This window comes from Pempheris klunzingeri, chromosome 8, assembly GCF_042242105.1.
Source record: "Pempheris klunzingeri isolate RE-2024b chromosome 8, fPemKlu1.hap1, whole genome shotgun sequence".
NCBI classification, from domain to species: domain Eukaryota; kingdom Metazoa; phylum Chordata; class Actinopteri; order Acropomatiformes; family Pempheridae; genus Pempheris; species Pempheris klunzingeri.
In genome coordinates, this window is record NC_092019.1 from 16,571,488 (window position 1) to 16,694,581 (window position 123,094).

The 123,094-nt window shown below is 42.3% G+C and overlaps 8 protein-coding genes and 1 long non-coding RNA gene across 15 annotated transcripts; 3 read left to right on the plus strand and 6 right to left on the minus strand.

Annotated features, from left to right (window-relative positions):
• Positions 1–598: 598 nt before the first annotated feature.
• LOC139205859 (histone-lysine N-methyltransferase ASH1L-like) lies at positions 599–15,968 on the minus strand. 5 transcript variants are annotated; one of them, XM_070836195.1, is made up of 14 exons: positions 15,572–15,968; positions 11,928–12,828; positions 6,870–11,043; positions 5,057–5,405; positions 4,694–4,867; positions 4,504–4,598; positions 4,347–4,420; positions 4,164–4,209; positions 4,030–4,070; positions 3,857–3,927; positions 3,573–3,748; positions 2,937–3,028; positions 2,666–2,808; positions 599–2,580 (listed from the first exon to the last, which is right to left on the minus strand). In XM_070836195.1, exons 2-13 carry the CDS (start codon positions 12,618–12,620, stop codon positions 2,680–2,682), a joined length of 6,114 nt encoding a protein of 2,037 aa, XP_070692296.1. In that variant the 5' UTR covers positions 12,621–12,828; positions 15,572–15,968; the 3' UTR covers positions 599–2,580; positions 2,666–2,679. The 5 variants fall into 5 exon arrangements, 3 of the variants coding, with proteins under 3 accessions (XP_070692296.1, XP_070692297.1, XP_070692299.1); XR_011584481.1 differs by lacking the exon at positions 599–2,580 and having other exon boundaries at positions 2,677–2,808; positions 3,578–3,748; XR_011584482.1 differs by lacking the exon at positions 599–2,580 and having other exon boundaries at positions 2,790–2,808; positions 3,560–3,748.
• A 2,230-nt stretch (positions 15,969–18,198) lies between these two features.
• dap3 (death associated protein 3) lies at positions 18,199–24,267 on the plus strand. The gene is made up of 13 exons (XM_070834626.1): positions 18,199–18,349; positions 18,544–18,585; positions 19,651–19,764; positions 19,863–19,964; positions 20,095–20,203; positions 20,308–20,400; positions 20,497–20,627; positions 21,195–21,275; positions 22,366–22,530; positions 22,635–22,694; positions 22,792–22,881; positions 23,823–23,940; positions 24,036–24,267. The coding sequence occupies exons 2-13, from the start codon at positions 18,547–18,549 to the stop codon at positions 24,119–24,121; spliced, it is 1,188 nt and encodes a 395-aa protein (XP_070690727.1). The 5' UTR covers positions 18,199–18,349; positions 18,544–18,546; the 3' UTR covers positions 24,122–24,267.
• Positions 24,268–24,783: 516 nt separating this feature from the next.
• Positions 24,784–30,146, plus strand: gba1 (glucosylceramidase beta 1). 3 transcript variants are annotated; one of them, XM_070835104.1, is made up of 12 exons: positions 24,784–24,920; positions 25,026–25,172; positions 25,298–25,489; positions 25,586–25,732; positions 26,618–26,751; positions 26,836–27,008; positions 27,099–27,188; positions 27,275–27,422; positions 28,392–28,616; positions 29,047–29,210; positions 29,324–29,440; positions 29,515–30,146. In XM_070835104.1, the coding sequence occupies exons 2-12, from the start codon at positions 25,100–25,102 to the stop codon at positions 29,618–29,620; spliced, it is 1,569 nt and encodes a 522-aa protein (XP_070691205.1). In that variant the 5' UTR covers positions 24,784–24,920; positions 25,026–25,099; the 3' UTR covers positions 29,621–30,146. The 3 variants fall into 3 exon arrangements, with proteins under 3 accessions (XP_070691205.1, XP_070691203.1, XP_070691204.1); XM_070835102.1 differs by having other exon boundaries at positions 25,071–25,172; XM_070835103.1 differs by having other exon boundaries at positions 25,095–25,172.
• An 89-nt stretch (positions 30,147–30,235) lies between these two features.
• Positions 30,236–37,224, minus strand: rnf115a (ring finger protein 115a). The gene is given in 10 exon segments (XM_070834627.1): positions 30,236–31,375; positions 32,039–32,154; positions 32,843–32,936; positions 33,024–33,096; positions 33,191–33,259; positions 33,443–33,726; positions 33,947–34,001; positions 34,258–34,316; positions 36,991–37,091; positions 37,094–37,224. Coding segments are annotated over 10 exon segments (1,101 nt in total). The 5' UTR covers position 37,224; the 3' UTR covers positions 30,236–31,255.
• polr3c (polymerase (RNA) III (DNA directed) polypeptide C) lies at positions 37,206–43,420 on the plus strand. The gene is made up of 13 exons (XM_070834625.1): positions 37,206–37,296; positions 38,562–38,708; positions 39,262–39,526; positions 39,800–40,098; positions 40,217–40,321; positions 41,016–41,189; positions 41,275–41,326; positions 41,409–41,469; positions 41,575–41,725; positions 42,386–42,487; positions 42,609–42,658; positions 42,807–42,956; positions 43,069–43,420. The coding sequence occupies exons 2-13, from the start codon at positions 38,562–38,564 to the stop codon at positions 43,148–43,150; spliced, it is 1,638 nt and encodes a 545-aa protein (XP_070690726.1). The 5' UTR covers positions 37,206–37,296; the 3' UTR covers positions 43,151–43,420.
• Positions 43,405–68,887, minus strand: itga10 (integrin, alpha 10). Its single transcript, XM_070834624.1, has 30 exons — positions 68,836–68,887; positions 61,455–61,566; positions 61,229–61,338; positions 61,045–61,133; positions 58,639–58,753; positions 58,413–58,540; positions 57,643–57,791; positions 52,998–53,148; positions 49,952–50,117; positions 48,900–48,973; positions 48,674–48,818; positions 47,887–48,035; positions 47,588–47,731; positions 47,192–47,398; positions 46,969–47,099; positions 46,577–46,743; positions 46,322–46,464; positions 46,101–46,211; positions 45,910–45,995; positions 45,655–45,796; positions 45,445–45,537; positions 45,255–45,331; positions 45,002–45,091; positions 44,810–44,894; positions 44,598–44,711; positions 44,415–44,522; positions 44,217–44,330; positions 44,036–44,131; positions 43,835–43,948; positions 43,405–43,744 (listed from the first exon to the last, which is right to left on the minus strand). The coding sequence occupies exons 1-30, from the start codon at positions 68,885–68,887 to the stop codon at positions 43,691–43,693; spliced, it is 3,516 nt and encodes a 1,171-aa protein (XP_070690725.1). The 3' UTR covers positions 43,405–43,690.
• Positions 68,888–84,046: 15,159 nt separating this feature from the next.
• crabp2a (cellular retinoic acid binding protein 2, a) lies at positions 84,047–91,827 on the minus strand. The gene is made up of 4 exons (XM_070835303.1): positions 91,535–91,827; positions 87,817–87,995; positions 87,047–87,163; positions 84,047–84,768 (listed from the first exon to the last, which is right to left on the minus strand). The coding sequence occupies exons 1-4, from the start codon at positions 91,614–91,616 to the stop codon at positions 84,718–84,720; spliced, it is 429 nt and encodes a 142-aa protein (XP_070691404.1). The 5' UTR covers positions 91,617–91,827; the 3' UTR covers positions 84,047–84,717.
• An 8,119-nt stretch (positions 91,828–99,946) lies between these two features.
• LOC139205573 (uncharacterized) lies at positions 99,947–101,241 on the minus strand. Its single transcript, XR_011584463.1, has 2 exons — positions 101,134–101,241; positions 99,947–100,913 (listed from the first exon to the last, which is right to left on the minus strand). It is a non-coding gene; the product is annotated as an uncharacterized lncRNA (long non-coding RNA).
• A 4,148-nt stretch (positions 101,242–105,389) lies between these two features.
• ca14 (carbonic anhydrase XIV) lies at positions 105,390–118,143 on the minus strand. The gene is made up of 13 exons (XM_070835966.1): positions 118,068–118,143; positions 117,684–117,707; positions 113,216–113,395; positions 112,834–112,979; positions 110,683–110,778; positions 110,479–110,545; positions 109,880–110,037; positions 109,186–109,312; positions 108,294–108,317; positions 108,076–108,160; positions 107,860–107,901; positions 106,254–106,307; positions 105,390–105,696 (listed from the first exon to the last, which is right to left on the minus strand). Exons 1-13 carry the CDS (start codon positions 118,135–118,137, stop codon positions 105,585–105,587), a joined length of 1,185 nt encoding a protein of 394 aa, XP_070692067.1. The 5' UTR covers positions 118,138–118,143; the 3' UTR covers positions 105,390–105,584.
• Between the last annotated feature and the right edge of the window lie 4,951 nt (positions 118,144–123,094).

Genomic DNA, 123,094 nt, shown 5'->3' on the forward strand with positions numbered 1-123,094 from the left:
TGCATGTGCTTGTTTGTAAATACACCAAATAAAATGATATAAACCAAATCTATGCATCTCTGTTTGAGTCATATTTCTGCACTTAAGTTCATCTAAAAAGCCGTATTAATCAGAGTTTATAGGTCATCATGAAAAATTTAATTACATGTCCTGTTTTTGTTGCCATCTGAACTGTGACAGGAAACTACCTGCATGTGTTAGATTGCAAAGGAAGTGACGACCTCTGTAAAACACTTAAAATATCTAACTCCGTCCCCTTTAAGTTCATCGGGGGGAGATTTATTTCATTTAGTTGCTCTGATCTAAAGAGGATGCCCTCAGATGTTGTGAAGGGCAGAAAGGAGAAAAAATCTCCAGTGTGAGCTGCAGCCCTCCCCCCATCTTGTAACCGAGTTCGTTTGATAGCGTCCTCCATTGTGGGTCATTATGGAGGACAACGCAGTGTGAGATATACAATCTAACACCACTAGATAGCACTGTTAGCTCAAGCTGATTAAAATCACTGCAGTAACCACACACACACACACACACACACACACGCACATACAGACACAGTAAGAAGAGGGCCTTGAAAGTGATACACTGGGAGTCTGCAGGGTTTAGTACTAGTAGACATAAAATGCTTTTATTATTATGGTTATAGAGGCAAAAGGTCTGAGCTGACATTCTATGGCATTGAGTTATAACTGTTTTTGATGTTTTGTTTTTCAGATGCACATTATCAGAGGCAACAGGCAAAGGTTACATGTCATGCAAACTAGATAAATAACTCTTTATGTGTACCTTTGCTATAAAGTTAATCATCCACTGGCAATAATGTAGTGCTCTTAGTTACAAAAAGGAAAGAGGAAAAATATACATACAGTATGTAAACAGTCAAAGAAATTGCACTTTCTTGGCTTGTTATTAGAAGCCACACTACTGAAAGGGAGCAGAATTTTAACACTGGAAAAACGAATTCACTGTCACTGATTGTCTGACCAATAATAGAAAAAAAAAAAAGACATACGCGCAGCTAAAAAAAAGAGACAAATTATGTAACTCTACAAAAAAATCATATACAATCATAGTCAATTTTAAGGAGAAATGACTGGTATATTGGTCAGCTGTATAATTTGTTAAAAAATATGTTAGTAAAATGAAATATTTGATTATCATTTGAAGTTTTATGTATAATAATCCCAATAGTATTGTCATGTATAATACTAATTTTACACGCTACTGCTGATAGAAGGAAAACAGGTCTCTCTCTATGTACATTCACATGAAACTAAACGCTTATGGTTACTTCCACTAAGTGGATTAGCCCATTGCTCTTAAGATGAGAACAATCTACTATGCAACTGTACAGAAAAATGACCTCCAATCCTCAAATATTCACAACTTTAAAAAAAAAAAACCCATAACAAATTAAGTCCTTATATAGTCCTTATCAGAGGAGATATTGCTTTTAAAGACTGCATTAGTTCACTTAGGTACGTACACAAGACAACATGGCACTTCTGCAGAGCATTTGGGGCAAATCAATTCTACTTTTCAATCCCTCTCCTCTCTCTCCCCTTGGACATTCTGATTGTCAATGCTCTGAAGCAAAGAGCGAAACATTCTCAAAGGCAGTCTGAAGTAAACAAAACACTTTTTACCCCTCGCCCTCCCTTCCCCAGGAAGCAATACTGAAAATAGTCAACAATAAACATTCCTATCATGAATATATTTTGTCCATTTCTTTAGCAGACAGTATGCAAGCTGTCTTTTTTTTTTTCTTTTTCAAAAATAACTTCTTTCTTAAAACCTCATTAGAAATTCTCTTGCAGCGATGCCAAAATTCCTATCACTGAGCCCACCCCCTCCCCTGCCTATTCACTGGTACATAGCAGACACTGTCTTGGTAAAGTGAAGAAAAGCCCTAACATTGTCTCAACAGCTTTTAACTGGTTCACTTCTCCTCGTGTCATTTCCCAAAGGTGCAATGTGACTTTGAAAGCTTAACAATTAAATGAGGGTTCAATTTTGACCTACTTAGGGCCCAGGCTACATTTTTGTTCCCCCGGGCAGCTTGTGAACTCCTCGTCTCTTGGAAACTTCACAGCCGAAATGCTGAGTACCATATATGTCCACTCCGAACAATGTCGGTCTTTCCCAGTTTGCTTAAGGTGCCGAAGTAAGAGCAATCAAAAGTGTATGTGTGTGTGTATATAGTGTGTCCACTCAGCATACATACAGTCTTTAGTGTGCTTGTTCATCCAGCACTAGTGCAAATTCATTTCAGCTGGTCTGTTTCTGTCTTTCATCCGGGACAGTCTATCTCTGTTTCTCTCATCCCTCGCCGCTTGGACAAAAGATGTGTTGCCATGGTTTCATCCTTGGTGTGATGCCCTTCAGAGCGCTAGGTTCAACACACTCATCTGTCAGTGTGTGAGATGTCTTTCTTGCATTTTCAGCTGCTATAATTCTCCAACTCTCTTCTCCTTTTCCTGTTTGTTCTCTGTGGAACTACTACTGTTCGTAGCAGTGTTGTGACATCAGTTCCTGTCCATCTGTCCAGTGGTGGGCCTGGTCCCTTTCTCAGAGTGGTTCCACCTACATAAAGGCAAGATGCTATCAACAAAACAATGCATATACCTCGCTGAGTCCGTCCTGCTTCTGTATCTGATCTCTACCTTACCTTTCTCTGTTAGCTTATGAGTGCTGCAGGGTCAAAAGTAAATCATTCAGCCGTTTCCTCCTCTGTTCTCTGCTACAGACCTCTTCCTCCCCTCGTTTTTCTCCCTCTCCCTCCTCCTCTTGTCTGTTCTGGGTTTTGGTGGGCTGTGGTGAACAAGTATGCGCAACAAATTGCAAAAACAGATTTTTATCCTTGTGGAAATTTGCGTTCTTGAAAGAAAATATCTTCTTTTTTTTTTTTTACACGGGTAGTGCTGCATTTGCTCACTTACACAGGGGCTGGCAGTGAGCAAGCTGGTGGTGTCCTGAATCTGATGGTGGGGGTCATTGCTGATAACCGTCACCTCCACCCCCACTGGCTGATCTGAGGGTCAGAGGTCAAACAGTATTCTGTATGTTAGTGAGATTGTTGCAGGATGAAATGAAAACAACACATCATTTCTTTTACAGACATATCTGTAATTATGTGAGTGTCATTATTTCCCCTTCATTCCTATCTGCGATCGGTTGGGGAGTCTTTGATGGAAACTGTGTGGTTTCACTGCTAATGGGGAAAGTCGATGCCTGCTGGGTTCTTGGACACCAACAGTGGATGACAGAAATGGGGAAACATTTCTGCAGGCTGAAATTCTGTGGTTGGAAAACCACTTAGTTTGTGCTGCTGAGTATGATATGGAGAGACAAGCCAAATATGAGGACGACGGGCTGTAAACAGAGCACATACACACATACACTCATTCGCACACATACATGCACACATAAAGTAAAAGACACAACACGAGACAACAGAAGAAATCTTTACAGATGTACAGTAAAAATGAAAAATGTATAGAGGTCAACCACATACACGTATACATACACAAACACCTACAGAAACAAAAACTAACACACACACTTGCTTCATGGACCTGACTTGATGTGGCTGTCGTCCCCATTGGCTCCATCACAGGACAGACGTCTTGAGTCCCTCTCCTCTCCCTCTGCGTCTCTCTCTCTCTCCCTCTCAATCCGCAGTTGGATCTGTCTGTCTCTCACGAGCTCCCAGTTCCTCACAAGGAACACGTGGTGTTTCACCACAAAGCTCCTGGCCCGGCACACAGGGAGAAACATAAGCCATCCACGCTGATATTAATTCAGTAACAGTGCATCAGGTAGTTTATCTGGGAATGTGAATCGTGTGTTCTTTCCATACCTCTCGCTGCTGGTCAAAGGCTCCATGTCGAGGTGAGGAAACAGGCTGGTAATGTCACTAGAGCTCTCCTCCTGTAGAATAAAAAGAAAATGGAGGGGCACATGCATGTTTTAATAGCCATTAAGGCTGCTTTCTTCACTGGAATGAAACAACCTCAAGCCACATGAACTCACCGCTGTCTGGTGAGAGGATACAGTCCTCTCCTTCAGCCGGCCTGAGTGAAACAGAGAGAGAGAAACAGAGTAAGAGTATTGATTTGACCCATCAACTAAACCTGAAAATAACACATCTAATACTGGCAACTCACAGTAACGCCGCTTCCTCTTCAGGGGGACGGCAGGCTGCCGCTGAAGCTGTAAAAACAAAATATGAGAATTACATGTACAGTCATGCCACTCCACAAATCACCTTGTAACACTGTTTTATCCCCAAACAAGCATCAGCTTGACCTCCAAACTTCACGTTTCTGCGTTATGGGGCTCTGCTGTACCTGATTGTGCTGCCACAGCCACATAACATCATATGGTAACTGGAAATGAATCCGCTTGAGCCTCAGGTACTTCCCTGGAGGATATAAAAGGAGGTTTGAATGAATTATCACAACCACAACAAACTGCACTAGTGTTTCCTTTTTCTTATATACTTACCAACATGTATGGGAGCAGGTAAAAGGCTATATTCACGATCCTCTGGTGTGTATTCCATACTCTCTCTGCAAAATTGCTGGGTTTGGGAGGGAGGACTAGGAAGGAGACAGATTAAACACATAAACAAAAAAAAAAACTGATAACAAAAAATGATGTTATAATAGTTTGTTTATGAACTGAGTCAACTCACTCTGTAGTTTTGTAATCATCAGAGTAAAGACCTGCCCTCAGGAATGTCTTCCTGGGAGGACCATCTGCTCTCTCCTCTCTTTGGATGGTTACTGGTTGGGATGGAGCCTGGTCGACATCTGATTGGCTAAAACATTCAGGGGGGGTGTCACACTCAGGTTTATCCTCAGCGACACTAAAAGGAAAGCATGAAGAGAGAGATAGAATGATAGAGAGGAAAAAGAGAAAGAGAGAAAAGGCACTGGTTTAGCACACAGTGCTGAAAACGATGGGTTAATATAGCAGTAGTGAGTGGTTGTATTGAATTTTCAAGTCAACCAGCTCAGGTACTTTACACTACTACGATACAGTTGTGATTGTTTACCTCTGATGACAAGGAGAGTCACCATGTTTTCTCTTTCGTCCTCTCTTCCTCCTGGCCTGCAGCTCTAACTGTGTCACCTGCTGCACGGAGTCGCCTCCTCGATCCCTGTCTGGCCCTCTTTCTTCTTTTCTCCCTCCCACTTCTCTCCCATCTCTGCTGTGGCTGTGTCCTGGCAAGAGGTCAGGAGATGACATGGAGGGAGCTGCGAATGAGTGTGTGGGGGAGGATACAGTGGAGGGCAGTGGGTGCTTTCTGGGCCGTCCTGGCCCTCTTTTGTTTTTCCCTGCCACACTGTCTGGCGTTGGCACACTTTTCTGCTGCCCCCGGCTTCTTGAGTCACCTTGTAAACCTGCAGTCATTGAAACAGGGAGGGGGGGGGGTTGAGGCAGGAGGGAAGGGGAGGGAAGGGTGGAGTGTATGTGGCGGAGAGGAAATGAGACAGATGTGGATCAGTGATTGAGCCAGCAGGAGGTGTGAGGTGAGGCCAGTCTAGGCTGAGTCATGCAGATGGGCCACAGATTAGGTGAGTCACAACATTTCCTCAGACCAGATCATTTCTGGGAAATACATTAAGAGGTGATTTATGTACACACACACAGCAAAAAAAATCAGAAGAATGGACACAAACTGTGCAGAATGCATCCTTTTTAATGTGAGCCTGCACACGTATGCACTCTTTGCACATCCAGTTAATGTGGAACACGATCTCAAAAGGCTGAGCAGACAAAGAAAGAGAGAAAAGTGTGTGAGTGTGCCCGTGCGAGTGTGCTCTGCTTCAAAACACATGTGTTTAGTTAGATGTCAAATGTATTCCACCTCTTTCAAAAACAGCATTTTCCCCTCACAAGCTCTGTTTGCCCCTATTCTGACCCCCGTGTGATCCGTTCATCAATCACTCCTGAGGTCATCTATCTTTTTGTTCCATTTTCCACAGTCCCTGACAAGACTGACCACTCTTTCCTTATTGGATTTTTCCAAGTCAAATAGGCCCTGTTGGCCAGCAGTGAGGGATAGGCCAGGCTTTAAATAGCCAATCTGGTGGTTAACTAATGACTGTGTTCACTAGGCAGCCCCGGCCTGCAACAGCATGCGGTTCACTGCAGACGGGGAAGATTTCAAAGATTTTCTGGAAGACTCCCATCAAAATGCTGCCCTCTTGCTATAACACTTTTTTAAGATTCCAACAGAGAGTGATTGCTAAGTGGCTGCATTTGTGTGTGCATGTGTGTCTGTGTGTGTATTGTTAGGCACGTCCCTTGCACAGCTGAGGGAGTCTGAAACTGGCTATAAAAAAAGCAAGAGTCTGATTTCCTCTCAAACACGCTCCAGGCTTTAAAGTGTGGCTCAACACCTGAGAAAAAGCTATGCTTTCGCTATATTGGCCAAACTACTGGTGCCACAATCTCATCTCCACATTGTGCAAATATAAAAATCTGTCATACTGTGCAAGTGAAAAGAGCTTCTTGGCATAAAACCTATTTACTCAGCTAGCTGTCATGATTTGGGTGGTATTGATGTTCTGTATTTCAGTGAGTAGATGTTAGATTTCCCATGTTATCTAAATCACTGTCAGTATTCTATGTATTCACATTTTCCGCAATTTAGATATATAACTTTGCATTCACAGCTCGAGAATCAACGTTAACAATGGAACTGTTTTGGAACAGTTATCAGCACAGGCAATTTCCAGCCAGAGAAATACTACCATTGCATCATGTCCAAGTATCAACTAATCTCAAACTGAACCATCCTAAAGAAACACAGCGTTTATTCTGTCACACATTTATCGGTCAAACCATTCATGCACCCTCACCTGCTTCTCTCCTCTCTGTCCACGCTGGCTCGTCTCTCCTCCATGACCTGTCTCCACTTCCTGGATTCCTCCCGGCCTGTCCGCTCCTCAGGCCCCTTCCCCCTGTTGCCATGGCAGCGGATGTGAACAGGTTGGTGTGTGTTGGGGACATCCTGTACAGGTGTGACTCGTCCTCGCCATCTTCGTCCTCTCCATCTGATGCAATCAGTCTGCCTGTTTGCTGCTCTCCAGTGAAGCTTCTCCAGCCGGGGTTTGAGTTTCCAAATCCTGTCCCTCCAAGGCCCCCGAATTTAGTCCAGCTCTGGCCCAGGCCACCCCATCCCCCTCCGAATGAAGACAGGTGAGAGGAACCCAGCCCAAGTGAGGTGAGCGATGAGTGTTTGTATCTCTCTGTTGCTGCTGCTGCTGGTGATGATGACGATGATGTGCCAGCAGCAGCAGAGGAGAAGGAATCATTTCCGTTTTCACATAACCAGGGCGACTCTTTAGACAGCATACCCCCCATTCCTCTTGATCCTTTTCTTCCTCCTTCTCCTTGTCCCAAAATGAAACCTGACCTTGGCTTTGAACTGGCCAACCCCTCTCTATCCAGTTCATCTTCCTCATCGTCCTCATGTAACTCCTCTTCGTCATCCATGTCTCGCTCGCAATGCCTGTGACGGTGTTTATGTTTGTGTTTGTGTTCACTCCTTCCACAGCCACAGGAGAGGTTGGATGTGAACCCTGAGCTGAGGTGTGGGCCTCCTCCACTGCCTCCTCCTATATCTCCGTCAATCTCCCCACCTAAAGCCCCCTCCCTCAACAGCCTGCTCCGCCGCCTGTGGAATCTGGCAGGGTTGAGGAGGAAGTGGGCATGATGGGGCTGGTGATGGCTGTACTGGTGTGGAGAGGGAAGCGGGTAGGAGCTGGGGAGGTGGTGGTAAAGTGTTGTGGCTGGGGGATAGCTGCTGTAAAAGCCCATATTTTCAATGGTCTCCTGGAACTTTGACGGGCAGCCGCATTGCCTGCGGTCCGGTTTCCTGTTACAATGCATAGGCTGGCAGGGATAGAAAGGCTGGGGAGGGAAGGAGGGATTAGCTGGGTAAGATGAAGGGTGAGGCGAGTAGAAGCCATTCAAATTGATCCTGAAGATGTTGGAGCGGAGAGAATGGGAGGAGTGATGGCGCCTTCCTCCAGCAGCATTCCCGCTCCCATCAAAGCCCTGTCCAAGTCCCGTCCTCACCCAACTTCGCCGTCCGATATGGACCTCGTTAAACTGGCCGATCAGATCTTCTAGTTCAGCCAGAAACTCTGGATCCTGCATGTGCAGCTGCTGGTGCTTCTTCTTGTGTTTATTTTTCTGTCTCTTCAGTGCATTGTGCCCAAGGCAAGGGTAATAGTCTGAATGAGTGCACTTGTTATGTCCGGGGCAAGGGCACGGGCACAAGCAAGTACAGGGGGAGGAGCAGTCGTAATCCCTCCGCCTGTGCCTGTGTCTGTCTCTGTGCCGCTCCACAGTGGCTGAGTTGGTGATAGGGTTTGTGTGTCTTGGCATGTGAGAGAGAGGTGAAGAGACAGGGGACGGACGGTCCACAAGAGAGGAGGGGTGCCTTTGACCCCCCAGAATCACTCCTGACCCCTGACCCAGCCTGAGCATGCCTCGAGCTCCCCTCATCTCCCCTCGTTCGGAAACACTGTTGTTGTCCGTACCAATCCCACTGTCGCTAGGCAGAGTCTCTTCGCTGTGTGACTCACTCCTAGGGGAGGGGGTGGCCTCTTTCAGGTGGCCAGGAGAGCCAGGTGTGTGATGCAGAGGAGGGGTGGGACAGGAGAGCTTACATGAAGACTGGTGAAAGGGGAAGTGATGCCTTCCCTGACATGGACAACTCTTCTTCACAAAGGGAGAGAGCGACGAGGAGGAGGGAGGACGCGGGGAGGTACAGGAGGATGACGGGGAAGGGAGGGAGAAGGGGTGAGGAAAAAGTAGAGAGGATGTTGGTTCTGTGAGGCTGCCTTCACTATAGGGGCTCTGGGCCCCGCTGGAGTGTGTGAGAGATGGGGAGGGAAATGGGTGGGAGGAAGCAGGCTGGGGTTGGTTCGACGAGAAGAGAGACGTTTCAGAGGGATTGGTAAACAGAGACGACTGAGTGGAGATCTGAGGGTTGGTCTGCACTGTTGGGGCTGTTTGGGCTTTAGGCTTTCGTCCTCGCCTCTTCCCCATGTAGATGGTCCCTCTCTTGCTCACATTTATCTGAGGGCCCAGCTTACTCCCAAAGGAGGAGGACAGGGCTGAGAGTGTGTGTACTGTTGTAGCCTCTATCGATTTACACATTCTCAAAGAGGTCTCACCATCTGCTGCCTCGCTACCCCTCCCCTCCTTTCCCACATACCCAGACAGCATTACCTTGTGAAGTCTCCTCTTCTTTCTTTTCTTCATCTCATTAATCAGCCTCCGGATCTTTAGCTGCCTGTTCCCCTTTTCAGGAGGATGGAAATCTTTACTCCTGTCTCTATCATCAGTGCGATTCAGTGCATCTCCACTCTGGTCCTCGGGGAGGGGCCGTTTGGGAGGACGGCCACGCTTCTTGGGGCTGGATTTAGACTGAGCGGCACACTGCAGTATTGGATTTGGCTCCAGCACAGGGGCTTTCTGAATTCCGTCACACCCTAGAAGAGGCACCTCTGTTGGGATAGCGTTTGGAGAAAGTCTAGGTGGAGGTTCATCTAAGGTAGAGCTGTGGGATTTAGGGCGGCCTCTCTTTCGGGCAGGGGTTATGGGGCATCTGGAAGCAGAGGGGCTAGATTCTGACATGGGGTGACCCTGCTTTGGGGATGGCGGCTTGGTTGAAGAGGAGAGAGGGGAGGAGCTGCTGGTTAAGGAGGTAGAGGGAGCTGGGTGTGGCTCATCGGTCTGCTGAATAGTGGCCTTGGCAGGAAGGGATGTCTTGGGGTTCTGGGAGAAATTTAGTAAAGGATTATGTTGGGAATCTGAAGGGGCTTCCTGATTTTCCGCCCTCTGAGCCCTGTGCACCAGCTTGGTCCAGCTGGGCCGTCTGGCTTTACGTTTCTTGAGAGGTCGGCTGTCCTGCTCTTGTGGGGAAGACGGGGGAGAAACGGGGGCACGGGCTGAAGGAGTGGGCAGAGGGGGAGGAGCAGAAGAAGAGGGATGGCTTGCAGGCACAGTTGAATGTCTTGAGACGTCTTGGTCTTTTGATTTACTGGTGTCACCTGTTGCTGTTGCTGGCTCAGCTTGTTTAACTGGCTTGCAACTGTCATTTGTCTTTTCTATCTCATCTGGCCTGCCTGGATTCACCACTTTACATGTTTTGTCTAGTTTACCACTTTCAACCGTTTCAACAGATTTTGCTATATTATCCTCTGTTCTTTGTCTGTCTGGGCTAAGCTTATCCCTCTTTTTCTCAGCCTTTCCTCTTTCAGTCTTTAGTTCTTCCCTCCACATATCATCAGGCCTGTGTCGTTCATCCTTTTCTTTACCATGCCTTGATTTTCCATCCTTCCCTTTCTCCTTTTTCTTCTTCTTGCCTTCCTCCTTTCTGCTCTCACTCTTTGCTCTTTCGGCCTCTAACCTATCCCTCTTAGATTTTTTGTCTTTCCGTTTCTCCTTCTTTGCTTTCTTCTCTTTCTCTCTCTTTTTCTCTAGCGAGGGCCGTAAAGAGGGATCCTGATCTTGGGACTGGGCAGAGGAGAGATCCACAGTGGGGGAAGACTGTGGTTTCGAGGTAACCGAGGGAGAGGAAGGTGTGTCTGGCCTACTCTTACTGGACAGGCTAAGTTCTTTATGGGAACTGGTGGAGACTGGAGGTCTTGTTGAGGTGTCCATGGAAGAAACAGAGGAGGAACTGCTGTGTTTTGCAACTTTGTTTTTCGACGAGGTGGATGTGCCAAGGATGTCGGCAGAGCCTTTGCCATTGGATAGTCCCTTCTGTTTTGTTGTTTGTACCAGACCATTATGTTTCTTGGATGTCTTTCCTTCATTCCTGGTTTCCAATGCAGAGAGGGCTTGGATGCAAGGGGTGGAGGGAGTAGTCGAAGCTGTCTGGTCTGTTGTGGGCGAGCAGGGTTTGTGTCCTGAAGGGACAGGCTGTCCATTGACACTAGGAAGCTTGTCTTTCTTCACTCTCTCAGATGAGCCATTTGAATTCACCTCTGTCTTATCGGCCAGTTTGATAGGAACCTGGGGAACGCAAACACAAAATCGCTGTCATAGACAACAATGGCTTTGACATCCATTAGTTTGCTGTTGACAACAGTGAAGGACAATGTGGAAGAGACAATAACTGAAATGCTTTTGTTTTTGCCCACCCATTAAAAGAGAGAGTGAGGACAAAATGACTCAATCAGGCAGAGAAAAGAGGGCATAGTGAGGAGAAGGAGAGAGTGAGGTGATGGAAACAGGAATGGGGTTGACACAGAAAGGAGAAATACAAAGGCAGAGAAACAGAGGAAGGGAGTGGGACAGGGACGGAGGGGGAGTGAAAGATAAATGAGAGCAGGTAGAGAAAAGAGGGGATGTAAAAATAGACGAGAGGGACAGATATAGAGAGCCAGGCAGAGACAGAAAGAGAGAGAGAAAGCTGTGCTATTGGTAGCTATAAATTGCCACTAATACAGATGAGAAGGCTTGACATTTCGTACTTGTCCTGTAATTTTGGTATGCTGCAGCTTGAGTGGCGTTTGTACAGCTAAAGCAATAAGCTTCCCCTTGGGTGATAGTCATAGGGACTGATGGACCAATGTCTGTAATAGCTCCAAGTGGTTGCCGTGCTGTTGTCCTATTTATAGGTCTGTTCATTTATATGGGCTGCTTAGGTTTCAGTATTGAGACAATAGCTCATTTGACCTTATTACAACTGAGCACAAAGCTGAGCGATATTTTAACTGCAAAGGGCTAAACAGAGCTACAGCACATATGTCCCATTAACAATGTATGGATATCTTCAGCCACTGGAACCCTTTTTCATGTCAAGCTAACTGAAATTAAAAGCGGGTTTGATATTAGCAGCTGAAATGAGGGAATCTGTATGTGTGTGAGGCTAATTGGCCTCGTCCTTAACTTACCTGTTTGGCAGACTTGGTCCCTTGGCTGGTTATGGCAGGGACGGATGCTGGGGTGGAGGCTGTGGTAAGCGTCGATGATAACGCCAGTGGCTGCGATGATGATGATGAAGAAGATGATGATGATGACGATGATGATGACGATAATGATGATGTAAGTGGTGGTGAAGCAGCAGACGCGGTTTGTTTGGATGTGGTCAGGAGAGCGTCCAAGCCTGAGCGTTGGTCTCTGGTTGCTTCATCCAGAGTAGAGCTGGTTTTGCTCTGCTGGCCCTCTCCGTCCCCCCTCGGCAGTCCCCCTCTGCCTTGTCTCTGATAGGTCCTGATGGTGGGCTTGCAGACGTAGCTCTCTAAAATCTTGGGCGGTTTCTTGGTGCGCTTGGCCTGGAGTCCAATCCGGAGTCGTACATTCCCCTCAGGGCAGCTGGTCTCCTTGCCAGAGATCTGAAGCTGTTGCTGCCCTGCGCTTCCACAGCGCCCCTCGATGAGCAACTCCAGCATTGCCCCCTTGTCTCCTTCTCTCTTTTTCCCTGCTCCTCGTTTCTCCTCCTCTTTTTCCCCTACATCTCCATTCTCCTCCTCACCTCTCCTCTTTTTCTCTGCTACTTGATCCCGTTCACAGTCTTCGGGTGCAGAGGTGGGGTCCAGAGTGGTGTTTGTGGTTGGAGGGGGTCCCCCCTTCACTCTCTGGTCCATCAGAGAAGTCAGGGGGGAGAAGCAGGATGCTGTGGGATTCCCAGTATAACACTTTTAAATGACCTGGGTGGGTTTTGTGGAGTCAAAGGTACAATGCAGTCAGTGCAGGTGTAGGATGGGAGATCTCCAAAAGAATATCCTCGAACAGTCCGAGAACAGCTGGGCTCTGTCATCCAGCGAAGTAAGCTCTCTCTTTTTGTCCTTCAGGCTTGAAGTGAGATGGAGTAAGTTTGAGGCAGAGAGAGAGGGAAGGAAAAGACAGACACAGAAAGAAAGATAGAGAGGACAGTGATTAGTCATTTCAGTGAGCTCAGATGCTGAGTAGCAACAGGAATTGAGGGGAAAGTCCCCTTTTGCAGGCAGCTGTAGAGAGGTGCTAAACTCTGCGTCCACAGAGATGATCTCATCATACAGAAAGCCCAGGGGACCAATCAGCGCCACAGATTCCCAGAATGTCGGCACTAACTGGAAGAAAAACCTACTCACATTCTTCAAAAATGGCCTCAGCTAGTTTTCTCTAACTCAATCAATGTAGATAGCGGCAGCTCAGGAAGACAGCAAACACTTTGTAAGCCGCTACATTTTTTACTTATTGGTCTAATCCTTACTCTGCCTCCTCTCCCCAAATCAATATATCAATCAATCAGCTCCTGGCTAATTCAAACACTTGATCCAGTCTCCTCCCCTCCTCTCCCCACTGTCTTTGCGCCTTCTGTTCTCAGCTACTCCCACAAGCACTTCTCCTCCCACCCTTCCCTCTGCTGTACTTTCTTTTCTCTCCGAAACTCCCCTTTTCATATTTGGCAGAGAGCGTTTGCACGCATTCTCTATTAGTCCCATCCACTCTCTCTCTCTCTCTCTCTCTCTCTCTCTCTCTCTTCCTCTCTCTTTCTCTCTCTGTAGACCACACAGTAAAATGGTCAACTCATACACTGTATCCATGTTAATCAGAACCATATTTTCTTCCTCCGCTTCGTTCTTTTCCTCCTCTCAAGCCTAAATCCCTCCATTCACGGTCCGACCATTCCCCTCCTCCCCTTTCAGTAGTGGTAACACAAATCCGTAGGAAAGGGTAAAACTTATTTTTGGAAAGGAGTGCGAATTCCTCCTCCTCCCATTGCTTCCTCTAAGTCAAGTAAGCTTTTCATTGACCCCATTGTAAATTGACTTTTAATGTGACATTACAGCAGGCAACACACCCTAAAATAACATTCTCCCCAGCAGAAAAAAAAACAACTTTCACTCTCACTCACACTGCGTTCAGCCCTGTTTTTAACACATCGAAGGGAAGCAGCATCTTCTGTCATGCTTCCTTCATTATACTCTTGCTCTCATTAAGGGAGACACTCATCCATTTTCTAATAAAACACACCCTGCCAAGCATTCTTGCAGCTCTCTCCTGAGAGCCTCTTATGAAATAGCTCGTCTGTCTCTCAACACACTGAACTGCCGCCTTAAACTTACAAGAGCATCTCAGATAATGTTTTCATTTAAGAGCTCAGTGGGCTATCTCTCCTGCCTCTTGGTCCCTCCACGCCCAAACTCTTTCCTTGAATCATACCGAGCTCAAATCAACATCTGTTCCAGTAACTGCTGTTATGTAACAGTTTTGGAAAGCATTTCCAAGGCCAAACAATAAAATAAAACGAGGTGGACAGTGGTGCTCTTAAATAACTGAAGCCACTTCTATTATGACCTCTACTCCAAAGTCCTGACCCTCGTGAAGAGGAGCAGACCGGAGAGGATACGGCAAGAGGAGAACACTGAGGAGAACACTGAGTCTTTTGGGTTTCAATCTTGTTTTGCAAAAGGGAGTATATAAGGGGAGAAGAAGAGTGGCAGGTTTTCAAACTTAAAAGGGCAAGCCCATTCAACATCAGTCAGAGTGCATACTAATAGCTTTTTATACTCTCCAGAGCTACACCTCTCAAACATAACTCAGAATTATTCTAACATTAGACCAGAAGCTATTTCCAGTGACAGGATGATGGGTGGACTTGACACAGTAGTCAGTGTGGTTCCTCGGCAGCGCTGAGGCGACGATTAAATCATGATAATGGCCCACCATATTTCCAGCCATCATCGCCATCCCATGACGGCGTTATCATCAATAACTACAACACCATTATCATCTGCCTGACGACAGGACGAGCACGGCAGCCCAGCTGGAAATTAGGGCTGCTGCGATGGCATCTCAAAAACAGTGAACCGTGAAGCCTGAGACAGGCGGTGCAGCCCCACTCCACGTTCACAGGGAAGTTTCTCACGTGAGTCTCCCTCCTCCTCACACACTTTCCCCTAGTTAGTGTATCAGAAGTGTGTTGGTCGTACATTGTGTACCCAGGTCGCAGCTGCGTAGGCTGAGTGAGTGATGTTGCTACTGTAGATACAGTATGGGCAGTGGGGGTGTTACCGCACTGGAGCAACCTATCACTGGTTTACTGAGGACGTCAACAGGGGCTTCCTTCTCCATAATGACTTTGCGCACCCCTGAAAATCACTATCCGCCTGATGCTGTCGCACTTACAAATGATACACACATGCACGTGTTGTTGTCGTCACTCCTATCTCCATAATAAAATATAACCCACATTTATGCGTCCTAAAACGCACACGCAGCTGCGCACCGCAACTCAACATGGAAGTGGGGTGCTACGTAGCATCAAAATATGCCTGCTGGTGGTGTTTGTGGCGTGGATCGGTCCCGAGCCACCTTTTTCTCTCCTATCTGTCCTCTGCCAGCCCTTCTGCTGGTGTCAGCAACACTGAAATGAGAAATATCACCGCGCACGGAGAAACATACTCAGCAACAAGGGATAAAATTAGCGCAAAGCGGATGCACAAAATTCTCACTAACCTCCCGAGCTGTGAGCCCGCTGATGATGACAGGCCTGCACACATTAATACAGTCTGCCATGAAAATCTCTAATAAGGCTACGTAGGCTACTTACCCGAGAGCGCGTCCCAGAGCCAACTGCGTTTAGGCAGGCAGGAGGTTAAGGTGCTGCTTTCCTGCTCTCTCCCCTTCGCACCAAAGGCAATCCACAGCTTTTGGTGCATTAGATGTTGCTTTGATTACATAACTAAGGCCGGCGGAGGTTAAAACACCTCCTAAAACCGAGTTTCAGTCTCATCGGAGCGCAGAGCCGAGTGTGCAACAACATTGGCGCGGGTGTTTTTATAATCTAACAGTCGACAGATCTCAGTCGGCGCGTCTCCGCAGCTAGGTGGCGGACTGGTTACACTGGATCCTGTTTGGCCCGCTCCTCTCGGGGAAAGTTACATCTCTCCCGCCAGTAATAATGGCTCGGATTGTGCTCTCGTTTGCATACAAGCAGTTAACGTGTCGGGACGGCAGGCTGAAGGCTGAGGGCTGCAGCAATGTGTGTGCGTGTGTGTGTGTGTGTGTGTGTGTGTGTGTGTGCGCGCGCGGGGGTTACAAGCTGACAGCGCAGAGGGGCTGGTGGATGTGCGGGAATGCAAGTGCGTGGCCATTTTCATGTGGCCAGAGGAGGAGATAAAACGGTGAATACAGCACAGGATCTCATTGCGGTTCATAACAGGAGATCGGGGAGGGCTATTTAGACGCTTAATAAAATGGCGACGACTTGGCTAAAGTGCTGCTGGTAGGATTTGGGGAGCAGCTCAAAAGTTGTGCCGCGTAATGCAAATATGGGATTCAGTTTACACTAGTGGGGGAGGACAGAAAAGCAGGCACTCATTAGAAAGTTATTACGTGAGGGCTGTTTATCATGCACCCGTTTAACAGAAAATATGCAAATCCAAAACTACAAACTGGGTTTTTGCCCACTCATGCAGACATAATAACACACAATCTCTATAACATACAACAAAACATATTCATAAGTCTTATCCACATTTAACATAATTGGTTTAGAATGATCATAAAATAAAGCAATAACTGATAATAATTAAATAAAATCACAGTGATAACAATAACAATAATTATGATAATGAAGATAATGACAATGATAATGCACTATTGTTGTTGTTACCTGTAGTGTTATTTAGTACCAACAGTGTTAGTAGCAGTAACACCATTATTTATAGGTGTGTAAGCAAGGCCGGATTCACCCTCTATGTGGCCCAGGAAAAAGATAAGCGTCTGGGCTCCTATTGGCCCCCTGCTCTTCCTGCTCTCTGTGCATTGTGTACATTGTAGTCTCCAAATACCCATTACATGCACACTGCAGACTACACATGAATTTCACCTGTACTCAGTAAACAGTCAGTGCTGCTTGCCTAGAGTTTACTGTATGTCCAATAGTTGTTTTGGAGTATGTATCATGAAAGGACAATATCAGCTAATAGTTTTTAAATCTAGATTCAGGGTCCCTGATATGTCATAATGTATTTAAGTTGCTGTGCTGTGGTGCTAAATTACTACAAACCAAATGACACATATTGAACTTGGGGCCAGGCCACTTGGTGCTGTTTCCCCGGTTGGTAATCAGCCTCACCTAAAGACATGTGGCTACATTAAGCGGAACCCAGAAAAAAAAATGTCAGGCCCCTATGGCTCACCCTATAAAGCCTCCACTCCCCACCTCTTGAGCTTTGTGTATTCACCCCGTCAACTTCAAGTTCCCGTCAGCTACAGTGAGCACAGAGACCAACGCAGCAGTCCTCTTACAGCGTGGGCGTACTGTTACGGGATCCAGATTTTCTGTGAGTCAGTTTGAAGTTTGTTAATAAAACACTTAAACTTCTGAGGGGATCAACACTTTCATGACACAAAGCAAAAAAAAAAAAGTCAAATCTTAAAGAAAGGCTGATGACAGAAGACTTGGCATTTGTGTGCAAAGCCTTTCTTTCTCAAACACAATATACACTAAAACATTTAAGGTCACATTTGGTAATAATGCAGGTAATAGTAATGCCTGTAGGCTATATTTTTCCTTTTTCAGGTAGGCATAAATGTTTCTGACTAAAATGTTATAAATGTTTGAAAGGCTTAGTTACCATAACTTTGCATAATGCAAGTAATGAAACTGAGCAAGTATGTACAATGGAGTGAGTAGTGGTTAAAGTATGGATATGGAGCATGGAAAATAACATATGGAATAACATAGAACTTGAGAATGAGGAACCAAATGAGGCTATTGACATTATATATATAAAACTATAAAGTAAAAATGTACAGTACAAAAGTGTTGTAAAGCAGCTCTGAGGCTTATGGAAGAAAACTTGTGCAGGTTTTGTTTTCATCATGGATATCCACTTTGTAAAAGCTGATTGTAACGTTTTTATCTCCAAGCAGCTAATACAGGTTAGCAGAGATCATAGCCTAAAGTTGAAAATACTGTAGTTGCTTAAGGCACAAGTATGAAAAATCTCCCGTGTTTAGTGCTTTAAAGAAGCACCGTATTTCCCCAAATTGTCATCTACATGTGGAAAACCTCCACGGAGAGTTTACAGCTGCTATAGGTCTGACTGCATCCAGCATTTCTGCAGGTGAAATGTGTCAAAGTCTCATAAACTCCATTTTCCTTACTTGTTGTCGCCTGTCTCGTGTCACCTCATTGGCTACGCACAGTTGTGATGGCGTGGCGTCACTTCCTGCTTCGTACCGCATGATGGCGGAGTCCGTGACATCTCTGGCACATTGACTTCTCCAGCAGCCTGTTAAACCTCTCCGGGGACATTTTTCAGTGGATGACCTCAGCCGAAATCCTCCTCACTTACTTTTTTAATGAAGTGAATCGCAGGTAAACGACTTTATGTTCTTAAATAGCTCCTCCTCGCTAATTTTGCCTGTAGGTTACGTGCCTGCTGCAGCTAGCTGTTAGCTAAGTATTTACGCAAGGTTACAGGACACTCGTTTGTTTTCGCATTGCTTGTTTCATCGGCATTTTGGGTCCGTGAAATATAACTTAAATTAATTTCGTCCTCCATGTTTCAGATCATGGCGCTGCACAGACTGACTTTCAGACTGCGACAAACGGTAAGATCACTGCTAGCTGGAGGTTTAAATGCTATTTGAGAAGCTGCAGGCACACAACACAACACATAACATAACATAACATAACATAACATAATAAGAATAATCTGTCTAGGTATTTACAGTATGTCGTGATGCAAGCTGCGACTTAGCAGTAGGTTAATTTACAAGCCGACAAAGTAACTTACAAAAAAAAGCTTCATTGAGGTTTAAATGACTATCCAAGGGGAGGGGGCTTATAAAGTTAACAGCTCATTTTAACAATATGTTTTAAAAATGACCATCAAATAAACTTATATTTAGAGCATCACTTTTATTGGTCAAGAACCTGTACACATACAAGGGATTTAAGTGTGATTTTAAGTTGGTTTCAGTGTACTTGTGCACATTCTCAAGAACAATTTTCAAGAAGACAGAAATAGAGTTACAGCTAAAAAGAAAAAGAAGAGGACTAAAGCTGATCAAAAACAGGTACAAGTAAGCGTAGGTTGGGTCTGTTTAAATTGTAAACAAGAATACAACAGTGCAAGTGTGCAGGCTGCAAAGAGCACTGGAATAAATCTTGACTGATTCATGTAAAAAGGTTACGTTCTAAATATGAAGTAGGTGGTTATGTGTTGTGAAGCACATGTACAATCCGGAGCAATACTTTATGCTGTCTTCACCAGAGTACAGAGATTTCTACGTGATCACTTAAGATTTAGCATTAGTCCGTTGGTTGTGGATGCTGGCTGCTTCCATTCAGTCCGTGAGGAGGACAGAAAGGGTCACATGTATGATTTTAGGCTGAAAAGCATTTTATATTCTATTCTGTTTATCATAATCTTTGAGTTAAGCCTTCCCTGAAAATGCCCCGTCAGACATCCAAGTCTGATCAACATGACAAATGAATGTAGATTACAGTGCATGTTTATTAATCCAACCAGCCATTTGGCTTGTTTGGATTATTTTTCTGTTTTTATTTTTCCCTCTTTGTGTAACTATTGCTAATACTGTCTTGTAAACCCTTGTGGGCTTGGCAGCTTTGAATATATATGACAAACTATTTATTCTATTCAACTTTTGCAGTTAACACATGTAAGGTCCCTTCATACCAGTAGATGTGGGCAGCAGCAGGAGGCTGTGGCTGTAGAGTCAGAACCTGAGCCCTTCTCAGTTTTCAGAACGCAGGAGAATGATCCGGTAAGAAAACCTTACTTTACTAAGTGCAGATGTCGTCACCATGCTAACAGGTAGGGGGAAAACACAGTACAGCCGACTCACTGTTTGTTTCTTTCCAGGCATGTCAATCAGAGAAACATATTGGACAGTACTACACACTGCCCTCGAAACACATCCGCTCTTTGTTCCCTCACGGCCTCCCTCGGCGCTATCAACAACAGGTATGTGCTTATGTCTATGGATATAATGTTAAACTTACTGGTTCATAAAGAATATTTTGTATCTTGTTTTATTTGTTTTTCAAGTATTAAAATGTCTACCATGAAAACAAATGGTCATGTCTGGTTTTAGGTGAAGACATTTAATGAGGCCTCTATGATGGTGAGGCAGCCAGCTCTAGAGGTCATCTCTTACCTGAAGAAAACAGACTTCAACAAACCTCCTGTGCGATATTTATTCTGTATCCTTTGAAAACCTGCTCACACTTGCACACACCGATAAACATACTCCTCTTCTGCTGATGCTTCTGAATAAACCTGCTGTTAACCTTATCGTGTTGTTCAGATGGGTTGAAGGGTAGCGGGAAGACGATGTCCCTCTGTCACACAGTCCACTTCTGCTATACACAGGGCTGGCTGGTGCTGCATATTCCTGACGGTGAGACAAACACACTCAAACACGCTGACTGCTGGCTACCACTGCAGAGCATCAACAGTGACCCTCCTACATGTTCTCTGTGTCTTTACAATGCAGCTCACCTCTGGGTGAAGAACTGTAAGGAACTCCTGCCCTCATCATTTAACACCTCCCGCTTTGATCAGCCGCTACAAGCCACAGAGTGGTTACGCAACTTCAAAACCACCAATGAGCACTTCCTTTCAAAGGTAATTTTTTTTACGTCATGTACCTTTTTGAGCATCACTCATCAGACGATATTATTATGGGCTGTAATTTACAATATGAACTTGATGGCTCTTGCGCTTATGTGGTATTGCAAAATTTTCCTCACAGTAAAAGCATTTATACACCTTAGATGAGCTTTGACTGTGTTTTCTCTGCGGATTAGGTCACATGGTAATATATGTAAAGCAATCAAGCAAAGCACTTATGTACTCAGCCAGGCACTGCTCTTTAACATGTAGAAAGGTAAGTGACTGTAAAAGTTCTTAATGCAACATCTTGTTTCATTTAAAGGCCATCTAGGAAGTTAACTCTAATTAATTTATACCAATGGAGTGTTTACGATGTTTTTTTTGGTTGTACAAAAAACCCAGAGTAAAAATCTACTACAAACAAAAACTTACATTCCCACAAAACAACCAAATCTTTAATGTGTTGGGACACATGCAGCACAATGATAACAGTGTACAGCTTAAAAATTAGGATGGCAACTAATGCATGAATTAAAATGTAGCCCGTGTAAAAATAAAACTGCTCTGTTTCTCTCCCAGATAAAGACAAAGCAGCGCTATATGTGGACGAAGAGAGAGTTCACTGCAGAGGGAAGTACGCTAGGAGAGCTGGTGGATCAGGTGAGTCCTCTCAGTGTAAATGGCAGATGGCAAATGCCATCCGCACCTCTTGGTTTTTCTGGCTCTGAGTTTTTAATCGTGTTCATCGGAGATGTGCTCGCTCCAAGACATTTTCATCCATTTGTATTTTCTATCCGTTACCTTTTCTTTCCTTCCGCCCCGGCGATTTCCCCACGGGGGTCATTAAAGTTTCATCTTTCACCCTGCCTGTGCTTAGTGATGATCAATAGCCAATGAACTGAGCATGGTGATGGATCAGCATAATATTTTTTTGTACCAAATACACTGACAAAGGCAGTAGATTTATGTTTCAGCCTGTGAATTTTCACCTCTTTCAAATCAGCCATCTTGTCCTGCTATTGTTCACTGTATCATTTGGTGTATGTTATGGAAAGCTTTGAGACATCAGCGATGCTCCTATTTTGTCTGACTTGTCACACAAATATAATTTTTGGTCACTGCTGGTGTTACAGTGGGTCGTGGGCTGTAATTAAATCTCATGTTATTTGCCAGCTTTGTGACAGCACATTGTTAGACAAAAGAAATCGGATCAGTTCCAAGCCTCCTCCTCCTGAAGCACCTTTGTTAAACTGTTGGATATTTACATGCTTAAAACTAAAGAAAAGCTTCATGAAATTACAGTGTGCTGTGGCACTTCAGTTGCTCAGATTTTGACCCATAAACTTATCTGTGGTTGCTATTCAAAGGAGTACGCCACTGATTTAGCATCGCACTCATATAACAATGTCAGACTCATGATTACAGTTTGAAAAAAGGATCAAAATTGAAGTAGCATAAGAAGAGATCATGTCTTTTTTCATCCTACGCATTGTTCCTCATCAGAAGCATTACATTACCAACAATCCAGCTAGATCTGCGACAGTTCAGACAGATTCACACGTGTTATGCTGGTAGTGACAAGTGTAGCCTCGAGTCGCTATATTTTAAAGAACTTTTTTCACATTTGCAGTAGTAGTGGTAGTAAACAGACCTTGACATGTGAAATAGGCGTAGTTCCCCTTTAACTGCCTTTCATTTCCCTTCTTAAGACATTGTCATCAGTCTTCTGTTGGTGCTTCTTCTGCTGCAGGGCATATCTCGTGTGAAGAGCAGCAGTGATGTGGTGGGGGCGGTGATGAAGGAGCTGAGGCTGCAAAGCGGCCAGCCAGAGTCAGACTTCCGCCTGGCCGTGGCTGTGGATGGCGTCAACAGCCTGTGGGGAAAATCCACCATCAGGAAGGAGGATAAGAGCACTGTGAGGAAGCACACTCAAAATCCTGTCACGCATCGTGCTTGTTGTCGTGCTTTTTTCCCACAGGTAGGAAGTCTTATGTGTCTCTCTTCCTTGACGTCCATCAGGTGGATCCAGAGGAGCTCACTTTGGTTTATAACCTGAAGAAGCTGATGAAGAACGACTGGGTGAGAAGAACACACTGAAGGCGATGACCACAGTTGCATGAGAATATTATACAGCAGATTTTTTTTCTCCCACTAACATTCACTGTATTTGTCTCAGACCGGAGGCGCCATTATCACCACTTTGTCTCAGACGGGGTCTCTCTACACTTCAAAATCTGCCTACTTGCCTCAAGAGCTGCTGGGAGAGGTCAGGGCTCATTTTATTGTACTTTTTAATCTCTAGTGCTTGCCCTCAAGCTCTGACAGCACATTAGTCTTCCCTTCTCTTTTCTAACTTCGGTCATTAGTCAAGAAATTGCAAACCAGACCTCAAGACTTCATTACTCTACTTGTCAGGACAGTTGGGCGGAAGTTGTTTTCTGTTTTCCAGACTGTGAGCAACAAAACAGCCCATATATCCAGTGGTGCTGCCAGTGTTCAGATTACTTGCTTTCCTTCTGTATTAACTAGACTGTTTAACACACAAGCAAAGCGTTCACTGATCAGTAACGCAATCATCATCGAATCCTTAGATCTGTCAGTACTGTCGCCATCCGGTCTACGTCGTTCATTTAGTTTCATGGCTGAAGCTATACCTGTTTCCAGTGTTATACTGTGGCTGTGTTGTTGCAGGGGCTTGTAATGTTATTTATTATGGTCATATTTATCTGATGTCTGCATGTCATAAGATCCATTTCCTAATGGACCAATAAATCCATCATGACCACTTCCATCCATGAACTGAAATATAAAAGTCAAAGTAGGGTCATATAGCATTCTTCTCTCGCCAAATAGAAAAATGTTGATGTTATAATTGTAAAATATTAATCAGTTAGACTTCTGTTCTTGACCGCTGATCATGCAGACTTCAGCTTGTCTTTTTTTAATAGGTTCGTTGCAATGTATGTTTATATATAAATTACCAAGAAATATGCACTATTATGCAGGATATTCCTCTTTCTGCATTTAAATGATACAAATATTAATATCTATTTGTTTGAATATTGTCACAGGTGCGAGTTCCAAATTTGTTCCATCTAAATGGAGTTAATCATATTTATGGTATTTTTCTTTTTGAAAGCACTATTTAAAACCATACTTGACGTGCAGTATGCTGGCTTCCTGTTCCGTTTGTGTTTTGCTCGTCAGGAGGGGTTTGACCGCATGGACCCGCTCATCCCAGTGTCGGTGCCCAACTACAGCGAGAAGGAGTTCGAGAGCTGTTTCCTTTACTACGTGGACCGCCACTGGCTGCAACATCCACAGAGTAAGTGGTGATACTGTGGATGCTTTGCTCTATAAAAAAAAAAAGACATTTAAGTGACGCTGTTCTATTAACTTTGAGTTGTTTTTCTTCATCAGGTCAAACAGAGGAAGGAAAGAAAGAACTCATCTTTTTGAGCAACAGAAATCCATCAACGTTGGAGAGAATTTGTGCCTTCCTATGAAGACTTAAAACACACTTAAATATCACACACACAAATATCAATGTCCTAGGAATACATAAACATACAGGCGTCTATCTCTGTGATGCGTGTCCCTCTGTAAATTATGATGCTTGTATGTTACTTTGATAATAAAATACTGAATTAAGTACTTGTTTTACTTTTTCGAGAAAAGGTTGCATATTTATTGTACATCAGCCCAAATTCACAGAAAATAACTCTTTTTTTTTTTTTTTTTTCTGAAACTCAACACGTAGTCTTTAATTGCAGGAAGATCACACTCATTAGTATTCAGATGTAAACCTTGAAACAGATTCACATTATTCACTAAAGTGCATTCATTGTGAAGAAAACAGTATTATCTTATCTACAATTTAATGATGTGCAATTAGAAAATGGGTGCAGGATGATTGTTCACAGACAATTGATAACAAAACTAAAAGATATTCCAAAGCTGTAGTTTTTTAAACAGTTTTCAATTATGTTAAAAGCATTGTTAAAAAAAAAAAAAGCATGTTAAAATAAATTTTGAATGAGATCAGAGTAATCAAGTTAACTTCCTGTACTCTGTGTCCCAGTTCATGCTGCAGCGCCACCTGGCTGCTGATTTGTGCAGATTGTTCACGTGACACTCCACAAAGTCACATGACTGGCTAAAAGTACCATTTGATCGCCAGAAGGCACAAGGTGACAGGGAAGTGCTGGTGTAATGGCAGACTGGAGACAGTTGAGGTGACGATCGTGTGTAAATATTTAGATTATTTTGCAGGAGATGCCAGAGTCTCCATCAGGAGCCTCTATGGTGAGATAATCTCCTCTGAAGTGCCCCGAATGACACGACAATGAAATGCGTGTGTGTCAGCTAAATGAAAGGAGCAGTTTACTTGTGTTTTACTGTTTACTGCAGTACCGCCTGATGCTGATTTGAAACGTGTTGTATCCATCTCCGTAGCCTCATGTGGATATCTGTTTCTAGATAAAATGGCGTTGTCCTTGCCATCATTTGTGCTTTTGGGTCTTGTTTTGCTCTCAGCAGAAGTGACCCTCTCTACAGGTAACACTAAACACCACACAACAGCTGCTTTTGCTTGCATTGTCCCAGTGCTTGCATGTAAAGTTGATCACAAAACCTCACACATGAAAAATAAATCATGTTTCTGTGACTTCCTCTCCTTCCAGGAAGTAGTGAGTGTATTGCCAGAAATTTTGGCCATGACTCGGTGGTGTGTGTGTGTAACTCAACCTACTGTGATAGTGTTGGTTCAGCCACCTTGCCTCCTCTGGGCCAGTACTCCTCCTACCTGACCACCATGGCCGGCAGCAGGCTAAAAGCAGGCCAGGGTCAGCTCCAGGTGAACAGCACCTGGGCAGGTGAGTGACCCGGCCTTTTCCTGGGACGTGTGTGATGCTGAAGCAGGCCCATGGTATCTCTTTTGTTGTATGCTTTTGTTTGTGCGTCTCTTTCAGGCCTCAGGTTGACTGTCGTCCCCTACCAGAAGTACCAGAAGATCAGGGGATTCGGTGGAGCCATGACGGACGCGGCAGCCATTAACATCCTGTCTCTGTCTGCTGGAGCACAGGACCAGCTGCTGCGCCAGTACTTTTCCCCTGAAGGTACAGAGTAAAAAGCTGGTAGCCACTATCAAAAAGAAGAAGTAAATGTTCTGTGCAATAGCTGAGTAATTAGATCAGAAAAGGAATATCCAGGAATAAGATGCACAGTCAGTATTCTTGTTTGTCTAATTTTAATGTAAAAAAAACATAGTAACCAGTGTTTCTCGCATAGCAACGGTTGTTCTGCTTCAACGTAATGAAAAATTCATTTCACACGTTCTCTTAGAGGTGTCTATATGTGCAGGTTAGTTTGTTTCCTACATTAACAGGATGGAGGATCATCAGTAGCAGCAACATCTCATACCAGCAGTACATGTATGCGTGTAAAGGAATTAATTCAGTATGTAGATGTGGGATGGCTAATGTGTGCAGAATCACTTAGAAAATATTGAAACTGTTGTTCAAAGGAATTAACTATATTCCACTATTAGATGACACCAAACGCTTTACATGTGTGTAAGGGTAACACTTTACTGTGACTCCCCCTATTGGCACATGTACCATCTAAACAAATAGGTTTTTAACACAGAATATTGTAGTTCTAACCAGAAATAAAGGCATTTTAAGTGTTTATGAATGTACAGTGTTTTGCTAGTACAACTACTATTATATTTTCACTAATACTCTTTTATTCACCAGTATCCACTCTTGGACGCCCTCAAGAGGAATAATTATTGTTTGCATTGCAAAAAAGAAACATTGTACAGAAATAAAAAGACATAGAAAGTATTATCACTCCCTAATATCTTACTTCATATGAATAATCCAAATTATTAATGTAGTCATTTTATGTGGAGGTTTCCAACGTATATAATCAAAATATTTTCCTCTATAAGTTGTATAAATGATAATAGTGAATTATGACCCATGCTGAATGTCTGGCAGGGATCGGCTACAGCGTGGTGCGCGTGCCCGTGGCCAGCTGTGACTTCTCCACCCGTCTGTACACATATGCTGACACACCTGGAGACTACAGCCTGGACAATTTCACACTGGCCCCTGAAGACGTCAACATGAAGGTGTCTCTCCTCTCCTACGCTCACACATGCATATGTCCATCGCTCTGTCATCCTGATCTCTCCTCCTCCTCCTCTTCCTCTCAGATCCCTCTCCTGCAGCGAGCTCAGGCCTTGTCTCCTCACCCTCTGTCTCTGCTGGCCAGTGCCTGGAGCGCCCCTGCCTGGATGAAAACTAATGGTGCACTCATAGGAAAGGGCTCCCTGAAGGGCCAGCCTGGGGGCAAGGAGTATAAAACCTGGGCTCAGTACTACATCAGGTGACATGTGGGGCTCAACCTTAATGTGACGTCACATGTTTTATACAAAGGAAAACTTATTCTGCTGGTCACTTTTTCCTTTCCTCTCAGGTTCCTTGAGGAATATGCTAAATATAACTTGACTTTCTGGGCATTGACCACAGGGAATGAGCCCTCTGCAGGACAGATGACAAACTACAGGTCTCTCATTTTATTACACAGAATTAACCGTCTTCATGGCTCCTAAATTTCACAACAGACTGAGAAACATCTTTGTCTCGCTGCAGTTTTCAGGCTCTGGGCTTCACTCCTGAGGAGCAGAGGGACTGGGTAGCTCTGGACCTCGGCCCTGCCCTGCACGCTTCATCATTCCCACACACACACATCCTCATAATGGATGACAACCGCCTGCTGCTGCCTTACTGGGCTAAAGTGGTGAGTCCAAGGGCAGAGAGATAGTGGGAAAGGTCATGGTGAGGTTTGTTATCCCTGAAGCTGCACTGGTGTAGAAAAGAAATCAGGAATTAATCAGCATAAGAGACGACAATAGATTCATTGATTAATAATGTACAATACAGATTAAAATCAAGTCAAGAAAGATATGACATGATAAAAATGTTTAGATGAATGTTGATATAGGTGTAGTTTGCTACCATACGCTGGTGAAACAGCTGCAGGAATAAAACAGCCTCTTAGATCTTCCATCTTTGGGCTCCAAGTTGCTCTCTGGAGGAAAGAGTCTGAAACTACCAATTTATCAGGAATAAACCAGCTTGTCTTGTGTAGTAGATGAGATAGCTTTTTTTGTTTGTCATAGAGAGGCCGCAAGAATCCACGACAAGATTTAATAAGAAAAAAACAGATTTCTGCAGGGTTAGCCAAGTTAAATTGAAGACTTTTTTTGACCCTTTAATATGACCTAGAACACAATTTAATATCTGTTTCACGGTCGTACCAGCTAAAGCATAAAAACGTGATGGAAAACTAGGAGGTATGATACGGCCTAGAAATATTTGTTATTCTTTGATATTTTTTTCAGTTCTTCCCACCAGTATGTGACAAAAATTCCAAATGATATAATCAATTATATTAATGAAACCTGGACTCAGATGAGCTGCATCCAGCTCACACAATCCACTTTTAGTTTATAGGAGTATAACCTCTCCTGACAACCCACAAAGAACTTGGCTAACACTACTGTCTACAGCAGGCAAGAGGAAATATTTATGACCACTGTAAATTAAATCAATGGCTTTTTAATACCTTCTAAAGAACTTTTTTGACAAAATTCAGTGCTTTTTAAGGCTTTTCATTACCCGTAGATACCCTGAAAAAAGGACATTGGTGCTCTTTTTGGCTTGTACTTTACTTGGAAACTCAGTTTTGTCTTCCGTGTCCCTCCAGGTCCTAAGTGATATTCATGCAGGAAGGTACATTCACGGTGTGGCTGTTCACTGGTACTTGGACAGCCTGGTCCCAGCTGAAATTAGCCTGGGAGTCACCCATGATCTCTACCCAGAGTATTACCTGTTTGGCACAGAGGCCTGCTCTGGCTGGAACTCACTAGACAGAGGGGTGAAGCTGGGAAGCTGGAGCAGGGCTGAACAGTACGCGCATGACATTATAGAGGTAAGATCATCTTAGCTCATACGTGAGACTTGTTCAGTCAGATCCACCGTAACAGATGTGAGATTTGACAAGCTATGAGCTGTTGTTGAAAGGTGAATCTTCCCCCCTTTGATGCTGCAGTGCAGGTTTACAAGTTGCACTCGGCTGCACACTCTGTTCAGAAACTGCCTGCAGGCTATCAAAGCAAGCTAGAACTGGTGTTCTGTTTCTTCTTTCTTCATTTGCTCACAAAGGAAATTGGACTCCCTCCATTCTATCCATTTTGCATGGGTGCTTTCAGACTGTAGATATCTTGAGAATCTGGAGGGATTTGTTTATGTAGATGTGTTGCACTTGTGATGTTTAAACAAAACACCAGACACAGACCAATTGATTCATTTAGACAAAACACAGACTGGATACTAAACTGTGGGTGTTTTCTCCATGGCAGGACTTAAATCATTACGTGGTGGGTTGGACTGACTGGAACCTGGCATTGGACCAGACTGGTGGGCCAAACTGGGATAAAAACTTTGTAGACAGCCCTGTTATTGTGGATGCACAGCGAGACGTCTTCTACAAGCAGCCATCCTTCTACGGCATGGCCCACTTCAGGTAGCAAACTGGGCCGCACATGAGCTTTGTTTGTACTTAATGCCATTTTTCACCTGTTCCACTATGAGGAGGAAGCTGTATCATGAATCCACACAACTCACCTTTGTACACAGTAAGTTCCTGTGGGAGGGGTCTCAGAGAGTGGGCGTGTCCGCCAGTCAGGAAACCCACCTGGAATACTCTGCCTTCATCAGACCAGATGGCTCAGTAGTGCTCATCATACTCAACAGGTACATGAAATGTGGGTTTAATGAGCAAACGCCAGGAAATTAATTCTACTGAACGGTGTGCTTGTGTTTTGTAGGTCATCCTCAGTGATCCAGTTTGAAGTCTGGAATCCCGCTGTGGGCTACATCCCCTCCACTGCGCCGGCTCATTCATTGCTCACACTGGCCTGGAACACACACTGATCATTAATACAAGTTCACATACATTTGTTTCAACTGAACCACATTACAAACATTTCTATGCACATTTTAACACTCCACAAAAAAGTAAGCCTCTCATATTGAAACTTTCTCATTACCAAAGCAGTTATTTCTCACACGCACATTTTTCTATTAACTGGAGGGAGATTATTTTTATCTGCCGTGCTTTTCTGCACAGCTACGGTGATTTCAACGGTCACTTAAATTAACCTCAGCAAACGGGAATAACCTCAGCTCATTTGATTTTCATTCAGCATCCTAAAATACTTTTTTTATGCACTGATTCTTATCGGCAATGGTATGTGAAAGTAATGAATGTTTTGGCTCACCAGAATGAGCTGTGCTGAAGCGCAGCTGCTGCCTTGATTTCCAGTTAATAAGATGCTTGAAGTGTCCTCACTGTGTCACATCTCTGAAGAAATCATATAAATAATGTACAGAATTTTTAAGTTCATTTTGTTGCTATTTAATCTCTTAATTTTAAATAAAGTTGTTAAAATATCCCGAAATTAAATGTTTTAATCATCTTTGGGTGCAGAGAGGATATGAAGTCACCAATATGTTTATCAGGTTGTGAACAGTGACAATGAAACTATGACAGTTTTTTGTCAATTTATTAATACATCATAGACATTTTTTCATATATATAATATACAGCTTGATAACCGGGTATTTCACATTTGTATCTCCATTCTCAATGTTTTTTTTCCTTTGCAAACCATAAACTGTTGGACTAAAATTATTTACATCAAAAAAAAGTGATAAAAATGTGAAACAAAAGACAGCCAGAAGAGTAAAATGACAGGGATGCCATCAGTTTCTAATATATACACCAGGAGGAGTTTTAATCCAAAGCTTTAGATAATTGGCCAAGCTCTGTAGATTTTTACTTTCATTCCCTTACTGGTATGACATTTTTTTCCCCAGATGTCCTGAAAGGTGTAGGGAATCCCCTGCGATTCGATGTAACAGCTTCCATTTATGGCCATAAAACAGCAGCGACTCAGAGTTCAATCGTCGTCTTCCTGACACAGTCTAAACTAAATTAAACAGGATACCCTTCATAAACATACCATTTATTGCAGGGCTTTAGGTGTTCATGTTGTCAGGTCCAGACCCTGTAAATGCCAACAGTGAAAGCAACCACTTCAATATTCCCATATGCCGTACAGGGCTCAGTAGCAGGATTTAGCTAGTTTCCCGATGAGTTAAGGGGGTGTGGTGTACGATATAAAGTCTGGCATTTCCCCACAATGGTGTATTGCAGCAGTGCATTTTAAGAAAGATGGACAAGGAGTTTGCTTGAGAGATGAGAACAGAGAAGACGGGCTTGATCATCATCAATCTAGTCTGGTTTGTTAGGCAAAAAAAAAAAAAAAAAAAAAGAGATCTAGCAGACCTCAAGTGACTGTTAAGACGTCTGTACGGGTATCTGTATACATGGTTGAGGAAAAAGGCATTAAAATAGAAAATAAAAATACAAAAAAAAAAAAATATTAGACTGAGATGATTATGACTGCAACAGAGATGAACAGAGGAAAGTGAGAAGCATTTTGTCTTCTCGGTATGATGCTGGATGTAGGCGAGAAGAACCGAGGGATGAGACAGGTGGGTGTCTCAGAAGGACCATCTCTCCTGTGTGCGGGGGTCCATGGAGAGGGAGGGGGACTCTGATGGGGGCTGGCTGCTGCTGTCTTCTCCATTCAAGCTCTTCCTACACACTGGACATGTGTCATGCTGTGTGGCCACAGAGCAGAATATAGATAACATTAGCTTTGGGCAGTTTTCTCACAACAGTTTTAACAAGTGGTCCTTTTCTTTTACTCCTGTTTTAAATGATGCTCAGGCTGCTGTTTGAAGGCCACAATCTTTTTATCTGTAATGTTAAATGGTTGAGTTAGGGTAACGTCAGCATGGCTTAATTAATCCTCCATTTAGCATTGATCAGTGCATTGTTGATTTCATTGGATCTGCACATAAACAGTGTTACTCTATTAAACATTTGTTTAACGGTAATTCTAATGGCCAGAGTGGCGACCTCAACAATTGTAACTAACTAAGTAACTAACCAGTAATTCCTGTGTAGCTAAAGCGTGATAAAGCTTATTCCTCTGTACCATTAACCTCCATTATTTCATAAATTCTATTAAGAGCACATTAATGAGCCATGCTGAAGCACTGGGTGACATGCTCCTTCACTGACACAAACAAGGGAGATGTCGACCCCACATAAATATTTTTATGTGGATTACCAGGCAGCAAAACCATGTGCTCACATACCCTTTAGGTCTTAATACCCCCACGAGCGCTCTGAATATCTCATGCACAGTATTACATGTCATTAAGGATCCATTTCATGAGTTTATTCTATGAAGATCTACTTTCTGTGTTGTGACTCACCATTTCCAGCCATGGTACTATACAGTCTGAATGAAAGAAGTGGTTACAGGGTAGCTGTCTGACTGGCTCTCCCACTGTGAAGTCTTCTTTGCACACCGGACATTCCATACAGCAGTCTGCAGGAGCACAGATACAAATGGGATTTTTTAGCATTCACTCGCTATAAACGCCCTTGTGGTTTCTAGTAATTTCTAGTGTTAATTAATTGTTATTTGGGACATGCATGACATCATTAGCACCAAAACTATTTGCATCGTATAGTTCCTTAGCAGGATAGTAAACAAATCTAACAGTTTTTACAGTCTTTTACAGACAATGGAACAAAAACATATGAAACATGGACTGTCATTTATCCGAATAAGTCAGTCACAGTGCTGCAAAAGCTGGGCTGCATAACTAAATACAGAGTTACAGCTGAGTGGTGAAATAGGACAGCATGCACAGAGGAGGAAGCCAAGAAGAACAGATCCACAAGAGGACTTAGAGGAACAACAGGGGAGGTGAAAGACTAGCGAGCAAAAGACGTCACTTTAAAAGTAATTTATGGAACAAATTGTTGATACTTTCAAGGTTAATGGCCATTTCATTCCGAACAAACAACAGGCTTCGCTTGGCAGGCAGCAGCAGCAGCAGCATATAAACACAAAACCTTTTCTTGTTGTTTCTAAGAGCTGCACAGACGTCTAAACAAATAAGCACATATTTACATAATGCCAGATGTGTTATTAACACATTTTCTAAGAAGAGGTATATACATTGTATTATATAAGGACACGTCACTGCGCATGCAAAGGAATTTCTGACCTGCTTGTTCCTGAGAGATATTGACAGTTGGGAGAGAAGAGATCTTCTCTTTCTCTGCTGGCGGAGGTCCTGTGTTCTCCAACTGACCTAATAACTACACAAAGACACACACATTTGTAACTGCAGAGAAATTAAAAGGTGACAAAAGTTGGAGTGAATCTCTATATTGAGTTTGGTTTACCTGTGTTATCACGGCGTCTAACCCTCCCTGTCCCCAGGCGTAATCCCCTGGGTTAGAATGCAGCATCCCCGTCCTGAGAGAGACACAGGCACCACAAGTTGATAGGAAATAGCACGACACTGTGGCATTGGCACTAACACGATGACGCTACTGTAATGTCATCTTACCATGAGAGGGGAGGTGAGCCAGGGACTCCAGAGTTGGCAAAGAGACCGGCAAGAAACTGTTGTACAATCCTGAGGCACAGAGAGAAAATGTAGAACAATTAATGTCATCACCAAAAATAAGAGCACTTAGGGCTGTAAGAGCATAAACTGCACTGTTATTATTATAAGTGGGAGTGTGCAAAGCGGAGAAGAGAACCAAGAGGATGGTAAGGAAGACAGAAGAGGTGGAAGCTGAACTGGTCAGTTACTCACCCCTCCACAGCAGGCGAGCGGTCTGGTCTGCTGCTGCCTCTGGACCGGTATCTCCTCTGGCTGTGCAGGCGAGGGGGGCGTCCTGGTCCCCAGTGTTCTCCGGCTCCTAGTAGACCCCCCATGGGTCCCCCAAGGCCTGCTGGGACTGACCCCCCGATTGGTCCCCCTCCCAACCCCCCAAGGTCACTGAGACCACCCAGACGGCCTCCGGGGAGCCGAGGTTCTGAGTCAGGCGTGTCGCCGTCTGTGGTAAATGGCCGCTCCAGTAACAACAGGTGCCATAGCTACAGGGATGTCAGGATTGGACAGCGGAGGGGACAGGTAAGAGGAGAAAGTTTCAGACAAAGTGGAAAGCATGCAGCACAGTGGGAAAAGAGGGAAAGCCAACATGCAAAAGCAAAAAGAAAGAAGAAGGCAGGGAAAGAAGACAAAGTTAATCAAAATACATAAAATTACTGCAATCCTCTTTTCCCCCACTTCACCCACCCGTATACCAGCTCGTACCTCTGCAAACTGTGTGGCTGTGTCATCTATCCCGTTAGCGCCACCCTCTAGGAGACTGAGGAAAACCGCGCACAAGGGGACAAAAGACACATTATTAGCTACATCCACTGAACCCTATACACATGTTCAGGTTCAGTGCGAATTTGGGACAAAACTGTATGGCAAGCCTACAAGCTTCTACAGTGCAACATGAGAAAACGTCTTGACAGCCCATGTGCCTACGTTTGTTCCAGACCAACGCTAAAAGGCCTTAGGATCTCATATTGTCTGGAGACGTAAGATAGAAGCCTAAAATAATACATGTCTCTTACCTGGAGTCTTCTGTTACTTCCTCTATGAACCCTGAATCACATCTTGGACAGATGTACTCCTGGAAAACAGTCACCACAAAGACTTAACACAAAAGGAGTCACACAGAAAAAATACTCATAATAAACAGTCCGCAACTCAGAGATATTCACTTTACAATGATAAAAAGCACAAAAAGGTATCAAATTCTCACACTAGCAGAGCAGGGAGCAAAAAATGTTTGACATTTCTGCTTTAAAATTTACCAAAAAAAATAAATGATCGAATTAGTTGCGGTTTCATTTTCTGTCGATCGCCTACGGATTGATAGACTACTTATTTCAGCTCTACTTTACTAAAATCATTTAGTGGTGATATTCGATTTTGTTTTTGACATTAATAATTACAAGAAAATATCAATTAAGATAAGATAAACCTTTATTTGTCCCATAACGAGCATGGTGGAGGTTTCTATGTTACACATGTCAAACGATTTGTCTGATGTAACGCACAAGAAGTGAACAATGTTAATTGAGTTTTTTAAAGTTAGAACTATATATTGTATTTGCCATATTGTGATACATTGACATCTTCCAGCCCTTGAGGGGAATCGTAGGAACATTGTAAAGACATTATGCTGACTGGTACAGTCAACATACTAACAATATGTCAATTTGTCTTTGTAAAAACAATACAACTAATAAAAGATTTGTAAGATGGCCAGAGTTTTATGAATGTAGTCCAGGAGGTAGAGCTGGTCTGCCAACCACACCTAAAGTGTGTAGTGTTTTAGAAACCACCATAACAGAATGAGGAAGACACTGCTGTCGGTTTGTACCACTGGATCATATACTGTCTCCTCAGTGTAAGCCAGGGTTTCCCCACCATGGGGATGGGACTGCAGGGAGCTCAGTTAATATACAGACTGGCCTATAAGAGTTTAGATTGGTATGTTTGTTTTCTAACATGTGTTAATGAATAAAGTAAAATATGAGTAAAATAATAACAGCTAGCTTTTTATATCATATTCTATTCTATTTGGAGCTCATTGAATGCTTTTGAAAGCAGAATACAAATGAATACTATGCTCAAACTCACATTACAATTTAACTCTATTAGCTTGATTTAATGGATCTAAAACCAGGGCCATGATCAGAATTGGTTGAGAAAACCTGCAGTAAGAAAAAAAAAAACAGCTTAATTGAGTAACATGTCACAGACACGTGATCACGTCTGTTGTATAAATGTACACTTGACTGAGAGATATACTGTAGTAGTGTGGGGCGATAAACCTGGGTGGTGCAGTCAGTTGGCTCAGTGAAGACATGCCACAAGACTGAGTGTGCTTGAGACAAGCGGGCCAGTTTAGAGTCGGTGACAGGGCAGGCTGGAATTACCCTCAACCATACCATAAAAACAAGGATTCAGCTGACAACAAGATAATCTGGTGGACTGACTTACTGGCACACAGACCATGCAATACACACTCAGTTCCCATTTTCTTCAACTTCATGTATGTCAATCAAGCTAGACTAAAAATAGAGGCCCAGCAGCAAGTAATGCTTTTTTCATATAAGGCTAAATAATCAGCCAATCATTTCCTCTCTTATCCTTTAGTGGACAAATCATTTGGTTGATATAATAATAAAATAGCCATCACAATTTCTGAAGATAAAGTTGACATCTTAAAAATAGCTTCTATAGCTTCCTATAGACAGACTAAAACCCAGTTATATTAGGTTTAAAATAAAAAACACTAAATTTGCACATTTGAGACACTGGAACTAGAGAAATGTTGGCATTTTGCTTAATACTGATTTAGAGAATAATGATGACTTACAGAATTAATCAGTTATCAAAATTGTTAGCGATTAATTTGCTGTCAGTCAACTAATCACCAATACTTTCAGATCAAGTTAGTTTAACGCAATATAGGTCAACAGCACTGCAAACAACTGCTTTCAAAATGAATGACCAATAAATAGAATTGACATCTCTCTAAAACAGTTTCAACAAAACCACCATTACTTTCATGAACCCTGGAGTTCATAGTGGGCTGTGCTGTTATTCTGGATTAGTTGTGGCTTGGTGTACCTAATAAACTGGCAACTGAGAGTAAATAGGAAACTCTCACAACTGTCTCGGAAAACACATGTTTAATACATGTTGGGGTCTGTAAAAGTGAGTAAAGATGCGGGTCATGTCCGCGTATATACATTATATTGTTCTCGCTTTTGACTTAAAAACTGAAACTAAAATCGAGATATTTATGCTGCCGAAAATTCCCCAACTCGTCCAGTCAACTGTGTGTTTTAGCAGAAAGACAAACTGAAAACGAAAATAACAACTAAATCATCAAACAACTACATGTTAACACTGTCTATGAAATTACTGACATAGACCTTCTCTCAGCTGTTCGTGTTGTTTTGAGCAAAACACAATATGCCCAAGCTGTCACAGCAAGGAGGCGTCAAGTACAGCGCTTTGACAAGACTGTCCTACACATGCAAGCTTTACAAAATTGTCCATATTTGCTTTTGATGCCTGATTTTCGGCAAAGACATTTGCGAGTGTCACGAGTTTATTCTAGTGAGTTTTAACAACAACAAACGCCGCTGATTGCTAACTGGCTAGCTGGTGTTTAGCTGTAGCAACCAAGCGAAACAAACGGAGAAATGTTGACCTGTCAGCCGCACACATCACACAGGAGTGGGACAGATGTCTGACACATAAAGAGAGAAAAGCGCCTGCCTTACCGGGAGTTTTGGGTTCACTTCTCCCTTACAACAGTGACAGAAAAACCGATGCGGTGGAACAGCCGCAGCCTCCGCCATCTTGCCCAGACCAGCACAAACATGACGTCGGTCCTCCACAAACTGAAGACAGCTGTCCGCCTCCAGCCCGGCATGCACCGCGGCACCGCCGGCGAATCACAGCCAGCTAAGCCGGAGAGCGGAAGTGTCCCGGTGTTGTGAGCCAGGACCCGCATGTGTCCAGCCGTCAGTCTGTGGGATGGTTAAGAGCAAAGACTGCCTCAACACAGAAACGTGTCAGTCGGAAAGGTTTGTGAAAAATAGTGAAGTACCTGACGTGTCGGGTGACTTAATGTTTAAGTGTAAACACTAAATTTTAGCTAGCTTAATGTACAAAGTGCCTGGTCATCACACTGTGTAGTTTTGCGACAGCTTACTGGCATCTATCCTCTCAGACTAGTCAAGCTATTTATTGATTGTGTGTGTGTGTGTGTGTGTGTGTGTGTGTGTGTGTGTGTGTGTGTGTGTGTGTGTGTGTGTGTGTGTGAGTGTGAGTGTGAGTGTGTGTGTGTGTGTGTTTCGTCACAGTATGACAAGCACAAGTTTCAGTACAGCATAATTCACCATTTTAGCAAGATGCATATAAACACACTAGATTAGAACTTTGGACTGTTGGTGGGACAAAACAAAAGGCAGACAGAGAGCCTTTTTCTGTCCTCTAGGGCTCTGGATGCTTTTTGATATCTTAAGACAGTCTGACAGCCGGGTGCAGTTTCCTCATGACTCTGCTGGAGGGATGGATATGTGTAAATAATAACATTATTATTATTATTATTAGCTATTCAAATGTTAATGTTAGCTGAATTTCACTGAGCTGCTTCAGTTTCAGGGTCCTGCTATTGTGGATGCTGGTTCACTGTCACAGTGTCATGATTTATATGGACACAGAGCCGTCGTTAATATTATTAGTTACACCTGTGCTGTGAAAGATCCCCTCTGTTCCAAAAGATTCTCCTTCATTTGGAAGGAAGGAAAATGCAAACTTACAATGCAATAGCAAGATTATACAGGAAAGTATGATGTGACTGTGACTTTCACTATTTTATTTTTTTAGCAGTTTCTAGTAATAGGAGGAGGTTTGTATATTTTCCATATAGGGACACATAGCAACCTGTGTTTTGCACATAGCTACAGTTGTCATCCTCCAACATCATATATTTCACACATTCTGTAAACGGCACTAATTTCACTGTAAATTAGAGTAAATTCCTGTGCGATCATGACAGCTTTTTGCTAATATTTGCCTTCCATGATTAGTGTAAGTCCTTGTGTTTACTGACCTTTTAGTTGGCGACCCTTTAGGTCCTAAGTATGCTTTTAATTAGTGCTTTGTTAGAATCAGGCGCTCCAGAAGTCAAGTACATAAATATACAGACAGTATATACTGTATATTAAAAGCACATAGACAGAGTTATATTCATTGTTGTGTTGATACAGGTGCTGCAGTAGGTTGTTGGGGAACTTAGTGAGCCTAGATGCGATCCCTTTCTTCATCTGTGTGTTTATTTGTGCAGATGACTACTCAGGAGGTGCGTCTGTGCGGCCTCCTGCTGCGGGAGCACTTTGGAGATGTGGTGGAGAAAGTGGGAACACACCTGCTCAGGAATGGAGCGCAGAATTTAAGAACCATCATTCATGAGACTGGCATCTCACTGGATCTGGTACCTCTCCCACTCTTTCTATTTCTAGGCCATCACTGTCTGTACTTCTCACCATGGAAATATTATTATGCATTATATATTTAGAATTATATACACTGCTTACACTGCTTCTTGGCATTTTCAAGCCTTTGCGAAGACACTAGTACATTTACATACACTAATCATTCCACACTTTAGCAGTGGTGCCGCAGTAGTTTTTCGTATAATTAGTTTAAAAGCACAACACACTGTCTTTACATGACAGGTACATTTCTGCTCCACAGAACTGATTACTTGGCCATGTATAGCCTTAAATAGGATTTTGAAACATTTTTATCATTTTGATGTTGCTGCAGATTCTTTTAGTACCAGAAATTTGATCACTAACAACAATGCTGCTGTTAACTGGGGTTATTGGACCTACATCAGTAGCACACTACATGTCAAATGTTACGTCTGATGTACAAATACATGTTCTGCCGTAATTGGATCAATAATCTGGTTTTTGTGTGCAAGTAAAGGCAGTCATGATGGTAAAGCACCTTTTCTCTTCCCCTATTCTTTGTCATTGTAGGTCAAGAAGTCACTGTGTGTGCTTGTGCAGCACGGCACTTGTGTGTTCAGCTCAGGCCGCAAAGGACCTGGGAGCCCCATGGAGTATCGGACCGGTTGTGATCGGATATTGCGAATTCTCCGATACCCACGTTACATTTACACCGCCAAAACTCTGTATGGTGACACTGGAGAGCTAATCATAGAGGAGTTACTACAGAGAGGTGAAATGACAATGAGTACCACAGTTAAGACAGTCGCCGACCGCCTCACACAGAACATGGAAGGTCAGTATCTCGGTGTCTGTATCAAAGACTGTAGAAAAGCTCCCCACAGTTTAGCGCAGGTGTGTTTTGAAGCCTGGATTTGGGTTTATCCCCCATTGCTATTTTGGCAGTTCCCAGAAAATCCAAATTTGGTCGAAGGTGAGGAAAGCCTTAGTAGAAACCAGGCAGGATGAGAAAGCAGCAACCATCACATAACATCAGTCAACCGAGCAAACATGCTCCTAAATCTAAACTTTAACAGCAACTTTGTCTTTGCTTTTGCTGTTGTTCCAGAGGGTCGCAGCATGGATTACAGCGAAGTGTCTTCTGCCTTCTCCAAACTGGTGGAAACCCATTTTCTTCAGCGTTGCCCTCCACAGGCAGGAGCAGGCGCCACTCCAGCTGCACCCGCAACCGCTGATACCCCTGGTACTCCTGCTACCCCCGTTAGCACCACCCAGCTCACACCAGAGCGCTTCCCCGACTGTTACAAGGTGCCTCATGTAACACTCATAGGGCGAGGCAAACGCCAGCTCTCCAGTGAGGACGGAGAGGACCAAAGGAATGCAAAGAGGGCTAAAATGGATTCAGAGGTGGGTGTTTGGAACATGTTAGTTACACTTTTAAAACTCATATTGCCTAAATATATCCCTCATATATGTATTGCTTATCTTTTGTGTGACCCTCTATCTGTCCATCCCTTATGCTCAGACACATGGTGATGAGGGGATTTACTGGCAGGTGAATTTTGAGAGGTTCCATCTCCACTTCAGAGACCAGGCCATCATTGCTGCTGTAGCCAACAAACTGGACCAGGTAACATTTACACATGGATGCTTAAAATATATCATTTAAAGAATATTGACTTGACTGATTGACTGAAATATGCTTAGTAGCTTTCTGTCAGAGAGTTAACCGAAAAGACTCCACTCTCATGTCTGTCTGTTATATGACGCCACAGCCAGCTGCTGGTGAGCGAAGCTCAGCACTTGGGCTGGATAAAAGGGTATTTGCAAAAACAGCTAAATCTGCCAACTAGCGCATCTAAAGCTCTTTAATTAGCACGTCAGAGGTCAATTTTAGACAAATCCAGACTAGCTCTTGTCACGAAATCTGTTTCTACTCTTCATGGTAAGCTACTGCTGCACAGACACGAGTGTGGCATCAATCTAAAGAGAATCAGCATATTTCCCAAAATGTCGACCTATTCCTGGATTGTAAGTGTGGCTTGTTTCCCCTTAACACGTAGAATTTAGGTTTAGCAAGTTAGGTATATTAGCATTTTAACTAAGGCTAGGAACACATGCACAATTTGATACTCTTTGTTAAAATGAATTGAGATGTTTGATCTCAGATGCATCAGCCATCAGTTTATCTGAGAACGTAGAGAACACGTCACAGTCAGTACAAGTGCACCTAAAGTTTCTCATATTGTCTGTTTTCTATAGGACCAATTATGGTTGTTTATGATTATAATGATTATGTTTCTAAATTTATCATAATAACTCAGACGAGCAGTGAGATAGTGAGGACTATGCTGAGGATGAGTGAGGTGACGACTTCACCCACAGCCACCTGCACGAAGCCTCTGTCCGCCAACGAGATCTTCAGGTCTCTCCCAGCCAGTTACAACATCCCCAGACCCATCTTGGACCAGTACCTCACGTTACTGGTTGATGACCCGGTATGACCTCTGCAAAGCATGTGTCTCATTTTACAATCTTTTGCCAAAGATTTTGTTAAAGGTAGATCCACTTTTCATTTCCTAGATGGAGTTCGTGGGGAAGGCTGGTGAAAGTGGAGGAGGGATGTACGTTGTCAGTATCCTTTTTAAGCACGCTGTTTTGTGCCGATTAATTCCTGACACACAAGGCATGGATGCTTTTCTTGACTCCTCTGTCAGATCTGCACAGAGCACTGGCCAATCTGGCTCGGGCCACGCTCGAGTCTGTAGTACAGGAGAGGTAAGCAAGTGTGTGTGTCTAAGTGTGAGCACATGCAATTGTCTGATCTTGAGCGAATTATTATTATTATTATTATTAATTCAATCACTTCTAATCTTTCTTCAGGTTTGGCTCCCGATCAGCGCGCATCTTCCGTCTGTTGCTAAGGAAACGTCACCTGGAGCAGAAGCAGGTGGAAGATTTTGCCATGATTCCAGCCAAAGAGGCTAAAGACATGCTCTACACGCTGCTTTCACAGAACCTAGTACAGCTACAGGTACATGCTTGAAACATGAAGATGCTTTTGCAGTTCATTTCTGTGCATTCATGTGCTCTCACCAAGCTATCGCTCAACTGAGAACGTTCAAACTCTATTCTGATTCAGCAGGCCGACACGAGAAAAGATCATAGATCAGAAATTGTATCCAAAACATACTGTTGGTTTTAGTTTGATGAATGGTTTTTCTCTTCATTTCCTTCAAACAATCAAACACAACATGGAGGAGCTTCCAAAACAGCCCTCCCTCTTTACTTTTGTAACTGTGACAAAAATGAGAAGATATTCTGATTAACGTGATGGATTTAAATACTCAAAGCAAGTTTCAAGTCTCTTCAAGCCGTTTTTCTTACTGTCTGACTGAGTTAATGCCTGGAAGGTAGGAGAAATCCAAAAAAATCTGATCCAAAAACCTACTTTGAAAATGATTTGGCACACTATGCACTAAGTGAATGAGATATTTTTAAAACTAAACTTGTAAAGCGCTGCAGTCCTAACTTTTATTCTGTGTCTTTCTGTGGACAATGATGCAGGAAGAAAATGATAACAGTGACCATTTTGCAATTAGACTGACAAACTGATTGAACTGACTGACTGAAAGTTCTTATTCTTTAATTTACTCACTCTCAGAACAGCCATGATATTTCTTTTGTCTTTCAGGAAGTCCCAAAGACTCCTGACTATGCTCCCTCTCGTACCTTCTACCTTTACACCGTCAACCAACTCCCAACTGCAAGAATGCTGCTCCAGAACTGCTACAAGGTAAAGCGATGAACATCCTGTAACCACCAGAGCTCTGGGTAGAAGACAACCATCAATGGCATGTTATTTTAATTTTTAATTTTAATTAATGTCTTCTCTCTGGACACTTTTCTCTGTGCAGACAGTAGCAAATCTCATAGAGCGACGCCTGTTTGAGACCAAAGAGAGCAAGTGAGTTCATAATAACTGTATGTCCACATGTTTTCTGCCTCGCTGCCCTTGCACGCCAGATAACTTCACAAGAACAACCTTAAAAGTTGTCTGGCTCACACACTGAGTCACAGATCAATGGTTGATTGGTTTTCTGCTTGAATGACAGGCGTCTGCTGGAGAAATCCCAAAGAATCGAGGCCATTCTGGCATCTTTGCAGGCCAGCGGGGCCGAGCCTGAACAGCTGACGGAGGTGGAGGAGATGATCACTGCCCCTGAAAAGCAACAGCTGGACGCCTTAAGGCTTCACATCAACAAGTAGGAGCGCAAAAAACGACTATTACTTCTATCTATCTACTATTTCCTTCCCCGAATTACCTCTTTGGTCTACTGGTGTTACTTTTCTCATTATTGTTCTTTTCCTCTCCAGGTTAGATTCAGCAGAGAACCAGGTGGATGAAACCATCTTTCTGATAGAGTCCTATGTCAACTCCACTGCCACATCCAGTTGAGAGCAGGTGTTAAAGCATCACAACTCACACACAGCAGTTTAGCCGTTACTTTTGAATTAATCCTTTCAATTCTGGCTGTTTTATAGTTTACATGTCTTGACTGTTTCAATCTGGGAGCGATATAAAATCTGAATACATTAGTTTGCATGCATCAGCAAATTAATAAACAGTGCACCAGAACACTTGTTTTTGAACTGTTTTAATTTTAAACACAAAACTGTAAGACAAACATAGGACAAAGTGATTGTTTGAAATGTAAAACCATGAAAACGTCTGTATATTAAATAAAAGAATTGTGGTTTAATACACACTTTGGTTTTTCCTGAAAATTAAAAAAAAAAAGGTTATTTACATAAGTGCTCCCGACCCTGGAAGTAGTGGGTAGTGCATTTCTGTTGGACCGTCGTGATGCTCTCTTTGGTCCTAGAGGTCCCTGTATTAAGTCCAACCCCAGGACTATCTCTGTGCCTGGTAAGAGGTGGACTCAGCTCACACGGTAGTCGTCATGGCAAATGACTGTCATGGCTGCCAAAGTTGGGCTCAGTCATCGTGGTTCTCCTCCTCTCCTCTCTGTTTGCGTGTGAAGAATCCCAGCTGACGAGAAATGAGATGGAGACTGATACTCTGTCCACAACACATGAATGTTTCTGAAGAAATCTGAAGGTAAACATAACATGAAAATACCTTCCATAGTATGAAAATGATGAGGGCCAATAGCAGCAAACCTCCAATGATGCTACCAATCAGAATCCACAATGAGATGGGAATAGCTCGGCCCTTTAGCACCTCCAGTACAGTCTACAGAAAAATAGATGAAGGGGGAGATTAGACAAAGTAAAGGTCATTCACACTCTGCCACTCAAAATCCCACTTCAGTCTTCTTACCTCCCTCCAGACTGTTCCTGTACCCAGAGTGATGAGGTTATTCTCCTGAGCTGCGAGGCGATAGGCTCCTATTATCTTCACTGACTTAAATTTGGCCTACAAAAAGAGACACAAAGGTGATGACCAGTGTTTGTGTTATAAAAGGCTGAAATGAGCATCCGTGAGCTGTTGTGTAACTCACTTTTCTGAAGAAATCGTCGTGAACTCTGCGACTGACTCGAATAACGGCGGTCTGGCCTTTTAGAAGCTGCTGGACTTCACACACGACCTCAGTGCACCATGACCTGCTACAGTTCTGAAAATACAAACAAACGGCGTGTTAACATGAATCCTGATGCTGCACAGTGTTCGGTCGCTGCTGCGTTACCAAGAGCCTCACCAGTATGTCATTCTGCATCATGTCTTCAGGATGAAGGGTGCGTACATCTCTCTGTCTGGCCTTCAGCTGGGCTAGATCACTCAGCACGCTGCAGTTCACCCCTGTGGCCTACAGGGCAATTTAAATGTGTCAGATATTATCTAAAAGAAAGATTAAAAACACTCATGCTGCAGCTTTACTCACGTTGTATGAAAAGACATCAGTGACAGTCATAAAGACTCTGTCTCCTGCAGCCACGGAGGGCAGATTCAGCCTTAGCTCCACATTACTCACAGAGTAGCAGCCAAGGTTCTGCAGCTACAAACACATAAAAAGCTCTAATTTAGCCTTTTCTTGTTTTTTATGTTATTTACTGGAAGCTTAATAACTAATAATCATGTGAGCTGTAGCTTTACCCTGAAATGTGTGTAGAACTCTGGTCCAATTGCTTCTGACACTGTCCGAGTGGGGTGAACCTCGTATCGGTTTAAATTAGAGTCACTGCACGGAAAAACAGGAAACAGACACGTTAATACAAAAAAAAATGTATTCTAAGTAGCTAAAATATCTGATTGTTGAACAAAACACAGTAAACTGCACAAAAATACCTGCTAGCAAACAAGTCTGGTTCATACTGAACAAAACTCTGCAGCTGAACACTGTTGTCCCCCAAAGTGTCTTGTCTCTCCACACTGTCACTGTAAAAGAACCAAAGGGTTACATAATATAGGGTGCTTTTCACAGAGGATGGTATACTCTTAAACTGTTATTGTGGAAACAACATTAAGGAAAACCTCTGTTTCTTGAAGTTTTCAATATTTGTGAACTGTGTGCATGCAGTATGGAGAACTTGTGAGCTACCTGGCAGCATTAAGCTTCATTTGCACTCGACTGTGCAGAGATGTGCAGCTGAACTCAAACTCCAACATGAAGTTAACCTGCAAACAAGAGATAACAGCCTGCTGAAGTGACACATTGCACCTGGAGGAAGTGAAGTACGAGTGGGCTGAGTCGAGAGGGTGATGAAGCTATTTCCTCGGCATGGACGTACTTTTGACTGGGAGCGAAATACTGGATAGCTGACATTACATGAGTGGCTATTGGCTCCAAGTGCTGTACACTCAATCTTAAAGTGGGCATCCTCCTACGTCAAAAGAAAAGAAAGTGAGAAACATTAGTTTGTCTATGTAAGTCTATGTAAATGTGTTTGGTGGGCTACATGTGGTGCTGAGTGTGTTAACAGTATATGTGTGTGGTCTACCCTAATGCTGAGGCTGGAGAAGTGGAGGTTGCGTGAATAGTGCAGCGTCAGGCTGGTGTTGTAGGCGTTTTCCAGTCTGTTCTGAAGCTGCACCTCCACCGCCAGACGCCTACGAGGGCTGCGAATCACATAAGGCTTCTGTCTGCAGAGAAAACACAACAAAAACTCAATAAAGCCTGATAACTGAGTAGGTATCTGATCTTGTCAAACTCATGTAGAAAGAAAAGAGAATAGGTGAATATTTCAAGTCTCTACCTTGTCCCAGAGATGTCCATATGAGCTTGTAGCACCAGGTCTGTTGTACACACATCATCCTCACCGCAGTCTTTAAAGAACTGGATCTGGATCAAGAGGAGAGGACAGCTTGTTTGATGGAGAAAGGAGGGAGGGAATGTTGATGCAGTAAGAAAGCTAGTAATGTTAACAGTCAATGTTGTGCCACTCACAGATTTCTTGACAGTCGTTGGCCAGCCTTCATCCAACACTGGACCAGTCTCTGTATCGTTGATCTTAAACCGCAGTGAAAAGCTAATTGGACGGATGTAATCTGCTGTGTCCTAAACAAAGACAGAAACAAATGTTGGTGATAAATAGAGTTGCTTAGTTTGTCTTGCTGCTTGTGTATGACTGATGTTTTAATGTCAAACTTGTGTGGCCCGACACTCACATAGACATGGAAGGACAGATTGTAGCAGAGAGTTTGTCCTGTGCGGACACGGACGGGCAGCTGGGTCTGTCGGTGGGAGCTATCATCAAACAGAGCCCGCGCAGACAACTTCCTGTCATCCAACATGGCGGACACCCAGAGATCTGAGGAAAGAGCACGTTAATGGGAGTGATGATGAGTGTTGGAAAATTAGCAGGATTAGATTAGTAGATGGCCTGTGAATTTCAGGTTAATGACAAAAATGAACTGGTATACCAAAGCTGTTGCTGTGAGCTCCAGGGGAGCGGGAGACGGTAGTGAAGCAGGCAGTGGCATTGAGACAGGCTGATTCTCTGCCTCCCCTCTGGCAGGTCTTCTGAATGACGTTGATGGAGTGTGGCTGGAAGGACAGACTCACATTGATCTGGACTATGCTTCGAGAGCTGAGGATGGGAGTGGATGATAAAACAGGATTAAAGTGTGACATCTCAAACATGTACAAGCCAGCAGATGTTTTCAATCTACATAAGGAAATTGATTATAGTTATAGTTGATATTTTTTTTAATCTGGAAACTGCATGCAATGTGTACTCTGGCTTTATTATCTCTCAGCTATGAAATGAAATCTGTTCTGGCAATGCCCCCCCCCCAGCTCTGCCTCTACCCACCTGAGCAGTACAGCGCTGCCCTGTGCTCCCACTGCCAAGTCTATTAGCTCATCTCCATCCAAGTCCAACCGAGCACTCACACTGCGGCCAAAATACTGCAGGGAGGGGGAAATGGATGACCCTGGAATACGCTGAGAGGATGAGACAGGAAAAAACAGAAATCAGTTTGACTGAATTCTGAAATACACCAGTGAAAATGTAGTTGTGGTCAAATGAGAAGTACCTGCTTATAACTGTGGATGACATAAATACCGTCTCCGTGGTAAACATAGATGGCGCCCCTGTGGTCATCCTCCAGTGGGGCTCCCACCAGCAGGTCAGTGAAGCCATCGTGGTTGAGGTCTGGAGTGGCTGCCAGTGCATAACCAAACCTGGCATCCTGGGACTTTTCCTCTGACTTCAGAGTGCCATTAGGTACAAACACCTCCTCCTGGGAGAAGAGAAACAGGAGGGAAGGACGATGGAAGAGATGGAGGTGACAGGATAAATTGCAGGGGATGGAAAAATGTATATAGTCAGTATTTTGAGAAAACTGTTATGGAAACCTAACAAGAATTTGATAAATGTTGCATATTCTCAAAATGATTGCACAATAATCCGCGTGGCGCTGCTGTCTTACCCCACTGAGGGTGTAGATGTAGACTTTACCAGCCTCCTTGTTTCCTGAGCCGAGGTACATTGGAGCTGCGACCAGAAGGACATCAGTGATGCCATCCTGGTCAATATCCAGCCCACACAGCTCACTGCCATAGTAAGATCCAATCTACAGACAGAGACATGCTCTTTTAGTTTACTCCCACTAGGTGGAGTCCTTGCTTTAATCTCTTTCAAAATGAGATCCCTGCTGATTCCTGGTACCATAAACAAAAGGACAAATGTGACAGAAATGAGAGGAGGAACACAAGAAGAGTGGTTTACCTGTTCTCCATTGAGGGCCTGTACAATGTTGACATCGCCCTCATTACTGAGTTCAAACAGGATGACTTTGCCTTTGTGTTTGAATCGAGGGGCCCCTGCTACATACAGCCTCCTCCAGTCACCAACTATCACAGATGACACTGTGTAGCCTGGAAACACACACGAACACATATCATTGAGCACTGAAACCTCATCTATGGCCTACTATTAAGAGCTAAAACAGTCACACCAGGGTTTCTTTCACTTCTGTTGTTGATCAATTTGGCCATGAAAAGCGTTTTGTTAAGAAATGAGTTGAGAGTTGAGAAATGAGAGAAATTAGTTGGTTCCAGAACAGGAGTTTGTTCACGAGTTATGTTTTAAGAAAATTAACCTGAAAGATAAACAATAAGCAAACATGGATGTTTTGGAAAGGATCACATGCATTTTGGAGCCTGTTACATTGAAAGGTGTTTGTGTTGAGTAGCTAGCCAAAGCTGGATTATCCACTGGGCCTCATACACTCATAGCCCCAAAAGGGGGCAAATTGACTTATTTATAAATTGAAAAAGAATCTGCAGATTAAGTGATAGTGTATCTAATTGTGAGCTGCAGTCCCAATCATATTACAACCAAATTAACTTAAGTCCTTGTTGCGCCTGGGGGCTCTTGTGGGTTATTTTGGCCATACTGCTGGCTCTGCGTCTCAATACGACACAATAACCTATGATATTAACGCTGATGCAACATGGAGAAACCACAGTATGATTCTTTAAGCATCATGTTCAGTGGTGTGATATGTGGGTACCTAAATAAGCAGCATGATTTTTGAGCTCCAGTGGAAACTCGCTCTCAAAAGCCTCCCTGGGCGGCATGATGCGTCCGTTGGTCCCTTCCTTCAACACTCCACCATCCCAGTCATAGGCACCCACCATCCCAAACAGGATGCCGTCCTGAAGAGAGGAGTAGGGCATGGATGAGACGCACTGCTAAAACACGTTCTTCACACAAAGATGAACAGCTGACAGACTTACATCCAGTGTGTGTGTGGAGAAGCCGATCTGAGACATCTCCATGTGGAACGAGCTCTCGTTGTAGCCCAGCGTCCCTTCAAATGGACAGACACAGCAAGTCAGTATTCCCCATTGTCATGTAGCTTTTCACCTCTCCTCCCTTCCTTCCTCTCCCTCTAAGGGTCTGATCTAGATGGCATCATTAGCACCCTCACTCAGCATGAAGACCACAGGTGGCAGACATGCCTCACCCTTTCCTTTCCTCCTGTCCCTTCCTCTCTGATTTCCCTAAACACTTAAAGGGTGGCATCGCTTTTCATCAGCCTTCCTCTCATGTTCCCGCGACTATTGTGATAGCTGTACACTCCCTCTACCTTCCTTTCCTTTTCTTGCTTTCACTGCAGGACTGCTGTTTATTTTCTCACATGGACCCAATCTTCATTCACCTTCTTCCACCCTCTTAAATATGCTTTCTCCACTCCTCTCTCATATTCTTGTATTTCATTCTTTCTCTTCTTATTCAAACTCTGCTTTCAGTTTTTCATCTGTATCCTGTTTCCTTTATACAGGCTGAGTAATTGATTGAAAAAATATGTTCATTAGCCTAATCAATTCGGTATTTGCACTGCATAATTGTATATATTATCATACATAAATCATATATTTGGTAGAGATGTTATAATAGTACCCCAAGATAGGTCATACAATATGACAAAACTGAAGCTATTAAAGCTGTTTATTAAAGTTGTTAATTAACTTTGAACATATTTTTTTGGGGTGACATCAATAAATCTTTATTTAATGCAGAAAATATGTGGTTGATCTTAAAACAGAGTCAGTATTTGGTCATTTCCAGGTATTAATACTATGCTATAATGATTGCAAATTGTCTCTCGTGATGAACAGTGTTACATTAAGTATTTCATGCATGCGTCATGCAACACAGCTATACATAAAACTTGATTACTTTAGACTGAACCCTACAGATAAATAAAGGGGTAACACCAGAGATCACTGGTGCTAACATTGCTGCTTTCCTTCTTTACATTTTTATCTTTCATTTATCCACAAACCTTCCAGGGTGAAGATGCGATCTCCCAGGGCATCAACAATGTCATTGAGCGCAGCTTCATCGGTCACATTGAAAAAGTATTTGTCGTCAGGGTCGCTGGCGATGTACTTGATTTCCTTAATGAACGTCTCAGGGTCCTGCTGCCGGCGAATGTAATGTCCCAGAACCTGGAGCCGAGAAATAGAGAGAGAGAGAAGAGAAAATATGGTAAATGAATAAGCAGATAACACAAGCGCAATAAAACATTGAGGGATTAAGGGGGTGAAAGTGAGAAAAACAGAGAGCACAAACAGACTTTTTGGCATGTATGAGAGCAATTACTTCTCCATGTTTCTGAGGGAGAGAAAGAGAGATAAAACACTGTTCTCTGTGCATCTTCCAGCAGTATGTAGCTGAATCAGGTGCTTCTCAGTTTGAGATCAGTGAGCGTCCAAGAGAGAAAAGACGACTGGAGAACCCTGATTGATTTGCAAAGACACTAACGTTTCAAGACACTAACGTTTCAACACAACTGTATCTTCATCAGAGTGAAGAGAAATATCATAGAAGTGAAGTGAAGAGAAGGCAGGGGCCTCCACCTGGAACTGCAGGATTTAACTGTGAATAAAAGAAAATAAACACACTTTATAGCCTGTGTAATTTACTAGCAATTAAGCAATACTGAAAGGTAACAAATTGAGTGGAAAACATAACAATGGAGGAAGTGGCAGCCACCAGAGATTTGTAAATGAGGAGCACAGGCCTCGCAGCGAGGTGAAGAGATGACTGATGCAGAAGATATACTGTAGCAGCAGTGGCCTATGGCTTAACGCCTGAAGTACAAATGAGAAAATTCCATAAGAGAAACCAAACCCAAGAATCTCCCCTGTGACTCCAGCTGCCAAGCAAACTAAGGAAATCCTCTTGTTTTCAAAGGGTAGGGGATGTAGAAGGGTGTAGTGTGTAATGTGAAAAGGCCCTACATATAAATATGTACATTAAGATCTTATAGAGGCTGACAAATTCCACTCAGGCTGCCAACTGCTGATGGCTTTTAAATAGTCATCAACAATGAAAGCGAAGAATGAAGACAAAGAAGAAGACAGAGAGGAGAAAGCCTTGTTGAAATAGAAAGCACATTTCCAGATTTAAGGGATTTGGAAACATTATAGTCTTTGAATATATGAATAAAAGTGTACATACATACATGGCCCTGCATTAACTGCTCCCACACACACGCACACGCCTCCAGCCCCCGAACTGCACTGATGTATAAAACACAGTCTGTAGTGACCGTGCTCTTGTTTTGAAAGCTTTTCCCTCCCCTGTGAGCCATTTTCACTGCACACACACAGGCAGCAGCACAGAGAGCAACATCAAAACATGGCTACTGCTACAAGTAGTACTTACCTGTCATCACTCTGACGTTTTGGGCAAACACTCAACCACAAAACCCTTCGCATTCTCTCTTGTTTTCCTCCTCCAGTTGTGTTTCTTTTTGCACTGAAAGCTATGTATACAGTTGCTGCTCTACCCAGCACCTTCATTCTCTGTCTCTGTCTGTTTCCTTCTCTCAAATTAAACTTTCATTGAACCAGCATTATGTTGTGCACATGTCAGATGTAGCCCATTGGTGATAAGACCATAACAACAATTCAACACAATTAATGGTTTGCACACTTTTATCCTCTCTCTTTTTCTGCTGGGATGATCAGGATTTAGGCCTGAACACATCTTGTTTCAGCATTTTCAAGGGTCAGTTCACCCAAAAAAACACAATTTTCCTCTCCTTTCCCAAGTAATGACGAAAGTAATGACTGTAGTTTGTGTGCACCCAGGTTTTGAACTATAACTATGTGAGATGTCTGCCTCCACCCAAATACAGTGAAGTAGTTCTAATGCAGTGACTAAGCGCTGCCTGTGGGCCAATGGCGACCCTCAAAAACATTTTCTGCAGTCCTTGAAAGTGACTTGGGATGCATACATTATATTTTAATCATCCATCGTTTATTTTTATTTCATTTTCAACAATCTGCATTATAATACACTACTCAGCTACTGCATCAAATGGTCCTAAAAAGCATCTGCAAGACACTGCAAACACGCTTTATCTCAGTTCAGTAGGATTAGTGTGGCAGCAGAAATCTTGGAGACGGATATCTCAAAATCAGGGCGAGAAGAACCAAACACTATCTGCATGGTTAAATACCACTTAAAGTATAGCAAGTGTCACTAAAAGCACCACTATAAGCAACACTTTTAGTTAAAAAACAAAATCACCTTTCACCAGCTCTTTGAACCAGTTGTTTAAGCACAAGAAAGTGAGACAGTGTGAGGGACAGACTCAGGAAGACATAGACATGCAAATCTTCCAGAATCATTCTAGCACAAACTGACCAAGCTCTCTAATAAGTCAGATATCAAGACTATCCAAACAGACCGTGGCCAAGTGGGACTGAATTTCTCCTTCCATAGACTACTAGGTATATTTGATCTACACGGTCTACACATATTTCTATAGTGGCACTTTGCCGCTCCTCCTCCATTCTGGCTCATGTTCTCCTCTTCTGTGGTTCCAGTGGAGTCTGGAGGTTCCCCAGCTTCTCTTGTGGGGAAGGGAGGGGTCTGCAACCAGTCCTGCCACTACAGTCTGTCTGCCCTGTGACACTAAAACCTTGCTATCGCTCAGTGTGTTTCTATGTGTTGAGGGGGTCGGGTGGGGCTGGAAAGGAAGAGTTTTTGTTCCCATTCTGCTATTTCTGTAAACCCAAGGGGTTCATTTGGTAATTTGGAGATGTTATTTTTGGGGGAGTGGCGGTGGTATTGTGTGATTGTTTAACGGTGATTATGGTCACCATACTTCTTTCATACATGTGAGGAATTTAAGTGATGGTGCACACGCCACTGACAATGTAAGTTAGTTGTTTGTGCGTTTCCCTCTCATAGTCAAGATTTTAAGCATCATGAGACATTAAAACTCTCAAATAAAACCCAGAAATGATCATTGTTTTACGTTAGCTGGTTCCCAAAGCAAAGTGACCCATTGAAGCTAGATGACATGCACTCACAGCGATGGCGTATCTTGTGATGTTTCTGTTTTCGCACTCTAGCAGAGCATCTGGTAGCTCCTCCCCGTCATGTGACTCCCCATCCGTCACTACGATCATCACCTTGGTGGCGCCGTCCCTTGCTCCACGCTCAGCGCTGAACGCCTCTGTGCTGCAAAGAAAGAACAGGCTCAGATAAAGATTTTCATCTAGTTTGCTAAAACATCATTCTGAATGATCTTGAGTCAAGACAAAGTGCACAAGAAGGAAGAGGAAACAGAAGGAGAGTACAAGGAGCGAAAGAACCAGAGGGAGAAGGAGGATAAAAGGGAGTATTAGTCACTTGGTTTCCTACAATCTCAAATTAACACCCCCTATAAAATAGTATACAACTTCATGTGCTTCTCTGAGGAAATGACTGGCCACTTAAATACTGAGCAACTGGATTTAAGTTCCCACCAAGTTAGATATAAATGGTCCAAATCACAACTGGACCTTCCCACAACTATATTAGTCAGACTTGACATACATGCATTAGCCGCCAGTTGACTCAAATTGGTCACTGCATGCTGCGTGCATGTGTCATTTCACACAGCAGCCACATCTGTGCATTCCCATCCGGCTGTGCCATGATACAGAGAGGAAACCTAAATGACAAACACACATGAACAGACCAAGCCGCACCCTGTTTGTCTGCAGGAAACCTGTTCTCAGTGGGACCTGCTTCAAGCGTTGAATAGGGTTGGTAAGCCTCAGACCAACACGCACACACAAACACACACACACACATAGTGAACTGGGGAGAGTAGTCACTGCTGGTGAACTCAGTCATTTTCAGGCCTAACTCCAGCCCTTTCCTAAATATAACATCGTGGTCAGCCGCAAGAAGCTCAGAGTTAAAAACAACCGTTTCCCCTATGCAGTCTGCAAATTACATAGGGTGCAGAGAAGGAGAGGAGAAAACAGAAGAGAGGAGCTGAAGAAAAATGATGGAGTGAAACAAATAGATGAGATGGAAACTGGAGAAGAGAAAAGAAAGATTACAGATTGAATAAAATAGAGAAAAGGGTGAGGAACAGAAAAAAACTGATGACAGTGACTGAAAGGGAGAGAAAGGGCTTGGAAATCTAATTTAAATTAATGATAAAAGACAGTAAAATTAAGCCAAATATTACAACAGAGAAGTGCAAAGCCTGCTGTGATGTGGTATTGAGATTGGGTGATGTATACAGTGATATAAAACTGGTGGTAAAGAGAGAAGAGAGAGAGTCGTAAAAGGGGGGAGGAATGTGGTAGACGAGAGAGGAGAGAGAAATGATGAGACGAGACAGGACGGACATAAACAGGTAAGAAGGGACGGAAGAATAAAAAGGAAAAGAGGAAAGCACAGAAACGTTAGGATGAAAGAAAACAGGGGATGAGAAAGAGAGAAGGGGAGATGAAAGAGGAGAGAAAGTGAGTAGAGCTAATTGGGAGGCCTGGTTGTATTTACAACCCATTTTATGGAGTCACAGCAGTGTGGTAATGACACGGTGCAGCGGTCTGTGTGTGTACTTTTGTGTGTGCGTGTGTGGGTGAGGGAGAGCGTCTCAGACGGGTGGAGCAATATAAAAATCAGTGGCTAATCCAATTGTAGAGGACTGTTTGATGTTCATGCATCAGTCTGTCATCTACTCTGCACTTGGTGCACTCCATTACAGTCATTTATATGTAAACATTACACTGCGTGCAGGTCCACAGCAATTTACACTTTTTGCCCCCACACATACATTAACTATTGGTAGCAATTTTGGGGTCGGTGTCTTGTGGTAACAACGTTCTTTTTAAAGCTGAGACCAAGTTCTTTAAAGCTTTGGTTCGACATTTTGGGAATTTCACTCTTTCGCTTTCTTGCCAAGATTTAGAAGAGACCATCTAAATATGAAGCTACAACCAGCAGCCATTCTTAGCTTATTATAGACTGGAAACAAGGGAAACAATTAGCCTGACTCTGTCCAGCATAGGGTAATTAACCGTTTAATCAACAATATTATTTTGACTGAGTTTAGTTGCACAAAGTATACAGACAATTTAAAGCAGCAAAAGTGCAGTGTTAATTAACAGGAGTTAATGTGGATGTGCATGATGTGGATCTGTGGGCACAAACCCTGTCGCTGGCCTGTCACTGGAAAGTTTAGGATCAAGCTGTCCAGCTGGGACAGCGCATCTCTTCGCCACCGCAGGTGCCATGGTTACTTTAATAGTGTCTGCATCATTGTCTGCAACCGCGGCACACTTATGCGTGCTAAAGCAACCAGAATAGCTGCTAATAGCAGAGCTGCACTACACATTTTCTGTGAGGCGAACCTGTTCCCCTGAAGCTGTCCTACAACGTGGTATATTTAGGCGCTATGTTAGCTACATGCTTGCATTTAGGGTTAGGTTTATAATAAGGACATGGTTAGGGTAAAGGTTCAAGGTCAAAACATGCAGTGAAGAGGGTTAAAGTTGAGGTGGGGGGGCAAAGAATGAATGCCGTAAATGTCAGTATATGCAAGTATAATCATGCAGTGTGTATGTTAATTTGAGTGTATGGTGTGATTCCTTAATATGTGTGTAGGTGTTCATCCGTGTATGTGTGTCCTGTAAGTCTGTGTGTGTATTTTTACAGCTGCAGGAGCACTACTTGGCTGACCAGGCTGGGTCAGGCTGTGCCACTCCTGCAGCCATGCTGAGCCAGCAGTCGTCTAGTCAAGCTCAGCTAATCTCACTATTTTTCTACCCCGTCACTTTCCTGCCTGGTGCCAGCACTGCTATCTGTCCATCTGTGTGTGTTTGCGTGCATGTGTGTGTGTTTAGTAGGAGTGTGTGCAGCAGGTCTGTGTGTCAAAACATTAAGTTATTATATTTTGAGATTACCTCCCCTCAGTATCAAATTAATCATAAATCATTTCAAAAACTGTAAACCTGGCTTGATTTCTTTATGCTGACACACGCACGCACACACACACACACACACACCCACACACAAACACACACACACACAGAAAACCTTCATTTTAGCTATTTAAAATGACTTCTGATTAACAAGTTCTATGTTTCTTTCATGTAATGAGCACTGATGAGTCTACTGATAGTGTTTACACCATCTGACAGGATGGGAAAGTAGTGACAGTAAAGGTAGAGTGGAGAGTGTGTACTTGTGTTTTAATGCCACAGTTACACTATTTTACTGGCTCCATTTTCCAGTCAGTGCTTTTCAACTACCTTTTAAATGTTCTTCCTAAACTCCTTTTACTTTTACCTTTAAATGTACCAGAAAACAGGAACTCTCCAATTACCTGTGTGTGAGTGTGAGTGTGTGTGTGTGTGCGTGTGTGTGTGTGGGTATGTGTATGTGTATGTGCATGTGCATGTGTATATGTGTGTGTGTGTGTGTGTGTGTGTGTGTGTGTGTGTGTAGAGGTCGTACACCTCTCCAAGACACACATCCCAAAATGGAAGTCGTTGCCACACATCAGGTCTGGGTGTGGTGCGCTATGTGGGTATGACTTTAATAAAGCAGGAATTTTATTTTGAAAAGAAAGAGATATTTTAAGACTTGGGGGTTTTCATTCAGCCACTGACCCTCAACCTATAGAGCTGTTTCTTTAGGCTTAGGTTACCTGCCTAAATACCCCCAGCATACTTCTATGAAGTGAAGAAAAGTCTTGAAGGTGATGAAACTGCCATGAGTTACAGCCATGACTAAGTTTAGGGAGAGTATCTTAAAGATGGATGGGACATCCTGTGACGATTTTATCATTTATATATCTCTGCTCAGGAACTGTTGATTGAGCATGCTTCCAAAACCTTTTTTGATTAATGCTACATTCACATGGTATATGGCAGATATTAGAGGGCAAACCGGATATCATATTGGTGGATGAGAGCAGGACTGTAAAATAGTTTCTTATTTACTCATCATTATTCATTATTCAAGTGAATATTGCCAGGTGAGTCTTATTTGTGTTCATTTGGCAATATTCACTTTGTTTTAGCTCTGTTTTTGGTCTCCACCAACTCCTGAAGGAAGTATCTGGCTCTTTAGCTGCTAAATGCTCCTTTATGTCCACCTTTGTCTGTCTATTCTTTTGATATTGGGCAATTAGCTATAGCAGGTTTTCGAGCAGGAGCGTCTGCTGTTTGATGAGAGCAGTTACAGAAAACCTGAACAAACAACAACAACAACAGCAAAGTTTCAGGCCATTAAAAACCAAAACAATGGGCTGAAACAAGCTAAATCTCTGGAGAGAGTTGAGGCTTTATCATAATTATGTGCGGGTTTGTCACCATGAGCGACTCCTTTCACTTTGCACAGTCATTTGATCCACTGTTAAAATCAAAATATTCTTTGGAGCAGCTTTATGTTTCATGTTCCACTGTTGAATCTAATCCTCGTCTGATAGCTGGCTATGCCATACATCAATAGCAGCCTGAGGGGATCACACTGAAGCATATCATTAGAAAGAAGAACAGACTAAAAGAAAATAGACCTGACTGTGATTATAATTACAAATTATACAGAATGTCATACCAAAATCTAAACAGTCAGGCAGTTTCCAGTTAGTCTGCCAAATCTACAGTATGTTTTAGTACGAGGAACATCAGCCGGTAAGAGTGGGTTGACAGTGATTGACAGGCCTACCAGGCCATGTGGATGGCATATGCAGTGCGTGTCTCTCGTCCCTCCTGTCTGCTGATGTTCTTGGCGGCCTCCACCACCTCCTGTGTGGTCTGGTAGTCCTTCAGAGACCACTCATGGACTGCTACCTCGCCATACTGCAGTATACCAACCTGAATGTACACACACACACACACACACACAGAAACATAAAAAAAACACAAGTATTTCAACAATGCCACATGTTCATGGTTGTGCGGGCACATAGTTGTGGAAAAAGACATCTGAGACTCTTGTTTCTGGGGTGAACTATCTCTTTAAGTACCAATCCTGTTCTTAAAGCAAACAGTGCACAAGGGGAATTTTTGAATTAATTCAAAAACCAGTGGTATTTCCTCTTCACCTCACATTGCCTGCTACCCCTTACCCCCCACTCTCCTTTTTTAAAGCCAAACCTCCTGTCACTCCTCCTGTTGTTTAGCTCAGAATAATGTCCCCAGACCCAATCCCCTCCAACTTCCATTCCTCCCCAACCTCAAGCTAGCTCGGCTCATGTCCCTTTAGATTACTAAAGCAATTCACTCTGGTCATATTTCCCAAAACGGTTCTTTATATGTGTCGCTCTATGCATGTTTTCACTCAAGGGACTAACTTGTCTTACGGTTCTGGGCAACAGCTAAGGGGTTCCAGAGGTTTAAGTGGGAGACTCACTCAAATTCAAACCCACAAGTTTCCATTACCAATGTAAATAATATTTATAGGCAGTGCAAATACACATCGTCTTGCACTCTTACCTGCATCTGGTCCGAGCTGATGTGGAACTTGCTGAGGATGTTGCTAAGGAAGTTCTGGACCTCATACCAGGGGTAAATACTGTTGGAGCCATCCAGCACGATCACAATGTCCATGTATGTGGAGCACCCTGCCACATGTGGGAGTTTAAGTTAGCTAAAGCAGGCATGTGCAGCATTTTTCTCTCAGTTCCTCAGTGTGTGTGAGTGTGTGCAGATGTGTGGTTACTTTGCGCTGTTGGAGCGATGGTCTCTCTTGGTTCTAGATCATCACTGACAGAGGCACAGATGCCAGTGCTGAACATAGACGTACCACACTCCTGAGACCACAGAGGGGCACATGCCTGCCAAACACACACAAGCACACACATCAGCATCTGTCTTACAGATGAGGCAATTTCAGGAGCATCTACAGTCAATTTGAGCCATTTATATTCTAAAGTATTTGTGTTCTGCTCAAAAGATGTGCACTTTTGTCATTATCAAAAGAGTTTAAATGCGTAGATAAATGTGGTCGGGTGACCAGCAAATAAACACTGAAAAAAAAGACTAAATTAGGGCAAATGGGGAACAAAAAGAAAACAAGTCATGAGAGTGAATAAGTCATGGAAAAACTACAATAGTGTGGTTTGGAGGATAAAAAAATAAAATGAGGGAGAGGCAGAGAGAGGGAGACTATTGTTGACATGTTGGCAGTCACTGTTGTCATGAGCGGTTTAACAGAGCTGGAACAGCCGACCAGTAAAGCAATTTAAATCTGATTGTGCTAAATGTAGGGGGGTGAGGAGGGGGTATCATATAAAAATATTTCTGTCTTCAAAGCATGGTGTTTATTTGGCTTTCATAGTGAGAGGGAAGAATAAGGGGGAGAGTGTGGAAAGAGGAGATAAAAGAGAAACCCATGCGCACAGCAGAGAGACAAAAGAGAGAGACCGAAAGTGGGGTGAAATGGGGGGAAGAATGAGAGAAAGAGAAACATCCTGGTTTTGCTTGCCCTGTCATTATGGACGGGTTTCTCCTCAGGCACACAGACAGGCAGAGAAGAGAGGATGGAGAGAGGAACGGGAGAAAGGAAGGAGAGTGAAGACGGAGAAAAGCAGGAGAGGTGCTATGGCTTTTGGTAGGTCTGTCATTAACAAAGGGCCGGAGACGCATTCCGATCCTGTTATAGACCTGACCACTGGGGTTAAGATAAACACACATGGACACGCACACACACACACACACACACACAAAGTGGGCTTAGCTGGTTGGCGTTCTCAAACTATACACAACTCCACCGCCGAAGAAGCAATAAAAACCTGGCAAACACCAAAACACGCAAGCTCACTTGCTTAACACACACACACACACATACACACAAACAGACACACATTAACTAACATACAATCACGCATACATAACATTCACTACTGATTGCTGGCCCAGGCAGAAGTGTGTTGCTCTGCAAGCCAGAAGCCTCAAAACCGAGAGCAACAGCAAGACGTGTGTATCGACGAGTCAAGATGTGAGACTCAGGCTTGAGTTGGACTACAAAAATGAGGACTTACACTTGACTGCCCTGAGATTTTACTTAATTGAGACATGAGTCCCTAAAGATTTGACTGAGATCTGAGAACAAAAACAATATCAGTCTAAACTTTTTACCTCCTACAGTCCCACAAAAGGAACAGAAGATAGCCAGAGAAAGGCAGGCTGTGCATAGCTCCACAACTTATAATTATAATATTCACAGAATAGTGCCTATGCATTAAAGCGTGGTCTCAGTACAGTCAGCCAACTCTAGTGGAATAGATTATTATATGAACGTACAATTCAGGCTACAACCTTGGCACTCCCTACAAGCCGAGCACAGAGCGGGGAGTGACGTGAGTCACTTCCATAGGTGGATACTGGGGTGGAGGCGGCTTCTAATGATGCTTCATATAATGGTATACGAATCAAGTTAAAACAGTGCAATGCAATCAACAAAAATATAATCAGCAATAACTGACAATCAATAATAATTTATGAAACAAAATGCCAATCAAACTGTGGTTCCAGCTTCTTAAAAGTTTTTCTCTGTTTTATATGATTGTTAATTTAAGACTTTTGGGATCTGTGCTGTTGGTTGGATAACATTAGCTATCAGAAGACGTCACTAGGGCCCATGGGAACTTTTATAGCCTAATTTGATTTACTTAATTGATTAATCAAAAAAATCTATATATTAATTGATAACAACAATAATTGGTAGATGCAACAGCAGCATCTGCAGCAGTGGAAACAAGTCACTTGATATTGGAGTTAAACTGATCTCATAATACACATATGTAATATACTGTCTCTATAACATAATCCTTGAGCAAATTAAGACATTTAGACTCTACAACCAAGCGATTAATCAGTCTGTGTGTCTGACAGTATAACTGTGTGTATGAATCTCCAAAAAGGTATCCAGGATGTGGGGGATCAGTGAACCGCACATGGTCACATCTAAAGTCAAATAAAAACACACCAACAGAGCTGATTCATTCAAAATCTGTCAAACAAACACAACCTGGTCTCACCACATCCCTTCATGCTCCCACACACAACCCAAATGCTCACGTAGCAGAAATAAAAAGTCTTGTTTCTCAGTGTTGAAACCACATACCAGGAAGCCATCAGGTGAGTCTGGAGTCAGCGTCATTCCCAGGTGAGAATTCTTCAGGTTTTTGGAAACGTTCCGGAGAGCAGTCTCACCTGAGGCACAGAGACAGACCCGGCTACTGCGTAACATATCTATAAACTTAATGCAAATTTTAGATTGGCTTGATAAGCATATTGGTGTCTCTCACCTAAATTTACTTTGCTGCAGTTTGAGTTCTTCTCCTCTCCCACAATGCATTTGTACACGTCTCCCTTCCTGTTGTTGGGCGGCCCGTCCCAGGGAGCACCGACCAGCATCCTACAACAGGATGACAGACGTTTAGCATCAAAGCATCACTGTACATCCTCCTTGCATTACAATTATGACAGTTTAATAATTTGTTTCTCTTTCTTCATCTTTAAACACGCGCTTACGATTTCTCTCCGTCTGCTTCATGTTGTAAAACTGAGAAGCCAAACAGAGCGTCCTCTGGGCCGCTGAAGATGCGCGGGTGCTTTACGTCTATGTTGAAACACTCACAAAACTCTGAAAAACATAAAAGAAAACATTATTACACAGATGGCGAAGCAACAAAAAGACAACTAGTCAGATATCTTTTTAACCTCTTAAACCTCGCTGGCTGGTGGGTTAATTGTCACAAATTTACAGTGTGCAGCAAACCTTTGTTCAGTTCCACAGAGCTTCATGTTAAGTTCTACTGAGGATCCCAAAGTTTCAAAAGATACCAAATATGTCAGGCGGAACTTTGAGGAAATATTTATAAAATGATTCATAAGACATCTAGAATATTTCCATTTCATGGAAAAGTGCAGCCATAAAAAACAAGCAAGAAACTGATGAATAATAAACTGTATATGTTGTACTGACACTGTGAAATAACATGATTTTTCCAACCTTAAAGCAACTTAAAATGAAATTAAATGAGGAAAACAAAACATTCCACATTTTGGGATACATGATTAATTGGCTTTCTTGCTGTGAGTTACAGGAGAAGGTTGATACCTCACTCGTATCTAAAGCTACAGCCAGCAACAAGCTAACTTATCTATAGCATAAAGACTGGAAACAGGGGGAAACTGCTATTCCTACTCTGTCCAAAGGTAACAAAATCTGACTACCAGCACCCCTAAACCATTACAAATTCACACTTTATATCTTGTTTGTTTAATCTGTACAAAAACCAAAACATAAATGTGACTAAGCATATCTTACAGCAGTGCGTAAATCAGCCATTTTCCTCAAGCGTGAGTTTGATATGTCTAACTACATCAGCACATACAGCATCCAACATTGACCAGAACTGTGGAAAATCACACAGATGTGTAATACAGTTGCAGTGTTTCAACCAGAAAGCCTATGCATAGTAAATTCACTCAAGCTGTCATTTTTTAAATGACAAACTGTGTTTAGCTTAAGTCTATGAGTATTTCACAGATTATTTTATACTTAAGCACACCCTGAAGTTTGCAACATCAGAGTTTTTCAATATAGAAGCAAGTCAGGTTTGACTGTCAGGAGTCAATGTGTGGATGTTAGTAACAGTCGTCTCTTATATGCTGTGGACGTGGACTGGGTGAGCTGTAAATGAAGTGCCCTTCTTGGGATCAGTAAAGTTGTCTTAATATGAATCTGAATCACTGTTATACTGTTAACTATTAACAGTCATACTTTTCATGTTGCTGTAACAATTACCAAAGCAAAAATTGAAAATGAAAGATAAAAGACATAATATGTTTGCCTTTATATATTAACAAGGACATTGTCAGACATTTTTAATGAAAACAAGAATAATATAAAACAGTTTTATATTGTTGTGTTACTTTTGACCCAACCGTGTGTTGCATTCATCTCAACTGAGTGTTGAGAGTAACAACATGTAATGTCTGTTCAAAGTCAAGCTATACTGACGCTGTTGCATATTTGTATAACATGGTGAACTGGTATTGATGTAACACACATGAGTTGTTAGGTTTAGTTTCTGTCTGTGACGTTACCTTTTAATATGACATTCATCTGAAAAGTGTTACTTTCATATTAGCTTTACTCTAAATGTGTTTCCCTAAATGTTGAAATTTTGCCTAAAGTTGTTGAGAAAAGTTGACATAAATAGTATGAATTAGCCGATAAAATTAGCGAAAAGCGTGCAAAACATAAAACTGGAAACTGTGTACACAACTGTATATCTACTGTTCAGTGCAGTGTCAGATTATTCATTTCCCTCTTGGCCTTGGGAGAGTGGATTTGGGGGGAGGAGTGGCGGAGCTGAAAAATATGGATAAACAGAGTGACCAAAGGCAACCTCTGAGGAAAAAGGGAGTTCAGTCTGAGGGGAAAGAGGGAGAGGAGAGGGGAGAAAAGAGGCAAGGCGGGGAAGGGTGTGGGTTAGAAAAACTATGGAGTATAGTAAGCTCCCTGTAATGACACACAAGCCTGCCCTTCATACAACGAGAGAGAGAGGTGAGGGAGACACAGAGAAGACCGAGAGCAACAAGATGGTTCACTGAGTTGTGAACATTTAGGTGTAAACCGAAGCATGAAAACATGTTCCAACTGGCAGAATGAAAGACACACATAACCAACACCAGAAAAAATATATAATGTATAAGTCAATTAACACACAGCTACCTAAATGATATGTTTCCTGTTATGCCAAATACAGTTTAGTGATGTTTTTTTACTAATCAAAATAAATGAAGATAATTTATACTAATTTAGTACTGATGACTCATTAACAACACTGCAGATCTTCACATTAGTAAATTAATTCAGTTTTCTGGAAACAGTTATGTAATTCAAAATGTAACAAGTCGCACAACTCGTCTCAAGTGTGCAGTTACCTTGCCTACATCTTTATATATGGTTCATTAATTCTTGAAAAGACCTTTAAAATGGCACTGAATAGTTTTTACCAAATAAAATATCTACTATTTAGATAGACTAAAGAGTCTGTGGCCATGCTAGTGGGTCTGTGGCACCACAGTGCTTTGAGTTAAAAGCTAAGCATGCTAACATGTTTACAGTAGCAATACTAACATGCTGATCTTCAGCAGGTATTAGGTTCAGCTGAGGCTGATGGGAATATCATGTCAGGGCATCGCTGGCCATTGGAATTCATCCTCTGGGGATCACGACAGTCTGTACAAAGTTTCATGGCAACAGATGTTGAGATACTTCAGTTTGGACCAACGTGGTCAAACCGGACAGACCCACACACAGGCAGACAGTGGCATCCATGCAGCCATGCTGGCAAAGCTTACAAGCAAAGCATAAATGACCATGAATAAAAACAACTTTAATGGAGATTGGCACATGCTGTTACATTCATGAGGCACAATCACTGGCGCACTCATTAGTTGTTTGGCTTTCAGATGAGTGTTGCAGCTGTGTTCTCAAAATAAGGAGTTAAGTGAGAGAAGAAATAGTTCACACTTGGATCAAACTTGGTGTTAAAATGTATAAAAATGGTCTTTACAGCACATTGTAAAGACCATTCTTAAATCCTGGCTGCTGCGGTAAGGACTACACTAGGGCCTTTATAGTACACACTCTACCAGATGAGCTACCAGGACGTCCCAATAACTATATACTCACAAACATAAAAAACTTGATCCAAATGTATTTCCTGTTTCAGCAAAAGTGATGCTGCCAGTGACTGACAGGAAATAAACTCTCCTCGCTACTTCCTGTAGATACACAATTCCACTGAAATTAAAGAGCATCATCCTTGCAGCATTTTCAGTTCAGTCTCAGAAACACTGTGCTACTCTTGACAGTAGATATTTAACTTGTCCCGCTTGTCTATCTACTGTGTGTTACTTGTAGCCCTGAAAAAGCAGGGTGTGTTGGATGTGTTTTGTTTAAATAAATTGAACTTGACATGTAATTAAGCAGCAGCATCCGGGAGCATCTACACCAACTCTCCTACTGTACATAACTCAGTGATTCCACTTGAGAAAAGTCATCCACGATGGGGGACAAGACCAGAAAACTGCTGCTGTGATTACACACCAGCTGCATACACACACACACTTGTACACAGATACTTCCCCACAAATACACACTGACACACACAGACATTTACCTCGGCCAGTCTAATCAGAGGGGGATTCCACTTGGTTTTTAGAGGGAAACCAGATATGTTCAGTGTTTCTCTTCCATCTTTGCTCCTGCCTTTCTCACATGCTGTAGTTTCTTCTACCTGCTCCTTCATTTTCTTTTTTCACACAGATGCTTTTTCCTGTATTGCTACTGCATTTTCAGTCAAGTTTCTTCTTTTTCTTGTACCTCTCTAGATCTAAATCTACAAAGAAGTGGGTTTTTATAGCCGTGCTAGCACCTTCGCTCTCTAGGTGCCAATGTTGTTCAGTCCTGTTGTCAGAACACCATTTTAGTCAAGACGAAATACCTCAGATATATATATCAGATATTTGATGGGTTGCTATAAGATTTGGTACAGACTTCTGTATTCCCCAAAGATCGTGGCGATCCCTTGACTTTTCCTCTAAAGCTATCGGTAGATCAAAGTTTGCAATTATCCTGTGAAGCATCTCAACATTTACTCAATGCATTGCCACAAGATTTATGTTCCCCAGAGGATGAAGCCTCCTGACTTTGGAGCTCCTGGATTATTGCCTGCAGAGTCACCATGAGGATTACATTTGTAGTTTTGAGTGAAATGTCTCAACAACTATTGGATCAATCTTGGAACCCACTGGTGATTGATGACGATTTCATCTCTGAGGGTAAGACCCAATGTTTCAAAAATCCTACAGATATATGGGCCTAGACTTTCCCTTCAGTGCACTGGTCACTGTTTAACCCATATGAATGCAGATTAATTAGAAAAAGCTAATTAAAAGTTAAATCGATGTCAGACAATAGCCAATGAGTTCCAAGACTGCATTTTGGCCAATGTGTTTCTCTACTTTTGCTCTCTACATGGAATGCTGCTCGAACGTGATTGGTCAATACCACTTGGGCTACAAACAGAAACAAGAACACTTCCTATACCAAAACTCTTGTCCCATGACTACAGACTCTGCATCCATACGCAGATATCTGTTTATAGAGATTAAATGCTAATGAGCATCAGTTTAGTATCAACATGTAGGCACTGCTCAAAGCACTGCTGTAGAGCCTCACTGAGCTTCTGCTCATTATGCAGATCTGTGCAAGCTTCCAATATTTCAGCTTCCAAACCTCTGGTGACTTGAATGAAATCCAGCCATCTATCTGATACTACACAGATGTTTAATACAAATCACCGATGGGAATATGCGTGGGCAATTATCATGTCCAGAATGAACAGAAATCTTCCTATCCAGCCTTGTTGCAACAAGTTACTCTCTCCTATTCTTTCCTACCACCATTCTTATATACAGTGCAGTAAATTGTGGCAACGTCACCCACTCTCCAATTCCAAATTTCTTTCTGCAACAAACCGGGCCTCTGATAACAACCCCTGCTACTGATTTTCTCCGTCATCCTTCTATTTTCACTCAGTCTCTCATAAACCATAAATTGCTTCTTTCTTTTACCCCCTCTCCCAAAACACACTCACAAACAAACTGTAACTCTACCACAGGGCCCCCTCTCACATCCCAACCCCTCTGACTCCCACAAAACTGTACCATCGTTCTGTTTTCCCTGTCCTGTCCTCCCTTCTCTGGTTCCATTTTCAGTGGGGTTTATATATGACACTGTACCGCAGCCTGTCTGACCACCCATCACCATGACAACTGCTGGCAAACATTTATCAAGCCAAACTGGGTCCAGATTCTCTCAACCACACGTTCGCCTCAGGGCGCTGCTGCTGCTGGATGTGTACAGTCGTGAGTGTGTAGTTTATGCATATGTGTGTGTGCACATGTTGAGGAACAGAAACTGAACTTGACACTACAATGTTTTGGATACTATAGTGACATGCCAGCACTTATGGTAGTATGCAAAGACATTGATGTATGTTGTTTTAATTGGCCTAACATACTTAAGTTTCCCTCTCGCCTTATCCGTTTCTCTGTCTTTTCAATTTACATTCATGGCCTGAATGTCTGTTTCTATCATCTTTATTTAACTGACTCATTACGTTTCCCATGCATCCCCCTCCTTCACCTCTTCTCACCCTCACAGATTTTCTCTCCATCATCTCGATCGTGTTCTGTCACCCTCTCGTGGGGAACGGGGGTGGAAGAAGAGGGGGAGTAGGAATGAAAGTCAGTGAATGATGGGAGAGTAAAGAAACACAAGAAGATAGCTGGGAGAATAATAGCAAAAATTTATGAATGGCTGGTGAGTGAGCTCAGTTAAACACACACACACACACACACACACCTGTGTTCGACATCTCAGTAAAACATAACAGAGTGTAACAGACACGGTATGCCTGCTGCCTGCATCAAGGGAAGCTCTGCTAGAACCATTAACATTACACACATACTCACTCACCTACATGCTCATGTATGACACATGCATAAGCTAGCAAACTCACACACACAAGAGCACTTACACTAAGATCACAGAAGCTATCATACAAATTAAATCAAAGGTTAGCCTGTTAAAATAAAAGGGGAAAATTGCCCTCTACATGCTTAATTCAAACAAATGTGTAAATAGGTGTGTGTGCCTCTGTGAATTAGTAAGTGGTCTGAAAGACCTTAATGCTTGATGCATTCCTCATTCATTCCTCAGCTTCTGGATGAGAAGCATTCAGCATAGAATGAAAATGTTCAAATTTGGCACAAATGCCAACAACTCAGTCTATACATTACCCGCAGAGACTGTGTGTGATTCAGAGCAGGTACTCACTTTGACATGCCTTGCACAACATAATAACTCAGCCTATTGATCTAATTTTGCTTCACAGCTGCATGCCATAGTGCAGCAGTTAAAACGGCCGCTTATCAGCTGCATAAACACTCAGTTTTGGTAGACAACAATGGTCTTTTTCTTTGGTTTCTTGCTGGTGAGCAGGAATGGCTCAATGAGATGTGTGAGGCTGCTCTGCCACAGCGAACATGAGCGCTGGAGGGGAGCTGATGTTCATGCTTCAAAGGAGAAAACACACACGGCATAGCTGCCTTATTAGGGGAACTTTAGACATCGTGATGGAGACAGCTGATATGGCCGATGAGGTCGAGTTACACAGCTGCCAGGGTCAGTACGTGTCAGCTGTAAGAGGAGATGAACCAGTAACCTTTTGGCAGAGGATACACACAAGTACCTCTGATTGCTCCGAACATCTTCTGGTAGCTGGAGGCCTCCAACAGGAATGAAATATTCCCTCAGAACTGACATAACTGATAGATTTAGTAACGGATCAGACTTTGAACCAGGAACCATTATTTTGTTGGACTCATGTGCAACTTCCTATCCCTTTGATCTGCTTGGCAAATGGAGTGTGGCCATATGTTTTAATATGCCTGCTGCTCTCCTGCATACAGTCATGTTAGGAATGTCTTCATGGTCAGTCACTTACTGTCACACAGACTAAAGCTCTTTGGGGTTCAGGGAGGCACGTGTGACACAATCATTCACAGATGTTGTGTGCAGAAGTGCAAAAGTTGAGGAGGTTAATGACCATATCAGCCAGTGAGAGAGTGCTTAAGGACAGGAGAGCAACTGGGAAGTGAAGAGGCATCAATCATGTATAAGATGTTGACTTTACAAAGTTCTCCAAATATCACGGTTTAGTTTTAACAGCAGTGATGGAATAATCCCCCCACCCCCCCTTCAGACTCCAGTCATCCTCATCCTAAACCCAAATATAACTAAAAAATATTATAAAGTAGTTCTTACCTTTAAGGAGGAGGATGAACTCCAGGCACAACAGGTATTTACGCAGCTCCATTTATGAAACCGAATGAAAGCAGTCTATTTTTCTCCCTTTTTCCCCCTCTGTTTACAAAGTGGTCTCCCCTGAGCTGTTGGAAATGTAGTGCATCGGTGTCCACCACACACACGCGCGCGCTTTTTCAGCCCTCTCTTTCCCCAAGAGATGCGTAAAATCCGGTCAGTGGCATGTCTGGTGTGTGTGTGTGTGTGTGCGGGCTCAAGTCAGGACGCACTCGTTTACAAAAGCAGTCTGGAGTCGTTTAACAAAAAAAACAAATAAAATAAGTCTTTTGGACGCTTGGATTCTTGTCCGTAATTTTGCGTCTCTTAAGGTCCGTGTAGGAATGACTGAGTGACACCACAGGAGAGAGTTACGTTGCAGTGCGTGCGGTCTTTGGGATAAAGAAAAAAGCTCAATTGGCACCTCAGTGATCCATGTTTTGGACGTGAAATTCCTACACCTGTCCCATCCAACAAGAGGCCGCACTCCAGAGGCATTAAACCATCACTAATGTGTAACACTCTCCCAACCAGTCAGTCAGCAGCGCGCTTTATCCCTCCTCACTCCGCAGCGCGTCTTTGGAGATCAACTGTGGACGCAAACTCCGCTCAGGAAGCCAAAGGTTTGAGGTGAGTAGCTGTACGTGGTTCCTCTGATAACCTGTTGTCCATGATCTCCCTCGCTGATTAGCTCACATTAAACACATTAAACTTAACGGCGTGTCCGTCGATGTAAATATGTGCCTCTAGTAACGGGTTTCTCTCCGTTTGAAATGAAAGAGCGCATTTATCCTCAGAGCTCCCCTCCCTCCATCCACCGGAGTCCTCTCAGAGCAACTGGTTCACATTGACAAACCTCAAACCCACATCTCTCTCTCTCTCTCTCTCTCTCTCTCTCTCAAACATACAGACGAATTCTCCCTCTCAAAATCTTTCACTTCGCTCACCTCTGATTTACTTTTTTCTTTCTCTGAGCGGCCTTTCAGAGACCAGATCTCCAACTTTGTGGGCAGTATTGAGCCGTTTATTGCCACTTTCTAATAAAGCACCCTTGCTTAACAAGCTTTATCAATGGTTTATAAATCATTTAGATGAATTATAAACTATTAATGACAACTTTTGGGTTGGCAGGTTGTGGAAAATCCTGTGTTCCCATGTTTCTCACTAAACCATGAGCAAAGTTAGACAGCCTGTGGTTATAAATGTTAATAAATCAATAATAATGTGTTTTTAAATATCAATCCATCAAGTCTGATTTGTGCTCAGGTGCTAGCTGCTATTTTCTGGAAGGTAAGAGGCCAAACAGTCCAGGAGGGGTGTTCATGAAGAATTGGAGGAACTAAAAAGGCAAAGCTGTGTTATGCTGGAAGAGGATTTTCCACAACATGGCAACCCAAAATTGTTCTCATTAATGTCTTACAACTGTTCTAAACACCATTAGCAAATTATTAATCTGGATTGTTAATCTTGTATTGCATGAATTTTATCCAAATTTAGATGAAGGGAAATATTACACCACTGAATGCTTCACGCCCGACAGTGGCTCTGTTATGCTGCAGGGTTTGGGTTGACTGACTAGTCAAACACAGGTGGTGTGTAACTAATAGCATAATTAAATGCTCCATTGTACCACAATCACTCCTGGAAAGGAACAGTCGTAAATCTTATAAATTCCACTTGCGAACTTGCTGTGAGATTTAAAAATGTCTGCTGTGAAAAAGGACAATGAATCTGATTCTTATGATAAATGATACAGAAACTGATGCCCTGATACTGACAGGGCGATCAAGATTCAGGTTAGCCAAATTAATTCAGATGGATTAAATTAAGATGGACAGAAGAAAAGAGAAAAAAACATAAAACATAAACACCTTGCGCTCAAGCTAAGTGTCAATACTGGATTTTTGTGTGTAAAACTGATAAAAAAAAACTGAGAGATATATAAATAAACTTTTGAAACTTAAGAGGATGAATGGATGCCTTGGTTATGTAATATGTTGAGATTCTTCAATTTAAGATGACCCTCAAATTAGCATGAAGCCACCCATCCCTATTTTTAGATTTAGTTTGGTGGACTATGTAAGAGGATGTTATCATCTGACAGGGGAAAAATCTGCTGTTGGCGTTAAAAACTAAAAGCATCATCCAAGCATCTTTTACTGAGTCAAATGCTCTACATCATACATGTTTATAGGTCAGAGTTAGGGTTATGGTCTAGGTCTGAGGTCACCTTGGGAGTTAAAGTTAAACTAAAAGTCATAGTGTTTGCAGTCAAAAATAACATCGACATGTTTCAAATGTATTGATACTGGTAGGAAAATACTACGACAACTGCTCCTAATAATACAAAAAAGGTGAGGTGAGGGGTATGAATTGAATTTGATACTTGGACCCCTCTCCCGCCTGCATATTCTTGTAAAGCTCTTGGGCGCCATCCTCAGGCCTCAATAGTTACTCTGCAACATGTCCACAGTGGCCCAAGACCTCTACATCATCAGAGATTGAAAGTAAATACACAAACTCAAGCACATCTGATTTTGCCTCTACTCTACTGCAGCTCACACTTGTGTATCAGAGTAGAAAAGCATCAGGCAAAAGAAGGCCATTTCTCTGTTTTATTTTTTGTGCTAACAATAAATACAAAACTTGAACAAATCAATGTATCAACCCAGTGATCCACAGGATGGGAGACATCAATCTCAGACAAATCTCTGGTGCACCTGTAACCCAGCTTCATGTTCTCTCTGATGTTAATCTTAGCCTTGTAGGTAAAGCCACTCAGTGTTAAACCTATCGACTGTCTCAAAGTGACTTCCTTCCAGTGGTGGGAGGTCTGCTGCTCTCAGCAGCACAGAACTCAGGGAGCGAAGAAGAAATCCGGCGCCATCTTTGATTTTAACGTTGGCCGTTTTAACTTTAAATACAAATGATCCGCGTAAGAAGAAGTCATGTTTTTGTTACTTTACACTCACCTGAAGCTGATTTTCCCTCCTTACAAGTCGCAGAAGGCTGTCTTCCTTTCACTGAGCTCGCATTTCTAATATTAAAATCGAAATGAATTAAATTAATACCTGCAGGACTGCCATCCACGACCTTCAGCCTTCAGATCGGCACATCTGTGGACTTGAGCTGGCGATACGTCCCCGCTTCTTTCTGGGGGAAAACACTTTTAACGTAAAATATCGGTACAAAACAACGCCAATAGAAATCCACCTGAATTAAATTATTCATAAATGACTTGAAGACACCATTTCAGGCAAATATACATCCACTCTGCTTGATAAATAAAGTGTAAGATACACGGAAAAGATAAATGAGATCCACTTTAAGCAGAGGAGGAGTCCTACCGACTGTTTTTACCTAGAGTATCCAGGTAAGCTGATTACCAGTGATATATTTTACCTTTCAGTCCTGCTCTACTGACAGTATGCTAGCTAGCATTAGCACTGTGCTCCGACAGCTGACCAAGCTAACGCTACGTTATAGCCTGTAAGCTAAGGTTAGCTTATGTTAGGCTAACAATGTTAGCCCGGTCAGTGTAGCCTGAGCCCCAACCAGTAGTTAACTGTTTGTCATCTATAAAGACCACATGTCCAACTGCAAGCTTTTCTTTAACATGCTATGATTTTTTATGTAAATAGATACCTTGATGCTGCAAGGAGGATGAGCTCTCTCTGTCGCTGTCCTGTCCTGAATGAGCTACGGCTGAAAGCACCTGTGCAGGTAACATTAGCCAACAGCTGTTAATATTAAATACATGCAAGTAAAACTAGTTTGGCTTTGCGTCCTAAAACAAGCTAAGCTGGTACAGGGTCAAGAGGCTGGAAGATGTCAAATGTGTTTTATTTGTTTGTAAACTGTGAGGTGTTCTCCAGAGCTGTGAGTGTATTACAGGGGTGACTGCGGACTGGGAGGTGGCGAGCTTCACCACCCCACAAACACAACCTGGTTAGCGAGGTTGGGTTAATTGGTTGGTGTACTCTGTGTTACAGTGTAAGCTAACATCACAGCAGGATAGCTCCTTAGCTAACACCGAGATCGGTCAAAAACTAAACCCATCAAGTCTAACGTAGTTTTACGCTACACTCAGCTTTAAGTTAGCACCGGTAAAGTATCACAGAGGACAGAGAGAGACCCCGGCGCTGTGAGTACTCTGAACATAATACATATAATATAATATATTTCGATAACATTGTATTTATCGCCGTTTCCCTGACGGTCTGGCTCTGAATAAGCCACTATGTGAAGCCTAGCACACCGCCGGCGACTGTCCATTATCACTATCACTATCACTAGCCATAACCAACACAGGTAACTTCCGCATTCCACCATTACAACAAACGTCTATAGGAGTGTCGATACTCTCTGTCAAAGTCAAATTAGTCAGCTAAACGTTGTACTCAGTGCTGATGCGCAAATATACTTAAATAGCGTTCTCATTGGTCGAAAGAAAGAAGCATTTTGATTGGTCGAAAGAAAGGGGCTCTCTGATTGACCATTTTAGCTACATCTTAAAGTTACTGTTGCGGCTTCCAAAACCAAACCTTTTAGCCGCTGAGAGTATGAGGTTGGGTCCTCAGGTTCGCGGATTTGTGACGCGCACGGACGCTATAATGATAAATAAGCTGGATTCAAAGATGCGTTTTGGTGCATTTATTACAAAACAAGAGCACAGAGCTATCACAGCGCAGCAGGGAAGGATGAATGAAAACATGAAAAAACCAGCGGATTAAACAGATAAAAATGATGAATGAATGAGTAGCGAATAGCAAATAGCGGTCAACAAAAATTACGGCTACCACCCAACCCTGACTCTCTCTATCTGTGAACCAGGTGAGTGCACGCCTTTATACACACCTCCATACGTGCACACGCCTACTCCCAGGTGAACCACTGCCTCTACAGCTCGCACACACACCCACACACTCAAACACACCTTGCACCTCATTTCCAATCTGTATGTCTCCTACAGTTACTTTTTAGTTTAGTTTTTAGTCTCAGGTTGTTTTTTTCTAAGTTACTGTTCTTAGAAGTTAAAACATTCATCATGTGTAACTAAGGACCACTGCTCAGGTGTAACATTTACCTCACTTTACCTTTACCTTTACCTCACAGAAATGAAAGACCTGATGATAAAATGTCATAGGTTTGTATTTAACTTAAAGTGCATCATCGGCACCCTCTGCAGTGCTGTGTCCCAATTTTGTTTGCTGTTGTAATGATTTTTGGTATTAATTTGAAGTCACACCATCACATTACATGGAAGTTTTCTAAAAAAGATATTAATACAAAGGTCAATACAGAGAGGTGTATTCTATGTGGCCTGTGCAGTAATAATGCCTGGTACTGTTATGGAGTCACTGTGTCACATTACATGGAAAAAAGAAGCTCTGATGAGGTGTCTACTACTCTTAAAACAATCCAAAGTTTCACTGTCTTCATTTATGGTACATCAGTGGAAGTTGACGACGAGTGCTGGGGGCTTCTGACAAGCCAAAAAAGGGAAGTCTTTAAATTGAGTGGAGCAAGGAAACACACATCAACTATTTTCTTTGCACAAATATCTTTACAAGTTGTATATCTGTAATGTTTTAAGCCATGCTAATTAAACATTAATCCAGAGTTCACATTTCATGTACAATATTAAATTGACATAAAGCCTGGAGGAAGACAAAAGATTATTATTCAGCTAAACTATGAAACATTTAGTACTGTAATCCAAAAGTATGTGATTAACTATTACTTAGCAAGACATCTCTATCTGACACTGAGCACTTTTTATTGTGAGCACTGTTAGATGTGAGTACCAATACAGTTTATGGGAACGATTTACAGGTGGGGCCCTCGTCTTCCTCTTCCTCTTTGGCATCCACCTCACAGGATTAAATCCTGGTGCAACCAACTCCACAGCATCTCTTTGCCATGGTGTTTTTAAATTTAAACTGGCTTGTTAAAGTGTGGAGGCTGTTACCATCTATGTGGTACAAAGGACTGTTTTCCCCCTAAAGGTGTGGGGTGGTGATGAGAGCTGATCTGGATGCCAACCTGATCACTGATCAATGATAATTTACTAGCACCCACGTGACCAGGAAGTAGAGGTTGACCCTGTCACCTAGTTTCTGCTGGATGCGTGAGTGTGCAGTTTTTGGCGGACAACTTTACAGACTAAATGCTGTGAGTTTGTCTCTTCCAGAGACCAAGAACCACTAAACCAGGGACTGGCTGTCTGGAGAGAGGACACTGTGGCTTTCACAGGGTTTCCTGGCATTAAAGTAAAAGTTTGTTTAAAGCTACATTCTATTTCCAGCAATGCGAATGAGCTTACACTAGAAAACCCCAGTTTGTTTGACTGATTTAGGTGTAGATCGCATACTGAGACACTGAGAAAAGACTTCACTTCAAAATAGATTGACCTACAAACTGTATACATAAAAGCAAAGTGATTGGCTTTAGGTAAGCAGAGACAGAGTCCTAAGTTGCACAGGCTCATATCTGCTTCAGGTGGATTTTATAGATTTTGTTATCATCTGCATCTGTCATGAATTGTATTCGTTTGGAGGTGCAGGGCCTAAATTTTGCATTGTATAATATGTATTGATTCACTCAGTGCAGAAGATTAATTAGGACTGGGTATGTAGTGAGTGATGGCAAATTATCAAAAAGATGCAATTTTCACCCAAAAGGCGAACTAATTTAACCTTGTTTGCAAATAAACACATACAAAATCTATTCTAATACGTAGAAATCCATATCTTCAGGAAGCATTATGTGTCTTTATGTTACAGCCCAGCACTAATTAGTCCATAGCCATCAACTTTAGAAAAAGCATACTGCTATTGATTTATCAGATACTTTTACAGGAGTGTTTATTGCTGTTTTCCTATTTGTAATGGTGTTTAATAGTGTTTCATGTATTTGACGATGTATATGTATCATCTGATGGTGAGGTTCACTGTAACGATGAGATTTTTGAGGATTTTACTTCTTTTTTTTTTACTTCAAAGTCTGACTTTATGCCAGAAATCTTTTTGGTAATGTTCTTACAAATTAAAAAAATATAATGTTATTTATTTAACAACTTATTTTAACTTATTTATGTAATGTAACAGTTCCTGTAAAATTTGCAGTTTCACTTGTCACCACCTGGTGGTGCTCTGTTTCAATTAATGTAATTCCCAAGCTTGGCTGAACAGCCTTGTGTGCTTGAACACTGTACCAGCTGGTCAAAAGTGGTGGGCTTTCCATTTGTCTCTAATTGCAAAGATCATCCAAGGCCAGTTTGTCTATTGATCGTCAGCACTATGACTCATGAGGGTCAGCTGGTGACAGGCTCATATTATATTATATGGGGTTCCTCCTCTGACATTTGGAGTAATGCTGCTGAATGTCTTTGTCTGCCTCTTGTAAATCAGCTTCCCCAGTTGAGATTCATCATGTGATGGATTTCTGCCAGGATTAGGACATGAGTGGCCGTGAGAAGAACTTCATTAGCTTTGATTCATGAATCCAGTGGGGGAAATGATAATGATTATTGGATACCTCCTAACTCTCTCCATCATTGCTCTTACAGTTAGTGTTTAATTGACATTGGTCTCTCTATCAGTGTCCTTGCCATTACGGCCTCCCTCTTCTTCTTTCTCGCCCTTCTGTCTCCCTCCTCTTGGGTCTTAGACAGAGAATCTAGTGAGGAGATTTGTTTTGATGGTACAGCCCTGGGATGACAGTGTGCAGTGATATGAAGAAAACAAATACTCACACAGAGACACATACACTTTTTACGTTTACAGTGACCCACGTTAGTCTTTTTTTGCAGGTGGCTGTTACTGTAACTCGACTGTCAGCATAGTCATGCTGTCTGGCAGCCGTATGTAAAGTCAGATACGCAAGCTCACAAGCAACCCAACGTCACTGTACACAACCACAAATTCCTGCGCAGAGGTGGAGCTGGAGTGAGAGCCAAAACACACACGCACGCACACACAGATTGTTTCACACCAGTGGGAGCTATGCAAGAGCCCATTAACATCAGACATAAAATCTCCTTTTGCCGTCATGCTGCTGTAACAACATAACTTGAATCAATGGAGAGTAGACAACGTTTAGAGCTTTTACAAATCACTGTCGCACAGTAGAATGAATATTGAACACAGATGGACAGCAAGCTTTATTCTCTGTGTTCCCACTAAGGGATTTGACACTTAGCCATTTAAGACTTGTCTTAAAATTTCTATATTTTCTACACAGACACTAAAAGTGAAGATTAATTAGACTTTAGTGTTTTAGATTAGCTCTCTGATGCATATTTGATGATTACTCCTGATTTTGCACATTATATGAATGATATATATATTTTTATGCTCTAAAATCATGAAATACACCACCAGAAGATATTCTAAACTGCATGTGATCTATATCAAAGACGGCAGCAGAGATCAGAAGTCGACCTGACATCTAATGCAAAGCAAATGCAAAACACATCTCCGGATGAGGAGCAAAAGGAATGCCTGCTGGACGCACTACATTAGTTAGCATGTCCATGGCATATTTTGCCCATTGGATGATCAGTAAATCAATGTCAGACATAGAGATTGTCTCTTCCTCTGTGTGTGGAAGTGTAGATCGCTATACAGAGGGTAGTAGGAGACCATATCACCAGTATGTTACATATTATGTGTGCAGTACAGTAACTGTGATTTGTGGATAAGTCAGACGGTAGTGACAGTGTAGTGTCAGGTGCTCCTGCAACGTCACTCGTGTTTGGTTTGGCAGGAGCCGTGCCAACATTTTTCACCTGTGGCATTCATGATGATTTCCTGTCAGTGTGCAGTGCTCCTTAATATATTCCCACAGAGAGGGCAGGGATCTGCTATTTAAGAAAACATGACTCTCTCACACATACAGCAGCTTGTGGGTAGCAGGTTTAGAGTGCTTCAGTGTGTGTGTGTGTGTGTGTTTGCATGCATGTGCAGCAGTCATTTTTTTTTGTTTTGTTTTTAACAAGGTGTGCTATGCTTCCTCTGTCCCTGTTTTCCAAATCTAAGTCCTCTGCTACCAATAAAACGACACCACAGCACACCTCAGCCAGCGTCACACTGTATCCAGCTATGACATGCTGGTCTTCGGTATGCTTTGGCCTGGATGCCGTCTGGAGCTGGTCAAAAGAGGAAAGAAATGGAGAGCGTCAGGAAGGGAGAGAAAATAGAGAGAAGGTGATAGGCTGAACCATGTGTAGGCAGTAATTAAATGCATGCTCTTTAAAAGTACCTCTTCTCTGACTCCAGCTTTTATTGTACCTTTTAAGATTACTTAATCTTCTACCTCTTTAGACCTTCTCTTTTGTTCACTGGAGGCTCTCAGGGATCACTCCAAGCTTCATGTACAGTGGGGCAAAAAAGTATTTAGTCAGCCACCAATTGTGCAAGTTCTCCCACTTAAAAAGATGAGAGAGGCCTTAATTTTCATCATAGGTAGACCTCAACTATGAGAGACAAAATGAGAAAAAAAATCCAGAAAATCACATTGTCTGATTTTTAAAGAATTTATTTGCAAATTATGGTGGAAAATAAGTATTTGGTCAATAACAAAAGTTCATGTCAATACTTTGTTATATACCCTTTGTTGGCAATGACAGAGGTCAAACGTTGTAAGTGTAACGTGTAAGTCTTCACAAGGTTTTCACACACTGTTGCTGGTATTGTGGCCCATTCCTCCATGCAAATCTCCTCTAGAGCAGTGATGTTTTGGGGCTGTCGCTGGGCAACACGGACTTTCAACTCCCTCCAAAGATTTTCTATGGGGTTGAGATCTGGAGACTGGCTAGGCCACTCCAGGACCTTGAAATGCTTCTTACGAAGCCACTCCTTCGTTGCCCGGGCGGTGTGTTTGGGATCATTGTCATGCTGAAAGACCCAGCCATGTTTCATCTTCGATGCCCTTGCTGATGGAAGGAGATTTTCACTCAAAATCTCACGATGCATGGCCCCAGTCATTCTTTCCTTTACACGGATCAGTCGTCCTGGTCCCTTTGCAGAAAAACAGCCCCAAAGCATGATGCCACCCCCATGCTTCACAGTAGGTATGGTGTTCTTTGGATGCAACTCAGCATTCTTTCTCCTCCAAACACGACAAGTTGAGTTTTTACCAAAAAGTTCTATTTTGGTTTCATCTGACCATATGACATTCTCCCAATCCTCTTCTGGATCATCCAAATGCTCTCTAGCAAATTTCAGACGGGCCTGGACATGTACTGGCTTAAGCAGGAGGACACATCTGGCACTGTAGGATTTGAGTCCCTGGCGGTGTAGTGTGTTACTGATGGTAGCCTTTGTTACTTTGGTCCCAGCTCTCTGCAGGTCATTCACTAGGTCCCCCTGTGTGGTTCTGGGATTTTTGCTCACCGTTTTTGTGATCATTTTGACCCCACGGGGTGAGATCTTGCATGGAGCCCCAGATCGAGGGAGATTATCAGTGGTCTTGTATGTCTTCCATTTTCTAATAATTGCTCTCACAGTTGATTTCTTCACACCAAGCTGCTTACCTATTGCAGATTCAGTCTTCCCAGCCTGGTGCAGGTCTACAATTTTGTTTCTGGTGTCCTTTGACAGCTCTTTAGTCTTGGCCATAGTGGAGTTTGGAGTGTGACTGTTTGAGGTTGTGGACAGGTGTCTTTTATACTGATAACGAGTTCAAACAGGTGCCAGTAATACAGGTAACGAGTGGAGGACAGAGGAGCCTCTTAAAGAAGAAGTTACAGGTCTGTGAGAGCCAGAAATCTTGCTTGTTTGTAGGTGACCAAATACTTATTTTACCGAGGAATTTACCAATTAATTCATTAAAAATCCTACAATGTGATTTCCTGGATTCTTTCCCCCCATTCTGTCTCTCATAGTTGAAGTGTACCTATGATGAAAATTACAGGCCTCTCTCATCTTTTTAAGTGGGAGAACTTGCACAATTGGTGGCTGACTAAATACTTTTTTGCCCCACTGTATATGGAAGACACATTTTTTTAAAAATCTGTTGATCCGTGTTGAAAGCACACTAGCTGCGGAGGATACATTTATCTTAACAAAGCAAGTCATGGGTGAAGTTGGCAGTGTGTGTGTGCGTGTGTGTGCGTGTGTGCTCCACTTTATGCATCGCTGTGTGTGAGTGTGTCTTGACAGTGAGCTGATCGTATAAAAAAAGGAATGAGTCATGAAGTTATGACAGATGATCACCCTGTAATGCCTGATAATCCTCCGGGGCATCTCTGTTCACAACTCTTCTTTCTCACTCTCTCCCTCTCTTCATATAATTCTTATGTTGCTGGCTACAAGTGTACATGCAAGGCTATATGACCAAAGTATGCTGACACGTACTCCCATATACATTTGCGCACAGAATACAGTTACAGACAGCAGCATACTCAACCTTAACAATAGACTGTATGTATCCTTTTACTTTGTATGCTGCACTTGTGCCCAAAAGTTGCTTTGCTGTATTTTGGTGTCCACACACAAAGTAGAGTGTGTGAATTTGAAATATATATCCTAAATACAAAGTCCTACATGAGTTTAAAAAAATGTATCTCTCTCTTTAACGTCTCCACCACTCTGCTTCTTTCTTTTATTCTTTATCCGTCTATATCTGTATAAGAGTATCCTCCATCTTCCCATCATCTCTCTCAGTTTATCCAGAGGTCACCGTCAGAGTCTGTAATCAAATTTATCATTACATTCCTCATCTCTACAAAGACTTTATTCAGCCTGGCTGTGGTATACTGTAAGGCCATTGTCTTGGATGATGATGATGCCCATGGAGGACTAGTGATATCCGTCTGGGGATTCTCCCCACTGAACCAAGAGCACATCTGAAAAGGTCTCAGCAAACATGCACAAATAAACCTTTGGCCCCGTTTCCGTCTAAGTGGATGAATCATCTTTTATAAAGTTAGACAAGGTCTTTAAAAGGAAGCCTTCGTCCTGACCTCACTCCTCCTTTAGTCTCTGACTCAATGTCTCCATGTCTCTCCATTGCTCTCCTGTTTGATTTTCTTTTCCCTAATGGAAGGATTCCCTGCCCAGACATTAAAGAGGAGAGTTTTGCTCAGTTTTTTGGTTGGTGTCCTGTGTGGCTCAGTGGACCAAGGTGCCAACCAAGCACTCTTGATTTCCAGACTTCTTCCCATGACCTTTACTGAATACCTTTCCCACTCGCTCATGTCTTTCATCTGACTTACCAACTTGACATCTTCACAGAGAAAGACAGAAAATTCAAAAGATAATTTAGCATCATACTCAAAACCTAATATCTGTATGTGAACCTGTGGATAATTGTGTTTACTTGTGTGTCAAGAGGATCAGTGTGGCTTTGGTGACTCCTTTTTTCTTCTTTTTCTCCCTTAAAACATTCAAATTCTTGCGATGGAAGAGCTGCAGCAGCGTATGTGTTTGTGTGTGTGTGGTATGCCCTCGTGTGCTATTCTTGACCAATGTTTTAAAAGAGGCCTCAAAGGATCCTGGGTGGTCTAATTGCGTTTGCCACAGGAGATTGGCGCACTTTACCTCAGTGCATGTCGCTGCTAGATGTGTGTATCAGGTTTGCAGGTGTGTGTGGGTGTAAATCAATATCCTGGACAGAGACCGTACAGTATGTGAGGGTGTTTAATGACACTCACCTGTCATCACACTGTCGCATGCTCGTTTTATGAATTTGTGTGTATGTGTATGTGTGTGCAGCAGACTATTCCAAAGACATGGGGGCTTCTGCCTCCTTTCCCCCCATCACACTATCCCTCTCAGCCACCCACAGGCATTTTTCTATGCGCCTTCCCACTTCTTTACTATCTAACCCAGAATGCACTTGACCTGCACGGCAATAATTACTTCAACTATATCACAAATCACCCATCTTGACTTTTGTGACATACTCTAAAGTATGCAGACGAGTACACACACACACTCCACCCCTACCTGCACATAAGTCATCTGTCAAACTGCAGGCTGGTGGCACCTAAACTAACCTGCGCTTACACAAACATCAATAGCACCAGTGTTAGCTTTGTATTCAGATGGCTTCTGATCGCCTATGATCACCTTGTTAGACACATTACATGCGTATACTAATTCCACTTCATTCTGATGAGTGCATTAGTTATGTCTTGGTGTATCGTTCTCCATACAGGTATTTTTTATTTTGTGGGTGTGCTTTTATTCTATCTACGGTATGCTCCTGTTTATTTCTTGACTTACTTGAGGTATTTGAGGTATGTTTGTCACAGTGTTGCCAAACTGTGTTTTGTTCCTTGTTGTGCTTTCTGCAAAGCCTAAAACCTGCAGGGATAACGATGCAGTCAGGATGTCGGCAGCAGAGACTGCTCAGTTTGTTCCTGTTTTTCAGACCCTCTTGTGGTGCTACTTCTTTGTGGAGGTTTCACAGGTTTTTGTGCACCAGGCAGTTTGTCCGCTCACCTTTTGGGTGAGCCATGACTGTGTTTTATGAGCTGCGTGTACAGTGTGAGTGTTTGATGGTATGTGTGAAGAGTTCCCAGAATGTGTGTTTTTAGTTTGGTATGGGAATGTGTGTATGTGTGTGTGTATATGTGTATATGTGTGTTTTTTACAGGGGTCCGATGCAGGCCGGGCGTTTTGAAGGGGGCCAGACAGCTGCCTTTTACTGCCCCAGGGGGTAATAAACAGTGAGGGAGGGGTAGTTATTTACCCCTTTTATTAGGGCAGGAGGCAGAGGAGGGGACTTTATTGAGGTCACACTGTAACTACACACAGCTGCAGGGCAAGAAGAGAAATAAAGAAGAGATAGTTTGTTAAAAAAGAAAAAGAAGAGCTGTTCTAGCATCACTAAATTCCTCTCTCAGGAACCCCTCCCTATCTAGTTTTTACTTGTCATAAACCTGTGTGCGTGCGTGTGTGAACCCGGAGTCATCCATCTTTCTCCACAGCCCCTTTTTCATTTCCAGGTCCCTTAACAGCCCACTCCTTGTTAAGCACATCTGCTGTCAATCAGCTGTACCCTGTAATCCAATTGGCATTTCCTGTCGTTGGAGACACGCCCACACTGACCCTCACACTCTGACCATTTGATGATTGGTCAGGTAGTTCACTGTCCGACCCAAAATGGTCCCAAGTTGACTTTCTATTTGTCTATTCATCTCCTTGGTTTCCATAACAACAGATGGTCCTTAAATTAGAGACATTTTAAGAAATTCAACATTTTGGCAAATATGCTTGTTCGCTTTCTTGCTGAGAGTTAGGTGAGACGATTGATACCATTCACATGTCTGTACAGTCACTATGGTAAATGAATATAGCAATATCCATCAGATGGTTAGCAGTAAGACTAGAACAGGAGGTAACAGGTAGCCTGACCCCATAAAAACGTAGCAAAATTCAATTAACATACCAATTAACATATATCATATCTGCGGTGTTTAATCCACTCAAAAACTGAACTGTAAAAGACAGTTTTCCATTTTGTGGGGATGGATAGTGGTGGGGCAAACTACAATGGACTGTTTTTCGTACTGTTTCTTAACTAGTCTTTACCAAATAGTCCGACACTCGTAAAACATTTTTACACTTTGGTATTTGCATGAATTAAACAAACATGTATCAATCTCCTCATCAAAAGTAAAACATATTTCCCAAACTGTTGAAGTATGCCTTTAAGTCAAGCAGCCTTTAAAGACTTTCCAGAGAAATATGAACCAAATTTAACCAATTGGCAAACAAAAATGGAAATAAAACAGAGCAGTCTAATAGTGGCAGTCCCTCAGCTGGCTCTCTGTGTGTCGCCTCAAATGCCACGAAAAAAAAATGCAGAATGAGCGGATCCACATGAAATGTGTGATAAAAGTGATCAGACAGCAAAAATGTGAAATGCAAAATGTCGTGTGGCAGGAATAACGAGGGCATGCAGAGAGATGACTGACAGAGAGAGAAAGGCGGGAGGGATGGTAAGACAAAAAACCGAGAGGGAGCGAGACAGACTGGAAGGGAGGGGACAGACAAGTTATTCTAGCTGCAGACAGCTGACAGAAAGCCTAAAATAAGATGGAGCCATCTAATGTGCGCACATTCTGCAGCTACACTCACAAACCATAAAACATATGCACTGTTAAATGCTTTTATGCTCCTAATGGTTTTCGCCACAGGAGGGCCAAGAATCGACGTCAAGCTGAGTTCATATTGTGCTTTATTGTTTTTCCATAAAAAGTGTTGCTTTCTATGATCACATTTCATATAAAAGAGACACAAAGTAAAAACTGTAGCCGTACTGTTTCAGACTCTAGTGTAGTAATAAATATAAAAGGTGGACATGAGATAGGAAAGGTTAAAGTTGTGGGGCAGGGCTACAGGAACAGAGAGGGAGGACACATCAAAACTGACCTGAAAATGGAAGAGCTCATAGATTGGTTTACACATCTACAAATATAGTCTCACACCTCCTCTGCTGCCACACACACACACACACACACACACACACACACACACACACACACACACACACACACACACACACACACCACACACATACACACGTACAATGCCAAATAAATGAGCTGTCACTCAGCAAATTCAACATGTAATGCAACATACATATCAAAACCCAGCTGGTCATGTTTGATAAAAACAGAGAGACAGGCTGATAGGAGCTAAGACCATTGTGTAGATATGAGGACATATTATTCAGTTACTACACTTACATTACATAGTGAAGCTAGATACTGGAATAAAGCTATATACTGGTATCTCTCAGCGCTGCCTTAACAAAGGGGAGCAGTGATGCAAGTGGTGATGCAGGAGACGGAGGGGGGCTGGAAGGACGAAAAGTGAGAAGTGCTCTTGTTCATTGTCGCTCGTAGACTCTGGTGCATACCACATCATCTGCTCTCATGGTCTGAAAAGGGAGCAGAATGTGGATGTTTAAAGTCGTCACTCACACGTCAAAACACTGGCACAGTCATCCACAGTTCAAAAGTTATAAAAATTTAAGTATTTTACAAGCCATTATTGTTGGTTTTCTCTAACCCCCCAAATTGAGCTGATTTTAATGTCTCCAGCAGTTGAGGCCAACATAATTTCACTTTGGCAAACAATTTTGAACAAACATTATGTACGGAAAGTTGTGTAAGCAACCCAACAAGGAACACAGTTACTTTACTGCTGTCTTCTGTCGTTGTGGGTTTGGTGCTTAAGAGAATATCAGGAGACTCAGATTTGAACATACTACCAACCCTCAAGCAACCATTGCCCCATAAATACTTGTTCTGTTTGCAGTTCAGTTGAAAAAGCTATTTACTCCTGGGGACTGTGGAGAATGCATGTGTCAGCTCCGGTTGGACTAGTTTACCGGTCGACCTGGGTTTAACAATTTCATTTTTTTATTCAACCTGAAGTGCCAGCTGGGTGGGGTGTCTTATTAAATATTTGTGTGTAGTCAGGCACCTTATCACTCACAGAAGAGATGTTAGGGAACTGTCGGCAGGAGAACAAAACGCTGCAGACTCGTAAAAATCATTAGAAAAATCGTATTTGATCCAGAGCTGTTTAGTGTTGCTGCACACAACATGCTAATTATTTGTCGGCCTTGTTCTCTTTTGATTTTTGCTTTCGTGGCTTCACGCTGATGCCTGTACTTGCATTTGTAATCTGGACTGAAGCTCTTTCATCATCTGCCAGGAGAATAATTAGAGCAGCTTTGTGGTACTCTAAGCACAAGTTTATTATTCATTGTACAAAGGTAACAATCTATAGCCTGAGTAATTTTGTTGTACAAATCAGATACCAATAAAGTACACACCGATAATTATCAGTGCAAAAATGTCAGGACAATAGAGGAAGATTTATTAAGTATCGTTTAAATGCCAGTACTCGTTAAATATGGGATGCAAGACACAATAATGTCATTCCTAGATAACAAAGTAGGGTGTGTTTGAAAAATTTAGTAACAATACTGATATTCCCACACATATATAAATGTATAATATAGTTTTGGTGTAATTCATTATAAATGTACAATATATTTACAAGAAATCCTGGGGTACAGTAGGATTACATAATAAATGGTACGAGTTTTTAAATATGGTGTATGAACGGTGTATTAAATAACTAAATTGGTACATTAATTTTATTACTCAGTATGTTTTTAAAAGTATTAAATAGTAACTGAAATATATGGGTATAGTAACGTAGGTATAAGGTAGGAGGATACAGCTCATGTCCACTTAACAAGCAGGTTGTCTTGTCAAATTTGCTATTTCATAAACAATACGGGGGCTGAATTACTTACAGCACTTTGGCTCAATAACAAATGTGATTTTTGAACAATGAACAGTGTAGAACATGACATATTGACCTCTCAAGAGAGTCCCTAAACAATAACAGTCTATCCTGAATGATTGTATTATTCTATTATACCATCAGACAAACCATTTACAAGAATTAGTCAGTTAGTATGTTGTGTTTAGTCACTGCTTAAGAATTAAAAACAACTTCTTGACTGCAGACATTTTGTTTTTTACAAAAAGTCAATCATGAGGTTTCTCACACGTTTTCTGGTGTGCTTTCACTGAACGTATTAGGCTTCATGGAGATTTGCAATATTTGTGCTGAAGTACTGGAATATTCAACAAACGTGTGGAGCACTTAATTTGAGTATTCCAGTATGGGGTTAATACAGTGACTGGTGTTGCATGTAATCCTCCATGTCTCGCTCCCTTTCTTTCCTGTCATCTCTCCACTGTTGGCGGTCCCATTAATGCACAAGTAAATCTTAACCAAAGTTTCACTTACTAGCTTTTTCTCACATTCTTCTTCAGCAGAGGAAGTTAGTATGAGATGTCATCAGTTGTTATCTATTATATGACCAAATGTTCCCTACTTAAATCATATGAGAAATCTCCATGACAACTGAGTAAGCGCCATCTGCTGATGAAGACTGTGAGATGGAGTTAAAAGCTTCAGAAAAGGCTAGTAAATCGGATTTGAGTGAATTATTTCATTTTGTTGTCAATCAAAATCAAGTTGATTTGTAACTCTGGTTGTGTGACTTGGGTCCACAACACCACACGTTTACTTATTACTCTGTAATTTGTGCTCTATAATCGGTAGTAAAATTCTACCCTTGTTGGCTCTAAATCTAAACTCCAGCTCGGTGGGTAGTTTGTGTGCTTTACCAGGATCAGCTTGCCGTCATTGGTGATCTCCCGAGTCCAGGATGTCTTAGGCCCCTCTCCTTTCTGCAGAATTTGCTCACAACTGATCTTACTGTCGGTCTCCCAACGTGGATAACTCTGGGGACAGAGAAAAGGGGAAGAAAAACAATTAGACTCATCAGGTTAATTGGTGGATATTTAGATGAATGAATGCACACATGTTTACAATGCAATTCAGTGAGAAAGGGAGATAATGAGAGAGCGGCTAACGGAGGGAGGAAAAAAGGAAGGTGGAGCAGAGCGATCACTGAGAGGTGATAACTTGTGATGCGCTCATCGTTACAAAAGTGAAGCACTGGCTGGTTGCGTGTGTTTGCTTTGGAGACGGCCAAACAGAGGCCACCTATGGGAAAACTGGGAAAGCAACGGAGAATTAGGGCGGAGGACGGAGGGCAGGAAAGGGCAAGAAGTGGGAACTGAGGGAAGTTGAAAGGGGTTGTAAAAAGAGTTAAGGAGCATAGTGTAGCATGATAGGTCTTTGGAGACCAAGGGAGGGGTGAAGATATGCTATCAGTCCAAATATGATGAAAGGCCAAATGAAACAGATTGATGTAATCTGGATTGCTCCCTCCTCACACGCCTGTTTCCTCTGTGTATATGGACCCCACAACTTGGCTAAAAGATTTGGACCCCTCAAAGGAGGAAAACAAGTTTCAGTGTGTGTATGCGTACATGCAGTGAATCATAAGTGAGGGAGCATTTATAAATGTTTGTGTCCATATGTTGTGTACCGTGCAGGGACGTCCGTCCACCGTGGCCTCATTGAACTCCTGCCCCACGGTGAAGGTGATGTGGGTGGTGCGGACTGTGGTTGATGTTTTAATGGACATCGTCTCTCCGTCCTGCGTGATCTCCACTAGGGGCTTGGAGGCCGCCTTCACCGCAATCATACGCAGCATCTTCTTCACATCTAACGAAAAAAAACACAAGCGCAGGTAAGACAAGGCGATAACGATAAAACTAGAAAGACTACATGTAAGAAAAGAGTCAGAGGTTCACATGAAGGACACAAGTAAATGTTTGCCACTGTTGTGGCTACTTTGAACAAATATTCCCATGAAAGCAGTACACACCTATTGTTCAAGGGGTAAATTCAGTTCATGAGGACAAAACTTTTTTGCATCACTTGTTTGCGGTTTATATTATACAGCCCTAAGGAGCAGGGCAAATAAAACCCGTTTTTACAAAATTATGCAAATCGGCAGGCCTTAGGCAGTGTGTGTGTGCGTGTGTGTGTTTGAGTGGTGTGGTGTTGCTGCTTGTTCACACTGTTCTCCTGCAGACTCAGGGTAAAACGAGCAGCCAAGCTTTGCACAGCTCTGTCCAATAATGATGACAGAGGAAACAATGAGGTCATATGACAAAGCATGCCCAGCACATCTGCATTCCCCCAACACTTCATCATCACACAGTCACAGACTCGAACACTTAGACTAATATGGTCTTTTGTACTTTCTGCAGTGTAATGGGCATTATTCACCTCTTTATAGATAATGAATAGCACAGTCATATTCCCATAGTGTGTTGCAATGGAACTGAAGATACAGTGTGGGAAAAGAGAGGGAACGAGGAGCAGACTGGTGGGGGGAGGGAAGGAGGGGGTCGGACAGACGAAGGGCTGTGGTCTGTGTGTGGTGTGTGAAGATCTCTGTCCGAGTGTGAGGGGAAGTGTGTGCACGTCGTACAGTGTGTGTCTGCTGTCGAGTTGGGTTTCGCACTTCTCACCTCTCACACATTCCCACCTGTCACCAAGGGTAAATATATACACACTCATACATGCCCTCTCGGAGATGCACAGTCATTCTGCATGCATCAGGATGTCCAGGCATACTCTGTATGCACTGTAGGCACTACACACATGGCAAAGTATGTATGTGCATTGTCATCGTCTCAGTGTGTGCAGATGAATTTAGTGTAAACTGTGTAAAACACTGTGTAAGAACATCACACAAACATTTTCACTCTTTGGCAGCAGGGATTTGTTTTTTGTGCTGTACTTAAGTGCAATATTTGCTGTACTAGTAGAAGTATTTCACTCTCTCAAATACAACTTTACATCATTTATTGCAAAAATAAGATACATCACTATAGATTAAACTGATCAACAGTCTGTAAATGTAACTTAAAATGCATCATAAAATTAATCCAGTTATATAGTATATAGAATGTAATTATCTGTGATAATAGGTATTATTTAAGTAAATAATGTAAATACTTCTTCCTCCACTGCATTCAGTAATGTGGTGGCAAAGGTGCAGAGATGATTGGTTGATTAATTGATTTATTGATCAATATGGTTAATGATCATTTAGCCTATTAAGCAAAACATGTCAAACATTTGTTTGTTGCTGTTTCAAAAAATGGGCAGATTTGTGACTTTTCTCCATTTGTCTTCATTTTTGAATTAGCAAATGAAAAGTATCATTAGTTTAACCATAAAGACCTCCATTTGGTGACTGTTGAGAAATCACACACAAAAATCCAAAATCAGATAATGTTCAGCTATGGCCTGAAAGCACAAATAAACTAAAATAGACAAACAAAAAATGATACATTTGGCAGCTATGGCTCCCCTGTGTGTGTATATTATGACTCTACATTATAAAGTATAATATACATTAAGTAAAATGTCAGCCATTAAAGGTGAGTAAACTGATTTAACACAGCACATCACTGCAAACGCAGCTCCAGGAATCTTAGATGAATCAATAACTCTGCTTGAGGAAAAAAGTCTCTCCTTCCTGCAAGTTTGGATTATTTTAGGCAACAAGCTGGCCTGCAGACACTCACTGACCTCTGCGTCTCTCTAGCCTGTTGGCTCAGACACAGGAGTCAAGTGCTGACCTGTGGACCATTTGGGAGCTGCACAGGGGGCTGAAGCTTCTCAAGTAACTTCCAGTTGTTAGAAGTTAGAAATTACCTGAACAGACTTTTGCAAACCTGTGACCAAACCGCTTAAATTCACACAGACCTGGCCACATGAGGACTCACACACATACGCATAGAGAGATAGATGGTTTGGGTCAGAGGTCAAAGATCAGAGGGAAGAGGAAGCATTTGGGACAAGGGGAGACGAGGGAAGGCGGGAGGAGAGCGGGAGTGAGGAAAGGAATAGAGGATGGTGCTGGGTGCTGACAGGCTCCATACAGCTGCGCTTCGCCCCCCAATGACACCAAGGGCCATTCCCCTCTGTCAGTCATACCAGTGCAGTATAGGAACCTGTGTGTGTGTGTGTGTGTGTGTGTGTGTGTAGACATGGGTAAGAGGGTATTGTGTTACTTAGGGGTGTTTAACCTGCACTCCTGTAGCATTTCCTCCTCTATGACTACTTTGTCTTACACTTCTCTCTGCACACATTTCACAAAGAAGCGCACACTAGCACATACAGGTGTATATACATGCAAAAACCTGCACAAATGCTGACAGATGACCCCAGCTCTCGAAATTATGCGCACGGTGCTTTATCATATTGTCATATTTTCCTTTGTTATTGCCACCCGCTTTCCACACACACACATACACACACACACACACACACACACACGGGGGGGGGGGGGGGGAGTAAGGGACCCATTAAACGCTAACTGGTGCGTCAGTCCAACAGTGAAATTGGAATTCGCGCTCCCGCCCGGTGGTGATGTGTCTATATAAAGAACAATAGAGCTATTTGACAGCTATTTCAATAACCTCCTTATGTAGTAGACTGCGCGCGTATGTGTGTGTGTGCTCGTGTGTGTGTGTGTATGTGTGTGTGAGAGAGAGAATGTATATGAGAAAGCGAGATAAAAGACTCCGTTATCAAGTCTCTCAGTCATCCATGTGCGCTCAGGCGATGATATAAACTCCAGGTGTGCACTGGCAAGTCATTTAATGGGAATTGGCTACTGACAACAGACGAGTCTACGCGCACGCACGCGCGCGCAAACACCCACCCAGATGCCTGCCGAAGCTGCACATGCATCGATGCAGTGATGTGACAAAACTGTGTGAAACTCAGCAGCAGGTGTTTGTCACTTCAGATAATGATGTGACTGTCCCGCACTGTATCGTGCCATAACGGTCCTCACACACACACAATCTGAGGTTGTGACACAGACAGATGTGCCGCCGTTTGTCTCTATTGTGTTAGCAGGGGAGGCCAAAGGGGGGAGTAGAGAGGAAGAGGGGTGAGGCTGGCTGGGGGCCAAGCGCTGAATTTTGGGTTCTGCAGAATGACAAAGACCCCCCACCCATGCGGTACAGAGGGTGATCCCCGCTGGTGCACGGACACAGGGGAAGATTTGACCTATAATGTGCTGAGGAAGCTACAGTTTGAGCTGACACATCAGATCTGGGTCATTACGCACGAAAATAAAAGCTTCATAAGACATCACTTTAAAAAAAAAACGAGTCACGCTGCCATTAGGCCACGGTGAGGTTTTTTTTTGCATCATTATTTTCATCACTTACTCAATGTTTTCAGGAGTTCCTCGAAGTTTTCAGAACTCTTCATCTCCCAGGTGCCGGCAAAATTTGGGATTTTGCGCTCCATTTTAGACAGCAGGTAGTTTGCGGATTAATGTGGGTGAACTGTTAGGTCCAAGTGCGCTGCTGTAACTGCGCCTCTTGCGTCAAAAGTGCTCCAACTGTCCCCACTGAATGTGGACTGGGTGTGTGGGTGCGCCGGATGGTGTAGTTATTTCTGCCTTCTTCTCAGGATGAGTGCCACAGCTCTTCTCTTATCTGGTTGCCGGTGCGCGTTATGAGCGGCTGCGCTACAAATGAATGGCACAGAAAGCAAAGATACTTGTATAGGGATGCACACGCCCCTTTCTATAGCGACACGCCCCGCAGGCCAACAGATTACAGGCAAACGTCCACGGTGCCTCAACCCGACCACGCCCCTGTAGGCAACATGTGTATCTCAGTGATTCCCACGCAACCAGCATTTGGAGACGCCTCTCATCCACGCGTGTATCTTGAGTCAACCTAAGCGACCGCGCCCTGATGGTCCTGTGCGCTCTGGAGACACCTCTGCACACTTGATATGATATTATATAAAATGTTTAGGTGTTTTGCCACTTGTGCTGCAGCCAGTAATGACACTCAATGATACCTCAATGCGGTCAGCTTATTAGTGCAAAACAGGGAGGATATCAGCCAGGCCAGTCTGTTGACAGAACATGTCGTCTTGGCAGGGCAGTGCGAAAGAAGAACCAGTCAACTGCCAGACTGGCAGACTGAATGGATGGCAGAGCTGAGAGCTCTCTCTCTCTCTCTCTCTCTCTCTCTCTCTCTCTCTCTCTCTCGCTGTGTGTGTGTGTGTGAGTGCGCGTGCGTGAGAGAGAGAGAGAGAGAGAGAGAGAGAGAGGCCAAGTTCACCCCCAGCCTCATGTGCGCCACGGCGCTGTGTCATAAAAATAAAAGCGGTGGTAATGGGATACAGCTTCTGGCCTCGACTGGTGGGCTATCCGTTTAACGGGGCCTGCGTCAGGGGGGAAAACACCCGAAGTTTAAAATAAGAGGTGGAATTGGCGCAGGTCGGCGGTGTCTCCTCGGTGCTTTTCGCCCCCCGCTGCTCGGACGGAAGAAAGGGGAAAGAGGAGGCGGAGATGCGGGGGCATTTGGAACAGCGCGTTAGACGGGTTTGTGGGGCAGGGTCAGGGGCCCGCAGGATCGGAGGTAGCCCTATAAAGAGCAGGCACCCTCACACACACACACACACACACACACACACACACACGCAAACACGCACACACGCGCTGGTGATGGATGGCACAGGGACAAAGCGGATGTTAACTATTGACTCTTGATGGATGATCCCATCCGCCACACTGCACGGGGAATTAGCGCGAGGTACACCGGGTGACTTGGAAGAAGAAGGGAGGGGGGTCATCAGGAGAACACCCCCCCCCCCTTCCTTCAACAAACCATAAGCTACACGTACATATCCTAATAAACCGACTCAGTGTCAGACACATAACAAAGACGCACTGAATAACAAAGGTGAAGAACAGCCTCAGATTGATATTTGGTAACTCGATATACACTTTTACGCACAGACCTGTGTCCAAATTCACCGCCTGCCATCGAGCCCTGGGGCTCTGTTTGATGTGAACAAAGCTCGCTCACATTGTTTCCTTCACCACCACACACACGCTCCTCATCGGCCACACACCATGCCACAATCACAGCATGTCCTCACAAGTTACTCCTGGTCCGAACAACAGAGGTGAGACATCAGACAACCATATCAGAGCTAATTTCCGTCCAGATCTCCCCTCTTTTTCTTTCCCATCATTCACTTTTTGCATCTTCCTTGCAGTTGTTAACCCCTTAAGGGTTTGCTCTGATTACATTTAAATAAAACTGCATGTCACTGATGTACAGTTTAAAAGGGAGACGGGTCCACATCTACTACAGAAGTATATTTAAACACAGCGTCAGTCTGCCTCACTGCTGCTATGGTGGGACTTGATCATGCCCCCAGTTTGAAAGTGACTGATGCAAATGCAAAGGTTACAATAGAGAGCTGTCTAGTGTTGGGAAAATTCATCTTCAGCCTCGCCGCAGGTCATTAGCGTATTACCATGACACAACAAGAAATGCATCAAAGGCCACTGAATCGAACAGGCAGCCGTGCAGTATAGCACAGCGACAGCCTCACCCATCTTGTGTGCGTGCTTTTCAGAGGGGGCTTGATAAAGAGCTCTGAAATGTGTGTGATGCTGCATGTCAGCACGTGATGACAAAGCACCGCTCAGCATTCAGATGCACTCAACCGTGCTGTGCTCCTCTCAACCTTTCTCTCGCCGCTCATTCCTTCCCTCCATTCCCCCTTTTCCTTTCTGCCTCTCCTTTACCTCACGCAACTTTCTCTCCCCCTTACCCCTTTCTTCCTCCTCCTCCTCCTGTCAGGCTTTTGTTCTTTTGTGCTGCTCTGACACATTCCTCTAGCACGTTGAAGAGAGGGAGAAGGGGAGAGGATGGAAAGGAGAAGAAAGAAAAGCGGGGGAAAGTTAGTGAGAAAGTTAGAGACTAGAGTGCAGGTCAATTTTTATCTCATTGTTGCGGAAAAAGGGATAGGGAGAGTGAGTCAGCAAAGAGAGACGGATGCCAAGAGAGCTGGGAGATCAAAGGCAAACAGATGGTGACAGAGATGGAGAGGTTGAGAAACAATGAATGAATGAAGGCAACAGATATGTAAAGAGAGACTCCTCTGTCTTTGGAGGTGTAAGAAGTATTAGTTTGCTCGCCCAGTGCCAACTTTACTTCACTCATCTCAATTTCCTCATGTTTCCCTTCCAGCTAATATCCACTAGTATACTGTCTCACTCATACCAAGAACATTGTTGGTAACCGATATCGCAAACTACCAACGCAGAGACTCACAGACTGCCACATGCAGGGAAAACAAAGTGTATTGTGACTTGTTTACAATAATGTTTGACTACCATCAGTTCATGAGTTCACGACAAAAGCGCACCAGAAAGCAATATTAATAAATATGGAAGAAAGAGACGCTGACAGTTTTCTCTTCCTCGTTTGGAATTCCTGATAGTTGGAGTGATATTTTATGGTGCTGAATTAGAAACTGAGTTACTACTAATCTATTCTGATAATCAGTCGTTTCGGTCCTTTCGGCATGAATTATTTGTTGTATTTGTTGTTCTTAGCTTCTCCACTGTGAGGATTTTCCGCATATGATTTATATAATTTTAAACTGAATGTGGTTGTTTTTTAAACTGTTGTATAAACAAAACAAGCAATTTAAAGACTTCACCTTGGATTCTGGAAAAATCAGATGGGCTTTTCTCACTGTTTTCAGGAATTTTATAGACTGAAATTGAAAATGATCATTATTTCCAGTTCAAATTTTTCATATCCATCTGCTTAACATTTGTATCTTGTGTTTTTCTCTCACCATGATTTAAACAGACATGTACAAATGTATCTTTTTTAAAAAAAGAGCATGAAATCTGAAAGTGAGGTACAGTTGTAGCAGTATAGATAGACTTTATTGATCCCCCATAGCGGGAAATTCACAATCATTATCTTATGGCCTTTTCCATCTGTGTCTTTGGTTTTGCGGAGCCTGTTTTATTCAGGCTGAGCCTTGTATCAACACTCACACCAGGGTGAACTCTGCAATATCACCATGCTCACTTCCTCTTGTGCTGCTTATTGTTTCCTTTTTCCTCTCCTTATTCAAATGACACAGGCTTGAACCATATCTGTGGAACATCAGTCTACAGACTAGTTGTCCCAAAGAGAGCTCACATGGGTGTAGAAAAGGAAACTGCATGTACCATATTACACTTTACACAACATTTGCTGTTTGTTTAGTACAGTGGTGCCCTGTTACGATCGTGGCTCTTGTCACATTCATGTTGCAATCGCAGTTTTTGAAAAGGAGCAACTTGTCTGCACAAGTTGGAGCCTTTTCGTGTGAAAGTGAGTGTGATCAGCCTGTAGTAAAGTCACACTTCAGTAGCATTCTCCACTTTATCATCCAGATGACCTCCAGTAAAAACCGCTCAACCCGGTAACCCCAGTAATCCCAGATGTGAACTTGACCCTGGCCTTCCCCACCACCAACTCCTGGAAGTCATTATCACTGGCCTTTACCCTCAGAGGAAGCCACTGGGTAAGATGTGCACATGCATGCAGACTAAAGTGCCATTAATTACAGTATCTCTCTCATGATTTACCTCTGCGTCAATGAAGGGGTAAGGGCCTCCCCATGGGGTTGTAATATAAATCTGAAGGGCTGGGAGAAGATTAATTGGTCATGAAAGAAAGCTGGTCTGTGACACAAAGTGGTGTCTTTTTCCTTCATCTTCGCTCTTATCTTGTGAAATACTGGACAGCCTAATACCTCTAAAAATTACAGCCTCACATGCAAAAATCTCTGACAGCACACACTGAGTTTGCAAGAGGACGTTTCATTTACGACAGCTGCCTGACTGACGGCCGCGGTGACACACGTTTACAGCCAAAAGTGTGCGCAGAACTGTGGGCTGCTGGCATCACGCTGACCCACCAACCCATGTGGGTTCGATTAGGACAGAGGAGACGGGAAGCATTTAACTACATACGAGAAAGTTAGAGGCTGAGAATGAAGGAGACCAAAGAGCGACGAGGAAAAAATAATTTTCAAAAAAGGAACAGAGAAAGAGAATGGAGACAGAAAGTCAAGTGTGCATGTGTGTTCTTGGGTCTTTGTGATATTGTGCGTGTACAGTGGTGTGTGTAATCACAGCCTGCCAAAATCCTAACAAAAAAAAAGCAGGGGCAAAAGTTCATCATTTCAAGGCAAGACGAGGCCAGCCTTGTGTGAGCGCTGTAAGTACGGGCCTCCTCTGCTTTGTCTTCATAAATGTGTGTGTGTATGTGTGTTGAAATCTTCCTCTACCAGACATTTGGTAATCATTTGTTATCCTTCTTGGGTAAAAGCATAAATTACAGGAGTGGAACAGAAAGCGTCAGACACAAATCATTATTTAACATCCTGCCCACACACGTCACGTCACTGCACCCAGGAAGTTTTGTCTTCAAAGCATCAGTATATTAGAGTGGACTGCGTGTGTGTACGTGAGTCAAACTTTAGTCTCCTTGTGTACATGAGACTAAACCTCCAGATGCCTGGGCAGTTGCACCCAGACGTCTGTATTACTCACACTCTATTCCTTTTGTCCTTCACTCCCCCCCCCCCCCCCCCCTCCTTCCCTCACCCTTGAGGCTTTGTGGCTCTAATTATTGCGCTCATTTGTTATGAGTTGGTCTGGATGGAGGGAGAGCGGGAGCATAGGGAGTTAAGGTTAGGAAGGACAAGAGCTGAAGACTTGCTGAATCTAAAAAAAAATGTTTTAAAACGTTTATTTTCTCTAAATTAATTCTTAATTTGGCCCCACTCCTATGTCTCTCCCAAACTCCCTTCTGTTTTTGCCGTTTGTCTGCTCTGTGGCTGCCACCTACAGTTTAACGAGCCCATGAGGCCCTCTGAGGTGCTTACGTGACAACAGCACTGTAAAACAGCATTGTATCGGCTGAATGATGCTGAATTGCTTTACGCCCGACAGGAAGATGGAGGACAACAGAAGGGAAGGATTGAGGAGAGGAGAGGAGAAAAGGGAGGTCAAATGTGTAAAGAAAGGAAGCGAAGGAGATAGAGATGTTCTTGAGGACGGCTGCGTGAAGTACAGTGAGCCAAAGTGGACGGGAGCAGAGGTGGAATGAGGGAAAGCTGAGAAGGAAAACAAGCGCTGGTTCCCATATTTTCACTGCTTTTCACCTTATTTTATGTCCATGTGCTTTGTTTTTGTAAAACCCCCAAAAAAGTTCAGTAAAAGTGCAGTCCTGCTTTTTATTTTTTCCTTTTCTTTTTATCGTGTTACTCCTTCTTCTTGCATCCCACTGCTATGCCCCTCCACCCTCACACTGCCTCTCACTCTGCACTCATTCTTTTATTCTCCCGTAGCCTTTTCCTCTTTGACCCGAGTCAACGATTGTTGGTCGCTTTTGCTTTTCCCTCAGCCGTGTGTGTGTGTGTGTGTGTGTGTGTGTGTGTGTGTGTGTGTGTGTGTGTGTGTGTGTGTGTGTGTGTGTGTGTGTGTGTGTGTGTGTTTGTGTGTGTGTGTGTGTGTGTGTGTGTGTGTGTGTGTGTGGGTAAGAGGGTATTGTGTTACTTAGGGGTGTTTAACCTGCACTCCTGTAGCATTTCCTCCTCTATGACTACTTTGTCTTACACTTCTGCGTGTGTTCAGTGGACACTGTTCATGTACATGTGTTTGTGTGTGACTTTGTGCATACACGTGTGTTGATGTGGCTTTTTGTGAATGTGTGCATTTATACATGTGAGGGTGACCCTCTGATGATGTCATGGATGAGCAATGACCACACTTCACTGGAGTTCATCCTCTGGTCACTGCTACTGTATGTGACCACTGTGGGTCCCCAAAGTCTCTAATTATTACCTGATGAAATGATGACACATTTATGTGTTTTATTGTTTCTGAATTGTCTTGAATAGCATATGTAGCATATCGTGCTCTGGTGCCTCTGAGCGGAAAACAGAGAAATACCATCAAGTTTAGGTGCGTCCAGTCATTTCTTCGTGATCCTATGACTTTGCCAGTGGCATATTAGAAAATGAAAGGATACAAAATAATCAGAAAGCTGAACTATACATTACAACAGAATCACGAGGCAGGAACCTGCAGAGAGGAGGAAAAAATGTAAAGTGATCCACCATGGCAGAATGGAAAGTTGTGGAAGTTTGACAAGATCAGGACTGCATTTCTTTCCAAAGGTGTCATCTGCAATCTGCAACTGCCTGTGATCCTGCAGCAAAAATGAGAATTTGTTGGTGGCTTTGGATACTAAAGTGCCATCTCTTATCTACTTCTTAGCTTTTACAAAAGTTTTGATTCAGTGATCACAATGTACGAAAATCAGCTTTGGAAGGGAGGCAGGTCGAGTGCCTAAGAAAAAGCACTTTCAGAAAGCGGGTGGTCAGCAAATATCCTGATACTCTGTAGGAAAGTGTTCAACAATAACCATACCACAGTAACACAATGTACAAAACACCAAGAAGTCGTTGGACAGATGTACAGGTCTCTTCAAAGATCAGGTTGCTCAGGCGTCACTCTGGTCCGAGGACTCCTGCGGTGAGAAATAAGTAGCTCTTCTGCCATCTGGTGGTGGAAAACAGGTGTGTCGGCTCAGACCTGGAACTCTTTGGCGCTGATGTTTGGGAGGTGTCTGGGCTTGTGCAGCCACGGTGACCTACTGAAACTAATCAAACTATTGTTGTTGTAGTTTATTTCTGTTTGGAGCACACAGCTTTGCATGACTGCACGCAGAGACCCACACAAATCCCTGCAGGGACAGGTGCGGTCTGAAGACACTCAAGAAAACTCTGTGTATGTGTATATTTGTGTGTTTATGTCTCCATGAGAACCAGGTTTACTGTGAGACCAGCGGAGTTTTCAGAGTGCAGGCCTCCGGTTGTTTTCAGGTTTTTTTTTTTTTAGGAATTTAGGACTTGGTTTTAGAAATAAGGTAAGGTCAGGGTTTTTGTAACATTTAGATATTGAGAATGTTGAGAGGCCAAGGCTGAGATAACAGCCAGGCAAAGCAGGTGACTGCCCTGGTGGGCCCAGATCATCAGGGGGGCTTCAGGCTTCAGGCTCATAGTATGAAAAAGTAACATTTAAACTGTAATGACCTGTCTGAACATTGACAGCCTGTAAGTGTAACTGGTGGTGTCTAGCGTTGTGACCACTGTGTTTTGAACTGACTGTCAGAAGTAGTTTGCCTTGTGGTCCAGCAGAAGGAGCTCCTTAAATTCACTTCTACTGACTTATCCGTAAACGAAACTGATAAAAAAAAAAAAAGAAAATGGAGGGAGACTCCTGTGAGCAATTCCTAAACTGAACTGATAAAGGCCTTAAGGCAAGATCTGTAGTATTACATAATCTTGAGGCCACATCTTGTAAAGGAGCTCTGAATTTATATTTAGTTTTAAAGCCTTCACTACTCCACTACATACATCTCTGCTTAAGCGCCGTTTTGTTGGACTTTTCTGAGTTTGTATTTGAAAAACGTTTTGACGTGAGCTGTGAGTTTCAGTTCAAACATTTATGATAAAGAAATCATACAATTTCATAGAAGCCCACAAATTAAGTCACTTTAGCCTTAGAGTTTTCTCTTGATATCTTGCTTTATGATCAGGGTTAAGTCGTTACAATAATCATTTTCAGATTTGATGCACTGGAAATTAGCGTAGATAAATTCCAAACCTTAGTATCAATATGTCTGTTTGCTTAATAAATCATATCATCAAGTAAAAAAATCAATTAAATCCCTTAAGTATGGCAATGTTATTTAATCCCTTTTAATGTAAAATACATAGAGCAAAGTAAATTACTTGAAATCAGCATCACATCTGTGCTTTCCATGGCCAAGCAGTAACGTGAAATGAAATCATTAGAGCACCAACCCACTCATCGTCGAGACACATGCACAACTATAAGCAAATTCACAGGCAAACTGGCACAAGCTTATAATTTGTATGGACTTTTGGTAGAAATATACATTTTCCAGAAATTTTAATTCTTTAGAAGTATGCTTAATATGTTGGTGATTTTAAGATTTAAGATTTAATACTTAAAAATGTGTCAAATGAAATGTCAAGTTTTAAATCTGTTCAGGAGAACTAAAGACCTAAATGTCTATCTTGCCTCCCAAATTAAAAAAAGTTAACCGCCATAAATAAGAAGAAGGAGAACAACCAGAGCCACGACATTTTAAAGCTGGGTGCATGGCTGTTAGTTTGTCCGCCCTGGCAGCCCCTGGCATTGTTATTTGGTATTAGATTATCAGGGTTTCCCTCGAAATGGACTGGAAGGCACTGATTGCTCAGCGTCTCACAAGCCAGGATCAGATGTTTGGTTTCCTCTCGGACGCTCCTGATGCCACACGTCCCCTGCTCGCTCCTCACAGTGACGAACGTGAAAACCTGATCGCTGATGCACAGGTTCTCCTTGTAGACCTTCCCCCCATTGTTGGTGCACACATCCTTCACCCTGTCCAGGTCTTTGGGATGGAGGAAGGACTGCGTGGGTCTGCTACAGCCCCCGTGGTTCTTGATGTACGTCTCCCATTCATTCTGGTTGGTAGACGTAGGAGTGTCTTGGCGAATGTGGCGTTTGACGAAGGTGCTGTAGCCGTTATTCCATTTGGAGAGCTGGCAGGGAGCATCGCTTCTGGCAAACGTTTGGTGCTCGAGCAGGAGACAGACAACTAGTTTGAGAAAAGTCCTGAGAGCAGCCATTACCCAGCAGTCCTAGCGTGAAACAGAGAATATAAAGTCATAACAGTATGAACAAATGCTACACTTTACATCCTTTTACCGCAGCCTTGCTTTTACATGACACGTTATAGCAAACTGTGTGAGTGAGTTTGACAAAGCTGCAGCTGTCTGTCTGTCTGTCTTTGTAGTTTTCTTAAACATGAAACAAGGAGAGGAAGTTGAAAACAGCTGCTTGATAAGGGAACTTCCCTACCTTGATTTGGCAGCAGTAGAGGCTTCTGTGAGCTACAAGTGATCTAAAAGCTCCAGATGCGAGATTTTTCTTCTGTCCTTCAGTAGCAGTTCTACATTTCACTTCCCGTGAGTGGGAGTGGGAGTGGCCTGAGGTGTGCCTGTGGGCACGTCAACAGCGTATGTATTACTTAAATCTGTCCACATGGCTGTGCTTTAGAGCAGCAGCCATGGTGAGATGTCATCCGGTTACAGCTATAAATACCTGCTAAAGGTCCAGTGAGCTATTTTGGATGCGTCACTGTGTGTGTGTGTGTGTGTGTGTGTGTGTGCTGCCTTCATCCCTGCTTTTTCAAATGGTATCTTTTACGTGTTTAATATAACTTTATTAATAAAATGGCAACGGGATATTTCCTCACTATAACACCCACATGTAAGATGGGATCCTAAGATGGGATCCTAAATAGAGAGATCAAAGTCATTGTAATTTCCAGCAAGATCTACAGACATGTTCTTATACCACTTCTGTTTTTATGTTCTCGAATGTTAGAGTTAGATTGAACTAAAAAGACCAAAATATAAAGTGGTTTGACAGTCTGTTTAGATACTTATGGTAGAACATACTGTTCTTATGGTTACTTTGTTCAGTTTAATCTGAATAAATACAGAAAAATCTTAGTACTAAATCTATTAGGCAAACATCATTCAATTCAAAAATCATTTAACTGTCATCTCTTAAAACAGACAAATGTAGCGCACTAGGCTTTTGTGTTAAAAAGTGCTTTTATAAGTGGAATACTCCAGTTCCTCATTATTTGTTTCTGGTTTCTCTGACTGTCCAACTCTGTGTCTCTCTTACACTTGTTCATTCTGTGCAGCAGGTGATGTGAACCAACTATCATTTATTACATCTTTTACTGCCTCTTCGTACTTCTGCCCTGATTTTTCTTTCAATATTCAATTAGTGGCATGCCCTAATTTAGTAATTCTCGCACCCTTTAATGAAAGATTTCCCCAATTTATTTTAATTTTGAGAAGACAATCACGATTCTGGGACACATTAAAGGCTTCGTTTAATGTCCCCACAGCCTACGTAGTTAAATTAATTGGGTTGTGCCATGAGTTGCATATTGAAGGTTAAAATACATCATTGAGAAAACCCTTCTTCTATGTGCTCCTCTATGTTTTCTCTCTCATGTTATTTCATTTAGTCATTTCATAATAGGAAGGTAAATTTGTACTTAAAGACTGAACTGCTCTGTGCCCTGTTGTGGTTTTAGTTTCTGTATCAGTTCAGGGCATCACAAACATATTCTGGTTGCAGAGAGGTGCCTAGGACTGCAGCACAGAGGAGACCATGAAATTACATAGCTAGACACAGATATCTATTTATTTATTAGAGTCTAACCAATGTATACGGTATTTACCAGCTGATAGGTAACCTGAAAATTGCAGTGCAGTAAAGCAAAAACATATGTTGAAGGTCATTTAAAATAGTTTTGAAATAGTCTTCCTTACAGAATTGGTACCAGAGGGCACGCAAAAACTATAAAATGCCCCAATTACCAGTTTAATAGTAGTGTCTAATAACCAAACTTAGAGGACTTCATAAAAAAAGTTTTGTTTCACAAACCGTCTGCCTGCCTGTCTGTCTGTCTGTACTCATGTCATTTCAATCAAGTGTCCTGTACAAAACATAATCTATAGTGTTCTATGCATAATCTATAGTGTTTATATGCAGTAGTGTTTATATGCTGTGCATAGTATGCTCTACTGTATATGTATATTTCTCTTCCTATGTCTTCCTCCTCTCCTTCTCCCTAGCCAGTGTTGCACAGCGTATCTTACTTGAAGTCTGGATATTTGCACAGGATATTTCTATATACACAAGATATTTCTATTTCTTTTTTATATTGCATACTAATCTTATGTTATATTATTCTATTTTAGATTGTACATACAGTGGCTTGCAAAAGTATTCAGCCCCCTTGAACTTTTCCACATCTTGTCATGTTACGACCACAAACATAAATATATTTTATTGGAATTTTATGTGAAAGACCAACACAAAGTGGCACACAATTGTGAAGTAGAAAGAAAATTATACATGATTAAAAATTTTTTTTACAAATAAAAAACTGAAAAGTGCGGTGTGCAAAAGTATTCAGCCCCCTTTTCTCTGAGTGCAACCAATTGCCTTCAGAAGTTGCCTGATGATTGCTGAATGATCGAATGTTGACCTAATGACTAAATAGAGTCCACCTGTGTGTAATCTAATCTCAGTACAAACACAGCTGTTCTGTGACGTTCTCAGAGGTTTGTTAAGAGAATATTGGGGAGCAAACAGCATCATGATGTCCAAGGAACACACCAGACCGGTCAGGGATAAAGTTGTGGAGAAGTTTAAAGCAGGGTTAGGTGACTCTGGACGAACTGCAGAGATCCACAGCTCAGGTGGGGGAATCTGTCCACAGGACAACTATTAGTTGTGCACTGCACAAATCTGGCCTTTATGGAAGAATGGCAAGAAGAAAGCCATTGTTAAAAGAAAACCATAAGAAGTCCAGTTTGCCAGAAGCCATGTGGGAGACACAGCAAACGTGTGAAAGAAGGTGCTCTGGTCAGATGAGACCAAAATTTAACTTTTTGGCCTAAATGCAAAACGCTATGTGTGGTGGAAAACTAACACTGCAAATCACTCTGAACACACCATCCCCACTGTCAAACATGGTGGTGGCAGCATCATGCTCTGGGGGTGCTTCTCTTCAGCAGGGACAGGGAAGATGGTCAGAGTTGATGGGAAGATGGATGGAGCCAAATACAGGGCAATCTTGGAAGAAAACCTGTTGGAGTCTGCAAAAGACTTGAGACTGGGGCGGAGGTTCACCTTCCAGCAGGACAACGACCCTAAACATAAAGCCAGGGCTACAATGGAATGGTTTAAAAGAAAACATATTCATGTGTTAGAATGGCCCAGTCAAAGTCCAGACCTAAATCCAATCGAGAATCTGAAAGATCTGAAAACTGCTGTTCACAAATGCTCTCCATCTAATCTGACTGAGCTTGAGCTCAAAAGGCAGTTCCACAAAGTATTGACTCAGGGGGGCTGAATACTTTTGCACACCGTACTTTTCAGTTTTTTTATTTTAAATCATGTATAATTTTCTTTCTACTTCACAATTGTGTGCCACTTTGTGTTGGTCTTTCACATAAAATTCCTATAAAATATATTTATGTTTGTGGTCGTAACAGGACAAAATGTGGAAACGTTCAAGGGGGCTGAATACTTTTGCAAGCCACTGTATTTTACATATTTTATATTTTCATATAATGTTTGCTTTTTTTCTATTGTTTTTGTGCCTTAAGTGTTGGTTGTCTTGTGGTGGCTGTTTGTTGTCTGTGGGTTGTCTGTCTGTACTGCTGCCGTGACAAAGTAAGTCCTGTGAAGGATCAATAAAGGAACTTTACATAATCTGTGCTTCAGCAAATTTGACTGAATTTCAAAATGTGAAGTAAAACACTAAACATGCATTAACAAACAAAGTCATTGTCCCTGAACACACACACACACACACACACACACACACACACACACACAATAAAGAAAGCAGGTGAGGATGCCATTCAAGTATTTTAATGAGGTGCACATGTTGATGAGTTATTTACAGCAAAAAATCAATCAAAGATGGTACCAAATTTCATTTTCCTATAGAGTCCTATAGAATAAAAACATGTATATAAATATAACTAATCAATTTACAATATCATGTGCTAAATTTAGTTCAGATCCATAGTGTTCACTTTAAATTCCTAAAGACCTTCATCAATTCATTTGATAGGACCTGCTATGTGTTTTAATACCAAAGTGTCTGATTTGTGTCAATACTTAAGTGTTGGCGTAAAAGAAAACAATAATATTACATTGTGTATGAAGTCGCAGGTAAACATTTCATAAGTCTATTACGTTTCATACAGTGCAGTGTGTTTGTGTTTCAAGGCAGGATGATAAAGATAAAATAACAGCAGAGCACGTGAAACAAAAAAAAAACAACAACAAAATATATTTTACAGTATTTACAGTAATGAACCAATCATGCATCGCAGGCATTGCAAGATCAAACATACGACTCAGAGCCAGCAAACACACGTAAACCAAGTGCTTCATGTGCAAACCGAACGAATGAAAAATGTTGACACCACGACTACCAACATCACTAAATTTGGGTGGGAAACGTAAATCCTGAACACGGTTAAGTAATTGGGGAGGGAGGTGATTTGTCCTGTGTCCAGTTTACTTTAGTTTTTTTATAAAATGGGTTTCCAGTGTTGCCTTTTGTGACTGATCACTGAAAACATGTTTTGCTTTCTGCCCCCTCAGGAGACACGGATCAGCAATGACATCAGTGGCGAGAGAGGGACGAAGAGAGTGCGTGCGGATACGTGGACAAGCCCTGAGGTGGACCGTGCTGTCAGCTAGGGCTCAGTCTGAAGAGACGGTGAGGGTTCTTCTTTCTTCTCTGCTTCGGTAGTCGTGCTCAGAGCCAAGTCTTGTTTTTTCTCTTTCGCAGTCTCTGGCTCTTTATTCCTGAAAGATCAAAAGGAAGAATCGTTCATACGCAGTCATGCATATGCTGCAGGTCTGCTGTCAGTGTAGTTTGTTATGTTATCCAGCAGAGGTCCTTATTTGTCAAAGAAAACAGGGAAGGTTGTGCGTAAGTTTAGGGCTCTAGTATACTATAAAATAACTAAGGGAGCCCTACATCTAAAAATTAGAGCGTTTGTTCTTCAGCTGCCACTTTTCCAGTGTAGTGGTGAACTGCATCACCTAAAATTTCCAGATTAATGTTAAACGAATTTAAAGAAAGAATTTTAAAGTTAAAGTATTTGTAAAACACGGACAACACTGTGGGAACTTCCTATGGCTTCCCTGAAAGTTTATAATGTAAATATTAACAGTATATGAACTATTTTCAGTCTGTGGAATCTTCAGGTATCAAGGTGTTAAAGAGGTGTTAAAGTTTAACTCAAGAAGATCAGTCACTATGAATGGGTGGTTAAAGCAAAGAGATGTGGTCAGAAATCTAACTCCTAGAAGTCAAAGTTAAGGTTTTGAGGTCAAAGGTTATGATCATGAATGGTGACCTTGGCATGGGAGCAGGCCGGTTACTGGGTAGGACGTCCCAGCTAGAGGTAGAGCTGTTGCAGATCAAAAGACAGAATCACATGACCAAAACAGGAAGAAAATCTTGGGTTTAACATTTCAAGAGAGCAAAAATTTTAAAACTCATTCTCTCTGCCTCCTCCTTAGATAGGAGGATTGGAGGTAACATTTTTTTAAAGTAGTTGCACACGGCTGATTGACATTATGAAAGCCAGTGGTTCCCAAAGTGGCGTGAAAAGGTCCCCTGAAGGCTCCGTGATGAGGATCCAGGGAACACCCAGAAAATTATTGGTATCATAAATTCACTGTAGTTTAAAGATTGATTGGTGAGAGAGATCACAGGAATCTCACATATCCATCAATGGAAATCATATTTCTGTCTGTAAGACTCAATTCTCTGAGAAAAATGCATGCAAACACATGCCTGAGGACATACATGGGAACTTTGGGAACCCCTGAACAACAGGGGTTAATTCACTGGCTGGTTGGACGCGGAGGAGACCCACCACATACTTTCATCGATCAGTGGTAATTATGAGAGAAAATAATAATCGTGCCGGGAAACAGCCATGTTATTGCAGCAGAGGTCAGACAATCAGATTATCCTTAGCGCTGATCTTAGGGTTGCTCAAAGCAGTTATGGTGCAACCTTATAAAGAGGATTATACCAACATTTCCGTTAGTGCCCACCCAACACCGATTTGAGGCCAATACCAATCATGTTTTGTTTAAAAAGTCTGATGGTGTTTTGCCTAAAGTTTTTGTGTCCATTCTGTTGTTCTCACTTGTTTCCTGTTGAAGCTTGAAGACGTTACGTTTCATTATGCACTGAATTTCAGCTGTAGCAGCCTCGACAAGCCCCTATTTGCTGAGCAGTGGACTTTGTTCTCCAAGCTCAATCTAATACAGTCTAATACAACAGCTTTGCAACAAATCCTGCCGACATGGAGGTTACAATGTCCAGTGTTTGCTGAAGATTGAGAGGTGTTTCTTTGTGTTCACCCCATTTATATCAATGAGGGTACACTTAATATTACAACAAATTGTTTTAAAAGGATGGGTTACATTTGCATTATTTATTATGGAACTAGGATATGGAGATATCCACTGAGCAGGATTTGTTTCACAGAAATAAACTTGTCAGTGCTCTCTGGTGGGCACACTATGTAATGCAGAAGCTCTTTCTATATTACCTCAAGTATATCTTAGATATTTCTTTTCACTTAATGGCTGAAATGGCGAAAACAGCCAGTAAGATCGGCCATGCCAGCGTGTTGGTCAGAATCTAATTTCTATCAGGTTTTCAACATAAATCTCAAATCTCCCTGCAATGTAAAAATATAACGGTGGCCACACCAGGGCTCTTCTTCAAACTTCATTTCTTGTAAAATAAAATAGTATTTCAATGTGGATTAAAAATGCTATATCTTTTTCCAAGATTTCTTTATTAGGCCTTTGTTTGTAGTGGTGTTGACCTAAGATCTGCGCTTAAGGATATCTGCCAAGCACAAGAAGAAGAAGTCACAAAAACAACTCTGTCAGTGCTTTTTTGTGCATCCTTGTCAGTACTGAGATCAGGTAAACCACCTGTTTACCACAACTGTTTCACGGTGGAGGAGTGTAAAAAATCTGCCAAGAGATAGGAGATAGAGAATGAAAAGACAGTGGACACTTCCACTGAGACTGCTCCCACAGCTTCTGCAGATCTGCCCAGTTAAACCACAGCAACGGCAGACGGGTGGCCAGTGCCTGCTGACAAACAGGCCACTGATATGACCGAGCAGCACAGCCAAAGCTCCTTACCGTATCGTCTTCACGATGAAGCGAATGATTACTGCCAGACCTACGCAGCCACACATCACTCCTATTACTATAGCTGTGACTTCACCTGCAGAGGAAAAAAACACAAAGAGGCATGATGGAGACAAAAAAAATAGAGATAAATGATAAATAATTTAAAGTATTGGTGTGATCATCAGTAGGCCAGACAGTGACTGTAGGAAAACCACATGCAATCTTACCAGAGGAGAGCTCCTTCCCTGATTCTGCAACAAATAAAAGATTGAATAAATTGTTACAAAAATCGAAGTAAATGTCGTCTCTCTGACAAACAGTTCATTTATTTGCTGGTTTATTTTAGCAGAATCTGATGTTCAGCTGTGTGAAACTACTATGTCCAGTCAGTCTTGCCACAACAGTGCTGATATCACAGGCCTTCCAGTTCAGTCACTCACTACAATGAGCACTTTACACAAATTCTTTCTCCTTTGTCTTTGTCTACCACTCTGTCTCCCTCTTTCACCTCTCTGTCTCTTTTTCGTCTCCCTTTTTCTCAGTTAGACTCGCGTGATAACAATGGAGTCACTGTTCAGTTTTTGCAAATCCTTTTCACTAATCAGCTCGCAAACAAACACCGCTCCCCCGTGCTTTTCCACCACTTCCCCTTTATCTCTATCTCTATTCCTGCCTGCCAAAGGCTCTTTCCCCCAGAGAGAGTCACCGGTAATCCTTAATATTCCCGCATTTCTGTCTACATTCCACTTTTCACTCTCTGCATGGAGTGTGCTAATTGTTAGCTTTGGTCTACATGGCCACCCACTGGCTTGTTATTGTGGTTTGCATTATGAGCAGCATGCCTGCATTACAATCCGACAATATGGAAGTGCTGTTGGGGAGTTGACAGCAGTTTGTCTGTGACCTTTTGCAGCTTCATATTTGTGCATGTCTTTTTATATCATGCTAATCAGCTAATGTATTCTTAATTCTCTATAATTAAGTCATTTATAGGCCTATGCAAATGTCTGGTGCCTAACACAGTATGTGCTTATCTGATCAGTCAACATGGGAGAGTGGGTGTGATTTTTTATTTATTTATTTTTTATAATGATGATGATGATTCCCTGTCTGTCTAACCTGCAGAGAAGGAGGCGAAGATGACCCTGTGGTTGAGCTGCTGTGTTGCACGATAGTTGTCCTGCAGCAGCATCCTGACTGGATCTTCAGCTTTAGTGGAGTAAAGTATCGTTTCCAACTTCCGCAGCTACAGTGGAGAGGTGAGGGGGAGAGGGTTACAGTCCTGAGGCAGGGAAAACTCAAGTCAAAATGTATTGGTGGCTCAAATATGTCACCAGGAATTCATTTATACTTGTTTGTAAGCTGAAATCTACCACTAAATATAAAAAATTGAAAACCCATCAATGCTAGCAGTGCAAAGGTAATATCTCACTTTCCATAACCATATGGCATTATCCAATTCAGAAACTGCTATTGGTATTTAGTGATGTGATAACAAAATGCAGGAACTCAAGAACATAATTTGTGAGACCAATCGTTTGCATTCGCAGGTCTTAATGAACAAATACTTTGATGATTGTATTACATTTCTGTTGAAGCATCATTATTTTGGGTTGCATATATTTGCTGTGTAGAGAGTGGAAACACATCACCAGTCTGTGCAAGGCCAATACAAAGTGTATCTAGGCTGTTTATCAGTCTTTTATTTAGGCATTAAACAACATTTTAACGCATGCTAGATCAGTTCATCTTTAGAAGATTCACCTTGGTCAAAATATAATCAGTGTCTGATTAAGATGAGTCTGCTGTTTACCTGTGCCTTAGAGATTTGAACCCTCTCATTGTACACTGTCCAGATCACACTCTGGTAGCAGGGCGGCGTCGTCAGGGAGCCGTTGTAGCGATAGTAGCGTGTCAGATCTTTAGGGAGCAGGGTCTGTATGTCAAAGGCTGGGATAGACACCTTCTGATCTGCCAGTGGGAGTGAGGGTGAGAAAAAGAGTAAAAGTATGTGAGGTCCTCTAGATAAAGCGAAATGTCTTCTTTTTTGTTGTGGCCGCACAAGAAGAATTTATAACTGTTTTCATCTCTCCATCATTGTCCCATCAGCATCTTTAAAGCTCTAATGCTCAAAGCACTGAGTTTCTTTTTATGTTTTTCTTTAGGATACAATATTTTTATGGTCACATGGCTCGGTCGTCATTACATCTATTCAATGAGCTGTGACTGGGGAGCATGGAAACAACCATTTACATTTAACTCAATCGAGCCAAAAAATGGAAGCTGCAGATTACGTAATAGTGAGAGAAAAAGATCTGAGGCATTTAAAACATTGTTTAAACATTGAAAAATAAACCAAACTCTCAAAAATGGAAACAGAAATGTGTTTAAGTATATTTCAAGTAGACTTACAAGCAAATCTGACTCGGCTCAGGTAGTTGAGGATGTTGTTAAATGCGGCGTTGGTCTCCTCACCTGTCTGGGAAACCAAAATGTTTAAATTTTTACTTGATCTATTTATTATTTAGATTATTTATTATATTTAACCATGTGATTACTCTTCTTATTCTTTCAAATGTCATGTATTGCTCCTGTTTATTAGTACTGTTTCATTACCACAATGAGAATTCCTAAAACAGCCAGGCCGTCCCTCTGTGTCATTGCTGTGGACATGTTGGGGTACAGCTCAGAGTTGTAGTGCACCACATGTAGCTGGAAAGGGGAAGGACATTGTTAGTTTGTCCATCCACGCTAATGTGAAAGAGAAAGAGCAAGAAAGAGGTCCGGGTTTCTCCCTGTGACAGTCGAGGGTTAAAAGAAGAGACTGAGAGAGGAGAAAACTGCCTGCAAACTCAGATTTCCTTACTTCAGCCAGACTGAAGAAAAATGAACATCGACGAGGAGACTGATGTAAAGAGAAAGTGCTTAATTTTCTCATTATGTAATAAGACCGCTCACGCTTGACATATTCCATTTTTCTCATAATATTTATCCTGTCTTTCATTTTGTTTCTGTATTTTCTCATCATTTCATCAACTCTGCATGACTTTTATCTTCTTAATCTGCTTATAAATCCCTCACGCCTCTTTCCTCTCCAACTGCTCACCTCTGAAGAAAAGGTGCACTGGCATACCTGGACTGTGACAGATGGACAGGAACTGAGGTGCTGAGATGGCTTACCTTCCACTCTTTTTCCATCTCTTTCTCCATGTTTTTCCTTCCCTCTAAAGGTTATTCAGTCACTCACAAGTTTTATGTCTCCCTCTCCTCTGGCTTTGTGATTTTATCAGTAGCAACCCATCCCAGCACTTCTCTTCACAACCTGTCTGTGTCTCTTCTGTCTGTGCACCCCTCTCTCAGCAACATGAGTTCGGTGCGCTGTTTCTATCCCCATCGCACACTAAACCTGAACGAGGATCCAAGCTCGCTCAGCTATGAAAGATTTTGTGTGTTAGAGACAGAGAAGCGAGAGAAGGAAAGTATGAGGTAAATAGATGAATATAGTACCAGAAGTATAGCAAGCAAGGAAGGAAAGGTATTCAAACTTTTGTAAGTCCCACCATTGCCCCAGGGTATGAAGAGATTACACAACAATGTGTTAGTTCAGGGGCCATGGTAATGTATTCAGTTTGCCTTATTTCAAGATATTTAATTTACTGTCATTTATGGCCAAGGATAGCTACAAATCATCTCAACTGAGAAGCTAGAAACTTCATGCTAGAAAAATGTATGAAACAATCTATTATCGAAATATATATAGATTATTTTCTGTTGATAGACTAACTGATTAATCAATCAACTAAGTATCGCAGCTCTTGGTGTCACAAATACTTAGTTTAATTTCTTCAAAAGTTAAACAGCTGGGTACTGCAGCTTTTAGCGGATTTTACTGAAAGAGGAAGAAATACAGTGCATTTGTTGGGGACTATGTTCATTTGAGGATTATTACTCATTTGGTGCGCTCGTGAGTTTGGATTTATCCAATCAGGTGTTGTGGTCACAGCAATACGCAGATAAAGTAAGAAGTTTCACAGACTTTTACACAATTTTCTTTGCTGGCCGGTTTGTTTGCGTGTGTGTAAAATTTCATGTCAATACAATGGAAAAGAAGACACGTGTCGGTGTGTGTGACCAGTAGACATGTATTCAAAATCTGCAGCATGATCCACTTTGCATTAGTATGAAGGCTCAATTAAATGTCTTTTCTCCAAAAGTTAGAAGGGTAATTGTGTAAACACATATTGTAACAGATTACACTCCTTAGTCTCACTGTACTTCAGTGATCTGTATGTGTCAATTGAAATGTAGTCTGTATTCTGTGTTTCATGCTGTCATCACCTTGTATTGTATTCTTAAGTTATATATCATTATATGATAACTTTACATGATCAAATGTCGCCTTATTAACTTGCTACTATGTTCACTTTTTAATTCTCTTCCCCACAACACTGAACAGAAAGTAGATTTCTGTAAGTAGCTCTTGGGATTCTTGACACTGTAAATCCTGATTCAGAGTTAAAGCTTTATTTTTCCTTGGACATTGTGGTGAATTAAAATTTTTGTTCTGTTTAAATAATCTCAGAATTGTCCCTAATCACAAGATTTATGCTCCTAGTTCATCCTTTAATATAAAAAAATCTCGACCCTCTTAAAAAACTACTGATATCACACTACTAGACCTTGACCGCCCTTTACTTACAACTTAGCTCGGCTGTGATTTGTCTCGCTGTGGATTTTACTGTTCACAGTGAGCGGTGTTAAACATACCTCTGCATCCGCACTCAGTCCACTGATGGTGTGTTCGCTGCCCCCGTGACTCGGGCCACCGCTGCCCCAGTGGAGGTGCATTTGCACAGCTGTAAAGAGCCAGGGCAGCCCTCCAAGCCCCATCCAGTCTGGCAGGTTGATCACAGCTGATGGACAGAGGAGCAAAACAAAAGCTGACTCCCTGAAGTCAACAGACAGGATAAAGATAACTGAACAATTCAAATAAAAAAATTTAAAATTTTAGCTAATCCGCTGAATTTATTAATGGGGAGCAAAATGTTTGCTGCCAGGTTACAACTGAGAATGGCACAGTATAAGCAGATCAACCGTAAGGCTGAGGAGTCATAATAGGAGCTGGAAATGAGCTGGCTGCCATAGTTACCTGTGTGTCCGTTATTGTACAGAGTGAAGGGGTTGTTGCCGTGCTGACTGTAGCCCAGTGGGGTCAAAGGGATCAGATTGGGGTCATATTTGGTCTGTGTGGTTACCACATCCACGGGGGACTGAGAAGTACCACCGCAATCAGGGAAATACTCTGACCACTCAGACTGACCCACCAAGCCTTTGACAAGAGAAAAGACAAAAACAATGTCGTCACCAAATCACACAGCCCACTGGCTCGAAGTTATCCACTGAAAAGCCTCCATTGATCAGTCTCGAATTATACAAGACAAATATTCTTCAATGTTTTCCTCTTACTGAATGTATGTTTATGGTATAAAGTTTGAGGGTTTCACAGTGGTCCCAATTTTTATGCATATGGCATATTTGTAACTACACAAGGCATTTTTAATGTTTGAGCCATTAGACTCCTAAAGGATGAACAATGCCCTCTTTGCTATTGATGGAACAGGACAAATTTAATAAATGAAGACACATTTTTTCTTACTAAGATTTAACCACATTTTTCTTACTAAGATTTAGCCACATTTCTTTCTTCGGTAATACAGAAGGTGAGATCTTTCCAACATGACTCACAGCATTTTGTCAGTCAGCTGGTCCATAGGAGAAGACATGTTTTATCAACAACCACAGACAACGTCGTCTCCATAAGTTTTAACCACAGCTGAAATCATTTGTTGCACTAAATGAACGTTGCTGTGGATCAGCTCTAATAAAAATGCAGGTGACATGCACGTCCCATGAAACTCAAACTAAAATGCTGCTCAGCCATATGAAAATCTCCAAAATTTGGTCACAATTACTGCCAAATTAGCCACAAAATAAGTAATTTTTTTAAAAATAGACAATATATTTGATCTTATTTAGTATCAAACATTTTTTAACATTGCTAACAGGTGGAATTGTTGTATTGTAGTATTGTGTATTGTGATAGTAAATGGAAATAGTTGCATTTAGAAATCTTTTGTGGCTATAACACAGAGGATTAGCCCCCACTGGAATTTTATATGGTCCTCAAATATATTAACAATCTGCTGAAAATCACAGGTAGAAAAATTTAAATGGCAGCTTTTATTCCCGAATGACAAATTCACTATTTGAACATAATTAAAACCTGATAACTGATCAAATGATGATATGAATTGTTTAGAAGAATTGTACTTTTAGATAAAAGACATTGCACAACATAGGATTTTATAGGACAACTTTTGCCTTTACATTTATGTTCACTTATTATTATTATTATTATTATTATTATTATTATTACACACACTTAATTTTTACATCAATCAGTTGACAGATTAAATGATTGCAGTTGAGTATCAGTGAATGTACTCATGTAGGGCCTTAAGCAGCTCCTTCAGCGAAAGACTGATACACCCTAAATGCAAGAAGGAGCACTTCCGCAGGTCCTTCATCCCGACTGCAGTCAGACTGTATAATGCTGCATTATAGTCTGCTGCACCAACCACAATCACAACCACAACCACCACCTATGCACTTTACTACTATTATTATTACATAAACTGTGCAATAATTTCACATCCCATTCCACCTCACCCTGTTGTTGTTTTTTTGTAATTATTGTGTATTTAATTGTTTCTTTGTGTATATAGGTTTTTCCTCTGTACATACACTACTCACAAAAAGTTAGGGATATTTGGCTTTCAGGTGAAATTTCAGGATGAACCACCACCAATACATTTCCTGCTTCAGTTAGAATTGGTATTTAAACAGTCCTCCTCATCATGCTGTTCACATTCTGACATCATGAGACCAAGACGACACCTAACTATTGATCAGCAGCACCTCAACACTGGAGGCTTCAAACAGGTCCTCAGACAGAAGTGTCCACTGAGCTTAGAGGGTCACAGAGTGTCATCAGCAGGTTGCAACAGTGATACAGAGACGGGAAGAGTCACAGAAAGGAGAGGAGTGGACGTCCTTTGGCCACATCCCAATTTTACGTTTACCCTCGTTTACCCTCCACCGTTGTTAGATTTTCTTTCAATAAATTGTTTAAGATGAAGAAACTACCATTGCATGCTGATACTTAAATGTCCTACTTTCATGATATAATATCACTGTAGCATTAACTTTTTACATTTTCCATAAATTTCACCTGAAAGTCGAATATCCCTTTTGTGAACCCTGTTTAATTTTCTATTTCTTTAACTGTGTGATTTTGTCTGTCCCCTTGAGCTGCTGTAACAGCAAACTTTCCCCACTGAGGGATCAATAAACGATATCTAATCTAATCTAATTCTTATACAGTAAAATATGCTCTATATTTGATAATTCTCAGAAACACCTCATTAACATTTAATTCATTATTGTACAACAACGGATGTGACAAATTAAGAACAATTTAATTAAAAGATGGACGGAAAGATATAGAGTAAGTGAATGAGGTAGAGGAGAGTGATTGAGCCCCTCGTTCACAGACTAAAAAGAGACGAGTCTCCCCAATTGCATAATAAAAGAACGTAAGAAAAAAAAAAGAGTCTGAAAGAAAAAGAGAGTGACATGGGAGTCTAAGAATCTGAATTTCAATTGGAAGGAGAGGAATGCTTTAGAAAACAGGCACACCACTGACACTTTTACACAATAAAACAAGTAAGTGGTGGTGTCAATTATAAGCTTGCATTTATGTGTTAAAATTTTTTTTTTAACTAGTTTGTATGCCCTGGATCATGGTTTGGTTGTAATATAACCTTTTTAATAATTCTTCAAATCAAAAGTGTGCACACACACTATATAAGGACTCAACATGGGACTCAACATTAGTGATGTAAACACATACCACATCTCCTCTCCTCCACTGCTCTCCCACTGCCTGCAACCCCCACCTTGCACTTCTAATCTGTTCTCTGCCCCTGACCCCTCACTACTCCCCACAGCAAAGCCCCGCACCACGACCCAACTTCAAAAGTGAGTCCCGCTGCCCCACCATTGGTCGCCATGGAGGTCTCCGTGGTAACCGGAGGCCGAAAATTCTGACCCTCTGCGCCTGCTCTACCTCTCCTAGCATGCGATGTCTGTCCTGAATACAGCCAGGAACAAAAACACACACAAACATATGCAGATTCACTCACTCAGAGTCTGATGAGGGAATGATGGAACGTGAGGCTGACTTTCCCTCGATTACTATGCACGGCTCTCCGTTTTCTCATCTCTCGTGGAAAGATGTATCTCTCTGAAAGCGTGTAATTCTGCTCTTTCGTGTGACAAAATGCTATGCATAACAGAAACTGGCTTTCCACTTCAGCTAACAGCTCAGCAAAGGCCACGTCATGCAATGCTGTATCACACAACATGCCTCACACACACGCACGCACACACCCGCACCCATTCAATTAATGTATGGACTGAGGATGAATCCCAGTGACTTTTATTTTGAAAGAACCCAAATTAAATGCTTTCGAATACACACATACAGCTCGACATACATACAGGCTACAAGTCAAAGATTACACCACGTGTTTCTGCACAACACACTTGCCTCCATATCTATTATAATAACGCCTACATGGCCCATGTAAAGATACCAGTTCGCTCCAGGCACGGCCTCTACAGTTTGCTGTGTATTCTGTATGTACTGTATATTGGCGTTGCTCTCCTGAATGCATGCAGGGTGGTGGTCTGTGCGCCCCATTCATTCCCACAATGTCATTGTCCACGGCATAGGCAGCCAGTGTGTGTCCACAACACAATTAACACATAGGTTATTGTGCGCTGCAACAATAAGAGCCCGATTTGGTATGCTTTTGCTTCATCCCGTCCCATCTCCCTCTCTCTGTCCAACACCCTCATCCTTGTGCACCTGCCTCCCTCCGCCTGCCTCTCTATCTTCTTTTTTTTTTGCTTTCTTCCTCTCTATCGCCTTCCACCCCTTCATCATCTCAGTGTGACTGCTGTGCTCACGCCAGCTTGTTGAACTGTAACTAATACAGACAGAGAGAGAAGTGGACGAAAACAGAGGGAGACGGGTTGGGAGATGTGAGGGGGGGACGGCACGAATCCTACAAAAACTTACAGAAGCTTTTCTGATAGTTGCAGTGTTTTAGAGATACATGTTTAACGTGTGCAGTGAAAAGACTGAGCATTAGTAGTTTAATTCAGGTAGTTGCTCTTACTTTTATGAAAACTTGTCCACGCCTTTGCTCTTAGCAGACTACATTACCATAAGTCATCCTGTGTGAGACATTAAACTCCTTGACAGGACAGAAGAATAAAATTATATCAAGTGTCTCCACTTGCTTATTATTTATTAAAAAACTGACTTCAGTTGACTCCCGCTCTATAGAGCTCTTAATAGTGTAGCCCCATTACACATTATGTCTGACATACTGAAGACGTATCAAGATTATCATCCACCCTCTGTGTCTTTTTATCACTCTCTGCTACACTTTGAATTGATTGTGGTGTACAAATAAACTTGTACTTACCCGTGTATGTCCAGGTAATTTCCTCTGAAAAAGAATAAAAGGGCAACTCTTATTTTAGCGATACTACAGATGTTCTGTGAATATTAAAAGCATCATATCTGCAAGATTAAATATTATATATATCATGTAACTCTATATTATGTGATGTTTTCATCTCTTCTAATCTACAACCTCTGCTGCTTCTAATCATTACAGTACAATCCTAAACAAGCTATTGATACCTAACTACAGTGGTACCACAGTCCTCAAATACTGTCAAAATCCAATTGTTATTAGTGGATTTTACTACAGCTCCACTTCTACAGCTCACACTGAATCACCCAAACAATCTACAACACCAATATGAAAGTAAATAATGTTAATGTATGTTAATTAATACCTTACCAGCAGCAGGTGCAACAGTCCACTGCAAACACAGAAGCATGAGAAGGACAAAAAGACCCAAAGAGTCCATGTTAGCCCTCCTTGCCCATACACAGAAATGAATAAAAGTGGACGGAGAGATGAGGAGCGAGTGAGGGAGAGGGAGAGAGAGAGAGGGGGGAGAGAGAGAGAGGCAGAGAGGTGGGGGGTACTGACTGGGTCCAGTGATCCCACCTTACAGCCAGAGTGTGGATGTTGCATGCTGGCTCCACTCTCGCATACAAGGGAGAGACCAGACCGGAAAGAGAGACCAGTGAGAATTAATTCGGTGTTAGTAGTTGAAAAAAGAGGGTGATGGGAGAGAGAGAAAAAAAGGAGGTTAGTGCATGGGAACAATGGTGCAAAGGAAAGTGAATAAAAGAGAAAGACAGAGATCACAGGCGAGAAATGGAAATGAGTGAGTCTGAGGGGAGGTGACTGACTAGTTAAACTTGCTAAAATAGATAAAGTATTTCTGAATTCTTGCTGGATGAGAGTTTCAGTTTGACAATAAACGTCATCTGGTCTCATTTGTCGTCATTCAGTTAATGAAGGGCATGAGAGGAAGATGGGTGAGAAGAGAGTGGAGAGATGAGGACACGTCACACTCGCAAGCAAAGTGGTTCACAAACGGTATTGAATTAAGAAACAGTATTTACTTTGGAGCCCTTGCTGCAGGTTACATGTCTGGTTTCACCCGTACAGACTTGATCTAAATTATTTCCTGAGGAGGAAAGAGGAGGAGTCCTGAGGAGGTCAAGCTAAGCAGAATCTCACAATAAAAAAAATTCAAGTTGGAAAAAAAAAGAAATATTTTTATTCATTTTTTTTGTGGGGTCCCGTCCCACTGGGCAATCAAATGGCCAGTTTAAATGAATGACTTTATGATTGCGTGTGCATTGTGTTATATGTAGGTTCATGTCTGCATTTGCATTGGGTATCTTTATTTTCAGGGCAAAAAAGAAAAATATGCAGAAAAAAAATCTTAGTGCAAGATTTTCCCCATATTATGTGTTCTATATATGATTCATATTATATACTATATCATGTCATATTATATATATATATATGTATATATATACACACACACACACACACACACATATATATGTATATATGTGTGTGTGTGTGTGTGTGTGTGTGTGTGTGTGTGTGTGTGTACATATATATATATATATACACACACACATTATATATACACACACACACACACACACACACATATATATACATGTATATATTATGGCAAGCCGTTTAGGAAATTATATATATGGAATGAAAGTCTGAATATATGAAATGAAACTCGGAATATATTTAATGAAAGTCTGAATATATGGAATGAAACTATGAATATATGGAATGAAAGTCTGAATATATTGAATGAAAGTCTGAATATATGGAATGAAAGTCTGAATATATGGAATGAAACTATGAATATATTGAATGAAAGTCTGAATATATGGAATGAAACTGTGAATATATTGAATGAAAGTCTGAATATATGGAATGAAACTGAATATATTGAATGAAAGTCTGAATATATGGAATGAAACTGTGAATATATTGAATGAAAGTCTGAATATATGGAATGAAACTATGAATATATTGAATGAAAGTCTGAATATATGGAATGAAACTTAATTACACTTTCACCTGAATGGCTGAAGGAGGGAGAGGATGGCTGAAGCTGCCCGAAATTTAGTAGCTGCAATACTGCGCAACGAACAAGTTAACACCCTGGCTAATGCCTGCAACTGTAGCACTAATAGTAGCACTAGGTACTGCATAGCCAAGAGGAGAAGGCCTTACTCCTCAAAATGAAATATAGTTTTTAGAAAGAATATTCTCTGTTAGGACTGCATAAAGTGGCTCCATATAATGTTTCTAGTTTACAGTGTATTAAAATGGTTACATAAATTGGGCATACTGTACAGAGAAATGTATTACCTGACTTTGTTTAGGTTAAAACACTAGGGGGAGCCCTCTCCACGTGACATGTGGTGGGTTTACTCCCCGTGTGGAAAATCCACCCTAAAACTGCATGTACATTGTATCATTACTCCCGACAGCACTGTGCAGACGTGTTGCAACCCTGGACCTGCTCCACAGACAGTGAAATGCGGAACAAGAGTGGTAATTTCCCTCGGAAATAGTGATTCACAGCCACATTATAAAAATCTCTTGGACGTAACACCCACGTGAGTCACTTTGCACTATTTCATTGTCAATGGGGCAACTGCAGCCTGCACTGATGAGCTGTATAAAGTGACTTTGTTTTCCAACTTTATCACCCGAATATCAATTCCAATTTTTAGGGTGGATTTTCCCTTTAAACTCTCAAAGGCAATCCTGCCAAGAGTCTTTTGATCTAGATTACATCACGTGGAGTCAAGGATAAACTTAAAACGATAAAATAAAACTGCAAAGGTTACATCACTTACTGCATTCAGTGTGGCAACTGTAGAAGAGCCATTATCTGGAGCTCAAACAATGGATAGATATATAGATAGACAGATAGATTTAAGTATTTATTAGCCATTGATTATCATTAGTTATTGCCTATTCTATTCAGTCCAGAATTAGTTTAGTATTATATATTATAGAAATTGTTAGTATTATTTTCTATAAGCAGCCTTATACCTGGAAATATATTCATTTATTTCCGCTACTGTAGACTGTATGACTGTCTAATGACTAATCAGAGGTTTGTATATGTATAAGTATAAAAGTATGTATGTGTTAGATGAACATATATCTTTGGCACTGTTTTATTAGTTCTCCGTCCCTCCGCTCCGTCCTTTCACACTGTGTACCGATCCGCACCAACGTGAAGCGCTTCAGCCGAATTATGCAACAGCAACGACCTTTTCCGGCCTCTGATTGGTCGCTCAGCGTTCCGTGAGGGGGCGTGGCTAGACGACTCTAATACGCTATTGGCCGCGTCTTCGCAGGGGGCGTGTCGCTTGATTTCATTCACAAATCTAGCAACGGAGCATCTCTCCGACATGTGAATGCCCCTCTGTTTATACTGCTGAACACATGTCCCGGATCCGCAAATGTGAGCGGACGAAAACGCTGCAGTCGCGGCGTAAAAAGGAGCTTCGCTGGTTTTGAACGCAGTGATTTATAGTCAAGTTATACATTATTACAACATATATTATCCTAGAAGGCTACGGCTACTGCAAAAATCAGTTTAATTATCGACGAAGAGAGATGTTAAATGTGCTGATCCACCAATGTAAAAGCAGAATGTGTCGAAAGGACCAGTGTATGGCTGAGAGAGAGAGAGAGAGAGAGAGAGAGACCTACATGATCATTGTGAACTGGGCTGCTTCACACTAAATAATCCATGCTTTGAATTTGGAAGAAACAACAACAACAATGTAGGCTGGTCATGGCATGAAATATGATCTGCACTGTCCAGGCACGTGCCACCATGGGCGTGAACAGAAAGAAAGAGAAAGAGAGCATATATTTCCTCTTGTCCCTTTGCCAAAACTGTAATATGCGAGTAATGAGTTAGATTCCTGCAGGAGAGAGGAGGGTGAAGAAGGGGAGGACAGGTGGCAGACAGGTGCTGTGGTGCTGTCCTGCTTTTCAGGTGAAACACGATATGTTGCTGGGCCTCTGCATTAACAGTGGGGAGACAGTTTACATTTAGTCTTTAGTCCTCCGTCTTCGCTCAGGCAGGTCAGGTTTCAGTTGTGGTGTCTTGCACTGACCACACCTCCTTTTACATTTGGCCTTAAAGGAACTCCTGCATGCTCTCACTACGTGAACTCCTGCATGCTTTCACAATGAGCAAGGCCCCTGTTGTGACTCCCCTTATTACAGGAACATTAACATTGTGATATTTACTATGACTGAATATAATAAAGCTCTCTCACAGGACACAAACAACAGGGCCCTCTGCTGCGCTGGCCTACATGTTACCTGAGGACATGAGCCTCAGCAGTAAACCTACAAATCATTTACAATGCACCGTAACTTGAGAGGCAACGTAACTAATTTTATTCCAGATGTGCATTAATCCATTTCCACCCTGAGTAACCCCACTGAGGAAGCCTTTATTTTCCATATTAGAGAGCAATTTGACGCATTGCACTTTGACCCACTCCATCGACAGAAACACCTCCCATGGTCACTCCTATTGAGTTCTCAGGCATGTCAATACAAGGGCACGATAGTGAGAAGAGGGTGGAGAGAAAAAACACAGAAACCAGGTGGGGGATGGGACGAAAGGGGGAAGGGAGATGGAAAGAAGGGAAGGATGGGGGTGGTCTTAGGCACCCATGAACTCAGAGTAGGTTCATTGGGTTCATGTGCTCAACAGGAATGCTGTTGGGGGTGGAAAGCTCTCTCTGCCGACCGAGTCCCTGTTAAGTATACACAACACAACCTTTCTCTTGGTTTACTATTACCAAAGGTTAACCATTATTGCGTTTTGACAATAAGACGGGTTGGTTTACTCACCTGGTGTCGGGGTTACTAAGTGACTGTGCATAGATACAATGCCCACAGATGGGTATTGTCAATCAAACAATGACATAGCCTGTTGTGTGCATGTTGAGGAGAGGAGGTCAGTGGGTTCATATGTATGTTGTATGTATAGAGGGGGGAGGGCGGCTACTTCATCCTTGACTGCAGCATGCAAGCTGCTTAGAGGCATCCACCACTCCTCACGCTTTAACCTGGTATTTCACATCTAAAAATACCAGGAAATCCTGTGTGTAGTGTTTGGCATGCAATTAAAATCATATGAGATGAGATACTAATACATGTGATGAGTATTGGACACATACTGTGTGTGCGTGTGGTCTATACATGCAGATATACTGCCATGTATGTTTCAAGTTGAGGTCACTGAGTTCACTTTGTAGTAAGCCAGGGGGGAGGCTGCTACATGGCCATAAATCATGGACATGGGAGCTGGCTGACTGCTGCACTATTGTCAGATTCATATTGGTGATCTAAATTTACCAATAAAGAAAGAAATACAATAGAATGAA

Coding starts and splice junctions, on each gene's coding strand:
- LOC139205859 (XM_070836195.1), bottom strand. CDS start 12,620: ATGGACCAGAGAGTGAAGGGGGGACCCCCTCCAACCACAAACACCACT. Junction 11,044..11,927: donor GGACCAAGTCTGCCAAACAG/GTAAGTTAAGGA, acceptor TGCGTTCCCCAG/GTTCCTATCAAACTGGCCGA. Junction 3,928..4,029: donor TATCCTCTCACCAGACAGCG/GTGAGTTCATGT, acceptor TTTATTCTACAG/GAGGAGAGCTCTAGTGACAT.
- dap3 (XM_070834626.1), top strand. CDS start 18,547: ATGGCGCTGCACAGACTGACTTTCAGACTGCGACAAACG. Junction 19,765..19,862: donor GAACGCAGGAGAATGATCCG/GTAAGAAAACCT, acceptor GTTTCTTTCCAG/GCATGTCAATCAGAGAAACA. Junction 20,204..20,307: donor TCCTGTGCGATATTTATTCT/GTATCCTTTGAA, acceptor CGTGTTGTTCAG/ATGGGTTGAAGGGTAGCGGG.
- gba1 (XM_070835104.1), top strand. CDS start 25,100: ATGGCGTTGTCCTTGCCATCATTTGTGCTTTTGGGTCTTGTTTTGCTC. Junction 27,009..27,098: donor TGGGCTCAGTACTACATCAG/GTGACATGTGGG, acceptor CTTTCCTCTCAG/GTTCCTTGAGGAATATGCTA. Junction 27,423..28,391: donor TGCCTTACTGGGCTAAAGTG/GTGAGTCCAAGG, acceptor GTGTCCCTCCAG/GTCCTAAGTGATATTCATGC.
- polr3c (XM_070834625.1), top strand. CDS start 38,562: ATGACTACTCAGGAGGTGCGTCTGTGCGGCCTCCTGCTGCGGGAGCAC. Junction 39,527..39,799: donor CCTCACACAGAACATGGAAG/GTCAGTATCTCG, acceptor CTGTTGTTCCAG/AGGGTCGCAGCATGGATTAC. Junction 41,470..41,574: donor GAGTCTGTAGTACAGGAGAG/GTAAGCAAGTGT, acceptor ATCTTTCTTCAG/GTTTGGCTCCCGATCAGCGC.
- itga10 (XM_070834624.1), bottom strand. CDS start 68,887: ATGGAGCTGCGTAAATACCTGTTGTGCCTGGAGTTCATCCTCCTCCTT. Junction 44,895..45,001: donor CCAGACTTGTTTGCTAGCAG/GTATTTTTGTGC, acceptor TTTTCCGTGCAG/TGACTCTAATTTAAACCGAT. Junction 44,523..44,597: donor CTGATGTCTTTTCATACAAC/GTGAGTAAAGCT, acceptor ATTGCCCTGTAG/GCCACAGGGGTGAACTGCAG.
- crabp2a (XM_070835303.1), bottom strand. CDS start 91,616: ATGGAGCGCAAAATCCCAAATTTTGCCGGCACCTGGGAGATGAAGAGT. Junction 87,996..91,534: donor GGAACTCCTGAAAACATTGA/GTAAGTGATGAA, acceptor TTTTTTCGTTAG/ATGTGAAGAAGATGCTGCGT. Junction 87,164..87,816: donor TGGACGGACGTCCCTGCACG/GTACACAACATA, acceptor CTCTGTCCCCAG/AGTTATCCACGTTGGGAGAC.
- ca14 (XM_070835966.1), bottom strand. CDS start 118,137: ATGGACTCTTTGGGTCTTTTTGTCCTTCTCATGCTTCTGTGTTTGCAG. Junction 110,546..110,682: donor TTTTAGGAATTCTCATTGTG/GTAATGAAACAG, acceptor TTGGTTTCCCAG/ACAGGTGAGGAGACCAACGC. Junction 106,308..107,859: donor GAAACAGTTGTGGTAAACAG/GTGGTTTACCTG, acceptor GATCTGCAACAG/CTCTACCTCTAGCTGGGACG.